At 46.3% G+C, this 121,896-nt stretch overlaps 5 protein-coding genes and 1 pseudogene across 8 annotated transcripts; 3 read left to right on the forward strand and 3 right to left on the reverse strand.

Moving 5' to 3' along the window:
- LOC141509343 (uncharacterized) overlaps positions 1–14,152 on the forward strand; it is a 16,136-nt pseudogene extending 1,984 nt beyond the window's left edge.
- A 50,910-nt stretch (positions 14,153–65,062) lies between these two features.
- On the forward strand, positions 65,063–67,230 carry COX7A1 (cytochrome c oxidase subunit 7A1). Its single transcript, XM_074218813.1, has 4 exons — positions 65,063–65,569; positions 66,497–66,580; positions 66,807–66,891; positions 67,088–67,230. The coding sequence occupies exons 1-4, from the start codon at positions 65,216–65,218 to the stop codon at positions 67,141–67,143; spliced, it is 579 nt and encodes a 192-aa protein (XP_074074914.1). The 5' UTR covers positions 65,063–65,215; the 3' UTR covers positions 67,144–67,230.
- A 1,212-nt stretch (positions 67,231–68,442) lies between these two features.
- On the reverse strand, positions 68,443–76,778 carry CAPNS1 (calpain small subunit 1). The gene is made up of 11 exons (XM_074218816.1): positions 76,662–76,778; positions 76,030–76,245; positions 72,039–72,072; positions 71,803–71,892; positions 71,554–71,611; positions 71,389–71,453; positions 71,162–71,230; positions 70,824–70,902; positions 69,419–69,535; positions 69,237–69,295; positions 68,443–69,098 (listed from the first exon to the last, which is right to left on the reverse strand). The coding sequence occupies exons 2-11, from the start codon at positions 76,233–76,235 to the stop codon at positions 69,072–69,074; spliced, it is 804 nt and encodes a 267-aa protein (XP_074074917.1). The 5' UTR covers positions 76,236–76,245; positions 76,662–76,778; the 3' UTR covers positions 68,443–69,071.
- Positions 76,779–77,860: 1,082 nt separating this feature from the next.
- On the reverse strand, positions 77,861–83,530 carry TBCB (tubulin folding cofactor B). Its single transcript, XM_074218817.1, has 6 exons — positions 83,281–83,530; positions 80,019–80,162; positions 79,427–79,523; positions 79,021–79,212; positions 78,350–78,422; positions 77,861–78,209 (listed from the first exon to the last, which is right to left on the reverse strand). Exons 1-6 carry the CDS (start codon positions 83,392–83,394, stop codon positions 78,089–78,091), a joined length of 741 nt encoding a protein of 246 aa, XP_074074918.1. The 5' UTR covers positions 83,395–83,530; the 3' UTR covers positions 77,861–78,088.
- On the forward strand, positions 83,282–85,410 carry POLR2I (RNA polymerase II subunit I). 3 transcript variants are annotated; one of them, XM_074218820.1, is made up of 7 exons: positions 83,298–83,561; positions 83,662–84,557; positions 84,678–84,732; positions 84,870–84,919; positions 85,009–85,083; positions 85,168–85,219; positions 85,303–85,410. In XM_074218820.1, the coding sequence occupies exons 2-7, from the start codon at positions 84,499–84,501 to the stop codon at positions 85,363–85,365; spliced, it is 354 nt and encodes a 117-aa protein (XP_074074921.1). In that variant the 5' UTR covers positions 83,298–83,561; positions 83,662–84,498; the 3' UTR covers positions 85,366–85,410. The 3 variants fall into 3 exon arrangements, with proteins under 3 accessions (XP_074074919.1, XP_074074921.1, XP_074074920.1); XM_074218819.1 differs by having other exon boundaries at positions 83,310–83,561; positions 84,846–84,919; XM_074218818.1 differs by lacking the exons at positions 84,678–84,732; positions 84,870–84,919; positions 85,009–85,083; positions 85,168–85,219; positions 85,303–85,410 and having other exon boundaries at positions 83,282–83,561; positions 83,662–84,487.
- A 125-nt stretch (positions 85,411–85,535) lies between these two features.
- WDR62 (WD repeat domain 62) lies at positions 85,536–121,474 on the reverse strand. Of its 2 annotated transcripts, XM_074218814.1 has the most exons (36): positions 121,137–121,474; positions 118,651–118,742; positions 114,869–114,931; positions 113,971–114,028; positions 113,638–113,808; positions 112,524–112,661; positions 111,829–112,011; positions 111,438–111,598; positions 110,861–111,050; positions 110,558–110,695; positions 109,200–109,378; positions 108,886–108,977; positions 108,410–108,535; positions 99,459–99,526; positions 99,126–99,247; positions 98,765–98,840; positions 97,890–98,001; positions 97,729–97,792; positions 95,946–96,068; positions 95,397–95,527; positions 94,685–94,737; positions 93,923–94,138; positions 93,634–93,770; positions 92,818–92,936; positions 92,267–92,404; positions 92,021–92,158; positions 90,989–91,118; positions 90,158–90,287; positions 89,985–90,051; positions 88,990–89,697; positions 88,584–88,669; positions 88,284–88,400; positions 86,482–86,637; positions 86,299–86,395; positions 85,836–86,117; positions 85,536–85,752 (listed from the first exon to the last, which is right to left on the reverse strand). In XM_074218814.1, exons 1-36 carry the CDS (start codon positions 121,314–121,316, stop codon positions 85,544–85,546), a joined length of 5,250 nt encoding a protein of 1,749 aa, XP_074074915.1. In that variant the 5' UTR covers positions 121,317–121,474; the 3' UTR covers positions 85,536–85,543. The 2 variants fall into 2 exon arrangements, with proteins under 2 accessions (XP_074074915.1, XP_074074916.1); XM_074218815.1 differs by lacking the exons at positions 85,536–85,752; positions 85,836–86,117; positions 86,299–86,395 and having other exon boundaries at positions 86,493–86,642; positions 121,137–121,470.
- Between the last annotated feature and the right edge of the window lie 422 nt (positions 121,475–121,896).

Consider the following 121,896-nt stretch of genomic DNA (forward strand, 5'->3'; position numbering starts at 1 on the left):
ACTACTAAAAAAAAACTAAATAAAATTTTAAAACCCTGAGGTATAGATGTTTTCAGTAATGTGTGTTAGTTTTGCATTCATAGAGCTGATAATTCAACCTCTTTGTTCTGAATCTCAAACCCTACCTCTGTCCTTCCAAGCCTGGCCCACCATCCTCACTGATGACCCCGGGAATTGAATAAGAAAGGAGTCATACCCCAGAAGTTTGTGTGTGTGTGTGTGTGTGTGTGTGTGTGTGTGTGTCTAGCCTATCTCTCTTGTCTCCTTTCTTATGTCTTAGTTCTATCTTCTGAAAATTTTGCCCTTTCTTCAAGAAGGGACACCAGAAGAGAGGAGGAAGAGGGAATGGCAACTAGGTTCCTAACTTCTGGATCCCAGGTGAGTTGGAGGAGGGAAGAGTCTTTTTTTGCCCAAAATGGCATCTCCATATCACCTACATTTTTCTTCTTTATCCTGTAGTATCTCTGCCCTGCTAAAATCAACCTAGAGAATTGAGACCCAATTCTCCTTCCCCAGGAAACTGGGGATCCACTTAAAGACAAAATCCTGCTAATGAACTGACATTTCCGTAACATATTAAGGTTTATAAAGCACTTTATGTAAACATTGTCGCTGATGCTCCCCACAAGGCATAGCTTCTTCTGTAGGACTGGTAGTCAGTGAATGTTCATTGAATTTAATAACTTCAAGAGGTTGGTACTTTCAGAAATTCTCCCCCTTACAGATGAAGAGACTCAGGTTCAGAGTGGGCAACTACTAGTAAGTTTCTAAGATATGAACCCATTTCTCTTGACTCCCAAGTCCAGCATTTGTTCCACCATTCTTATGATGACACTTCTGGCAAGTGGTGACCTCCACAAGGATGGGAGATGGTGCCTCATTTGTTTTGGCAGCTTCCCTCCGGGGGTTCCCCTTCACTCAACATTCATTCATCCAGCCTTCTGGTACTTGTCCAGTGCCTGCCACATGCAGTTTGAGGAAACCCTTCAAGAGTTGCCTTCTGGAAACAGTTGGTTAGATTTTTTTTTTCTTTTTGATTTCAGAGAATACAGACCATCAGATGAAGGCAGATTATGACTCAGCATAATAAGGGACTTGATTAAATTAGCATTATCCATAATCATCTCAGTAAAGTAGGAGGGAAAGCCTTCTGTCTAGGGGGAGGGATGAGGTATGGGTGTCGGTTTGGTATAGCCAATGGAAAGGGTCTGATAAAATCCATTAGAGAAGGACCCTGAGGGGCTACAGCTTCCCTGAGAAAGAGTAGAAAAGGTGGATGGGGCTAGACCAGGCTTGGGGGTTTGTGATGCATGAACAGGGATGGACTCGGGAGCAAAGGGATTCAAAAGCAGCATATTCAACAGTGAATTCTATTTGACCTGATTGTCCTTCCTCCTAAGCCCTGTCTGCCGGCTCAAGCCTCAGATTCCCAGTCCCCAAATTATTTCCCAAGCCTTGTTGATCCTTGCTTCTCAGTGTTGCTTATCCCTCTCTGTGGGAAAGTCATACCCACCCCTAGCCTGACTCTAGACCATTGAGATGGTCTCTTTGTTGGATCTGGGTCCTTCTCCACCAAGCCATCCTTTTTAACAGTTGCCAAAGTGACATTATAATAAGCTTCAATCAGACCATGGCTCCTTATAGGGAAAGGGATCAAACAATTATGAAGCACCTGTTGTATGCTGAGCACTTTGCAACCATCTCATTTAATCCTCACTACAGTCCTGAGTGGTTCCTCCATTTACAAATGAAGTAACTGAGGGAGACAGGTAAATTGACTTGTCCAAGGTCATACACTTAGTAAATGTCTGAGGCTGGATTGGGACTCAGGTCTTCTGTATTCCAGACCCAGGTCATGGGTCTGGGGTAAAAGGCAAACTCCTCCATTGAAACATTTTACCATCTGACTCCAACCTTCTCCAGGTTTGTCCCCATCAAGTCCTCTACTTTCCAGCTGTACTGGCCTCCTTGCTGTGGCCTACATGAGAGCCCCCCCCCCCATACCGTCTCCTCTGTCTGTGCCTTTGATTGTCATTCACCTGATGAGAATCACTGGGGAGAATTTGGGGACACTGTGGGAGGTTGGAGCAGCATCAGGGGGATGTTCCCCTGATGACCATTTTGATGACCATGACCAATCAGTACCTACTATATGTGAGGTACTGGGCATCCAACTACAGTGAATGAAACAGTCCATAGTCTCAAGGTCTTAGGATCCACAGGGGAGACATGGACAGGCACATTAAATGGCTAAAGTGAATCCAGGATCATTTCTAGGGTGGCGGGAGGTTCTGGCATCGGGGATTGGGAAAGGTTTCCTAAAGAAGATGCTACTTGGTCTGGGCCAAGGTACATTGCGGAGTGGAAGGTTTGGTATGACAAACAGCAAGTTCTTCATTGGATTAAAGTGTATTTCTGTGATCATACTGGAGAGGCTGGCTGGACGCCCAAGGTGATGGTCTTTCATTGTTTTGAATTTCATCCTAGAGGTAGTAGGGAGCTATAAGCATTTCTTGAGCAGGGGAGTGTAGTGGTCACCCCTGAGCTTCAGGATTATCACATCAGCAGCAATTTATCAGATGACCTACAGAAGGGAGAAACAAGACAGGGAAACCAAATCAGAGTCCTTCTTGCTTTGGGACTGACCTATGACTATCTTTGGTTGAAGTCAACAAACATTTGTTTTTTTTAAAAAACATTTTTTATTATAAACTGAATAAACAACAGGGTAAAATATAACTTCAAACTTAGATTTTAACACAGCAGAACCAAATGAATTAGCAAACAGTAAAGGCTGTTCTGGGATTGATAAAATTTGTTTTCACTGTATGACTCACTGCATAAACCACAATGTGACCTTGGTGGAATCCTCCCCAGGGACCACTCCCCAAAACAAATGAAGTCAAACTGTGTCCTTGGGCTGATGGTTCTCACCTCCAGACAGGTTTAGAGCCTTCTCAGGGCAGTAGCATCTTTGTTCTGGACTTCGGGGTCACTATTCTGGTTGTTTAGAGGGTCCTTCATTTACATAGTCGTGAGAATAACAGCTGTTGTTTTTTTTGACTGTGCTTGCATCACTGGGCATCACTTCATGCATGTCTTCCCATATTTCTTTGCATTCTCCATGCTCGTCCCCATGGTACAGTAATCTTATTACATTCATATGCTCAGCTTTTTTTTTTAAAGAAGAAGTAAAATCATCTGCTGAGTGTGGGAAGTGTAATATAATTGATAAAAGATGTGTTCCCTGAGACTTCTTCTGTGATAGCACATCTAGACAGTGGAGGTGTTGATGAGGGCCCAAAGGGACAAGATCACAGGACCTTGGCTGCCCTCTTCTCCCTGCCCATAGCTCATCTGTCTACAGTTGCCGCCCTGCTGAGGTTTCTGGGAAAGGGTATCAGGGCAGCTTTGATGGCACAGGACCTTCCACCTCCACTCCTCTACCCCAGGCATTTCAGCACAGGATTTGGGGGCTACTGTCTTTAAGGGGTGTGTGTGGACACACACATCAAGTTAGTGAAGAGATAAGTACCTGCATCACTGTGAGTCAGCACCCTCTCCACAGTTTAAGGGCCTTAGAGAACCACAAGGTTAAGTGGCTTGTCCAGGTCAGAGTCAGAGCTTCCCAGCCCTGGAGGCAGCCCTCCATCTAGTTCACACACAGGTAACTCCCAATGCTTGAGGGATGAAAGATAACTGGGAGGGGGCAGAGCCCTTTTCCTTCTGCCTCCCATTCCCCCGCCCACCCCCCAAGGAGGGAGACATCATTAACAGGCCTGCCTGGAACAAAACTGCTTTACTGTTGTAGGGATTTGTGTAGACAGGTGATTAGAAGAACACATCCTCATTCACTGCCTGTGCAAACCTTGCTTGTCCTGTCACCCCCGGAAAGACACCACTGCAAGTAACCTTGGACAAAGTCCAAGGCTCTTCTCTGTTCATAATCTGTTGATGATTTTAAGGGAATTTAGCACTTTATCATCTGCAGTCATAGACTGAAGAACCAACAAGATTTAGAACAGAAAAGATAAAAAAAATTGAGCAAAGAGAATTCAGTGGATACCAGTTAATTTGCTTGTTAAAATCTATCTTCTCTGGTCTAGAAACTGTCAATGGTACCATCTTATGCCCAGGTCTTCTGGACAACACATAGGAAGGTCGTCCTTTCTGTTCTGTATCAGAAATAGTAGTCAGAAATACACAGGCAAGGGGCAGCAGGTTGTAGAGCCCCCTTCCCTGGTATAAACTCACTCTGCTAGGCCAAGGTTAGCGTAAGCCCATTTCCCTCTTGACTGCGCAGCCTCTGTCCACTTAACCGGCCTGGCCTAGCCTTACTCTAGTCCCATCTCCAGAAGCTTTCAAGGATATGGACGGAGGTGTGATCACCCTGTCCTCTGCCCTGGCAGACTCCATGTGCTACCTTATTCAAGGTTCACATCCAGTGAAAAGTAATGGAAGGAACTGAGGCTGTTTAGCCTGAGAAGAGAATTAAGGAAAGTGGATTCATCTCCAATCTGTCCTGGGGGAGATCAGAGTTGTCCATGGTGGATTCAGTGTCCTCTATTGTCCCCTTCCACTTCTCTATTGACTCCTTCCCCTGTGGGGTCATGCTGGGGATGGTCCCAGGGGAAGTGGCTTGTATGTGATGTTTCAGGAGCCAGTGACCTTCCAGGATGTGGCCGTGGACTTCAGCCAGGATGAATGGGGGCTGCTGGACCCTGCACAGAGGGACCTCTACCAGGATGTGATGCTGGAGAATTACAGGAACCTGCTCTCACTGGGTATGGATGGGTTCCTCTGTAGCCCCGAATGGGTCCTTTGGGGCAAGTGGGCCCTTGCAATTGTTGTTAGTGGGGCTTCTAGGAGGCCTCTCTGTCCTTGATGCTGGGGTTCAGGACAGCTCAGAGTTGAAATTGTAGCCAGGGTCACCTGAGTTCAGTTCTTACCTCAGATACATCAAAGCTGCTGCCTTAGTTCCCTCATCTGCAAAATGAAGGAACTGACCTTCCTATTTTCCTCAGATTCTTCCTAGCTCTTAATTGCTGCTCTTGTGATTTCAAGGCCCAGTTACTTTTTAGTCTTTACATGAGGTGCTTCTGCTTCCTGCTCCCAGGAGAAAGGTCTGTGTGGAAGACTTCATCAGCATCTGGTAGCTTCATTGTCCTGCTGGTCTGAAGACTATCCTCCATTGTCCTTCACAATGCAGATTCCCCATAGGGGGCAAGCTCCTGTCCTGCTGTCAACAGACAAGCTCATTATCTTTCTGAGACATAAACCCTTCCAGGAAACTCAGTCGTGGCCATCCCCTGCTCCCCACCTGCTGCCCTCAGGTCCCTGTCAAGTCCACTCTTCCCTGAAGCCCAGGGGACTGGGGTTGAGCTTCAGGCTGGCTCTTTATCTCAAAGCATAAACAGACCCATCTCATTTCTCTTCCCACAAACAGGGCTTATTCTTGCCAAACATGAGGTGGTCTCTCATCTGGAGCAAGGGGGTAAGCCGTGGAAGCTGCAGAGAGGAGTCCTGCAAGACCTCTGCTCAGGTGTGTCAGGGATGATGACAATCCTGCTGATGACAATCCTGCTGCCCGGGTGGGGGAGACCTTGCTTATGTTGATGAGATCTGAGCAAGAAACTGAGCTCCCTTCATACAAGTCTATTCTAGCTGAAGTTTTGCCATTTTAAACTTAAAAGTTAAACTTCCAGAGATGACCTTTCTACCTTAATACTAGAGATCGTTTCTTTCCACTATTCTAGGTCTTTGTTTAGACAATTCTCTGCTATGTCTTTATCATCCTTACTCTCAGGGTTCAATGTAAAACCCTACTATAGACATAGACCTGTGCTAGATGCTGTCAAATATATAGAGGGATGAAAAAGACCAAGGGACTGATCGGGGGAGATAAAACAGATTGGAGAATAACAGTCACCCATCTCAGAATATACTAAAGGCTTGATAGAAGCACAATCTACGGGAAGGAAAGCTTTGTGGTGACCAAGACCAGGAGCAGGGAGCACATAGCAGTGGGTGAAGAGAGGAGGCAGAATCTTTGCCTAGGGAGGAAGACAAGGATGTCACTCTCCAGGCAAGAGGAGGCTCAGCTTTGTGGGGAGACCAGTGTGAGAAGGGGCAAGGAGGGTGACCTTTAAAATGATTCAAGAGACATAATTTCTGGTTAATTTAATCATTTTATTAATAAGACCAGGGTGGCTAGGTAGTATAGTGGATATAGAGCACTGGCCCTGGAGTCAGGAGTACCTGAGTTCAAATCCAGTCTCAGACACTTAATAATTACCTAGCTGTGTGGCCTTGGGCAAGCCACTTAGCCCCATTTGCCTTGCAAAAAAAAAAAATAAGACCAGCAAGGGGCAGCTAGGTGGCACAGGGGATAGAGCACCAGCCCTGGAGTCAGGAATGCCTGAGTTCAAATCCAGTCTCAGACCTTGAGCAAGTCACTTAACCCCATTGCCTTAAATAAAAAAAAAGTAAGACAAGTAGGTTATTAATAAGAGAATGGTCATTTGATCTTCTCTCTTAAACTAAAGGTAATCCTGGCAGCGACTCACAATTTATGTACCATCAAAATAGTAGGTGACTCATCAACAGCTGTCAAGTCTAATTGGTTAAGGTGATTGGAGGTGGGCTTTATTAAAAAATGAAGGACTAAGTAACTCTTGGATAGGGAAAGTGATGATGATGTTTGTCCTTTGTTCTTGAAGAAGACCGTGACATCAAGGAGGTGATGCCTTGACATGCATGTTAATTGGATTTGAGTGAAGGGGGTGCTGCAGAATTATTAGGTTTGTTATCTCTGTTTAAGCTTGCTGTATAATATCTTTCTTGATCTCTTTTAATATTATCCAGTTTCATCTATAAATACTTCCAAGATGATGCGACTTAGCTGGGTTTCACACCAAGCTTAAGACAGATTTATTTTTAATCTTCTGCTGCACTTTACCGTCTTATGAAGCAACACTCACCCCTAGTCTTTCTTTGTTCTCACTGAGTTTTTTCTAAATAAATCCATATTCTATACTATGTATGTATACATATTAGAAGAGCAGCTAGATGGCACAGAAAATGGAGAATTGGACTTGGAGTCAGGAGGACTCATCTTCCAGAGTTCAAATCCAGCCTCAGACACTTCCTAGCTGTGACCCTGGACAAGTCACTTCACCCTGTTTGCCTCAGTTTCCTTATCCATAAAATGAGTTGGAGAAGGAAATGGAAAAAACCCTCCAGTGTCTCTGCCAAGAAAACCCCAAGTGAAAAAAATAAAAAATAAAAAACCCCAAGTGGGGTCAGGAAAAATTGGACATGACTGAATGTCATATGTAAATATATAAATGCATACACACACACACACACACACACACATCATATACACACTTTATGCTGGCAGTTTCTGTCTAGAATTTCCCTACTTGTTCCTCTTCTAACCGATGTTGAATCATAAACTTCAATGATCTCTCTTATGGTCCTGTTGGCTTGGGGTTTACCTTAAGCACTACAGAGTGTGCTAGCCCATCATCCTGTGAAATTCTATCCCTTGGCTCCTTTATGTGCAGAATAAAAGCAGTTCCTTTGTTAGCCTTTCTTAACAGGATGGTAGGATCTAGCAAAGTTAGGCCACAAGCCCACCTCAACATGGCAAGGCTTCTGAGGAGTGGGCTAAGAAAGCCCCTTCCTCCCTGGGTTCATGGGATTCTTCACTTTTTCCCGGCCTATACTTTTCAGGCCCCAATTCAAGTAATGATGACAATAAGCAGGATTTATTTAGCTCTTTGATATTTGCAAATGCTTTACAAATAATCTCATTTGATTAATTTAATCTTAACTAGAGTATGAGAGGTTTGAGGAGGACAAGAGTTTAAACCAGGGCAGTAAAGGAAGGTCCTCTACCCCTGCTGGCAAAGGGAGCTCCTCGGTGCTGGGTCACCTCTCTGCTTTCCAGCCCAGAGGTCCCTTCTCTGGTGTCTGACCTCAAAATCTCATCTTGCTGGCTTCCCCCATTTTCACTCCAGATCGATTTCCTCGATCTCCTTTAGTCTCCTTTGTCCCCTGAAAAGTCATTTTAGTACTCCTATCTTGGGTTCTTATAAGGCCTAAATAAAGTCTCCTCTCTCTAACCCTTGTTCTAACAGTTAGTTTGTTATAGAATTTCCAGGGCCATCAGCTCATCCTGGATTTTCTCTCCTTTCTAGATATGCTGTTTAGACCAGAAATGTTCCCTTATGTCTTTAAAACTCAATTTCCTGGTATAGATAATCTACCTTGCCCAGCCTGAGGCCCCATTGCTCTTCAGGGGCTACTTCCTCCCTTTGGGGTAAATGTAGTTCAGATATACATTCCTATTATAAGAAATAGTTATGACCATCTTATTCTGAATACTTCATATCTAAAACATTCAAAATTACAAAACTTTATATTTACTTTGTATCACATTCACCACAACCCCAAATCCAAAAGGATTTTTTTTGAGGGGATGGGGGAAGAGAGTGAGAGAGATTGCATCTTGCACATATTAAGTAAAACTACAACAATAATAGCAAAAGGCATACCACAGTACCAGCATTCTTTTTATTTTTATTTTTATTTTCACTTTTTTGCAAGGCAATGGGGTTAAGTGGCTTGCCCAAGGCCACACAGATAGGTAATTATTAAGTGTCTGAGACTGGATTTGAACCCAGGTACTCCTGACTCCAGGGCTGGTGCTCTATCCACTGCACCACCTAGCCGCCCCACCAGTATTCTTTTTATTCAGGCTAGAAACTATGAGGAATCTTCCTTGAACCTTTTATCTTCTTTATGCTACGTACACACTCAGTGACCAATGGATTTTTTTGCTTTCTCCCCTGTTATTGCTACCCAAATTCACCATATTGGCTGGTGTCTTAATCTACATCTTCCCTAGATTCCCTGAAATAGACCCTGACTCCCTGGTTTTCAAAGCCCTCCATAATTTGACCTCATCCCAATCCCAACTTTATTTGCAGCCAGGTGGCACTGCAGTGTACCAGACATGAAATTAGGAAGATTCATCTTTCTGAGTTCAAACCTAGCCTTGGACACTTCCCTCATCATGTGACCCTGGCCAAGTCCCTTCACTGTGTGCCTCAGTTTCCTTATCTGTAAAATGAGCTGGAGAAGGGAATAGTAAGCACATTATCCCAAAGGAGGTCCCAGAGAGTCAAAAACAACTGCACAACAGCCACCACCTAATTTCCCTCTTCTGCCCAACAGGCTCTTCCTCACATTTGTCCTTGACTTTTCTCCTTGGGTTGTGTGAGGAAGTCAATTTTTAGGCTGCAAAATTCTGTGTGAGCACGAGTTATTATCCCTTCAGCCCCCCCACCCCAGATTATCCATGACTTTTCAAGTTTTCCCTTCATTTAAAGCCCAAGTTAGGTTTTTTCTAGGAAGCTTTCCTTTACTGCATGAAGTAGCTTTTTAATAAATATTTAGTGAATGAAACTACCTAATATTGACCACCTTACGCCAAGCTGTGTAACTTTTGTCTTTGATTTCATACCTGATTGTATGATTGCCCTACCTTATTTACTGTCTGTGTGTTTGTGTGTGTGTGTGTGTGTGTGTGTGTGTGTGTGTATGGGGGGTGGGGGGGCAATGAGTTAAGGCTTGCCCAAACTAGTAATCTTATAAGTATTAAGTGGCTGAGACCAGATTTGAACTCAGGTCCTCCTGACTCCAGAGCTGGTGCTCTATCCACTGCACCACCTAATTGCCCCCTTCTACCTTGTTTTATGTTTGCTAGTATGTTTTCTCCAGGTAGATTATAAACTCCTAGAGCAAGAAGATGTACCTTATGCTTCTTAAATAAAATAATCATAGTAATAACTGACAATTATATTCACTGTGAGGTTGGCAAGCTGCTTTATATATTCACAAAAACCCTAGGATCCTTGCAACTCAATAATAACCCTCATTTTGCAGATGAAAAAAAAAATTGAGGTTTCTATAGATAAAATGACTTGTCTGTGGTCACACAATTAGTGTCAGTGGCTTGATTTGAACTCAGGTATCTCCTGACACCAAGTCATTGTTCACCCCCTGAGCCCAAGTTTCCTCAGTTGGATGGCCTCAAAATGCCTTTCCAATTCTAGATTCTTGACTCTGTGAGCCTGTCTCCTATGTTCGCCACTATTTAGGACTCAAACAGTTGATTGCTCCATTAGGTAGTTACTCTGGCATCAGGCTCAGGAGAAACCTTTAGCCTTTTATTTACACTTATCTTTTTAAAAAATAACAATAATATTGTTACTCTGCCTTCCGTGCCAAGCTACCTTCTGATTCATCTGGTATTTACTGAGTACTTCTGATTTATTCCCCACCCTGCATATGAAACATCTAGAAGACAGGATTAATTTCTCATAGTGATTTGGATATCGTGTTATGATGATGTTTGTCCTTTGTTCTCAAAGGAGATCATGATATCAGGAAGGTGAACCATGACAAACATGTGAATTAGATTTGAGTGAGGGGGAGCTGTGCTAAATCACCAGCCTCACTTTCTCCTCCAGAGCCATCTGGTCCAGGGCTCAGATATAGACCAGGATGACTGGAGATGGTCCTGGAAGTGAGGCAATCAGGGTTAAATGACTTACCCAAAGTCACACAGCTAGTAAGGGCAATTAGGTGATGCAATGGATAGAGTACTGACCTGGGAATCAGGAGAATGAGAATTCGAATCCAGCCTCAGACACTTGACCCTTGATCAGCTGTTATACAATGTCTCAAAAGGAAGGGGAGGAAATCTTTAGGCTCCAATGGTTCAGTAAGACTTCGTGGAAGGAGATGGAACTTAAGTTGGGTTCTGAAAAGTGGGTAAGATTTAAGTAGATGGAAAAGAAAGGGAAAGGCAAAGAACCCAGCAGGTAAAGGAAGACCCCAAGGCATGAGAGATCAGCTCCAGTATGGGTGAACTGCAGCATATGTTGGAGAGCAGTGATAGATAGGATTAGATCGGTGCTGTTGCACCAGATTATGGCACATCTTTTGAATTTCAGGTTGAGTTTCATCTTTATCCTATAGCTGGGAAACCATCAGAGGAATTTTAACAAAGGATAGGGTTAATAAAATTGATATTTTCAGCAAATTAAATTGATAGCAATGTTCAGGATAGACTGGAGGTAACCAGGAGAACATTTAGGGAGACAATGTTATTGACTACATTCTATTTTTTTATATACAATTCCTCAGTTTAACCTGTCCACTCATTACTTTTCCCCCTCCCAGCCCACTTTTCTGCATGAATTTTATTCTCCAAACACTAGATCTTTGACCCTCAATCCACTTCTCCTTGTGATCTTCCTAGTTGCATGGGTTTTATTGGAGAGTTTCCAAAGCCATAGAATACTGATAAACATCGTTTTCGGCTTCATTATCCCCATCTCACCACAGCAATTTCCTTTTTCTCAACAGAGCACAGATATTTCATAATTTTTTAATTTCTTTTAGCCTGGGAAATCAAGATCAAGACCAAGGGCTTATCTCTAAAATGCAATGGTTCTGAAGAAAGATCACCTCAGGGAGTAATTGCTAAGAATGGTTCCTCAAAATCCAAGTTGAAAGAAACCCCGGAATGTGAGAGCAAATTTGAGAGGGAACAGAGAACTACAGAGGGACATTTGAGGCAAACAACAATCACACACAAGAAAATTGCCTCTGAGGAGAGAGTCTCCGATTGTAGTGGATTTGAAGAGCACTTTGTGACACAGCAGAGAATTCCTGAAGATAATTCGAGATCCCATAACTGTGAGATACATGGAAATAGCCTCAGGCAGATTTCAGACCAACCTAAGCACCAGAGAATCCATACTGGAGAAAAATCCTATGAATGTAATCAATGTGGGAAGACCTTTAGCCAGAGCACAGAGAATCCATACTGGTGAGAAACCGTATGAATGTAATGAATGTGGAAAGGCCTTCAGCCAGATCTCATTTCTTTATTCTCATAAGAGAACTCATACTGGAGAGAAGCCCTATACATGCAGTGAATGTGGGAAGGCCTTTAGTTACCATGCATCCCTCACTCAACACATGCAAACTCACACTGGAGAGAAACCCTATGAATGCAACGAATGTGGAAAAGCTTTTAGTCGGAGCACATATATTATTGAACATCAGAGAACCCATACTGGAGAAAAACTGTATGAATGTAGTGACTGTGGGAAAACCTTCAGGTACTGCTCCTCCCTTATGTAACATCAGAGAATTCATACTGGAGCGAAACCTTATGAATGCAGGGAATGTGAAAAAGCCTTCAGATACTACTCAGTCCTCACACAGCATCGAAAAACTCATACTGGAGAGAAACCTTATGAGTGTAGTGGGAAAGCTTTCAGACAAAGCTCAGCCCTTTACTCCCATCAGAGAATTCATACTAGAGAAAAACCCTATTTATGTAGTGAATGTGGAAAACTCTTTAGCCAGAATTCAACCCTTACTTGACATCAGCAAACACACACAAGAGAAAAACCCTATAAATGCAGTGAATGTGGGAAAGCCTTCCGACTGAACTCAGCTCTTTTTTCACATCAGAAAACATATCCTGGAGGGAAACCCTACAAATGTAATCAGTGTGGGAAAGCTTTCAGCCAGAGCTCATCCCTTTCTTAGAGAACTCATACTGGAGAGAAACCATATATATGTAGTGAGTGTGGGAAACCCTTTAGTCGGAAGACATTCCTCACTCAACATCAGAGAATTCATACTGGAGAGAAACCTTACATATGTGATGAATGTGGGAGTGCCTTCAGTAGGCGTGCAGCCCTCACCAGGTACCAGAAACTGTACACTGCAGAATTAACCCTAGGTGTACAATGAAAAAGAGGAAAGTTTAACTTAGGTTTTTTTACTTTGTTAAATATCCAAGTGTCCAGAAAACATTTTTGGCAGCAATTATGATACTTGGATGTGAGTAGTCTGAGAATAGAACTAATAGTCCCTAACTTATGAATCTGCTTTAAAAGATAGAAATTTGGTCAAAATAACTTTTTTAACTTAATTTTTTTTCCATTAATAAAAATTCACAGGGGAAGCTAGGAGGCGCTAGAGTCAGGTGGACCTGAGAACAAATCCAGCCTCAGACACTTAATAATTGCCTAGCTGTGTGACCTTGGGCAAGTTACTCAACCCCATTGCCTTAAATTTTAAAAAAATCCACCTTTTTTGCCACCTCTCCACTGGGAAAAAAAAAAAAGAAAAACCAAACCTTTTTAAAAACAAATATGTTTAGATAAGGAAGAAATTCTTGCACCCTAAATCCATCACTTATCTGTCAAGAAGTAGCATACTTCCTGAAGTATGGGTAGTACACATTATCAGTAGTCCTTTGGAATTGTAGTTGGTCACAAAATAACTCAGAATTGAATACTAAATAATGCAATATATATGGGGAGAGTGGGTCAGACATAACACATTTTCTTTTTTACTTCTTGCAAGGGGCTGGTATTGGGTGGCCTGTCTAGGACCACAAGGCCAGGCAGTTGCTGGGCCTTAGGGGTGGTATGTAGGCTCGGGGTCTCTTGGCCCCAGGGCCAGTGGTCAGTCTGCTGTGCCACTCAGCTACCCTACAGCACATTTAAGAAGAGGGACAGAATGAAAGGAGAGAGAAAATATAGTATATAGTATAGTAGGGAGGTATGAATGGAGGGAGTTGCGATCAGCAATGGCAACGGTGGAAAAATATGGAAGTAGCTTTTGTGATGGACTTATCCTAAAGAATGTGATCCATCTGCGACAGAGCTGGTGGTGTTGGAACATAGACTGAAGCACATTCATCATCATCATCATCATCATAATCATTATTATTTTATTTAATTTTGGGGGAGTTTTGCAGGGCAATGGAGTTGGGGTGGCTTGCCCACAGCTGGGTGATTGTTGGGTGTCTGGGGCCAGATTTGAGCTCCCGACTGCCCACTGCGCCACCTGGCTACCCCACTATTATTTTTTTAATTTTAATTTTAATTTTTTTCTCTATTGCTCATGAGGGTCTATCTTTTTTGGGAGGAGGGGTATTATGTTTACTCTTAAACAAGAATATTTTAGTAATGTATAAAAATCATTTATATAAAAATAATAAATATAATAAAAATAAATAATGCAATAAAATTTAATGGTAAACCTTTCAGCACAAAGAAATAAAATAATGATGATTCTTTCATTAGATTTATAATTATTTCTAACATGTCTAACCTTAGGCTTTTTTTATTAGCTTCATGCCAAGTTTAGCCTTTCCATATCCAAATATCCTTTCTCTTTAAGTTAATTGTCTATCCTTTCCCCACCACCATTGTCACCCCTCCTAGGTGTTTCTGAGCTAGCCCCAGCTTATGACATGGGCGTGTGATCTCCTTACTTTCCCACCTAATTCTTACTCTTCTAGCTTGGAATTTTGGTGCTTTTCTCTCTCCTTCTCTCCTGCAATAGTGTATGATCTAAGATACCAATGAGATTATTCCTAGTCAAAGGGGGCATGCTCCCACTGTTCCTAATCACAGATAAAATTGTGCAATATTTTCAAAATGCTTGCCCCCAACCACATCTCTTTACTTCCTGTATTCTTATTGTGCTGTGACTACTTTTTTGTAGGAGTACAAATCACAAGTCATCCAAAGTACAATGGAAAGGAGCTTGTTGGCCTTAATGTAGGTAGCAACATCATTCCTAAGATGGTTTTTGGGTAACGTGATGTAAAAAAACATTAAAAACATTTTTGACAAGATAGGAGGTGAACTAGTAATGGGAATGAGAATAAGAAGCAATAGATGGACAACTCATATGCTGTATTGAAACCTAAAAGAAATCTAAAGGAATTGCAGAAATCCTCCAGTATACCAGCTGACTCATTAATGAAGGATTTTTGAATAGTTGGTTCAGAATCACACAAGACGAAAGTTTGGAGGGACTGCAGGATGTACTGGTGAAAGAAATACTCTCATCCATGAAGTAATGAGTGTATTGACATTTTAAGGTAGACTCTGGTATACATTTCATACTTCTCTCCCATAGCTTTGGAGATACAGGAAAAGAAGGGTGTATTTGAAAATTAGCAAAGCAAAATATGAGACCATCTCCAGGCTGAAAATGGCTGGAACAAACCCTAGGAGAGCAGAGGTTAATAGATAGTCTTGGATGGGAAGTGGTTTGGGAAAGCCTAGGACTGTGGCACAGAAAATGAAGTCACAGTAGTGAATGTTTGAGATAGCCCATTTCCCAAGGAAATTCAAACCAGTGGCCATGGAATCAATGGAATTCAGGAAATATTTTTTCAGTTGTCAACTCAGGTAATTTCTACTTGTCACATTGTACACTTAGGATTGCAGAGCCAACCCTGTAGATGTTTGGCAATTCTTCCAGGATGTTTTCCTTGCTTATTAGCTAAGTAGCCCACCAATTAGAACAAGGCTGAGGGAATTGGAAATGCCTAATCATAAATCAAATACCAACACCTGGGCAGCTAGATGTGCAGTGGATAGGGCGCTGGCCTTGGAGCCAGGAGAACAGGAAATCAATCCAGCCTCAGACTCTTACCAGCTGTGTGATCTTGGGCAAGTCACTTAACCCTGATTGCCTCCCATCGAGGACCATCTCCAGTCCTCCTGATTCACATGTGGCCACTGGATCCAGATGGCTCTGGAGAAGAAAGTGAAGCTGGTCACTTAGCCCGACGCCCCTCACTCAAATCCATTTCACTTGCTTGTCACGGCATCCTCTCCCTGGTCGTCTTCAAAAATGAAGGACAAATATTAACACCTAAGTCTTGGCTCTTCATTCTGCTTTGACAAGGATCTTTCGTTTTCCCACATTTGTGGGTTACAAGTCCCCAGCTACTTCCTGGGTACTTTTCTTAAGATAGCTGTTTCCACTAATAGAAATCAGTGAGCGGCTCAACTGAAGTTCATTTATGAGAACTGGAAAATGATATATTCAAGCATGAAAACATGTGTCTTCAAGATGCCAGATAAGATAAAATGTTTCTGATTCCATTAAACTCATACCATCTGCTCACCAGAGTTTGGTTACCATAATACCATTCTCTTCTCCACCATTTTATAAACTTATGCTTAGTCTGAAATTGCCATGCCAATGACTGCTGCATACCTGGAAGACTCAGTAGCAATTCACGCTAATCTATAAGGCCTGTTTTAAGTGGTCCAGGACACCTATAAGTAAAAAGTGAGCAGACAGCTAGAGAGCCTGGGGGAGACAGACAAACCTGGGAAACTACAGATAAGTCCTAAATTGATCTGACTGAGCCCTGTGGCCGTTCTCCACTGCTCAGATTTGAGAATAACTACTGGTCTTCACACTATCTCTCTGCTCTCTCCTCTTCTGTGCTGTGGACACACAGATTTAGGCTGGGCCCATGCTCCCTGGACCCTTACCCAGCTATGTTGCTGGTGGGAGGGCAGGAGGAACTCTTTGACAAGTAATCAGGAAGGACCAGGGCTGATTCTGGCACTTATTAGCATGGAAAGGATATGGGCCTGAAGGAAAGAGGCCAGGAATCCTCATTTTCACACTCCCTGAATTAGTGGAACAAGATAGAACTCACCTCAGTCTCAGATTGTGGGATCTGGGGAGAACTTTGGATCACTGGAATGGTGTCCACTGCCAAGTAGAAATGGTTACTTCCCCTCTGACTTATAAGTGTGAATGGGGGTGGGGGTAGTATTAGTAGAGTAGCCCAGGCCTTCTGTCTCTTGATCAAAGCTTTTTAATGGTGACCATTGACTGTTCTCCAGATTAGAACATCTTCAGGCTGGACCATGTAGAAGCCATGGCAAACCAGGGGGAAAAGAATGGTACATACTATTCTGACTTTTTCCAATTGAACCCAACCCTCCATTCCTAGTTTTCCCTGCTTTACTTATCCTTATACTGAGATTACATTAGCTTTTCTTCCCCAGCAAGGTCTAATTTATCCTGCAAAGTTACAAGATGTTGGATCCTGAGGGCTCCCTCTCAGCTCCCTCTTCACAAAGATCACTCTCCCCCAATGAAATTACTCCACAGTTCAGCATCTTATGAGTACTTCCTGTCCTGAATATTTCTAACTCACTTTCTCAATATTCCTATTGAGATAATTTTATGACTGAACCTCTGATGAGTCTCAAAAGTCTCTTCCAGGAGACTTTTTAACAAGGTTCAACTTGTTTTTTTAAAAGTCTATACAGGGCGGCTAGGTGGCGTAGTGGATAAAGCACCAACCTTGGAGTCAGTAGTACCTGGGTTCAAATCCAGTCTCAGACACTTAATAATTACCTAGCTGTGTGGCCTTGGGTAAGCCACTTAACCCCATTTGCCTTGCAAAAACCTAAAACAAAAAAGTATACACTGGGGGCAGCTAGGTGGCACCATGGATAGAGCACTGGCCCTGGAGTCAGGAGGACCTGAATTCAAATCTGGCCTCAGATACATAATAATTACCTAGCTGTGTGGCCTTGGGCAAGCCACTTAACCCCATTTTCCTTGCAAAAAATTAAAAAAAAAAAGGCTATACACTGACTAGGGGCAATAGCAGGAAACGATTATAGTAATCTGCTGTTTGATAAACCCAAAAAGTCCAGCTATTGGGATAAAAACTCTCTCTTTGATAAAAACTGCTGGGAAAATTGGAAGTTAGTATGGAAGAAACTTAGATTAGACCAACACCTCACACCCTTTACCAAGATAAGATCCAAATGGTTACAGGACATAGACATAAAAAACAATACTATAAGCAAATTAGAAGATCAAGGACTAGTCTACCTGTCAGATCTATGGAAAGGGGAACAGTTTATGACTAAGGAAGAGTTGGAGAACATCACCAAAGACCAATTAGATGATTTCGATTACATTAAATTAAAAAGCTTTTGCACAGACAAAACCACTGTAACCAAAATCAAAAGAAATGTAGTAAAGTGGGAAACAATCTTTACAACTAACATTTCTGACAAAGGACTCATTTCTAAAACATACAGAGAACTGAGTCAAATTTTCAAAAAAACAGGCCATTTTCCAATTGACAAATGGTCAAAGGATATGCAAAGGCAATTTACAGCTGAGGAAATCAAAGTGATCCATAGTCATATGAAAAATTGCTCTAAATCATTACTTATTAGAGAAATGCAAATTAAAGCATCTCTGAGGTACCACCTCACACCTCTCAGACTGGCTAATATGACCAGAAAGGACAATGATCAATGTTGGAAGGGATGGGGGAAATCTAGGACACTAATACATTGCTGGTGGAGCTGTGAACTCATCCAGCCTTTCTGGAGAGCAGGCTGGAACTATGTCCAAAGGGCAACAAAAATGTGCATACCCTTTGATCCAGCAACAACACTACTGGATCTGTACCCTGAAGAGATGATGAAAAAGGGTAAAAACATCACTTGTACAAAAATATTCATAGCAGCCCTGTTTGTGGTGGCAAAGAATTGGAAATTAAGTGAATGTCCTTCAGTTGGGGAATGGCTTAGCAAACTGTGGTATATGTATGTCATGGAGTACTATTGTTCTATTAGAAACCAGGAAGGATGGGGATTCAGGGAAGCCTGGGAGGGATTTGCAAGAACTGATGCTGAGCAAGATGAGCAGAACCAGAAAAACACTGTGCACCCTAACAGCAACATAGGGGAGATGTTCAACCTTGATGGACTCACTCATTCCATTAGTGCATCAATCAGGGACAAGTTTGGGCTATCTGCAAATGGAGAATACCATCTGTAAACAGAGAAAGAACTGAGGAGTTTGAACCAAGACCAAGGACTGTTCCCTTTAATTTAGAAAAAAAAACTGACATCTTATTGTCTGATTTTGCTATATCTTATACTTTATGTTTCTTCCTTAAGGATATGATTTCTCTCTCATCATATTCAATTTGGATCAATGTATACCATGGAAACAATGTAAAGACTGGCAAACTGCCTTCTGTGGGGGGTGGGGGGAGGGAAGTAAGATTAGGGGGAAAATTGTAAAACTCAAAATAAATAAAATCTTTAAAAAAAAAAAGGAAGAAACCAGGAGGGATGGGAATTCAGGGAAGCTTGGAAGGATTTGCATGAATTGATGCTGAGCAAGATGAGCAGAACCAGAAAAACATTGTACACCCTTCAAGACTTACTCAAACTGACCACTAGGTGGCACAATGGATAGAGCACTAGCCCTGGAGTCAGAGAACCTGAGTTCAAATCCAGACTCAAACACTTAATAATTACCTATCTGTGTGAACTTGAGCAAGTCATTTAACTCCCTCATTGCCTTGTAAAAGCAACAGCAACAAAACTATACACTGATTTCAGCATTCTGTTTCCTCTCCTAAAGAAAAAAACTGGAATTACAGTTAGGTATACATATTTGGAGTGAAGAGCATGGTCAGTATAGGAGGCTGGCCCCATTTTGCCTCAGTTTTTCTCCCTCTCTCCCTTAAATATTATCCCTTTACCCCTTGTGCCTTCTGATCTCCAAATTCTGTCCTTATCTTTGCCATTCACCAGCCCAAACTAGTTGGTGTCGTCTAGGACAAGATGTACCTTGGAGAAGGACTTCAGGTAACAATAACCACCCTCTGCTTTTATATCTTGGCACCCATTATCCTCAATGAGTTCAAATGGAAGGAGAGTCTCAGTTATCACTCAAATATCTTCCAGAGGATTCACCTGTGGGTGAACAATAGTGTCCATTTCATGCTCATTATAGGTTGAATCTCCCTCTCCTCACCTTCTTTCCCCACTTGAGAGTTAAGTCACACAACAGATTTTTAAATTTTTCCTGGTCTTCTATGAATTTGCTAGGAGTACAATGGTGAAGGGAGTTGAGTATTGGGCTTCCAATCCCTCACACTTCTCCCTGCTCAGTCCCCACCATGGGTGCCTTTCATTGTTCCCTTTTCTTCCTAGCCCCTAAATTTCTTTATGATTCAACCCCTTATCTCCTCAGCCCCCTCACTACTCTTCTGTTTTTTTCTGTTCTGATTAAGGAAAGAACTGGGGGGGGGGGGACATGAAGGGAGATTCAGACACTTTTCAAACTTATTGTCAAAATCAAATTTCTCTCTTGCTCATATGCTTATAGGTTAAAGATCATTTGTGCCCACCCTCATAATCTTACTTTAACCTCCCTTTCTAGCCCTATTTTTAAATGTAGTGATATAGTCTATCCCAGGTCTAAGAGTATAACAGATTGGTCATCATATTTGACTAGAAAGCTGTTGTCTTCATTTACATTGTTAGATTATTTTCTCAGCTCTGATTTTTCTTTTTGTTGTTACTCTTTTCTGTTTGACAGTATCCCAGAAATATTTTTGCTCTCATTTTAACATTTACCAATCTTTTTTTAAAAGGAATTGATATCTTTTTTTTTTGCCCCATCATGTTCATTTTCAAATCTTCCTTCCTTTCTCCAGAAACATTCTTTTGTATTGAAAAATAAAAATTCTTTCCTTTTTTTTTTCTGGTCTTATTTCATGCCATGATGTCATTGGTCCTTTTAGGAAACCAAGGGTCACCAACAGCAAGTCTTATTTCACAGCTGTTAAAAATTTCCTCTTTGCAAGAGATTCAGATGCTCCCTCCTCCATGAAGCCTTCCCACATCCCTACAGCTAGGAGGGATTCCTCCCTCAGTAGTTTCTTAGGCCCTTTGGGCCTCTCCTATTCAGTTGGAAATAATATAATTTGAATAGGAGTTATTTGTGTAGCTGTCTTTTCAATTTTTTAGACTGAAAACTTCTAGAGGGCAGGTAGCTTATTTTTTTCTTTGTATCCCCACAGGGTTTTGCACATGGTGGCTCTTGATATTTGCTGAATTGAGCATAGGATATTCCTAAAGTAACTGTAATCTTGGATCTTAGAAATGAGCCACAAGCTATATTCATTTACAAATACTTTTCTTAGGATTTCCCAGCAGTTTGGAGATGACCCTGAAGCACCTGAATGTTATACTGATGGAACACAAAGTCCAAAAGATCCTACTAAGCCAACAAGGTAAGTCTAGGCTTGGCAATGGCGGTTCATTTCTGCTCTCCAAGGACCAGCCTAAAGGCTTATCCTCATACAGACATTTATGTAAGGATATCCAGCTCCCAATCTTAGAACATTCTGAATGGAAAAGCTAATAAATAGCCATATATTCTCTTCGATAATGGTTCAGAAAGCTGGCAGGACTAGTATTACCTGTATTGATTCCAGAATACTTCTCTAAAGAAAAAAAAAAGGATAAATTACTAAATAAGCAAATAAAAGACAATTGTTTTTTCAGTCATGTCTGACTCTTCTTAATTCCATTTGGGATAGTCGTGGCAGAGATACTGGAGTGGTTTACCATTTTTTTCTCCAGCTTATTTTATAGATGAAGAAACTGAAGCAGATGGGATGAAGTAACTTTCTCAGGGTCCCATAGCTAGTGCCTGAGGTCAAATTTGAACTCAAGTCTTGGCCTAGTGCTCTATTGTTTGTCCCTCATTCTGGAAGAGGACTAATGGCATCCCAGATGAGGTGAAACAGAACTGCACCAAGTTGTCAGCCTCACTCTATTCCTACAGAATCATCCAAGTTCAGTGTTAGGACAAAGGTCAAGTTGACTGGAAGGCCTGGGATGCAGTGGATGACCTTGGCCTTCTCAGACCTCAAGTTCGTCTGAGGCAACACCCATTAGTGACAATGAGCTAGGTGAGAGTTGAGACAAATGATGGCCTACTAAGTGCATCCCCAGACTGAAGTAACCTTTAGATTTCTCATTTCTTTGTTCTATCTCTGTTCATATTCTGTTATGACTTTACATAATTATTCAGTCCTCACTGAACCCTTAATAGTAACCCTTAAGAGCCATACCCCAGTTCTTCCACTTTGAAAAGAGAGATACTTGGGTTGTTTGTTTGTTTTTTCACTTTAAATGTATTTTCTTTTCTTCCTATTTCCCTGCACACCAGTCACCACCCCCACCACCCCCATCCCACTGGGAGGGAAAAAACAATTCTGGCAACAAATATGCATAGTCAAAATAAATTCCCATGTTTATCATGTCCAAAAATAAATCTCTTTTCATTCTGTATCCTGAGTCCATCCCAACTTGGAAGGAGGGCAGCATGCTCTGTCATTGTCCTCAGGAGTCATAGTTGACCATTGGGTTAATGATAGCCCCAAAGGCTTTGAGTTTGTTGCTCCAAAGTTGTCCTGATCTACTCACTTCACTCTGTATGGGTTCATCCACGCCTTCCCAGGTTTTGCTAAACCACCCCTTTCCTTTTGCTTTATGGTATACACAATGGTATTCTAGTCATTCATATAAAGTCATTTATCCAGAGGCAGCTGTGGCCATGATTTCATTGCTATGTTACTCTTTGGTGGTTGAGCCAGGGATGCAGAGGGGAAGTGGGTCCACTGGGCCATGAGCCAGCAACCGTCAACCCTCAGTACCCACGTACCTCTGACAGCAAGGGTGAGACCAGGCCTTCCCACAAACCAGTGCTGATGCGGCACCTCCTCTATTCCTTTTTGTCCCCATTTCCCTCTTCCTCCCCTTCCTCCACCTAAGCCTGCCCAGTGCCTTTCAGAACAGGTAGATGACTCAAGTGTCCCTCAGACTGGTCTGGTCCCTTCAGGGGGTGGGGAGGTCATTTGGCTTCCTTGACTCCCAGACCCAGCCTAGGGGGAATTGAGGTCAGAAACCTCCTTAGAGCTGCTGCTCTCTGAAGATCACCTTCCTGACCTGGCATGGCTGCTTGCCATGGTGGTTATGGAGGTAGAACAGAGTAACATTTTATTGGAGCTAATATCTATTTATTTTTTTTAACTTTGGAAATTGCACTCATTGAATCTATTAGTGGTGTTGTTTAATTGAATTTTATGGTCCACGAGTGACTCATTGTACTTTAAACCCAGATCCTGAATGACTGGACAGCTGCATTTCAGTATAATTGGTATTTCATTTTATACTTCCTGAGGAGTCCCTGGACTCTATCAGACTGACCGCCAAAGGGGTGCAAAGCACAAAGATGAACAAAACCTGCTCTTTCGGTAGCCTCCTACATGACCCAAAACCATATGATCCACAAGGGATGCTGGAAACCATTTAGTCTAATTCTCTCACTCTACAAATGAGGTAAATGAGGCAGACAGAAGGTAAGTAACCCAGATCAGATAGGCATTAAGTAGCAGACCCTCAAGTGATGCAGTGAATAAAGCACCAGGCTTGTTCTGGGGAAGACAGGGAGTTCAAATCTGGCCTCAGACACTTACTGGCTATGTAACCCTGGGTAAGTCATTTTATCCTGTTTGTCTCAGTTTCTTCATCTGTAAAATGAAGGAAATAATAATCCTCTCCAGTATCTTTGATAAGAAAACCCCAAATGGGGACATGAAGAATCCGACAGGGGCAGCTAGGTTTCTCAGTGGACAGAGCACCGGTCCTGGAGTCAAGAGGACCTGAGTTCAAATCCAGCCTCAGACACTTAATAATTAATTAGCTGTGTGACTTTGGGCAAGTCGCTTAACCCCATTGCCTTGCAGAAACCAAAAAAAAAAACAAAAGAAAAAAAAAGAGTCAGATAGGCTGAAATGACTGGACAGTGACAATTTTTCAAAGGGGTTTCCAGGTTCCCAGGCTAGCCCATGGAAGTTATGTTAAGTCAATACAGTCGAAAGAATTTTAAGAGCCCTATAAATTTCCCATTGCTTCTCTAGAAGTACAAGAAGACCACACTAACCAACCAAATGATTGGAGGCCCAAGATGCACTGTTACATTTGCTCTAGTGTGGGGTATGCCTTGCAGGGCAACCTTCTCACTTGCCTTTACCAGAATCGTTCCATCCTAGGGTCTGACTTTTAGTAACCAGGACTATTGGAGAGGGTCTGGCTATTGCAAGAATCTCTTGGCCTTAAATGGATTCAATACCTCTCATACCAATAAGGTACCACAACAATGGAAGGCGAGCACAAATCTGTGCTGTGTAGTCATATATGACAACCTGGTGCATCCTAACCTGTCACCCAATGGACAAATTGTCAGTATGGTCTTTCCTCACAGATCAATCACCTTTTGAGTTGAGACGATCAGTTCTATGACGATATCTGATCATCTTCAAACCTTTTTCAGCAACATAACATCCTAACCTGTCACCCGATGGGCTAATCATCAGTATGGTTTTTCATCTCAGACAGCCATCTATAATTATGATAGTCAGAACTATGATGATATCTAGAGGAAAATGTACCCTGAATCCCAAAGGGGAAGCCAAGAAACCAGGAAAATACTTGGAAGTTCCACCCTCTGGGAGTCAATGGGATTCAAGAGGATTCCTGCCACCCTGGATATGGGCTATCTCCTTGCCTTATTCTGATGAAGAAAAGGGAGTTTCTAAACCACCCCTTTCAGTGATTTCTGAGCCTGCATGGTAGCTGAGGGAATAGGGTCCAACCTTCACCTGACCAATCATTCCCTCAGGTCAGTAGAAGGTCTAGTGACTGATTAGAAACATACATTCCTTCAGTACTTAGAACTTGATATCTCTAAGTGCTAGGTGAAGGGAAGTCTTTATCCCTTATCTCTTAGGGGCAATTCCAATGTTATCCCTTTTTTGGTCCTACTTGGTCTCCCCTAATTCCTTTCCCCCCCTTCCCCTTCCCCCTTCTTTTCTTCCATCTCTTCCTCTTCTTCCCCTCCTTCCTCCCCTCTCCTCCTCCTCTCCTCCTCATCCCCCTCCCCCTTTCCCCTCCTCCTCTTCTTCCTCTCACTGCTACTGAAAATTCAGAAAGGAAAGTTCTTACCACTACAAGACCTTGACACTTGTCACGGCTCCGCATCAAAAACTGATACGGTTTTATCAGTGGAAATGACATTTAAAAAGGTGACAGCGTCATCTACTTTGACCCGTAACCTAAGGATCTCAAGACCTTCCTATGGGACATGCAGCTACTGCCCCCCCCATTAGGATGGATGAGCTTTGTACACAGGAAGTATTGAAAGTTTCCTTCCTTCCATCAGTCAGGTGGCCAAACTGATGTTCACAATATTCCATATTTCATCTCCAAGTCTTTGTGCAGGCTGTGCCCCACCCTGGAAGCACCTTTCCTCTTAGAATTACCAACTTCCTTCCAAACAAAGCAAATGTCACACCCTCCAAGAACCCTCTTTTGATTCCTTCCAACTTCTCATGTATCCTGCATTATTGTATTTGTATGTATGTCTCCTCTATGTATGTCTATGTATGTATGTCTCCTCTGTCAGAGTATAGATTCCTTGAGGACAGGGAGACTTTTCTTTTTATCTCTGTAACTCTGGTGCCCACATCGTATCCACCTAATACATACTAGGTGAGTGCTTCTCTTCTTTCCGTATCAGGGAGGAACCACGACATACCACCAATGCCAGGCAGGCACCAGCATGTGACATCTGGTGACAGGATACCATCACCTAATCTACCCTAATCTGTCTCTCGATAAACTGATCATCATCTGGGAGGGGAAGGGGAGGGGAAGGGGAGAGAGGGCAGGAGAGGAGAGGGAAGGGAAAGGAGGGAGGAAAGGGAGATGGGAAGGGAAGGGAAGGGAAATGAGGGGAGGGAAAGGGAAGGGAGGAGAGGAAAAGAGAAAGGAAGGGAGAGGAGGGGAGGGGAAGGGTGAGGAGAGGAGGAAAGGGGAAGGGAAGGGGAGATGAGGAGAGGGGAATGGAATGGAAGGGAGATGTGGGGAGGAGAAAGGAAGGGAGGAGAGGGAAGGGGAAGGGAAGGGAGAGGAGGAGAGGGGAATGGAATGGAAGGGAGATGAGGGGAGGAGAAAGGAAGGGAGGAGAGGAAAGGGGAAGGGAAGGGAGAGGAGGAGAGGGGAAGGGAAAGGAGGGGAGGAAAGGGGAAGGGAAGGCAGAGTGAGGGGAGGGGAGGGGAGGGGAGGGAAGGAAAGGGGAAGAGAAGAGAAGGGAGAGGGAGGGGAGGGGAAGGGGATGGAAGGGAAGGGAAGGGAGAGGGATACTGGTGCTCAGACAACATGGTTGTTCCTTGAGCCCCTGTAGAATCACCGGAGGCCATGAGGCAGACCCTGATTTGTCCCAGAATAGTTCCATAGCTCTTTATGTTGACTAACTGTGTGAAACAAGAGATTCGGGAGGACCCCTCTTCCTCTTCCTCCTCCTCCTCCCTCTCCCTTCTCCTCTTCTTCATCCCCCCCTCCTTCACCTGTCTCATTTCTTCCCTCCTCCTGAGTTATTTCTTGAGTCCCTGTAGAATCACGAGGCACGCCCTCATTTGACCCAGCCTAGTTCCACAACCCTGTCTCTATGTCAACTGACTGTGAAACTCTTAAGAGATTCGAGAGAACTCTTCTTCCTCTTTCCCCTTCCTCCTCCTCCCTCTCCCTTCCTCTCTTCATCCTCCCTCTCCCTTCTCTTTCTCCTCTTCATCCTCCCCTTCCTTCCCCTCTCACTTCTTCCTTCCTTCTCCCCCAAATTTGGTTAGACCCCTTTTCCTGTTTTTTTCCCAACAGTTTTTATAGTATTTGAATCAATTATTCTTTTACTGTTTTTATAGAGCTGGAGACAATATCAGTGACCACTTAGGCCAATCTTTTACATTTGTTTTATTTTGGGGCAAGGCAATCTAAGTCAAGTGACTTGCTCAGGGTCACACAGCTGGTCTCAAGTGTCTGAGATCAGATTTGAACTCAAGTTCTCCTGACTCCAGAAGAGGTTCTATCCACTGTGCTGAAGGTCATTGCAAAGCTGCCACTGGGCAGTTAGAGCATCCCACCAGGAGTCAGGAGGACCTGAGTTCAACTGCAGCCTCAGACACTTGATACTTACTAGCCGTTTGACCCTGGACATGTCACTTAACCCCGATTGCCTCTCATCTACGGACATCTCCAGGTGTTCTGATTCTTTTTGACCAATGGACCCAGTTGGTTCAGAAGGAAAAAGTGAAGCTGGTGACTTAGCACAGCTCCCCCACCCAAAATCCAATTCACTTTCTTGTCATGGCATCACCTCCCTGATTCATGGTCTTCTTGAAGGAAAAACAAACATCATCAAATGTTTGATTGAATTCAGTTTTTAATCCAACCCTTCCTTAGATTGAGAGTACATTTATGGCTTATTCAAGTTTCTAAAACTGAACTTGGTCTTCTATTTTGTTAGTAACTTTCTGTTAATCTGGATATTTTATATTATTGTTAATATTCACTCATTTCATTTAAATTGTGATTTTATTGATACATATTTGGGCAAGGTTTCCTAATTTGTTTCTTCTTCTCCTTGTTAATATAAACATCTTGTAACTCCAAAACTGAGATAATTTCCCCTATCTTTCTTATCCCTCCCCCCTCCCAGTGTATTGCATTTCCTCCAAGCTTTTAAAATGTTTTGTTTATTAGTGATGAGTTTATTTCTGGTCTAATATAGTTGATAAACATTTAAGGAAATGTCCATTGCCTATTCTGTTTTATCTAACATTTCAAATTCCAGGGAAATTTCTTCCTTGGTTAGAATAACTGGTGTCCCTTTCCTATACTTGTACAATAAAACCTGCTTTCCATTGTGCTTTCCAACCTACAATGAAAGAAACCAAGACAGAACTCCAAGCCAATTAATGATTGATTGGTGTTTGTCCTTCATTCTTGTAGAAGACTCATGACAACAGGGAGGTGATGCCATGACAAGTAAGTGAATTGGATTTGAGTGAGGATGGACAGTACTAAGTCACCAGCCTCACTTTCTACTCCAGAGCCATCTGGGCCCAGTGGTCAGATAAGGATCAGGATGACTGAATGCAAGGCAATCAGCGTTAAGTAAGTGATATCTGGTCACTGGACCCAGATGGCTCTGGAGGAAAAAGTGAGACTGGTGACTTAGCACAGCTCCCCCACCCCAAATCCAATCCACTTTCTTGTCATGGCATCACCTCCTTAATGTCATGGTCTGCTTTAAAAACAGAAGCTAGGCTGGCCTCAGACATTTAATAATTAGCTGGTTGTGTGGCCTTGGGCAAGTCACTTAACCCTGTTTGCCTTGCAAAAACCTAAAAAAAAAGAAAAGAAAAGAAAATGGAAGATAAACATTACCTAGCTGAGCAGACTCATGGCTGGGATGAGAAATAAATGTCAAAATATTTACATGTCACTTATTAGCCAAATGCTCATGGCTAAATAACCAAGTTAGGCAATAGAGGAATAAGGAGGTATGGAAGGGCAACAAAAATAGCTGGGGAACTATTCATGTCATTGAATCACCTCCTCCATGTCAGACTTAGTCACCATAACAAGGAAAAGCATGGGTGGAGGTCCTCTAGTGAGATTCCTATGATGATTAAGCAAGGGATCTTACAGCTCACTGCTCTGGGGCCTAATATACAGGACTTAGAATCACTACCCCTATGGGGTACTATTGATTGAAATAAAATAGAGGTTCAATTTGACATCTATCATACTTTATTGGGCAGTCAAATGAGTGGTTCCTGTATTTATATTCCAAAGTTTCTTCTCAGCTCTAATCTTTTCATTGGGAATGTTTGGAAAGCCTCCATTTCATTAAAGATTCATTTTCCCTGGAGGATTATACTTTGTTTTACTGGACAAGTTATTCTTAGTTGTAAGCCTAGATCTTTTGCCTTCTGGAATACAATATTCTCAGTTCTCTGCTACTTTATTGTGGTGGCTGCTAAATTTTGTGCAATCCTGAATGTGGCTCTTTTTCATCTGGCTGCTTGTAGCATTTTTACTGTGACTTAGAAACTCCAGATTTTGACTCTAATGCTTCTGGGAGTTTTCAATTTGTGGTTTCTCTCAGGAGATGACTGGTAGATTCTTATTTGTCCTTATCATGTGTGGTTTTCATTTATAATTTCTTGAAATATAATGTCTGGTCTATTTTTCTGGCCACTGATTTCAGGTAGTCAAATAATTTGTAAATTATCTCTGTTTTCCAGGTCATTTTTGTTGTTGTTGAGATATCTTACATTTTCTTCTATATAATTTTTGACATTGTATTACAGCTAAACACAGTGACCATCATATCAACATTCCACTTCCATGTTCAGGAACTCTGAAATTTCTTTCTCATCATAATCTCTTGCCATTCAACCTCTTTCTCAGCCTTGCAATTCTTTTTTTTTTTTTTTTTAGGTTTTTGCAAGGCAAACAGGGTTAAGTGGCTTGCCCAAGGCCACACAGCTAGGTCATTATTAAGTGTCTGAGACCAGATTTGAACCCAGGTACTCCTGACTCCAGGCTGGTGCTTTATCCACTGCACCACCTAGCCACCCCTGCCTTGCAATTCTTAACTCTGCTCATTAGCCTCACTAAAACTTCTATTCTCTCCACCAGTCACTTCTTTCCTGGTCATCTATCACTTTTCTTCTAGCTCTACTCTTTTCTCTTTCCCTTACTGATCCTTTGATGGACCACTGCAATTCTATATTATCCTCCTTCAATCCTCTGGTCCCCTTATCTTATCTCTAATCAAACCTGAACCTCTATCATCCATGGCCTTTACTTTAATTTACTTGCCATTATGAATGGATCTGAAAAAATTATGAAACCCTGATGACTGAATCCATTAAAAATTTATGTAATTTAATCATAAATGGACCCTTGTTATAGCAAGGTAATTCATTTCTACCTCCCTAATCAATTCCCTGTCTCACTCACCTGGTTTTTCCCAAATCTTTTCCTCTCTAGGAAACAATGAAGTTAGAGTGCCAGGTCTAGAATAAGGAAGTGTTCAAATCCAGCCTCAGACTTACTAGTTGGGTGATCCTGAGTAAGTCACTTAACCTCTCTTTGACTCAGTTTCTCCACATGTAAAATAGGAACAATAAAATCACCTACTTTGAATAGTTGTTGATCCCAGGATCAAATGAGATTATAATTTTAAAGTGCTAACAAAAGAGTAAGTACTATATTAATATTAGCTATTATTATTATACTATTCTTCCAACCTCCCATGGATCTCCTGCCCTCTATAATCTAACTGAGAACCCTCCTAACCATTCAATCAGTTCCAAATTGACCTCACAAAATTGCATGTCATAATTACCAGTTCCCACAGGTAATAAATGTAAATACATGTGATCCACATATGGGATAAGGAGATGATGATGTTTATCCTTCATTCTCAAAGACCATGACATCAGGGAGGTGGTGCCATGATGAGCATGTGAATAAGGAAATAACTCTTTTTTTTTGCAAGGCAAATGGGGTTAAGTGACTTGCCCAAGGCCACACAGCTAGGTCATTATTAAGTGTCTGAGACCGGATTTGAACCCAGGTATTCCTGACTCCAAGGCCGGTGCTTTATCCACTATGCCACCTAGCCGCCCAGGAAATAACTCTTTAGTGGTGGTATTCACTTGCTATTTCTGCTGAATGTGCTGAGACTGGTTAAAAAAAAAAATTCTTCCAAGAGATTTGAATTGTCTTAGTTTGAAATGTTTGAGTTAATCACCAAATGGAAGTCTATTTGAAATACAAGGCCAGATGTCTCAGAAACCTATCAACCATCATGTGGGTGGGTACATGGGTCTGCCACTTTTCAATAACCTGAAATAATCCCTACTGGCCACCAGAGGGTACTAAAGCCTACAATGGTTTAAGCAATTCTCCCCAATCTGCTTTTTCAGCATCTTATTGGGGTTTTTTTTAGTTGTCTAAGAAATGAAATATTAATCAAATATTTAAAAAAAAGATGTTGGATTTTCTCCAGCTCCCAGTCTGCTAGAAAAGAGAATTCATAGCAGAGAATTGGGGGGATGCTTGATAGATTCTGGATGATACTAGAAAAGCGGTTAGAAGCTCATGGGACTTTTATCCCATGTTACTGTCTTGTTGCATATGATTGAAGCTTGGTGTTCTCCCCTAACTGAACAGATGGAATCTCAGGACTCACCTCTTGACTTTTGTCACTGGCCGTCCCATAACCAGGAAACTCTATGGGGAAGAGATCACAAAGTACAGTGAGTACAATGCTCCTTCCCTTTAGAAATATTAAGACAGCATCTTAATAATACTAGACTGGTCTGAAACTTGGACTATTCTGAGAAAAACTTTCTTTTTCTTACTGTTAGTTATGAAACAATGCCCCCATTTCCCTCTCTCTTATCATCCCTCCTTTGAAGTAATTAGGATAGTTGACTAGATGAGGCCAAGGGCAAGGTTGAAAGGCCCTTGACTAGACTAGGAAAAAAAATGTCCACTCCTCCTTAAACTGAAGAGATAATGAATGGGATAATCCATTAAAGAGAAAATGCCACATCCATTACTTCCTATCACTTGGGGAAGATAAGGAGAGACCCAGTATCTTTGAGGTTTTTGAATGATTTTTAGGAGTGGTTTTCCAATGTTAAGTGATAATTGTTCTTGATTGATGAAGCAAAATGTTTTATCTTACCTTGAGCTATATAATTATATTATGTTAAATTTCCTTGTTCGGGAAATGTGTACATGTTACTATAAAAAGTCTTGGTTTACAGAAGAACATTGTACATGTTAACGCCAACATTGTATGATGATCAACTATGATGGACTTATTCTTCTTAGCAATACAATAACCAAAGACAATTCTAAAGGACTTGAAATGGAAAATACCATCCATATCCAGAAAAGGAACTATGGAGTCTGAATGCAGACCCAAACATACTATTTTCAGTTTTTATGTTTTATGTTTTTTCTCTCTCTTTTTTGTTCTGATTCATCTTTCCCATATGATTACTATGGAAATAATTTTAATATAGTTATACATGTATAACCTATTTTAAATTACTCCCTGTAAAGGGGAGAGGGGAAGGGAGGGAGGAAGGGAGAATTCAAAACCTTACCAAAAAATGATTGTTAAAAACTATCTCTAGGGGCAGCTTAGGTGGCACAGTGGATAAAGCACCGGCCCTAAAGTCAGGAGTACCTGGGTTCAAATCCTGTCTCAGACACTTAATAATTACCTAGCTGTGTGGCCTTGGGCAAGCCACTTAACCCCATTGCCTAGCAAAAACCTAAAAAAAACAAACAAAAAAAAAACTATCTCTAGGGAGCAGTTAGGTGGCATAGTGGATAGAGCCCTGGAGTCAGTAGGCCCTGAATTCAAATTTGAACTCAGATATTTAATAATTACCTAGCTGTGTGATCTTGGGCAAATCATTTAACCCCATTGCCTTGCAAAAAATAAAAACAAAAAAAGAAAACTAGCTTTACATGTAGTGGGAAAATAAATAAATAAATAAATTTATTTTTAAAAAAAAGAAAGGTGTTTTGGTTTAAAAATGTGGAACTCAAAATCTTACAAAAAGTGAATGATGAAAACTATCTTTACATGTATTTGGAAAAAATAAAGAAAAATCGCATAAAATAATGGGTTGGAGAAGTTTCTGGGAAGATGGCAGAGTAGATCAGAAAATTCCAAGCTCTCCAAATTTCCTCCACTTAACAAGTCAAAAAATACTTCAGGGTGAAAGTAGAATGGCAAAAACTAACAAAAGTTGCCGCACAACAGTGTTCTTTCTGGGCCAACTTGAAAAGATTGAATGTTCCTTCTGGGACAACTGGAGAAGATCCAAAGAAAGATTCCCAGGCCGAGGTTCTACTGGCTGAGTGAAGTATAACATCTCCAGGCTAGCTCCCTGAAATAGCAAGAAGCCATTGAGAGGGTTAGGAGGTAGCCTCTGACTCAGTCACAGGAATGTTCACCTTCCAAACAGTGTGGAGAGTCTTGTGTCTGAGTAGGGGAAGAGAGGAAACCTTTGCCGATAAGGGATGCCAGACCAAGCTGCGCATGTGAGATGCAATCCTGGCCAAGAAGGAATCAACATATGTCTGGTGAGTGCAGAAATACCACCGCTGATGGTGGATATTTATAGGAGAATTGAGTTTTCAGGCTTGATTACAATTCAGAGGGAAAAGCAGAAGATTATAGTCATCAGAAGGTTCTCAGGAAGAAAGATCATTTGCAGTACAGTTGGCTGAGGGATCTCAGCAGTGACTTGGAGGGGAAAAGGAGTTCAGAGGTTGGGCCCAGGAAAAAGTTCCTGAGATCAGAGACACCATCCCCCACATTACAAGGACTAGAAGTGAATAAAATAATAAACTGGTAAAAAAAAATTAACAGGCAAAGGAGAAAAAAACCCAACCAGAGACAGTTACTATGGGAATAGACACTTGTCTTCAGAGAAAAAGGTTAAAGCACAAAAAGCCTCTTCTACCCCCAAAGAGTAATGTAAAATGGATACCTACTCAAAAAAGGATTCATAGAGGAACTCAAAAAATACTTTAAAAATCAAATAAAGGGGCAGCTGGATGGCACAGCGAATAGAATACTAGCCCTGGAATCAGAACATCTGAGTTCAATCCAGCCTCAGACACTTAATACTTACTTAGCTGTGTGACCTTGGGCAAGTCACTTAACTCATTGCCTTGCAAAAATCGAACAAGATTGAGGAAAAGCTAAAAAAGAAAATAAGAACAATATAAGAAAAGAAATAAAATTATGAAAAAAAAATAAACCAATTAGAAAAGGTGATCCAGAATCTTAGGAAATGGGGCAGCTAGGTGGCGCAGTAGATAAAGCACCGGCCCTGGAGTCAGGAGTACCTGGGTTCAAATCTGGTCTTAGACACTTAATAATTACCTAGCTGTGTGGCCTTGGGCAAGCCACTTAACTCCATTTGCCTTGCAAAAAACCTAAAAAAAACAAAAAAAAACAAAAAAATCCAGAATCTTAGGAAAACTATTCTTAGAAAATTAGAATTGGGAGAAGAGAAGATAGAAGTTATGAGACCAAGAAAATAATAAAACAAAATATAAAGAATGAAAAAATAGGAGAGTTTTGCTTTCACAAGAAAAACTACAGATCTGGAGAACAGATCAATAAGAGAAAGAGAAAAATCAGACTATCTGAAAACTATGATCAAAAAAATTGATACCATAATACAAGAAATAATTAAAGAAAATTATCCTGAAGTATTAGACCAAGAAGGGAAAGTAGAAATAGAAAAAGTTCACTGATCACAACCTAAAAAGAATCCTAGGAGGAAAGCTGACAGGTATGTAACACCTAAATTCCAAAACCTTCAGGTTAAGGAGAAAATATTAAGAGCAACAAGAAAAAACAATTACAAATATGGCAGAACCACAATTAGATTTACACAAAATGTAGTAGCAGCTACTTTAAAAGACTGTAGGTCTTGGAACACTATATTTCAAAGAACTAAAGAACTGGGGTTGTAGCCGAAAATATTTTACTCAACAAAGTTAAGCTTAAGCCTAAGTGAAAAAAAAAAGGACAATTAACAAATTACCAGACTTTCAGGATTTTGTTGCAAAAAGACCTGAATTTAATAGAAAATGGGACATATAAAAACCAAGAGAAATATAAGGTGAACATTGAAGACTAATTACAGGGGCAGCTAGGTGATACAGTGGATAGAACACCAGTATTGGAGTCAGGAGGACCTGAGTTCAAATTCCGCCTCAGACACTTAATAATTACTTAATTGTGTGGCCTTGGGCAAGTCATTTAATCCCATTGCCTTGCAAAAACCTAAAAAAAAAAAAGACTAATTACAAAGGCCTCAATAAGGACAAATTGTTTGTTATATATGGAAATATAAACTATATGTCCGAGATTGTTACTAGTATTTGGGTAGTTGGAAGGAAAGATGGGAGTAGAGCTCAGCAGAATAGAATTTTTTTTTTTTTTTTTAGGTTTTTGCAAGGCAAATGGGGTTAAGTGGCTTGCCCAAGGCCACACAGCTAGGTAATTATTAAGTGTCTGAGGTCGAATTTGAACCCAGGTAACTCCTGACTCCAGGGCCGGTGCTTTATCCACTACGCCACCTAGCCGCCCCTACAGAATAGAATTCTTAAAAATAAAATGGTCTAGGTAAATAAGAGTTATTATCTTATACAAATGAGGTATGAGAAGAAGAATTGATACAGAGAAATTGGATGGGGATGGACAGTGGGTGGTTCTGGAAATCTACCTACTCTCATCAGGAATGTATATATGTCTCTAAAAGCTTTCTAAATTCAGAAAGAAATAAGAGGAGGGGATAAGGAACAAAATGAGTTGGAGGGTAAGGGAATAAGATAAGAGGGTATCCAGAAGGGTGTGTAGATCAATGGGGGGGGGGGCATGTAAGGGAGAGATTCTTTAAAGGGTGTTTGATTAAGGAATAGGAAAGCCAGGTAAGGAGTAGAAATAGAAGAGTGAGGAGGAATTGCTGCTTTCAGGAAATGTTATAAAAATGAGAGATTCACACAAATCAAATGCACATCTTTGAAAACATAGATGTATATGAGTATGATATATATGTGAGTAGGTATATAAGTATATCCATATATATATATATATATATATATATATATATATATATATATATGTATTTATATTCCTGCTTAATTATAGTCATCCTGGGGGGGAAGGGTGGAGAAACAAAATAAACAGTGCACAGCAGAGAATAGAAGAAAACCTACAAGAAAGCAAAGAGGGACAATTTTGAACACAATATGTAATATTTATTAAATAGACTTTCTTGAAATTAAAATGTATTGCTTTATATTTTTAAAAAAAGCCTTGGTTTAGAGAGCTACTGAGGGCATTCAGTGTCTATCAGTCTGGACATTTTTCTCTCCTGGCTGAATGTTGCTTGGATTTAGAATAATGATAAATTTGGGGAAGTTGCTTCTGGTAAGCTTATGCTGACCACACAGAGTAGAGTAGGGATTTTGTTCTTCCATGTTTTGTTTTTTTCATTCTACCAAGCAAATCTATTTTCCTTTCACAAAGGAATTATTGCAACCACATTGAAAGCTAAGGCAATCAATCTCTTTCCTTTGCCAGGATTTCAGAGTCTACTCTAAATCATTCCTTCAAGGCTCGATGGATCTCCATGGAAACCTAGAAGCAAGGCTGCATCTCTGAGTTACACTTAGAATTTCAAACCAACTTGCCCACCCATACCCCTAAAGGAATGTCCACTACAGCATAAGGGACAAGTGGTCGTCCAAGGAATCCTGTCAATTAATCAATAAACATTAAGCCTCTACCAGTGGGCAGCTAGGTGGCTTGAGTGCTAGGCCTAAAGTCAGGAAGACTCATTTTTGTGAGTTCAAATCCAGCCTCAGACTGTTTGCCTCAGTTCCTCATCTGGAAAATGAACTGGAAAAGGAAATAGCAAATCAGTATTTTTGTCAAGAAAACCCCAAATGGAGTCACAAAGAATTGAGTTAGACAGGACTGCAAGAAGTAAACAACAACAAAAAAAAAATGTGCCAACACTGTGCAAGTGACAAGGATACAAAAAGAAGGAAAAGATAGTCCTTGCCCTCAAGGAGCTTACAATCTAAGAGGGAGCTCAGGAGTTGAGAATAGAAGAGGAAGACTCAAGTCTGGGGGCAGCCAGAAAGATGGAAGATCTTGTTCATGGCACAACCAGGAGGTTGAGGTCACTAAATAGAGGAGTATGGAGAATAGAACAGTAGTTGGGGTCAGAGCATGGAAGACTTTGAAAACCAAACAGAACTTTTGTATTTGATCCTGGAAGCAAAAGGAAGCCACTGTGGAGTGGCTCATTTTTTGAGAAGGGGGTGCCATAGTCAGATCTGTGCTTTAGGAAAATAATTTTGGTGGCTGAATGGAATAGAAGAGACTTAAGGCAGGGAAACCCCTCCTCCCATCTGTACTATTGATAAGGGCCTGGACTGCATTAGCCACAGTATCAGAGGAGAGAAAGGGGTACATGAGACATTGTGGTGGTAAAAGTGGCAACAATTTGGATGTGCAGGATGAGAGAGAGGAGTCCAGAATGAACCCTAAGTTGTGAGCCTCAGGGACTAAGAGGACAGTAAGAGAGAAGGTGTGTGTCGGGGGAGGTTTAGGAGGAGAGATGCTAAGTTCTGTTTTGTACATAATGAGTTTCAGATGTATCGTAGACCTCCACTTCAAGATAACTGAAAGGTACTGGAGATGTCATCCAGGGGAAAGTTAGGAGCAGGAAAAGCAGATTTGAGAGCTATTAGCATACAGATGATAATCAAATCCATCAGAGCACACGAGATCACCTAGGGAAGTAGTTTAGAGGGAGGAGAGAGGCCCAAGACTCCCTGAGGGACACCTGGAGTCAGAGGGTGAGATCAGGAGGAAGATCCTGAGAAGGAGTAAGAGAAGAGAAGACCAAAGAGAGCAGGGGAGATGTCTTAGAAACCTAGAGGGAAGAAAATCTCAAGGAGGAGAGAGGGATCCACAGTGTCAAAGGCTGCTGTAGATCAAGGAGAATGAGGATTGAGAAAAGCCATTAGATGTGGTAACTGAGATCATTGGTCATTCAGCAGAGGGCAGTTTTGATGGAAGGATAAGGTCAGCAACTTCACTGTAAAGGTTAAAGCATCAAGTGAGGGGAGAGAGTAGAGGGCCTGTTACGGATGTCTTTTCAAGGAGTTTAGCTATAAGGTGCAGACAGAAGTGGTATAGCATGATCATTTAAGGGATGAAGGATCAAGTCAGGGAGGAGAGATGAGAAAGGGCATGTTTGTAGGTAGGAGGGAAGGAGCCAGTAGAGAGAGGGAGATAGAAAAGAAATGGGAAAAAAAAGGGGGATGACAGAGGGGGCAGTCTGCTGGAGGAGAGAGGATGGGATGGGATGGTTTGGACATGAAGGAATCAAACCATACTATCATGTGAGTCAGGAGTGATGGAGGAGAGAGTAGCCAAAGACATCTGAGTGATAGGAGATGAAGAAAAGGGGCAAAGGGAACTCACTGAAAATCACTCAATTTTTTTCTGGAAAATATGACACAAAGGTGCTCAGTCAGAAACACTATACCTTGACCCCAACGTAGCTATGTCATTTTGGTCTTCTTCAAGAAGGAAGGACGACAATCACAGAAGCTGGGGATCAGAAGGAGTCACAGAAGGTGTGAGGAAGGATGAAGGGTTTGGAAGAGGGAGACAGTGCAGTAATAAGGGAGGTATAGTAGGATTGCCTAGCAACAGTGAGGACCCGGTTGAGGTGGTGTGACATCAATCCCATTCACTGTTGGATACCTCCTGACAGGCTAAGGAGCGACATTTTATCCCTGGGGCAGAAGGGAGCAGTGGGAGGTTTTGAGCAGGGATATAATATATTTTGAGAGGTGTATGGAGAATGGAGAACCTGGAGGCAGGGACAGCAATTAGGAGGCTTTTTAACATTAAATGTATACATATGAGGGGTGACTAGGTGGCACAGTGGATAGAGCACCTGTGTCCAAATCCAGCCTCAGACACTTACTAATTATCTGGCTGAGTGGCCTTGGGCAAGCCACTTAACCCCACTGCCTTGCAAAAATCTAAAAAATACACACACACACACACACACACACACACACACACACAAACACACACGGTGACTAGGTGGGACAATGGATAGAGCATGGGCCCTGGAGTCAGCAGGACCTGAGTTCAAATAAGGCCTCAGACGCTTAATAATTACCTAGCTGTGTGGCCTTGGGCAAGCCACTTAACCCCATTGCCTTGCAAAAACCTAAAAAAAAAAAATAATAAAATAAGAAAGGGGAAAGAATATGGAAGAGGACATTTTGCTACCATTTTATTAAGGAAATGCTCCCATAAAGATGAGAAGCCGTACAAGGACACTCTCAAGGTCTCTGCAGAACTTTGCAATCGATATTGAGATAAAGGAGATCCTGGCACAGGACTGGTGAAATTCAAGATTTGAGCAAGGTTGAAAGAATTCAAGACTTAATGACTCAGAGATAACAAAGACATGATTTATTATGCTTCTCCAAGTAGGCTGAGTTCCAAGAACTAGCAACTTGTAAGAAGATAAGTAAAGACTTTTAAAGGGAAAGTCAAACAGGAGGATGAGCTGGGAGGGATTGGGGAGGGTTTTGGGGAAACATGCCTTCTAATGCAAGTGTAGAAATGGGAAATGAAGTCAGACATAGTCAAGGATAGTTTTTTGTTCATTACTCAAATAACATTTTGTTAACTCAACATTGTTTTTGTCTCCTTTACAGGGACCAGATGATTCCATTCCCTGGCTGGGGCATGATCGATTTGACATAATGTATGGAGATGTTTGCAAGATACAGAGTACATGATATATTACAAAAGTTAGTGGCCAGATCAGAGTTTGTTAGATGGCCATTATCGGTATAAGGATGGCATAGAGAAGTATAAAAATAACAAATTTGTTTGTTTTTTCCCAGAGATGCTACAAAAACATAACATTCCTTTAAGCTGCACAAGATGAGTTTTTGTACATAGAAAGTCATCATAGAAGTTAACCATTTGCTGTCTGCCTAGTATTTCCGCTTCATCAGGATCAGCTACTTGGCATGCCTGCGTCAAAGATGGTGTTGTGTTCTACAAGCAAAGAAGAATTACAGTAGCTCAAAAGAAACATGAGCTACACAAATTTGAAAACATTTCCACTCCAAATACATATGGACAATCTGTGCCCAACCTGTGATAGAACTTTCCAGGTTCATATTGGTCTTATCATCCACAGTTGGACACACTGTACCTTGACCCCCACATTGTTATGTCATTTTGGTCCTCTTTGAGAAGGAAGGGTAACAACACATATTCTTTGAACAAAGTTTTGCAAACAAATCTTTTGCAAAGTTTTAAGTTTTCTGTGGAAGGATTATGAAACCTTGTTTTCAAAAGTAGGATTTGTTTTTGCTAGGAATTACTAATATTTAGAATAACCAGTAATAACAACATAAATTTTTCCATGATCTGAGCAGTCTGATGTACCCTCATCACAGAAAAGGAATAAGGAATCTACATAGCAGCTCTGCAGACTAGACTTTGCTGTTGTCTCCCTACTGGTCCCTACTGGCCATTGGATTTCTTTCCTGATACCAGGAAATATAACAATCTGTCATCAGCTAATGATCAATCATTCAAGAAATATGGGGTAAAATAAGACCCCAAAGTAATCTCAGTGGGAAAGTGATCCAATTACTGCTGCCAGCAAGAAGAGGGAAGGTCAAAAAAAATTAAAAAAAAATATGGAAGGTTTCTTCAGACCAGAACAACAACAGCCCCTTTCCTTTCTTTCAAATACTTTTAACCTTCTATACTGGGCTGTTCTGGCACTTGTCCAAATAGGATCTAGGCCATATGTCTCCTGTCTCTCTCCCTCTCCCAATTTACAATCTTATTTTTTCTGGAGCTTTTTCCACTTCAGCTTTGTTTTGCTACTCCCATCTAGTTAAATTCTAATTATACCCACTGCCCTTGGGGTGGCTTCTCAATTCTGCATCCTACACTGTAGTCAGGGTGCAGCCTGGAAGGCAGAAGCTGAGAGGATCACACAATCTACCCATTCATTCACTCAGCTGCCCTTTTTTGAGCCCCCCCTCACTGGAGACTCCTCCCCCCTCCACTGGGGACTGTGGCACAGGTCTGGAAAAACAGAAAAACAGAAAAAAAAATAAAAAGCTTGGAAGGTGACAGGGAAAATAAATCAATCAATATTATTATTAATTTGTGAAAGGTAATATTCACCTCTGTTGGTAAATAAACTACTTGTGAAAAATAAATTTTATGATTTCAGGCATGACTCTTTATTTAAATGTGAATTTTTTTGTGTATCTGAAAGTATTTGCTGATGTTTACTAGCTTTATAATATATGCCCACATTCACACTGTGAGGAATTTGTGGGTGTCTGAGTTCTACAAGAATGTGAAGGAAGGATTGTTAGTTCACATTACAAAGACTAGGGTCTGCTTATATAGTTGCCTTTGGGCAAGGTACTGAGTTAAAGTGACTTAGTCTCCACCTGATCAAAAACTAATGAGATTGGGGCAGCTAGGCGGCACAGTGGATAGAGCACTGGCCCTGGAGTCAGGAGGAACTGAGTTCAAATCTAGTCTCAGACACTTAATAATTACCTAGCCGTGTGACCTTGGGCAAGTCAATCCCATTGCCTTCCAAAAAATATAAGTTAATTAAAAAATCATTTTAATCCCTTTGGACTAAGTATTCAGGAGCCATTTATAACACACACACACACACACACACACACACAGACACAAAGAAATGTTTTGAGAATAGGAGAATCCACACCTTGTGAACAAAACTACAGCCATTTGGGGGAACTTTTTTTCTTTAATTCTGGCTTCCTGCCATAACCCTGATTCCCCCAAAGCCTGAATCTTTTACTGACTCTATGCCCTCAACTTCTTTCCCTTTATTCAATAAAGACAAGTATAAGGGGTGTCCACATCAGGAAGTGTATCCTCAGATACAATATAGTTTAGTATAAAGATTACTGGATTTGGAATTAGAAGTTGGTCAGTCATGTTCAACTCTTCATGATTCCATTTAGGGTTTTCTTGGTAGATAATGGAGCAGTTTGTCATTTCCTTCTCCATTTCATTTTACAGATGAAGAAACTGAGACAAAAAAAGGTTAAATGCCTAGGGTCATACATATAGTAAGTTTCTGAGGCTAGATTTGAATTGTAAATCTTTTTTTTTTTATATTTTTGCAAGGCAAATGGAGTTAAGTGGCTTGCCCAAGGCCACACGGCTAGGTAATTATTAAGTGTCTGAGGTCAGATTTGAACCCAGGTACTCCTGACTCCAAGGCTGGTGCTCTATCCACTGCCCTACCTAGCCACCCCTGAATTGTAAATCTGAAAAAACCATAGGGTTAAAATAAAATGACGAAATATGGATTAGAAAGGAAGTTTTGCTTTCAAGGATTTACCATAGACCTATTGATGAAGGCCATCTATAAAAATGACAACCTAGTGCAGAGGGAGATCAGGATATTTATACAGCAGCAAGGAGGTGGGGTTAAAAGGAAGAGATACCTAAACAAGAATAGACAAAACCTCCTTGGAGGCTATTCTATTAGATTTGTACAAAATCTCATCAAAAGAGCATCATCCTTATACAATACTATCGTGTCCTTCCTGAATTGAAATACAAGGAGGGCAGGACAAGTATTCCTTTCAAAGTGTAAAGAAGGACATATTCCTTTCCTCACAATAGCCAAGAAAATCAACCTTTGACCAAGAATATAGTGTAGAAAATTATACTTGACATTCCCCCATTTTGATCAAAGATGACATCATTATAGTTATCCATAGATCAACTAAAGGAGGAGAAATGAGGGGCATCTTGGAGAGACATATCGTGGAAATTTAGAGTTGGTAGATTATGTGGTAGGTAAGGTCTTTGAGGGGCACAAGGATGGATGGCACATTTACAGAGCCAAAGGAGCAAGATACAGAGATCAAAAGAAGCAGTCCCCTTTGATTAAACAACCCATAACAAATAGAAATGCAAAGGGAGAAAGTAAACAATAACATACAATTCTGATCCATTTCTTTTTTTCTGGAGACATCTGATTGCTTCTGTATTTATAGATTCTAGGTTCTTCCACATAAAATTCAGTTTGCTTGCATATATCTTCCTTTTTGGTAAAAGAAATATGTCAAACACAAATTTTATCAGGTCAAATCTTATTTTTCCACTAAATAAACAAGAAATTCAGAATTTCTTAGATCATAGAAATCACAATTTGATTTCTCAATTGTTACAAAGAGAACTTGGTCACAAGGAAAAGGATTCTATTACAAAACTGAATTCATTAAAGATTACCAAATTTGAATTACAAACTTGATTTTATAACTTATACCTTTGATAATCATTTCAGAACAACAACTTTAAACTTTTTCTAATGTTTAAAAAGAATCAGAGAAATGGATTTCTCTAAAAAAAAATTTTAAAAAATAGACCACACATTCCCAATAAGATCAGGGGTGAAACAAGGGTGCCCATTATCACCATTACTATTCAATATGGTATTAGAAATGTTAGCTTGAGCAATTAGAGAAGAAAAAGAAATTGAAGGAATTAGAATTGGGAAGGAAGAGACAAAACTCTCACTCTTTGTAGATGACATGATGGTCTACCTAGAGAATCCCAAGAAATCATCCAAAAAACTACTGGAAACAATTAGCAATTTTAGCAAAGTTGCAGGTTATAAATTAAACCCTCATAAATTCTCATAAGTCTAGCAAGATATAGCAGGAAGAGCTAGAAAGAGAAATCACATTCAAAGTAACCTCAGACAATATAAAATACCTGCCAAGGCAGACTCAAAAACTTTTTTGAAAATAATTATAAAACACTTCTCACACAAATTAAATCAAATTTAAATAACTGGGCAAATATCAACTGCTCATGGATAGGTAGAGCTAATATAATAAAAATGACAATTCTACCAAAACTAAACTACCTGTTTAGTGCCCTGCCAATCAAAATTCCAAAAAATTACTTTAATGAGTTAGAAAAAATTGTAAGTATATTCATATGGAGAAATAAAAAGTCAAGAATTTCCAGGGATTTAATGAAAAAAAGTGCAAAAGAAGGTGGCTTAGCCCTACCTGATCTAAAATTATATTATAAAGCATCAGTCATCAAAACTGTCTGGTATTGGCTTAGAAATAGAGTGATGGAGGGGTGGCTAGGTGGCAGCAGATAAAGCACCGGCCCTGGAGTCAGGAGTACCTGGGTTCAAATCCCGTCTCAGACACTTAATAATTACCTAGCTGTGTGGCCTTGGGCAAACCACTTAAATCCATTTGCCTTGCAAAAACCTTAAAAAAAAATAGAGTGGTGGATCAGTGGCGTAGACTAGGTGCAATAGCAGGAAACGATTATAGTAATCTGCTGTTTGATAAACCCAAAGAGTCCAGCTATTGGGATAAAAACTCTCTCTTTGATAAAAACTGCTGGGAAAATTGGAAGTTAGTATGGAAGAAACTTAGATTAGACCAACACCTCACACCCTTTACCAAGATAAGATCCAAATGGTTACAGGACTTAGACAAAAAACAATACTATAAGCAAATTAGAAGATCAAGGACTAGTCTACCTGTCAGATCTATGGGAAAGGGGAACAGTTTATGACTAAGGAAGAGATGGAGAACATCATGAAAAGGAAACTGATGATTTCGATTATATTAAATTAAAAGGCTTTTGCACAGATAAAAGCACTGTAACCAAGATCAAAAGAAATGTAGTAAATTGGGAAACAATCTTTACAACTAATGCTTCTGACAACGGACTCACAAAGAGCTGAGTCAAATTAAAAAAAAAAAAGCCATTGCCCAATTGACAAATGGTCAAAGGATATGCAAAGGCAATTTACAGAGATCAAAGCAATCCATAGTCATATGAAAAATTGCTCTAAACCATTATTTGTTAGAGAAATGCAAATTAAAGCTTCTCTGAGGTACCACCTCACACCTCTCAGACTGGCCAATAGGACCAGAAAGGATAATGATCATTATTGGAAGGGTTATGGGAGATCTGGGACACTATTACATTGTTGGTGGAGCTGTGAACTCATCCAACCTTTCTAGAGAGAAATTTGGAACTACTCCCAAAGGGCAACAAAAATATGCCTACCCTTTTGACCCAGCAATACCACTACTGGGTCTGTACCCTGAAGAGATGATGAAAAAGGGTAAAAACATCACCTGTACGAAAATATTCATAGCAGCCCTGTTTGTGGTGGCAAAGAATTGGAAATCGAGTAAATGTCCTTCAATTGGGGAATGGCTTAGCAAACTGTGGCATATGTATGTCATGGAACACTATTGTTCTATTAGAAACCAGGAGGGGGAAAAAAAGAAAAAAAAAAGAAACCAGGAGGGATGGGAATTCAGGGAAGCCTGGAGGGATTTGCATCAACTGATGCTGAGTGAGATGAGCAGAACCAGAAAAACACTGTACAACCTAACAGTAACATGGGGGTGATGATCAACCTTGATGGACTTGCTCATTCCATCAGTCCAACAATCAGGGACAATTTGGGGCTGTCTGCAATGGAGAATATCATCTGTATCCAGAGAAAGAACTGAGGAGTTTGAACAAAGTCCAAGAACTATTTAATTTAGAAAAAAAAAAAACCTGCTATCTTATTGTCTGATCTTGTTATCTCTTATACTTCATGTTTCTTCCTTAAGGATATGATTTCTCTCTCCTCACACTCAGTTTGGATCAATGTATACCATGGAAACAATGTAAAGACTGGCAAATTGCCTTTTGTGGGGGGTGGGGGAGGGAGTAAGATTAGGGAAAAAACTGTAAAACTCAAAATAAATAAAATCTTAAAAAAAATAGACCACAAGTCCATCTTCTTCTGATATACTTTGTTGACTAATGTTCCTTTTCTTAAAACAGAACTTGAGGTAATTATAATAGAGAATCATATTTTTGCTGAAATATCCCCTTAGCATTTAAAAAGTTACAAGGAAACTGTAGGAACATATAGCTGGTAAGGCCATACGCTAGCCTAATTGACCACAAGAATTAGATTTTTGGAAGCAAAAATGATATGAATTAATATTATTGTTGTACTGCTCATCTGCCATATTTACAGGAATTAACCACAAGGACCAGGGACATAAGAAAGGAAAAGTTTCCTTTTTTATTTAGATATCAATTTCCAGGTAAAGCTATGTGGATGAACAAATACCTTGAGTCAGATTCTATATCTGCCAGTTGAGACATTTCCAAATGTCATGTTTGGGAAAATGAGTTAAGAAAATTCAACCTTGAAACTTGTTCAATAATTGCTTTTCCCAACCTTTCCCAATGAGACTGTCACCTGCAATATCCATATTCAAATTCAAAAGGTTTGTCAGCCTCATAGGCATTGGTTCAACTTAAACTTCAATACTTGGACTCAGACTCAGATAGAAAACCAATTATCAGTCTCATGAGATTTTTAGTAACAATTTCCTACAATCAGAGAGAAATTTAGTTCTAAACTTTAGAATCTCAAGGATCAAAATGTGGCATGTGGTAACCTTAATCTTACAGAAGTAACAGTAATATACCATCAGAGAAAAAAGTCACATCTCATTCTATCAATTTTTGCTTAAAAATGAAACAAAACTTGGGGTTAAAATACAATGATTTCAATTGCACCTAGAATTAGGTATTACAAAGGTAAAATTTATAGAAAAGTGTGTTCAATGATTAACCATGTTTAAAATAGACATAAATACAAACCATTGGTTTTAGAATTCTTTTGTTTGGTTTGGTTTGGTTTGGTTTTTGCAAGGAAATGGGGTTAAGTGACTTGCCCAAGGTCACACAGTTAGGTAATTATTAAGTGTCTGAAGCCGGATTTGAACTTAGGTCCACCTGACTCCAAGGCCCTATCCACCATGGCACCTTGCTACCCCTAGAATTCTTTTACATAATTAGAATATCTAGGGGCAGCTAGGTGGAGCAGTGGATAAAGCACCGGCCCTGGAGTCAGGAGTACCTGGGTTCAAATCCGGCCTCAGACACTTAATAATTACCTAGCTGTGTGACCTTGGGCAAGCCACTTAACCCCATTTGCCTTGCAAAAACCTTAAAAAAAAAGAATATCTTAGGTGACTTAAAATAAGTTAAAACAAATGTTACTAATTTCAAAGGTAACAGTCATAAAACAATCAGATTTCTAAGGGTGATGTGAATTTCACTAAAAATAATATTTTCTTACTGAAATCTTATTCCATAAAAGAACAGCAAAACAAGTTTTCTTAAATTAAACCTTATAAATAAAATGACTTTACATACTTTCTTTTATAAATTTATTTACTTCTACCCAACTATACACATATTATTCTCAAAGAGAAAATGAATTTTTTTTTTAGGTTTTTGCAAGGCAAATGGGGTTAAGTGGCTTGCCCAAGGCCACACAGCTAGGTAATTATTAAGTGTCTGAGGCCGGATTTGAACCCAGGTACTCCTGACTCCAGGGCCGGTGCTTTATCCACTATGCCACCTAGCCACCCCTGAAAATGAGATTCTTTTGGAATTTTAATTATATACTTGTGACAAATTCAACACATTAATATAATTCTTTACCATGGAAATGGAAAAAAAATTCAGATCAAAAACAGCAAAATCAGGGGGCGGCTAGGTGGCGTAGTGGATAAAGCACCGGCCCTGGAGTCAGGAGTACCTGGGCTCAAATCCGGCCTCAGACACTTAATAATTACCTAGCCCTGTGGCCTTGGGCAAGTCACTTAACCCCATTTGTCTTGCCAAAAACCTAAAAAAAAAAAAAAAACCCAGCAAAATCCTACTGCCAGTAATTTAAATGCTTTTCCATAATAAAATATCTTAATATTGGAAATAAATTTATGTTCATTACCTTAAAAACTAGAAAAATTTTCTGTGAGAGTTATAAACAGGGACAAAGTTAATCAGGTGGACAAGACCTAGGAAAATAAAACTCCACAGAAACAGTCAAAGTCTCTTTTCATAACCTTAGTTGTGATCAAAAGGGAATTAAAATTTGTTTTCAGTCAAATTCATTGAAGGCAGAAAGATTGTTTTCAACAATTAATTTCAGCTAAGAACCTCTTCCCTAATTGACCTAGGATGTTTATTCAGTTGCTAATAACTTGATCCAACTACCTTGAAAACACCAGCAATCAATGAAAATTCACTGGGTTCCCTAGTTTCATTAATCAAAGTAGTTTGGACACTATTGTTGATTAAACTTACATATGAAAATTTTACAGAAAGGGACTTTTACAAACTTTTGCCTAATTATAAAAGTTTCTATGAAGGCTCTACTTCCAAGAAACATGCCTAAAATTAAATGTCTCTTATCATAACAAAAATTTTTGTATGTTTTTATTGATATTTTATTTCTCCAATTATATGTTATTAAATTTCTCAACATTCACCATTTGTATATGCACATTTTTAAGTTACATAATTTCCTTACACCCTCCCTTCCCACCTCCCCTCCCTTTAGAGAGCAAACAGTCTGGTGTATATTAGTTATTTTCTGTATGAGGAATTAGAATTGAGGGAGTAAAAAAGAAAACCATGAGATAGGAAAGAAAAACAAGAGAAAAATTTTAAAAGTGAATGTAGTATTCATTCAGATTCTGTGGGGTTTTTGTTTTGTTCAAGTTTCCCAGCTTTCTGACCTGTTGAGAGGAGCTGCATCTATCAAGGTTGATCAACTCACAATGATGATGTTAATGTGAACAATGTTCTTAGTTCGACTCCCTTTGTTCGGCATCAGTTTCTGGAATTCTTTCCATGCTTCTCTAGAGTCTGACCATTCACGATTTCTTACAGAACAGTAGTACTCCCTAACATTCATATACCATAATTTGTTCAACTATTTCTCAGTGGATAGATATCCCCTCCATTTCCAATTCTTTTACCATTTCAAAAAGAGTTGCTATAAATATTTTGGAACATTTGGAACTTTTCCCAATTTTTATGATTTCTTCTGAATAGAGGCCTAATATTGGTATTGCTTCATAAGAAAATTTACCAGACCTTTAAAATTTAAAAATTTAAAATTAGTGGTATATATCTTCCACCTTAACTTATATATGTTCTTTTTTTTTTTTTAGAACATATATATTCTTAGAAGAAACAAGTCAGACAATTATAATTACACAATTACATCCCCATTTTGAGCAAGAATTTTTGTCAGAATTCTACAACTCTTGATACTCTCGCAACAAGATTAGATTCTCTATTACATTCCCTGGGTAATGTGTTACTCAAAGTAACCCCAATAACTCAGTTCAGGGATAAGGTAATTGCACATACATTTATGGGAGTAGTAAACTGGAGAGCAGAAATGAGGTAATTAAAGATATGTAGATGAAGGAGTTGTAACTCAAGGATTTAATCCTTTCAAGCTGGGGCAGGAATCCATTGCTTTGTTGATTGGTCTTACCTTGGGGGGGGGGGGGTCCTCACCAGGGAAGGCAAGATGCTTTACTAAAAGTTCATTGACCTCATTTCAATAACTTGAAAAATGGGATGGGGGTAGGGACATACCTTGCCTTGAATAATGTAAGATACATGGTCAGTGCAGAGGAAATAATTTAATTCATTATAAAACATATTTCCCTGTCCAATATTACCTCTACTACTTTCCCCATTAATTCAATTAACAATCTCACAATTTTCTTAATAGCCAAATACCCTTAAGTCAAATTTCTTTCAATTATAGTCAGTATTACAGCACATGGTTAACCTATTCGTTACCAGTTAAATTCACTAAAATGACCAAATTATGTGGCTTTAATTTTGTTAAATACAGAATTCCTTACAGAAAATGATCTCAAAAATATTATATTTCCTAACTGTAGAGTTATGAAGTTATATTTAATTAGAGTTAATTTAAAAAATTAGCATTTGCCTTTTAACAAAGAAATATTACAATATATAGTATATATATATATATACAGTAAATAGTCAAGTAACATTCACCCAGAGGAATGGTTCCCCTCATTTCTTTTTCCAGATCAGATAACTTGGCTTAGAAGCACTTAAAAACTGAGAAATTTTCTAATATAGTAATACTAAATTTCCACTTAAAAATAAATTACACAAGGGGTGGCTAGGTGGCGCAGTGGAAAGATCACTGGCCCTGGAGTCAGGAGGATTTGAGTTCAAATCCAGCCTCAGACATTTAATAGTTACCTAGCTGTGTGGCCTTGGGCAAGCCACTTAACCCCACTGCCTTGCAAAAACCTAAAAAACAAACAAACAAAATAAATTACACTTGGATTTCCCAGATATTATAGAAATTCAATTTATAATTTCAATTATTTAGTGTTATTATTGAACAAGAAATATTTGAGTGACTTTGGCAAGAAGTTTGAACACATTTGATATCCTTGAAACTCTAAGATCCTCTCTCCACAAGGGGACTCATCAGATAATAAGCTGATTCCATCACTCTAATCTTCCTTTTTAAAAATATTTTTAATTGAAAAGTCTCAGAAACGTATATGAAATTTTCTTAAAGTTTTAAAATGTCATGATAATGGAAAAATTACACACTCTTACCTTTTTTCCCCTTCAGTTTTTGGCAAGGCAATGGGGTTAAGTGGCTTGCCCAAGGCCACACAGCTAGGTCATTATTAAGTGTCTGAGGCTAGCTTTGAACTCAAGTACTCCTGACTCCAGGGCCAGTGCTCTCTATTCACTGCACCACTTAGCCACCCCTGCACTCTTACTTTTAAAAGCATTGTTTTACATAAATTTTTTTGAGCCAAAGGGAATTTTTCTTTCAAAGAGTTTTGGTCTCTCATTCCCCCATTTTCAGTAACTACAAAACCCTCTAAGAGACATGCAGAGGCCAATATTACTGTCAGAATACACAAGAGATGTCTCTGGCCACCTTGATGAACTAGATGTCCATGGTTTAGACTCCCTTGAGAACAAGCCAATTATGATGGAGCAGAGAAACCAACAAGGGTCACAACTTCAGCTCCTAAATCTTGGCTCCAAAAAACTCCTACAAATTTTTATCTCAGAATTCTTTCTCCTAGATTAAACCTGATTTATTAAGTGATTTCTAAAGGGAAAGATCATCTTTGTGAACTTTCTCAGAGAAGTAAAATCACTTCTTTCTTTAAAATTCTCTGGCATGGAGCTAGGCCCTTGAAATCTTGAAAATGATGACATCCTAAATTAGATGATGATCTGCTTTTTGCTTATTAACTTTAAATTAGTAATTTTTAAACAACTAAAATCTAAAACCCAAACAAATAAAAGGAGTAATTCACATTTTAGAATTTTCATTTCATTTAGCCTGTGGCTAGACATGAACATGGTTGCCCAAGGATCATATTTTCCTAATTTTCCTTAAATTCCTAAATTTCCTAAAACCTTAGATTAATTATAGCATTTTAAGTTTCATATGTGTGGGTAACTGTTCATATATATATATATATATATATATATATATATATATATATATATAGTTACTATTAGAATAGGATTTACAGTTTTCTATCTTCTATTCTGAAACCAAAAACTAGATTACTCCTTCAGAGTTCTTTAAATGAGTTCTGTGCTGTTAGAATTTGGCTCGATGGTGATTCTTTTAACAGTGAAGAAATCACAAGGTCTCTCTGATTCAGGAGGGTAGGAAAAGATTTAAATTTTAATTCATAGGTTACCAAAAGAGATCATAGGTTAATTCATGATGCTCTTTAGCAAAGTAAAAAAAGTGAGTTGCTTTTTTTTTTCTAGAAAATAGCAAATTTAAGCAAAGAAGAAACAGCTACAGGTTGGACTGGTGACAACATTAAAGACAGTTAAGAAAGGGAAACAAGAAAGGGAATAGCCAAGAGACAAGTAACTGGACTATACAGAAATAGGAACCATAATTTTCAGCAACTTTTCACAGTAAGCTTTTCAAAATCAACAGTTCATTTTACATTAAACAATCCTTAATTTATAACTTGTGTAATCTTTAAAATACCCAACTATCTATTATTTTGAGTTCCATTTTCCTGACTTTCTTTGCTTTACAGAAACTTGTGCTATAGTAGGGAAGGAGAGGACAGCTTCCACATGAATGAGATAAGAGAAACCACGCAGACAAAAGCAAAATTTAAAAATAAACAGTCATTTTTACCCTAGCTAAGAATAGAAAAAACAGATTTTTCTCTCTTCAAAACCACAATTTCTAGATTAATGTAATCCATGGTGTGCCTAAATTGCAGGCTCCAAGAGAGAAATTCTAATTCTTCTCTCATTTTACAGATGAAAAAAAAAAAATAGAAGTAAAATGACAGGTGGCTAGAAGCCTCCCTGGCAGGAGAGGAAAAATAAAAGCAGAAATAGATTTGGCTAAATCAGGACAGAAAAAACCACCATAGACCACTAACACAATCAAAGAAGAAAGAACAAAACAAACAAGCAAACAAAAATCAGGTAAAAACAGATTTTTAAAAGAGCAAAGAGAATTTTTTTTGTTTTAAAAATCTCACCATTCAGAGACAGCCCTGGAGTCAGGAGTACCTGGGTTCAAATCCGGCCTCAGACACTTAATAATTACCTAGCTGTGTGGCCTTGGGCAAGCCACTTAACCCCGTTTGCCTTGCAAAAAAAAAACCTAAAAAGAAAAAATCTCACCATTCATCAGTCACCAGTATCTCTCAGAGGAAAAAGGCAAGCCTTCCTAGGGTCTCCCTGATTCTTTCCTTGGTGAGAGTTAAAGACATTGCTTGGGGGCAGCTAGGTGGCGCAGTGGAGTCAGGAGTACCTGGGTTCAAACCCGACCTCAGACACTTAATTACCTAGCTGTGTGGCCTTGGGCAAGCCACTTAACCCCATTGCCTTGAAAAATCTTTAAAAAAAATCTTAAAAAAAAATAAAGCCATTGTTTGCCTTATGGGAAGAGGGAGAGGAGGCAAGTGACTGGAGTTCACATGAAGAAATTTCATCTCTAAACTTTAGTATTAGTTGATAACAGAAATACCAGTATTAAAAAGAGCAACAAATAAGCATAGATACCTGAACAAAGACATACAAATTAAGGAAGATTACCCAAAGTCTCATATATTGGGTGTACAACCCCCAAACAAAAAAAAATATACAGAGCACATCCAAAAATGTCAGAGGAGTGCCAGAGCCCATAAACTAGAGGAAATTCTCACTTGAAGCAAGTATTTTAGTAACCAGAAGTAAAATCCAATGAATATTTCAACTTCAAACAAAACAAAAGTTCGACATTGGAGTTGAAAATGGAGTTGAAAATGGAGTTGAAAAAGTGGTAGGTTATCTCATTGCAGGATGAACTTTGACTAGGCTCAAAATCTGTCCTTGTTTTTTTAGGGATCCCACTTTGCAGTATTGATAAAGGAGAATCCTTTCCTAATCAAAATTATCTAACCCCACATCTGTCAACTAAAATATGGGTTCAAAATAGAGCAGGAATTTGAAAAGATATAGACCTCTTTCCTTCTAAGGACCATTTCTGAGTGGAGAATTCCCTCAAATTCTCATCCATATCTATGCCATGCCAAAAAACAAAACAAAACTCCTATAAATCTTAAAAACCTGAGGCTTAAAATAAAATGACAGAATATGGGTTAGACATGAAGTTGTATTCTCTTTTTACCGTAAATCTATAGGTGGAGACCACCTATCCAAGATGACTTCTAAGTAGAAGCCAATTATAAAGATGACAATCATGAGCAGATGGAGACCAGGATATTTATACAGTAACAGGTGGAGGGAGGGAGGAGGAAGGAGGATATATATAAACAAGAATAGACAAAAGGTTAAACCTTTAAATATTTTAACCAAGTATTCCTTTCAAAATCCATATTTTCATTCCTCATAATAGCCATGAAAATCAACCTTTGAATATTGTTTTGACAACTCAGGGAGATGAGTTTCTTTCCTCATCTGTAAAATGAGGGGGTTGGACACCATGGCTTCTGCATTTCTCTTTAGTACTGGACTGTATTCCTTATCTTTTCCACAATTAGTTATGATTCTTCTGCCTCTGGGAGGGGGGAGGGATTCTAGGGGTGAGGGTCCCTCTCTCTGGGGCAAGAGACTGCACAAGGGGGCCAAGACCATAATGAAGCCACTATGTGAATATATTAGACTGGATGGTCTCTCTTTTTTTTCTATCAACATTGGACTCAGGTCTTCCTCTCTGTAAGAAACAAGCATCTTATCAAGAATTTAGAACCACCCTTAGTGGACCAAAGGAGATCCTTTTGTTAGAACATCTTTAAGGACGGGTGTCCATAGTAGAAATGGGCACACGTGAAATCAGGGTCTTTTATCTCCTGTCTAGAAACACAAGTCCCTCCTATGTCCCCAGTTGACTGGGTATTGCCAAGGTCAAAGGCCTATGTGACTACCCACAATTGGGTAGTGAGTCTTTGAAAGGGATAACACAGATATATGAATCTGACTATAGGTAGCACTTCATTCACTAACTCATCCAACCTACTAATTCTGTGGTGCCTTCATTTCCTGTGCCAGTCCATCCCCTTCCTCTCTACAGAGAGAGAAATTCTCCTAGTTCCCAGTAAGATATATATTAGCTTGATTTACTTCCAGAGGCCAACCTTCCTCATTTTTTTTCACTATAGCTTCTTTCCTCTTTTCCCTAGTTGTTTCTCTCTAAACTGTAAACTACTTTCCTCAGTTTCCTACAAATAATGTAGAAATGAAACCTAATCATTTAGCACACTTAACCATGTGGGCAGCAGTCAGCTGTTGCTGCTAGGGAGCAGAAAAAGAAGCAAAAGTTGCAATTTTTGCCCTTTTGATCATTGAAAATGAAAACTGGGGGCAGCTAGGTGGCATAGTGGATAAAGCACCAGCCTTGGAGTCAGGAGTACCTGGGTTCAAATCCAGTCTCAGACACTTAATAATTACCTAGTTGTGTGGCCTTGGGCAAGCCACTTAACCCCATTTGCCTTGCAAAAACCTAAAAAAAAAGAAAATGAAAACTTCTAGGGTGGGAGGTGGAAGGGTGGAGATGACTACCAATGGCTGCCAGGGATCCAAGCAATTCTAGAGGGGAGCAGAGGGCATTGCTGTGGGCAGTGCTAGACCGATCCTTAGTTTGGAGATGAAACCAGCCAATGGAACAAGACAACTGGCCATTGACTTGGTAGCCACTGGACTGATAGGAAGATAAGGAGAACAGTTCAACTCAAAAATTCCTCCACTTTCCCCACACATTTCCTTGTTCCTTTTCTATTAGGACCCGCAAGACAGGAGGTTGGGACATGACCTGGGTAAGCCCTTATCACAGGGGAGTGGTTGACAGGTTCTTTTGCTGTTTAATAAACTATGTGACCACAGAAATGTTGACTGTCTATGAATCATCAAGTCAAAGATTGTTCCAGAGAATTTGCCCCAAGACTAGAGTAGGAGTGAGACACTGAGGTTTTCCAGTCGGTGAGGGCTTTGTATTCTTATCACCTAGCACACAAAAGGTTAGATACTTGGAATATAAAACAAACCCTCAGTGAATTTTCATTCATCCTAGCTTCACTGATTGGGTAGGGCTAGGCTGTTTGAGAACCAGGAAAGAGGAGCCTTTGCTCAATACATCCAGGATGATAGGACCCCTGGGCTGCTTTCTGGAATAGCATGTCTCCTGGGTGGGCAAAAATAGAAAACAATGGTCCCTTGCTAGTTAATGATAACCATTAAGTCTATGAGAGCAAGATGCGAGCCATCCTGAAGTCTACTACCCCAGAGCTCCAGTGTTGTCTGGCACACCCACCGAGTGCACACAGATCTGGTTTTATTTGTGCACAAGGTTGGCTCTAAGAGTGCCAAATGTAGGAGGAAAGCCAGATTTTGAGCTAGATACAATCAGCCCCAAAGTCATGGCTTTTCCCTTACTGAAAGATACATAGATAAGTAGATAGATCTGGATCCAGTCTAAGATAGAAAAGCTCACTGAGTCTAGTTGAGGTTTTGTATCACTGAAAGACTTGGTCCCTCTGAGATGATAAAAAGTTCTGGTTGACTGAGAATCCAAAAGGACTAATGACTCTCATGAGCTGTTAACTTCATATACTGAGGATCTGTCCTTCTATTGAATGATGCAGAGCATTATGAATATAGGAAATGTATAATTAGAAACAAATTCTGTAATCTTTTATGCTGTTAAATTTTGTTAAAGTGTGGAAGACTCTTTGCTCCTAAGATGTAAATTGACCCTATTGTTTCATTATTAAATGTAAAATTTGTATCTTGTCTCTTCGTTCCCAATCCATAACTTCCAACCTTCTAACTGGTTTTGATCACTAAGTGGGGAGGGGGAGGATTTCCTCTTTTGCCTTCAGTGCCCAGATAAACCTGAGCTAGAGCCCCCTCCTTGGGCTGGTCCACTCTGTGACTTAGCTCTGCTTGACTGTTCTGAGTCTCTCCTCCTCTCTGTCTGTCTCTGTCTCCCAAGCAACCTAGCCTAGACTTTTGTTATTCACCCTGTCCTAAAGTACCTGTTGACTCTCCAGGAGGAGAAAAGTTTTAACCTGTACACTTTGCAATAATTTGTAATAAATCCCAGGGAGTGTGCAAATTCCTTTGTTTTTCAGTAACTCTTGATCTCTATCTCTATTTGCTTACCCCAAATTTCATCAGCAACACTATAGGGTCTTTTTTAAAATTTGTCTTTCCTGGAAGCCAATGAAGTAGAATTATAGTGAGTCCCTGGTTCGTTCTCTTGTCCTTCGTTATCGAAGAAGACCAAAACAATGTTACTATGTTTTAAGACAAATTACAGTGTGCCCAATTGTAGTTGATCAGATCAATGTGAGGCTGGAATGCTCTACCACAGGTTGGGCATAAATGGTCCATGTGAACACCTGGGGTGGATACTCTAAACTTATAGATGTCACATTTCCCCTGAGTTGCTTCAATTCTGCCTTCCTCTAATGAGGGCACATGGCGCTGGGCAGTCTGTGCCAGTGTCTCCAAAGTTGTACAATCAATTCCAAAGTTCTTCAATGAGACCTTCAGGCTGTCTCCATATCAATTCTTCTAACGCTCTTGTGAACACTTGCCCTGTGTGATTTCTCCATAAAATAGTTTTTTAAGCAAGTGAATGTCTGGCATTCTAACAACATATCCAGTTCATCATAGCTGAATTCTCTATAGTAATGTTGGAATGCAGGCAGTTTAGCTGGGGAAAGGGCCTCAGTGTCTGGTAGTTTCTCCTGCTAGGGTATCTTCAGAATCTTGCTAAGAAAATTTAAATGGAAGTGATTCAGTTTCCTGACATGGCACTGGAAGACTGTCCAGGTTTCACAGGCATACAGCAGTGAGGTCAGCTCAATGACTATGTAGACCTTCAGTTTGACAGTCAGTCTAATACTTCTTCTCTCCCACTTTCAGAGCCTCCCAAATACTGAGCTAGCTCTGGCGATTAAAATGTCAACCTCATTGTCAATGTGTACCTGCCTGGAAAGGACACTGCCAAGGTCAGTGAACTTGTCCACAGTCCTCAAAACTTCTCCCTTTGTTGTAACCAATGGTTCCACATATGAATGGTGTGGTTCTGGCTGATGGAGCACCTGGGTTTTCTTGGTGTTAATTGTTAGACCAAAATGAGCACAAGCAGCAGAGAATTGATCCATACTTTGTTGCAACTCAGCTCCAGAGGCTGCATTGAATGGACAATCATCTGCAAACAGAAGATCCTGCACCAACACTCCCTCCACTATGGTCTTGGTTTATAGCCTTTTCTTTATTTTTTTTTAAATTATTCTTTTTTTTGTTTATTTTATATTATTACAATAATCTTGTTGTGAGAGTAAACATAAACACCCCTCCCCCCAAAAGATGAAAAACCTCAAGAGAGAGGAAATAAAAGTGTACTTTAGTCTGTGTTCAGATTCTAACAGCTCTGTCTCTGGAATGAGTTGCCTTCTTTATGATAAGTTCACCAGAGAAGTTGCTTCAGTATTTTTCTCACAGTTGCTATTACTATCTGTATTTCCCACCACTCTATTCCTCCCCACTCTCATTTATTCTATTTTCTATCTCTTTTTACCCTGTCCCTGTTCAGAAGTGTGGTGTATCTGAGCACCCTCTCCCATGATCTTCCCTCTCTTGTATCTCCTCCCCCCTCCCATTCCTTCTTATCCCATCCCTTTCCTCTCATTTTTCTCTAGGATAAGATAGATTTCTATATCCTAATAAGTGGGTCTGTTATTTCTTCTCTGAGCCATTTCTGAATGAAGGCTCACTCATTACCCCTCACCTTCCCCCATTCCACTCTATTAAAAAAGCTTTTCCTTGACTTTTATGTGAAATATCTTAGCCCCTTCTTCCTCTCCTCTCCCTTCCAGTACTTACCTTTATCACTCATTGACTCCATCTTTTTACTATATTATACGATTTTATTCAGCTCCCTCCTGTGCCTTGTCTATCTATGCTCCTTCTAACTGTTCTTATGAATAAGAAAGTTCATATGAGTTATCAATATCTTCTTCCTGTGCAGGAATACAAACAGTTCAGCATCATTAAGTTCCTCATAGTTAGTCCTACTTGTTTACCTCCTCTATGGTTCACCTGAGTCCTATACTAGGAGATCAAACTTTCTGTTCAGTTCTGGTTGTTTCAATAGGAAAGTTTGAAAGTCCCCTGTTTCATTGACAATCCACCTTTTTCCCCTGAAAGAGGAAGTTCAGTTTTGCTGGGTATTTGATTCTCGGTTGTAATCCAACTTCCTTTGCCTTCTAGAATATTATATTCTAAGCCCTAAGAGCCCTCAATGTGGATGCTGCCAGAATCTGTGTAATCCTGAGTATAGAGCCATTGTAGTTGAATTACTTGTTTCTGGCAGTTTTTAGTATTTTCTCTTTGACTTGGGAGTTTTGGAATTTGGCTATAACATTCCTGGGAATTTTTCTTTTGAGATCTCTTTCATGAGGTGATCGGTGAATTCCCTCAATTTCTATTTTACCCTCTGCTTCGAAGATATCAGGACAATTTTGCTGTATTATTTCTTGAAAAATGAAGTCTAGGCTCTTTTTCAGGTCATGACTTTCACGTAACCCAATAATTTTTAAATTATCTCTTCTGGATCTGTTTTTTATTTTTATATTTTTTAGAAAGATTTTATTTATTTTGAGCTTTATAATTTTTTCCCCATTCTTGCTTCCATCCCCCCACAGAAGGTAATTTGCCAGTCTTTACATTGCTTCCATGATATACATTGATCTAAGTTGAATGTGATGAGAGAGAAATCATATTCTTAAGGAAGAAACATAAAGCATAAGAAGATAGCAAAATTACATAATAAGATAAAGGGTTTTTTTCCCCCTTGAAATTGAAGGTAATAGTCTTTGGTCTTTGTTCAAACTCCACAGTTCTTCCTCTTGATACAGACTGTATTCTCCATCGCAGACAGCCCCAAATTGTCCCTGATTGTTGCACTGATGGAATGAGTGAGTCCATAAAGGTTGATCATCACCCCCATGTTGCTGTTAGGGTGTACAATGTTTTTCTGGTTCTGATCATCTCACTCAGCATCAGTTGATGCAAATCCCTCCAGGCTTCCCTGAATTCCCATCCCTCCAGGTTTCTAATAGAACAGTAGTATTCCATGACATATATATTCCACAGTTTGCTAAGCCATTCCCCAATTGAAGGACATTTACTTGATTTCCAATTCTTTGCCACCACAAACAAGGCTGCTATGAATATTTTTATACAAGTGATATTTTTACCCTTTTTCATAATCTCTTCAGGGTATAGAGCCAATAGTGGTTTTGTTGGATCAAAGTGTATGCACATTTTTGTTGCCCTTTGGGCATAATTCCATATTGCTCTCCAGAAAGGTTGGATGAGTTCACAGCTCCATCAACATGCATCAGTGTCCCAGATTTCCCACATCCCTTCCAGCATTGATCATTGCCTGGAACTGTTTTTGAAATCAGTTGTTTTTCCAGCGAAATATTTCACATTTTCTTCTAATTTTTTCTTCTTCTTTTGGTATAGTTTATTTCTTCCTGATTTCTCACAAAGTCATTGGTTTCCTTTAGTTCTATTCTATACTTGAATGAATGATTTTCTTCAGAGAGCTTTTTTTATCTCCTTTTCTAGCTAGCCAATTCTGATTTTCAAGGGATTCTTTTCCTCATTTGCCTTTTGAGGTGCTTTTTTCCATTTGGCCTAAACTGTTTTTTAACATATTTTCTTCAGCATTTTTTTTTTGTCTTTCTTTCAGCAAGCTGCTGATTTGGTTTTTATGATTTATCTGCATCTCTCTCATTCCTCTTCCAAATTTTCCCTCTACCTCCCTTAATTGCTTTTCAGTCTTTTTTGAGCTCATCCATAGCCTGAGCCCATTTTCTATTTCTCTTGGAGGCTTTGGATACAGAAGCCTCGAGTTTATCATCTTCTGAGTATGTATTTTGATCCTCCATGGGATCAAAATAATTTTTTATGGTCATTTTCTTTTTTTTTTTTCTGTTGTTTGCTCATTTCCTCAGCCTATGACTGATTTACCACACTTCCAAGGCTTTGGGGGGAGGGGTTTGGGACACCCCATAGGGACCTTAATTCCTCTAAGGTTTTATGAGAGGCTCTGACTGTTCTCTTGCCTGTGCTCTGGTATGAGGATAACCATAAGCCCTCCCCTCTGCTCTGGAGCTGTGAGGAGGATCCCTGCTTGGCTAGGGTGGTATGGAAGCACAAACTGTGACTTGGATCTGAGTGTGGGCAAACAGCAGAGTTCTGCCCCAGGGAGAGCAGAGATACCTCTGCAGTCTCCCCTGACCTCCTTACCGTCTGTGGGCTGGGCACTCTGGAAGTGCTGGATGGCTTCACAGATTCCTGCTGCAGATTGTCACTATAAGCCAGTGCTGGATCCAACTCTTTGCTCACTCTGGTGTGACAGAGTTCTCTCATTGCCCCTTCAAGCTGTTCCCGGTGATCCCTGGGTCAAGAGGTCTGGAAACCACCCCCCTCTGCCAAGGACCCAGGAACCCTCAGGAATCCAGGTGCCCCTTGGGCTGTTTCTGGAAGGCCGGAGCTGGTTTGCTCTGGCCCGGCTGCATCGTGCTGCTGGTGCACTGTGGCTGTGCTGCGACTGTGCTGCAGCTCTTTCCAACCCCAGATCCCAGTGAAAGAGACCTTTCCTGTGGATCTTCTAAATTGTCTTAGACTGGGAAATTGTATCACTCCTTTTGTGGGTTCTGTCCCTCTAAATTTTGGCTAGAGTCATAATTACACAGCTTTTGGAACTTTGGGGGAAGGAATTTCCAGGAATTCCTGACTTCCTGCCACCATCTTGGCTCCACTGTGGCCTTTTCAAGTTGAAGAATTTGCCATCAGTGTGGTAGCCATGTTCATCCATTTAGCAAGGGTGGTTCAGTTGTAGAGTTCTCACCTGCCACATGGGAGACCTGGGTTCGATTCCTGGCCCAAGTGCCGTCTCGCCCCCTGGAGTTTACCTGCCTCCCAGTCCCTAGTGGGGGAGAGGTGGTTGCCCTACTTCCCACCTGGTTGGTTACTCTATGTCTGTGTGTACATGTCAACTCATTTTTTGGATGTTTATTTTTTCCTGATGGTAGGTAAATGAGAACTCTAACCCAGTGACCAGGGAATCCATCAGCATTTTCAGAAAGGCCACCAGTGATCAGAGTTGTGAGTGAAGTCCCCTGGAGGCAGTAGCAGTGATTGATGTCAGACAATGAAAGTGGAAAGACAATTAGCCTCAAAGGGTGTATGTAGGTCAGGGATGGCAGAGAGGGTCTGAAGATGGACTCTAGAAAGGTACTAACCCTTCTTTCTGGCAGAGAGCTCTAATTAATAGAAAACAGTTTTCAGTTTCACATGTTCTAAGTATTTCTCACTCCCATTGTACTCCCATTAAGTTTATGTATAAGGAGAGAGACTTTCTTTATTATAAGGTTGGGGAAATAGCATTTATAGCAACTGTTTTTGCTATCCTTTCTCTTTAAGTATCCTTTTCTAAAGATTAAGAGAATGATTCTGGTTAACAGATAATGGGAATCACATAGGATAGGGGCTCAGGAGCACTTGTGTTGGGAACTACAGACATTCTTTTGTTGTGTTTTTTTTTTGTTGTGGTTTTTGTTTTTTTTTTTTGAAAAGGCAAACGGGGTTAAGTGGCTTGCCCAAGGCCACACAGCTAGGTAATTATTAAGATTCTGAGGCCACATTTGAACTCAGGTATTCCTGACTCCAGGGCTGGTGCTCTATCGACTGCACCACCTAGCTGCCCCCAACTACAGACATTCTTAAGGTTATCCCTAGAACCTTTGGGGAAATAAGATGATTTGGGGAATTGATTCCTTGAAATTAGAAGTCTTACTTATAGTGGAACAAAGAGTAGAGATGTCCCTGTTTTTCATTCAGCTAAGATATGTAACTCTTCATTGACCCTTGACTGAATTTGAAAAGGGAGTAAAGAGAGTTTCAGGAAGATATTTTCTACAAGATTGAACTGGAATTATGACGATTGTTCTATTAGGTAAAATGTTAAAAACCACAAGATTACAGTATATATCTTTTTAAGTTGCTGGGGGATTTCATCCTATTTTAGTATTCTTATAAAATATAAAGCAAACATTGCTTGGGTCAGAAAGAATTCTAATTATCAGTGGGGACCTCTGAACATTTGGTCCTCTGTTTGAGGAAGAGAAGATCTTTATGGTTAACCTAACATTACTGATGATAATGATAGCATTTACTTCCTCAGTTTATTTTGAGATATAGATTATATGCTATTTATATATCCACAAGGTACTTTGCAAACCTGAAAATGATCTAAATGTTAGCTAGGATTATTATATGACTGGATTCTTGTTGTTCTGTCATTCCAGTCACATGTAATGCTTTGTGACTTGGCAGAGATACTAGAGTGATTTGCCATTTTCTTCTCCAAAGAATGAATTGCACAATTCAATAAATTGAAAGAAAATGGAAACATAGATAAGGGAAAGAAAACTATCAATCCATTATATTCATTTAGAATAAATACACATAATAGAAAGAAAACTGAAGCCTGGAACAAAATGAACGTACTATGCATTAGGTGACACCAAATAAGCAGGAAATGTGATCATCTTTTTACAATAAGAAGTTATAATTTCACAATGCCAAGAAAGATAGACAAGGAAACTACATTGTATATAAATAAACCACAATTAACAAATATCAATATAAAATTTTGTTCTTTAGACATGTCCAATCTTGATGAGGTTTCTTAGCAGATCTGCTGGAGTGATTTGCCATTTCCATCTTCAGTTCATTTTGCAGAAGAGGAAACTGAAGCAAAAAGGGTTGAGTGATATATCCAGGGACACACGGCTATTAAGTGTTTGAGGTTGGATGTGAACTCAGGAAGATGAATTTTCCTGACTCCAGGTCTGGTATTCCATGCACAACGGGGACTCCTAACTGCCCCTCATAGGCCCCAAATGGTCAGGTTATTGAAAAGATAAAGAAATTAGGTCACCTCCTAGCCCTTCCCCTTTTACTCCAGGTGAATCACCAACACTAGATTTTTCCCCCCTTCTTAAGTGAAAAAGTTTGAAAGATAATTGGGTGAAAAGCTCTGTACTGGAAACAAATTATGTCTAATAAACCAAAGCATGTCACCACAAATGTTGGTTACCTGTGAATCATCATTCCCCATGATTGTTGACAGAGAGCAGGAAACTTCCCAAGACAAGTTCAGGGGAAATGAGTTGTAGAAATTTTCATATTTTTGCTTAACTTGGGTCCACTCCGGGATGAGTTACATAGTTTTGGGACTTGGCCATGGTCTTCCTGCTCTCTGGCATAGGGAACCACTATGCACTTTTTTTAAAGGTTTTTACAAGGTAATGGAGTTGAGTGACTTGCCCAAGGCCACACAGCTAGGTAATTAATAAGTGTCTGAGGTTGGATTTGAACTGAAGTCCTCCTGACTCCAGGGCTGGTACTCTATCCACTGCGCCACCTAGCCCCCCCTACTATGTACTTTTGAAAAGAATCAGAGCCAACAGCAGTCTTCACTCTCTGGTCCTTCCATTTTCTAGTTCTTAGTTCTTGTACCAAGATTGCAGTCTTGGTTCCAGACTTTCACCCCCTCTCTTGCCAGCTCTACTTCACACCTGGACTCTTCTGTACCAGACATTGCCATATATTTCTTGGGCAAGAACAAAACAACAAAACCCTCCTCCCTTGTCTTGCTGCTTTCCCCAAACCTTGCAAAAATGAAGCAAACTCAAGGTGTGGGGGGGATCCTCCAAGGCCAGCTCTCTTCTTTAGTGACAATGTGAGGCACATCCAGGCCACTTTTGACTTTTTGTGTGAAAATTATTCTTGTGTCTGTGTTGGTCTTTCCAACTAATTAGAATGTATAGGGTAGACCTGAAGCCTGAACAAAGACTTTGTTGGTTCAGATATGTTTGCAAGGTCTTGAATGTGTCTAATGTCTTCAGGATAAAAAAAATGACATTGCCCCCTGGGCTTAGCGCTTAGCTTTTGTGTTCAATTAGATGCATTTGAGTAATAAGTCTAAAGCAAAAAGGTCCCTAAAAATGTTTGGAGGTTCCAGACCCACCCAACTCTGTGGGGTGTCTCTGGTAGACAGCCTCCCCACTGACATGAACCTGAGGGCACCAGGGTCCAATTGGTAATTAAATAGCCAGTTACAAAGACTTTTGGCCTCTAAATTAAAGGAGGCTGTGACCCTGGGCAAGTCACTTGACCCCTACCTCAGTTTCCTGCTCTGTAAAATGGAGATAATTGCACCTACCTCCCAAGCTTATTGTGAGGATCAAATGAGTAAACTTTTAATGTTTGTTTATATCTCCTGTTTAACCTTTTAAAAATCCCAGCTTGGGGCAGCTAGGCGGCACAGCGTATAGAGCACCGGCCTTGGAATCAGGAGGACCTGAGTTCCAGTCCAGCTTCAGACACTTAATAGTTACTTGTGTGACCTTGGTCAAGTCACTTAACCCCATTGCTTTGCAATAAAAAAAAAAATCCCTGCTATCACTTAAATTCTTAAGTCCCTAAATTCTTTAATAGTATTAGCTGGCATGGGAGGGCTTCTGCATGGGAGGAGACCATGCTGGTAGTCCAAGAGGGGCCTTGGTTCTTTGCCTCTGTTGCCCTTTGGAGGTAAGCTGAGCCAAGTTGAGTGTGCCAGCTGCTCCAGAATGCCTTGCCCCGAGGGGTGAGGAGCTGTCACCCAGATCCAGGTGAAAAGGAGGCTTTGTTGGATTTGAAGGTCTTAAGGAGGGATGCCTGTGCGTGGGGCACTTTATTTTGTTCTCACTCATTCTGTAGTTAGAAGAAGCCTAAACTGTGGGTCCTCTGGTAGTCACCTGCATCTGGACATGGATTTGGTCCGGTCAGAATGGTGAAGGAACTGAGGTCAGTTTGGGGGTCCCCCCCACCTCTTGCTTTGTCTTGGAAGTCAATATTCTCATGTGACGTTGACTGCTGAAATGGAACTGGAGGAGGGAAGCCAGGGGGGCTCAAGCCTCACCCATACCCCTTAGGGGCAGCTAAATCTGGGCAGGCCCTAAATGCAGCCCTGACCCTTGACCCCGAAGGGGACCTCCCCTATCCCAAGACTTGTCTTTCGTTTACCTTTTTAGGTTTTTGCAAGGCAGTGGGGCTCAGTGGCTTGGCCAAGGCCACACAGCGAGGTGTGTCTGAGGATCTGAACCCGGGTCCGCCTGAGTCCGGGGCCGGGGCTCCGCCCCCCGCGGCCCCTAGCCGCCCCGACTCTAATTAGGATGAAGAGGTCAGTTCTCGGGGAAGTGAGGCGGTGCGGCCGGCAGGCAGCGCCAGCCCCCGAGGGGCGGCAGGGGCGCCTAAGACAACGGGGGCTCGCTCCGCGGCTGCGGGGGATGGGCGCGGGTTGAGAGCGGGGGCGCCGGCGCCCCCGGCCGTTGCCCAGAGCTCACGGATGGCTTCCCCCGGCCGGGCCCAGGCCTCTCTAGTCCGTTGCGGGGCGCGCGCGCTCCAGCCAATGGGAACGCAAAGCTCTAGATGGATGGGCCCGCCGGCCAGTCCTGGCTCCGCCCAGCGCGGGGCGCAGCCTCTTCGCCCAGGAGGCCGCAGGGAGGGGCGGAGTTCCCTTGCGCTCATTGGCCCATCCCTGAGCCTTCCTCCAATCCGCCCGCCCCTCCGGCAGGCCCCGCCCCCCAGCTGTTGCGGCTGGAGCCGGGCCCGCTCCCCGGGTGGGGGCTGGGCGCCGCGTGCCCTTGGGCTGTCCGCGCCGGACGGGACGGGCACCGGACGCGCCATGCGGGGCCTGCTGGTGAGCCCGAGCGCCGGCCTCGCCGACCTGGGGGCCCCTCCGACCCCTGGGCCTGGGAGGGGGCTCGGACCCGGCCCCCGCCCTCGCAGGGGCGCCCCTCCGACCTTAGGGGCCGACACCCGCGGAGCCGCCCCGGGCCCCCCAGCCTGCGGGGCCCCCTGACCTCCAGCCGGCTCCCCCGGGGCGGCCGGCCCCAGGCTGAGCCCCCGCCCAGGCTGGGAGAGCCCCCGACCTGCGATGGGACCCCCTAGGAGGGGGAAGTGCCCTCTGACCCCCTGAGATGGGACCCACCGGGACCCAGCCCCCAGAGCGAGCCCCCTGACTTTGGGGGCTGAGACGCATGGAGACGCCCCCCTGGGAGGGGGCCCCTACTTGAGATGGGGCCCTGTAGGAGGGGGAAGTGCCCTCTGACCCCCTGAGATGGGACCCACCGGGACCCAGCCCCCAGAGCGAGCCCCCTGACTTTGGGGGCTGAGACGCATGGAGACGCCCCCCTGGGAGGTGGGGCCCAAGCCCAGGCTTTCACCTCTGGGCGGTGGGTGCCCCGTGGCCCATATCACCCCAAGACTGGCCAGGGGTCTTCCCGGCAGATATCGGCGTGATCTGCCGTTTCTTACTCCAGTGGCTGAAGGTGAACAGGTGAAGTGACTTGTCCAGGGTCACGGGTTAGTGAGCGTCTGCGGTCACCTTTGGACCTGGTTCCTCCTGCTGCCAGGCCCGGGGCTCTACCCACTGGGCCACCCCGTTATGTCTGTCTGTCCGGAACACAGTGGCTAAATAAACGCCCGGTCAAGGCCCCAGGAACACTCCTGGCCTTTCACCTCCTGAACTAGAACTCTGGGGAACCTGACCCTTAGGACTGGAGCCCTTAGCTGCCCCCAGGAGCCTCCCCTCTCAATTTTCTCCCCTCTGATCCATCCCTTGCAGATATCCCAGATGTTCCGACCCTTCAGCTCCAGTGCCAGACGCCAGTTTGTGAATAAAGTAGGAGAAAAACAAAAGCTCTTCCAGGTGAATCCCCGTCCCCCTAAGCTGTCTTCCCTGGATACCCTATTACAATCTCGCCTAAAGTGGCTCCTTGATTTGGGGATCTCACATCTTCCCTCAGGAACCCCCCCATTTCCTGAGACCCCAGTTTCTGGAACCTGGCTGAGAGAAGCCTGCCTGGTGACCTTCAGGAGTCCCAACTGGGGGGGGGGTTTGTCCTTCATGTTTAATGACTTTCTCCCCATCTTAGGAAAACAATGACCTCCCAGTCCATCTGAAGGGGGGATCCCTAGACAACCTCCTCTACAAATTAACTATGGCCATATGCTTGGGAGGTGAGTGGAGGGGGAGGCTTGGGGAGGACGGATGAAACTGGGGCCCAGACTGGCTGGGGGTGGGGATGCTCTCTGTCCAAGGCCTGGGGAACCTGGCCTCCATGTGGGAAGTGTAGTGGGGGGCTGAACCTTGGGTCTCTGGGGGGAAGGGCACCCCTCACTTCCTTCTCTTATTCCATCCATCCCCCTCCTCCAGGTACGAGTTATAGCCTCTTCTGCCTTGGCTGGGCCTCCTTCCCCCACAAGAAATGAGATTGGACCCTAGAACTTCACACAAGAGGAAAGGCTTGACTAGGCCTGGGTGGAAATAAACCCCCTAGTTGGGAGAATGCTAATCCACACCAAGAGTCTGTGTCTGTCCATCAACGGTGGCTTCAGAGCAGGATGCCTGCTTTACCCCACTTCGGGAGCCAAGCTCCCAGGACCATGTTTACAGTGGAAGATGACATGCTAAGTATAGGTTTCAGGGACACTGCGGGTCCTAGGGAAAAACTGGGGACATTGGCAGGGTCCCTAGAAAAAAGCATCCTTCCCAGAGAAGAGGGCAGCATCTGATATGACCCTGTGTTCCTCAGTTACTCCTGTAACTGTCCCCCCCCACCCACTCCTTGACACCATTGACCCCCTATTACTATTTTGGAGTTCTGTTTAGAGTCATCTGTCCCTCCCCCAGTTGATGACACCCACCACCTTGGATTACCTGGGTCACAGTGGGGATGGGGGTCACAGCAAATGAGACCTGGGGTGAGGCGGTCAGGTCCCAGGTCTGTGTGTGAAGTGACTGCAGCGACCTGGGGCCTGGCATTCTGAGCCTCTAGACCTCTCGAGGGTTTGTGCCTGGATTCAGGGAGGCAGATGGGAGAATCTGAATATACTAAAGCCAGGCTCCCAGGAGCTGCTCCTCCCCCCAAATGGGGCTCAAACCCAGGGGGGTGGGGATGGCCTGAGGCCCAGGCTGATGTAGGGTCCCAAACGGGGGGGGGGGGGGGGGGGGGATGGATATCCAAGACCCAAGCAGTTGAGCCCTAAACCAGCGGGGTGAGGATGCCCGAGGGCCAGGTTGACTCTAGGGCTGGTACTTCTGGCCAGGGCTCTTCTCAGCTGCTGGAACATTCTGTCTCTGAACCATTGGGTCCAGGAGGACCATTGTGGGTCAAGCAGGTGAGGGGGGAGGGGAATGGGCTTAGAAATCATCCCCCAAGGGCAGGGCCCAACCCCTTATCAGACCTATGCCAATCTGGGAGGAGCTTCCTGCCCCCTCCCCATCTCCACTTTAGTAAAAGGAGGGATGGCAGGGAGAAGACCCTCCCTCCTCAAGATAATCAGAGCTGTGGCCTCCAGACACAGGTCTCAGGCTCTCTGCCAGGGCAGGTACACTGAGATAAACACTTTCTGACCCCCCCCCAAACTTGCTTATACCAGCTCTGGGTTCATGTCTGGTATCACCTCTCCCCTATGATCCCCAGAAGCCTCCCCCCCAGCAATGCTGAGGACCCCACCTCCCCCAAAGATGGTGGCGCATCATGAACATCACGAGGGGTCTGGTGACCCTTGTGTCTTGTGACCATTGTTTATTCTGGGCTTAGGGCAACCCCGAAGCTCTGGCCCTGTTCCTAACTCACCCCAAGAGGAGGACGGGGGGCCTGAAGCACACGGGGAGTGGGAGAAGGCACTCGACCCCAGATGAACCCTGTGGGAGCAGCATGGCACCTGGTTGGCATGTCAGAGCATGTGACTAGCATGATAAAGCAAGTAACATTTACAGGGATTCTGGGGCAGTGACAGGCATGTTAGAGTGGGGGGTGTTTGCAGGGGAGCTGGGGCAGCACAGAGTAATGCTGGGAAGCGTGCGGCTGGCATTTTAGAGCATGTGACATGTATGGGGGTACAGCAGCTGCACGTTCAGAGCATATCTTTCCAAGGGTGCTGGGAAGTATGGGGGAAGCATGTGGTTGGTTGGCACGTTCTGGAGTGGTGAGGTCGGGGTGGGGCCATGCTGGTACACTCGGGTAGGAGGGGCACCCCAGAGTCAGTGTCTAGGGGACCTGTGCCAGAGGGTTCCCACATGGTTTGAGATGGACAGAACTGCAGGGGAAGGGGAGGGCCGCTTCCTGGCAGCCTTTGTCCTGGGGGTGGGGAGCAGCCTGATGACCAGTCAGGTGGATGGACATACAGGGGCCTCAGGAGTACATGGTCAGCTGCAGCCACTGTAGACGGGAAGAGGAGGGAGGAGTAAATGGGAGGGCTCCCTCAGCCCTGCCCAGAGGCCACCCCCACCCCAGGAAAATGGGAGCAGGCTGAGAGGGCAGCCCCCCCCCCAACCCGGCCCAGGGCTTGGCCCTCACCTCCTCGATGTTCACCCGGATCTGGCCACTGCCATCTCTGTCCAGAGACTTGAAGGCTCCTGGGTTGGGAGTGGGAGAATGACATGTCATAGGAAGGCCTGGGAATGGACTCTCCTCCTACCCCGGCAAAGTTCAAGGGCTCAGAATGGGGGGGGGGTTCCTGGCCTGTCCAGCTCACTCACGGAACATAGCGTCAAGGCGCACAAGACAGCTGATGAAGTTGTCAAAGTCCATATTCCCGTCCTCGTCCGAGTATCGCCGAATGATCATCTGGTACAATTCTGGGCTGAGCTGGAAACCTGGGGGCCCAACAGGGGTCAGAGACCAACCCACTGAGGACCCCCCACACATGCCATCCCCCAACACTTCCATTCTCTTGGGGTCTGGTCACAGATCCAGCTCCTGCAGGAGGACGGGCCTGACTAGCCCAGGGTCACACAGGTAGCAAATAAATAGCAAGGTAAAATCGGAACCCAGATCGTGTGGTTCGAGTCCGGCATTAGGTACAGTATTTGACACCATCTCATGGATCCTCTCAACACCTCTGGGAGATGGCAGTGAAGATCGCCCTCGATTTTACAGAAGAGGAAACTGAGGCTGAGATTGTGGACTGGCCCCAGGCCACCCAGCTGGGGTCTGGTGCACACCCGCTGAGGCTGGGTAGCCTTGGACCGTAAGCTCCTGGAGGACAGGGGCTTTATAGCTTAGCATGAATACGAGCCCCTGAGCACTAATAAGTGTCCAAGGCTGCAGACCTGGGGCCCGGCCATACAGTTGCCAAATGAGTATTGGTTGGAAGAGGGAAGGATTGGATGTCACCGAATTAATGACCAGTTTTTAATTGCTCCCGTGATGACAGTGCTCCGATTTACACGTGGGTTCCCTACAACCTCCCAAGGTCGGGGGTGCAAGGCTTCACTCCCCCCTTTTATAAATGAGAAAACTGAGGATTAGGCAAGATTTGAACCCAGGTCTCCCCTGAATCCCTGGAATCTTCTCTAGACCTCAGTTTCTCCCTATATAAAATAAGGAGGTTGGATAAGCCATGCCCTGAGGTTCAGCTCTAAGCCCATGACTATCCGGAAGACAAGGGAGAAGAATCCCAGTAGGAGCAGGTCCGGGTGAGGAGAGAGGCTGCGATCTGTACTGAGGAAGGGAGTCCCTCCTCTGAGGAGAGTGATCGACTAAATCTATATTGATCAAACACCGTCCAGTAATGGATCAGCTGCTGATCACTGTAGCGTTCCTAAAGATCTTGATTCCAAATGGAATCAGGTTCAAGACCCATCGTTTTGGGATCACGAGCCCCACTCTGGGGACCCTTCTCAGAATCCTTTCTGTGACCTACACTCTAAAGGTTTCTGAAAAGAAGGAAGGAACATATTTCCCATCCAAGGTCAAAGACCCCACCCTGGGCCACATCCACAGGCCCCTTGAGGGACCATGGTCACCCCTACATGGCCTGGCTTCCTATGATGATCAAGCCTGTCTATTCCCAAAGCTTTGAGATTTAAAATCCTCAGTCCAGCTTATCTCCCCTTCGGGGCTCACCCCACCTCCACTGCACCCCAAACAGGGCTGGCAAACCTGCAGCTGTAAAGGCTCCTGGAAGCTCATTGCTGCCGATGGTACCTGAGCGGTCCAAGTCGAACTGTTTGTAGATGGCCTGAAGAAGGGAAGGGAGACGGAGAGATCAGAAGAGCACAGGAAGGTGGGGAGGGGCAGCTCCGTCCCAAATCCACTACTGGGAAAAGGCCCAGGCAGTGGGAGATGAGAGGGGAACGTTGTGGGTGGAAGGGCCCAGCGGGCAGGAGAAGGGCAGGCTGGGGGATGAGAGGGGAACGTTGTGGGTGGAAGGGCCCAGCGGGCAGGAGAAGGGCAGGCTGGGGATGGGAAAGGCAGACTGATCCAAGGGGCAGGCCCACCTGCCATTTCTTTATATTGTTCCAAAGGTATTTAAACTCCTCAAAGCCAAGCTTGCCAGTGGTGTCACTCTGGTTGGGCAGGAAGTTAAGGCTCAAATTGGGAGGGAGGCCATCATGTGAAGGGGTGCCATAAATCAGTCATGCACGAGAGGCCAGAGATGGGGGGCCCTCCCCAGTCCCCCAAAGGACATGCCCCTCAAAGCCTCCTCTCAAAGTCCCAAGGATACATCCATGACGGCCACCATGCTCCGACAAGTGTCCAAGCCAAAACCATCAGTCTTCAGGTCAGGATCTGTAGATGCCAAGGTCCGAGGTCAAAGTTCCCCTGACTTCAACTATCCCTGGTCTCAGTCCAGCCCTCTCCCCCCCAGGGTCCCCAGGCCCTCACTCACGTCGTGTCACCACCTTATTCAAGATGTTCATAAGTTCAGAGGCACTGACTTCCATGTCCTGGGGAGAGAGGTTAGGAGATTGGGGCAGTAGGAGAGGAAAGAGGAAGGGGTCCCTGACCTCCTAGGAGGCCTAACGTGGCGGACAGGGGTAAGGAAAAAGACTGGGCCCAGACTCTGGGGTCTCTCCATCCTTAGGGGTGCTCCCAGGGATGGAAGGGATGGCCTGGGCAAAGAAAGGTGGGCACTCACAACTCCTGCCAGCTGGGTAAACAGCCTCCTGAACTGCCGGACCTCCTCGCTTTCATTGGCCTCAATGTTGGAGAAGTGGGATCGAGGAGGCTGGGGGGAAGAGCAGAGTCAGAGGAGAAAGCACCTTCCTTCCACTAAGTCCCCTTTGTAACCCAAGAACCCAGGCATGCCCTCCCTTGGAGTGCCCCTTCACCCCAGGCAGAGGAGTTGGGTGTGAAAAGAAGGGATTCACTTACCGGGGGCTCTGGGTTATAATTGGCAGCAGCTTCACTAGAGAAAAGAATGGGGAAGGGGGTGTCATGGAAGGGGAAGAGACTGGCCCTGCCCCCTCCATAAAACCGGTCTGGCAACCTCCAGAAGAGCCTCTCTGCCCAGGCCCCAGTGACACCCCACCTACACTTGAGCCAGGGTCAGATCCCTGCCAAGAACCCAGGAGCCCCTCATGCTGCCCTCCCCTTAGATTTGACCCTCCCAGAATTTTCCACTCACTGGCTCCAGACCTGCCTCTCAAGCGCACACACATTTGGGACCCAACCCCAACTGAAGGGTTTCACTGATGCTCCTTTGTTTGATGAAAAATCATAGTCACTTCCTGATAACTGCCCCACCCCCACAGAACCCTCCCAATCCTCCATGGAAGGGTTCAAGCAGCATTCCACAGAAGCAGCCAGCCCTCCCCTGGGCAAGCCCTTCCCCCCTCTTTTAGCAGGATCTTGGTCATCTCTTTTAGAAAGCAGATACCTGTTGCTGGAAGCTGACCCTAAGCACCCCCTCACATCCCCTTCTCCCAGGTCCTTGGAAGGGGAGGGGGAGTAGGGGAAGGAGCCTGATTCCTCCATCCCATGGTCCAAGCCTCTCCTTTCTCAGGGCCCATGACAGCAGAAGTATCATTAATGAACTAACCCGTTCAGAGTTTTGCTTTTCAGTTAAATCTCCTACCCTCACATCTGCCCATTACTATTTTGGTGACCTTGAGCAAAAGACTTCATTTCCCTAGATCTGGGTCTTCTCATCTGTAAAATGAAGGGGTGCCCTCTGGAAGTTGGGTAAACCCTCTGCCCCACTTCCTAGAAGCATGTCTTTTAATGAATAACTACATAGGAAACCAATTATACAGTTCAATAAAATGCAACAAATTAGAGGGCCAGGTCTTAATCCTAGGAGCCAGCAGCTTTCCTTCCCAGCCTTCCTGATATCAGGGCCTCTGATGGGATCCCCGGGGTGACAGGCTGATTGCCACCCAAGAGTCTACTTGGGGTTCCTTCCAACAACCCTGGCCTAACCGTAAGGTGAGTAGTCATTTCCTGCCTTCGGTGAGTCATCTATCTGTCTCATTAATCCAGGCCTCCAGGCACGGTTCCGGCTCTCACCCCCTCACCTACCTATGAAAGAGCAAAAGGAGCCATAGGGAAAAACCTAGTCATGCCAGTTCTTATGGGGGAAACTGAGGAAGAGTCCTGCACCCATTTCTTCTAGAGGTTTTACTACCAAACATTTCCTAAGCAAAATGTTGGTCAGTGGGAAGTGTGAGAGTGGGGGAAAAGTCAGCGCTGACACAACCTCGTCCTTCCACAGAACTCAAGAGCCCAAGACCCTTTAAGAGGTAGGAAGAGCTGAGTTCAATCTCACCTCTGGCCCTTCTCCCTTTTTTAAATAAAATTTTACATTTTCGTTCCAAATTTTCTCTCTTCTTCCACCCTTCTCCAAACCACTGAGAATACAAAAAATACAATACCCATTCTACATATAAATTCTGACCCTTTCCCACACTAAGACCATGGCTCAGCTAACAGCACCTCTCTGGGCCTTCTTCAATGATAAAACCTCTAAGTCCACCTGGAAGAATTGTGGAGAAGTTCAATGAGATAATGAAGACGATAACTTTTCCAACCTCTAGCTAAGCTCTGTATCAACCAAGGGAGATTCCACATTGCCACAGAGGGATGTTTGGGGCTGGTGGACAGCAGGGACGATTCTGTGTACGTAAAATAAGGGGCAGTTTGGTGACCAAGTGAATGGAGTACAGGGTCTAGAGCCAGGAAAACCCAAGTTCAAATTCACCCTCACACTGAACCCTGTTTGCCTCATCTGTAAAATGAGTTAAGAGAAGGAAATGGCAAACCACTTCAGGATCTTTGCCAAGAAAATCCCAAATGGGGTCAGAGGGAGTCGGATCCAAATAACTGAACAACAACAATGTAAAACAATTAAGGCAGTGTAGATAATGGCTGGTCTCAGGGCCAGGAAGACCTGGTTGTGACCTTGTATGACACAGTCTCAGTGGCCCCAACAACTCTATGAGATTGCTTCAGTTTTGCACTGGTAGAGAAGCCTTTCTTACCCAACATCAAAGAGAACACTGGTTCTGATCAAAATACCCTGAAAACAACATGCATTCTTTGGCTGGGGCCCATAATTCCTTTTTTCTTTTCTTTTTCTCTTTTTAGGATTTTGCAAGGCAATGAGATTAAGTGACTTGCCCAAGGCCACACAGCTAAGTAATGATGAAGTGTCTGAGGTCAGATTTGAACTCAGGTCCTCCTGACTCCAGGGATGGTGCTCTATCCACTGCATCACCTAGCTGCCCCTGGGGCCCATAATTTAGAGAGTTATAGGGAACTCTGTCAAATAGGGAAAATCTCTTCCACCAATAGAGGTGATTGTCTTATAAAAGTTCCATGGCTTGCCTTGGATGAATGTGGTGAGAAAGGGTCAGACTCAGGATTTGAATCTGGACCCTCACTCTGAGGCAGACCCTCTAACCATCACCCCATGTTGCCCCTTCACCATAATGCCTATTAATATTTGTTATGATTACAAGCTCATTCTTGACACCTTTAGACCCTCCATCTCACATGTGACTTGCAGCTGAGACCTCCTCTCAAAGTGACAACACAACCTGTCTTGCTCAGTTGCTGGTGTCCCTAGTCTGTAGTACCAGTTCCCTCACACACAGAAAGCTTAATAACTTTTTTCTTTTATTTTTTCATTTGATCTCAGTGTGGATAGAACAACAGCCCTGGAGTCAAGAGGACCTGAGTTCAAATTTGACCCATTTACTGGCTGTGTGACCTTGGGCAAGACACTTCACCCTGACTGTCTCTCTTTCGGGGCCATCGCTAGTTGTCCTGATTCATATTTGGCCAGTGGACCCAACTCTGGAGGAGAAAGTGAGGTTGGTGACTTAGCCTGGCGCCTCCTCATCATCAAAAACCGGTTCATGCTTATCATGGCATCACCTCCCTGATGTCATGGTCTTCCAGAAGGAAGGAGGACGTTGTCTCCAAACCAAAATCCTCCTGTCCTCTAAAATGGCTCCCCATTCTGATTCCCCTCCTTTAGCCTGTCATTTCTTCCTTAATCTACAAGTGAAAGCTTAAAAGTGTCTTGGGAGCAGATCTGCTGCCCCGCCCCCCCCCAACTTCCTTCCATCTTTTCCATCCTGGGCCGAATTTCTTGCCCAAGCAAGCGGCTGTTCAATTAAACATCTATTCTGTAAAACCCTCATCCACGAGTCCCTGCCTTCAAGAAGCTTCCACTCTCCTGTGAAGTTTAGATACACGGTACCCCCATCCAAAAACGGGGGAGGGGCCAAAGCGGGGAAAGCCGTGGAGGACAGTTAGGCAGCTCCAAGAGCAAGACAGAGGTTCTCAGAAAGCCGGGAGGGGGTGCGCTGCTGCGTCACTAATACCCTCCTGCCTTCCCGGCCTCAGAAAGCCCTTCTCTGGCCGGACAGCTGCTTCGCCATCCTTGGGCGCACTGCCCGCGGGCAGCGGCCTCCCAGGGGCCAGTGCGATGCCACTTCTCCGCGCCCCGCCCCACTCGAGGAGATGGAGAGATACAGGGTCCAGGAGCCAGGCATGGTGGTCCCACTGCCCTCTGCCCCAGCCCGACCTCCTCAGGAGGGGGTGCCCGGCAGGAGGGAGGGTGGGGGCCGTGCTCCCTCAACTCAGGAAAACTCTCGCCTGGTTAAGGGCCTCCCTTGGCATCACCCCCCCCCTTCCCGCTGCGGTCAAACCGGGCTGCTCTTTGTGCCCTCCCCCCTGCCCGACCCCCAAACTCTCTGGGCCCGGCTGACCCCGCAGCGGTGGGTCCCCAATTCTGAGGGCACAGATTTAGAGCCGAAAGGGTCCTAGGAGAGCCCCTCGGAAGGGACTGAAGGCCTGGGGCGGGCCCAGGGGTGCTCGGCCCAGGGGGGCACTCCGAGCCCGGTGCCCCGCCGCTCACCTGATGGCGTTGATGACGCCGCCCAGGAAGCCCCGGGCGCCCCCCGACCCCGCGCCGCCGCCGCCGCTCAGCAGCCCCCCGAGGACATTGCCGATGCCCCCGCCGCCGCCGCCGCCGCCGCCGCTCAGCAGCCCCCCGAGTGCCTGCACCGCGCCCCCGCCGCCGCCGCCGCCCTTGCCGCCCAGGAACGAGTTCACCAGGAACATGGCTGCGGACCTGCGGGCGGGGGGCGTCAGTCGGGGCGGGGGGCCCGGGAGGGGCTGGGGGGCCCGGGAGGGGCTGGGGGACCCGGGAGTGGGGGAGGCCCAGGGCTGGGGCAGGGGGTCCGGGGCTGGGGGACCCGGGGCTGGGGCAGGGGGCCCGGGGCTGGGGGCCGGGGCTGGGGTCCGGGGCTGGGCCGGGGCTGGGGGTCCGGGGCTGGGGGCCGGGGCCGGGGCTGGGGGCCGGGGCTGGGGGCCGGGGCTGGGGGCCCGGGGCTGGGGGACCCGGGGCTAGGGCAGGGGGTCCGGGGCTGGGTGACCCGGGGCTGGGCCGGGGCTGGGGGCCGGGGCTGGGCCGAGGCTGGGGGACCCGGGGCTGGGGGCCGGGGCCGGGGCTGGGGGCCGGGGCTGGGCCGGGGCCGGCGGGCTCACCCCGGCCTGGCTCGGGCTGGCTGCGCTCCTGGCTCCCTGGGCCTGGGCCTGGGCCGCTGCGCTGCGGGCGGGGCGGGCGGGGCCGGCCGGGCCGGGCTGACTCAGGGGCGGCCCCGCCCGAGGCGCCGGTCCCTGCGGGGCGTCCGCGCGGCCCTAGCGCCCCCCGCGCCTAACGGGCCCGGCCTCCCGCCCCCTGCCGCGCCCAGGGCCCGCGGCGCCTGCGCCTGCGCCTTTAAGAGCCCCGCCCCCGCCCCGCCCGCAGCGCCAGGGACTGGGGGCTCCCCGAGGGGGCGGGGCCGGCCCCGGAAGCCGCGGCCCCCAGGCCTCCTGCGCCCCCCGGGGCCTCGGAAGTGGCGGGGCCCGGGCGGCCCCTCCCGCCGCCCCCCCCCCCCCCGGGAGCCGGCCCGGCCCGGCCCGGCCCGATAAACCCAAACCGGCCCAAGGCGTTCGGCCGCGCCCGCCCGGCTCCAAGCCGGGCCCGGGGGTCGCAACACCCCCCTTTGGAGCCGAATACGGGGGGCGACTGCACCGAAGACGGGAGGGCGAACGGTCACCCCGCCATTGGACAAGAACGTGGCCCATCACGGCTGAAGCGGCGAGGACGGGCGGCCAAGGCGGCCCCCGCCGAGCCCTGCGGCCCGCCCCCTCCGCCGGGCCCAGGCCGGGTTCGGGCCCCTCGGGGCCCCAGTTAGTGCTCGGGAACCCCGGCTCCGGGGTCAGGGGACTCGGTCAGGGTCAGGGTCACTGCGCTGGGAGGCGCCCGCGGCCCGACTCCAAAGTCCGGGGACGCCCCCTGGCGGCCTGCGTGTGAGCCGGTTTCTATGAGAACCCCCATGTAGGATCCCGTTAGGCCCTTTGCAGAGCTGGGCATCCCGGGCGTCGGGCACCGCAGACGTTGGCCGGCTCATTTGGATTTTTGTTTTAATTCTGATTCCAAGGGACGGTGAGAGATGAGAGAACAGAACCCAACAAGCACTGAAGATGAGCTACCCGTCCCCCCCTTTCTCTCTTCTTCGCCCCCAGGCTGTTCTGAAGGCACAGGTGTGAGCACGTCATTCTGCCACTTCTGGACAGGCTGATCTCCCCGCCAGGCTCCCTGCTGCTCCTCCTGGCCTTTAGGGCCCACTGACCCCATGCTTCCCCCCCCCCCACCATCTTTAGCACGCGATACCCTTTCTCCCCCCAAGAACCAAGGCTGCTTCCAAGGGATTTAGAGGCATTTAATTCACTTGTCTCACAACCTCACAAGAGCCAAGGGGAATATAAGATAAAAAACATAACAAGATAGGGAAGGGAAAAGGGAATACGCCACAGACATGGAAAAGGAGGGAGGGGCCCAGGCTGGAGGAGGGGAAAAAAAAGGGGAGGCTGCATCCAAGGGGACAACCCCCCCCAGAGTGTTTAATCCCCCACCCCCACCAGGGGGGTCACATCTCATCATCATCCAGTCCGTAATCCTCCTCTGGGAAGTCCCCCACGGTCACCGTGTGTGGCCTGACAAAGGCACCATACTTGTCCTGGCACTCAAAGTATCGTTTGCCATTCACACTGTAGATGACAAAGAGAATACTGGAGTCACAGGGCTGCTTTACACACTCACCCGTTTGCACACACATTCACACATGTATGCACACACACACACATACACACACTCTCAGGGTTGGGTGTCTGAGAGAATCTCACCCCACCTGCCATCATGCTTCCCCAGTGGTTCATCATAGCGGATGCCAACCCAGTAGCCGGGCTTGAAATCCGTGAGTCCTGTCCAAAAGAAAGTTCAGTGAGATCTCAGGGCCACGATGTGGTGGTCCCCATCTCCCTAGTCCATCAAGGTTTATAAAGGACCCTGGGGGAATGGAGCCATGCTGCAGAGGAGCTAGTGCTGTCACCTCTGCCCTCCTCTCCTCTGGCCCATCTACCAGACCCCTCAAAGAGCTTCTGAAATGAGCCTCTACCCTCAACTACCACAGGGAGAATTGTTGCCAAAACAACAGTCACTCCCCTGCATGCACATCACCAGGGGTGGCAGGCCCCCTCCCCCTACACCCCCCCATCCCCTACCTCTGCGACTTACACAAGTTGCCCCACCCCCATTCCAGGTGCACCTTTCCTTTCTCCTTTATTAAAATTTTCTTTCTGAGGCCCTCCTAATCCCCAATGTTCACTTAGATGTTGTAAAGATAGTTTTCCCAGTCAGAATGGAAACCTCTGTCAGGCAAGCCTGGAGTCCTTCTGCCTTTGTACCCCAGGGCTGCCTGGCACAAGGCAAATACTTCACAAGCCCTCAATCAGCTGGGGAGGAGACCTGCCCAGAGGAAGGCCAACCCTCGATCTATCTCAAGGCCCCCTATTGACTTACCCACATACATGACAGTGCCTCGCTTGGTGGGCTGGCCGGCCGCCTGCACCTGGCAGCGGCTCCCCACTGTGATGGCCTGGGCCTGGGCCTCCTCCTCGGCGAGTCGCTGGGCCGCTTCGGCCTCCCGCCGCTTCTGCTCCTCCTCATTGAATTTGCCCATCTTGCTGCGCTTCAGGAAGGAGCGTACGGAGTCTGGAGGCCAGGGGTCAAGGGGGGTCACTGCCCTAGACTTAAGCCCCCAGATCCCCAGATCCCTCCAGTTCCCCTGTCCCCAACCTCATTTTCTATCCTTCCCATTTAGAGGTGGGTCCCTTCCTCTACATCTTCCCTTTCCAAACCCATCCCCTAAATTTCTCTTGGCCTCTCCCTAATTCTCCCCCATCCCCCAGCATTCTTCCCGCTGTACCAGCTCTGCTTTCATAGGCTGCTTGAGACATCTCATACTTCTCCACCTGGGATAGATCCTCATATTCACCCAGTCGGGCCCCACTCCGGTCAATGACCTGTGGGGAGAGAGTGCCTGAGCCGGGGGGCCTCCCCCTTCCCCCAGACCCCTACTGTGAGGGCAGCTTCAAACAAACAAAGGAGTTGTGAGCATGGCAACACATCAAGGGATGGAATCCAGGGAGGCATTCAGGCCAAAAATGGGAATGGGGTCAGCAAGGGCAGGCAGAAACAGAAAATGGTTGTTGCTGGAAGTCTTGAGAAGTTCGTGAGGAAGTCTGTGGACACAGAGGCAGAAGATGGGCTTCAAGGCCCAGGCCTATCCCTAACCACCATCAGATTCAGGGCAAGGCACATCCCTCCTCCATTTCCATACAAAAACTGTCTGGGCTGAAAGGTCCTTTCCAGCACAATCACCCCCAGGATCTTCTGGAGAGAGACCTGGAGAAGCATGCAAGAGCTACCAAAGAGGCTAAGGATGTCAGAGACTAATATGGCAATGGGCCCAGGGACTGTAAAGATGGACAGGGTGAGGGTGAGGGAATGGTTCTCACGTGGATCCTGCAGCCATCCTCCACCGGGTAGGAACCCAACAGAGCATCATCCTGGTCAAGTTTCATGCAGAAGTGGTCATCGGCACTGTAGAGCTCCAGGTCCATGCAGGAGGCTGGGCTTCCCACAACCAGCTCCAGCTTACACTAGGAGACAGGATGTATGATGAATCATGGCATGTCAGAGCTAGGAATGACCTTAGAAGGATCTGACTCAACATTGCAATGAACAAATGAAGAAATTAAGACCTGAATGATTAAGAGAGTTACCCCAAAGTCCAACTGGTCAATGAATGAGGCAGTAAGACTGCTTCTTCTGACTGTGCCCAGAATGTTTACATGAAAGAAACCAGGGGAAGGCATATCTTGTGTACTTGTGGTGGGGTTGGGGCATGGAAGAACTCGGGTACTTTCCCAAGTCTGCTCTTCAGGAATCAGCCCTCTCCCCGCACCAGGCACTGACACACTCCACACATCTTCCCTTCTCTCCCCAGATTTGTCCTTTCCTTGCCCCTCTACTGCCACCTTCGGCAGCCCCTCCATAGAGCTCACCCCCTCAGAGCCAGAGTCACTGCACCAAGAGCCTCCCGAGGCTCTCTCCCTCACCTTCTCAGCTGAGAACTTTGTCTTATTAAAAAACACTGAGACCTTCTCTAAAAGGTCCTTTTCCCTTCCTCCTCCTAGACCACTCAGGTCTTCCCTCACTATTCACAAGGCCAGCAATAAGTTCCTATGAGGCACTTACAATGGCCTGGGCACAAGTCTAATGAGGAAGACAGCATGCAAACAACCGTGCCCAGATAAGACACTGGGGGGGTATTAACTGGAGATAATGGACAGGGGTTTGAAAAGGCTTCCTGAAGGAGGGAGTGGATCTGGGACCTGAGGAAGCTGGAGGCAAAGATGAGGAGGTACAGTGCTCCAGGGATGGGGGACTGCCAGGGCAAATACCTGAAGGCTAGAGATAAGGAAGAGAAAAGACTGGGAAGGCAGAAGGAGTTGGGGTCTGAAGGGCTTTCATATAGAAATCTTCAAGCAGTTTTAAGTTATGGAAGCTTCACATTGGATAAAGTCTGCAAGTAACAGTGAGCCATCACCTCTTCCATGACCCCTACTCTGTCTAACATTCTATTGGCTCCTTCCCTGCTGCCCACAATCACAATTCTATCATGCCCTGTTGGTCGGTCCCTCCACTCTGTGACATGAGAACAAACTCCCCCTCCTCTCCTCTCATAGTTACATAAAGCCCTCTGCTACCTGCCTTCTAATTTCATTATCCAACCAAAGCTTCCCTAAAGTTCCAGTGATTTACTCATTGCCAAATCAAACAGCCCTTCTCTAGTTCTCATCTTTCTTGACCAGAGTCCATGCCAGCTCAGCCTGTCTCTGCTCTCATGCTACTAGGATGCACTGCAGGGACCCTTCCTCTTATGAGTCCCCCCAGTCACCTACAAGTCACCCCCAATATCTGTGGTCCATCTCTCCCAGGTCATCCTCCCCCTATCTTGACCCACTGAATCTGACACACCACTTTAGGTCTGTACTGTCCTTTTTTCTTCAGTGCTCCCATTCCCTTAGCCTAAGGAAGACATGGCCTTGTCCATCCTGAACCCCTGGCTCACTGCCACCACTCGCTGCTGGTACCCCGACTTTCATGCAGCTGCCCATTTATGTTGTATAATATCAATTGAGCCTTCAATGCCATATAGAAATCTGCTTACCCCTCCCTAATTCAATGCCCCTCTAATCTCTGCCCTCCTTCTCTAAGCTGAGGAATCTTGAAACTGTTGTTCCCCTTGAGCTCCACCTTCTTCATCCCCGTCACTGCCACTCTATTCCTTTACCTATCTCACATAATGAGATGGCTTTCCTCCTTTCTACAGCTCGGCCTCATCCCTTCAATCCTCCAGCAGCTGGTCCCACCTCTACTATCTGTTGACCTCTAATAATAAATCTTTTATCAGCCTAAGAGGAAAGTTTCTCATATCTATGTGGAAGTCTTTAGCCTAACTGATAAGGCACTTCTTTTAAGGAAATGTCTAATTTCCAGCTCCTCACCCCATGCTGAGTTGCCCCTGCCCCATTCTAAATTGAGGGTCATTCCCTAGATGGACAAAACCAGAAGTAGCTTTTTAGATCCTGCCTTCTGAAAGTGAAAAAGTATAAGAATCCTTCTGCAAATTCCATTTTTTTGAGGGGGTCCAGTTTTTAGCTGGACTCTATGTATATCTTCATAATCAGTGAACTTCAAAAAATATTAAATAAACGTATATGTTAACCTAATTTTTTTTTTGCTCTTTCTTAAAGCCAAACTCTGGAGGATAATGTTTGTCCTTTATTATGAAAAACTCTGAAAGTTAACACATTTTTAATAATTTTTAATGGTGAACTCCTGTAGGTTATATCATCCCAACTCTCACTTCGCTTTAGCTTCTCCCTGTCCTCAGCTGATTCCTATAAATATGCCTTGATGTCTAACATCCTCAAAAAATTGTCACCTTGTCCTTCCATTCCCACTAGTTATCGTCTTATTTCTCTCCTCCCTTTTGTGGGTAGATTTTAGATGTTTACAATAAGTGCCTTTCCTTCCTTTCTTCTTCACGCTTTACAACGTGGCTTCTGAGCTGATCATTCCATAGCAAACAGCTCTCTCCAATGGACAGTGATCTCTCAGTTGCCAAATCCAATCATCTTTTCCCAATACTCATGCTACTGGACTTCTCCTGTCCCCTTGGGCAGTCTCTTCTCTCTAGGGTTTCAGTTCACCCTTCTCTCCCTCTTCTGCTTTCTGGATGCTCCTCCAGATCATGACCTCCGACCCTGGGTGTCCCCCAAGGGCTCTGCGCTGGGCCTTCTTCTCTTCTCCCTCAAGGCTTCACGCGGCCTCCCGCCGCTTCCCTGCCCTCATCTCTGCTTTGACCCCCAATCTCAAATCGGCAAATGTCCTTCAGCCGTCCCAAAGTGGGCGTGCAGCAGACACTCATGCTGCTCGCCCCCAACCCTCCTCTGCTGCCCCGGTGGGCCTCCCCCCGGTACGGCTCCCGAGGCGCCCCCCGCAATCCCACCCTCCCAACCCGTCCCTTGGGGCTCTCGGCCCCACTGGAAGCGCCCTGAGGCCAGGCCCCGCCGGCCGGCCCTCCCCGCGCAGGCGCAGCCGGGCATTGTCTCCCGGACGCCCCGCCCCCACCCGCCGCGGCCCCGCCCCTCGCCCCGGCCCCAGCTTTTCTCCCCAGGCCCCGCCCCCAGCCCTCCCCGGCGTTCGCACCTTGAACTCGGCCAGAGTGAGGCCCCGGTTGTAGCGCTTCTCCGAGCGGAAGCTGTTGAGGGAGCTGCTGATAAACACGGTGACCGTGGGCGCCGACAACCCGGCCAGATCCATGCTTGCGGAGGGCCCCCGGCCCGGGTGCTCCTTCCCGGCCGCCGCCTCCTCGCTCCCCCTCAGGCCTCACAGCGAGAAACCGCTGCCGCCGCCGCCTCCACCACCGCCGGCGCTACAGCCACAGTCACTGCTCTGGGCAGCTTCGCCACGCCCCCTGCACCCCTCCGGTAGCCAATCGCCGCTTCGAACCTCTTCGCCCGGACCAATCGGGGCTTGACTCTCTCTCCGAACGACCGCCCCCTAATGAGAGCGTCCTTCCTTCCGCAGATGGTGAAGCTCATCCGGGTCCTCCGCGGAGACTCAGCCAATCGTGCGTCACCTTGCTTCAGGAGCGGAACTCTGATGACCAATGGAAACGCGGGATCGACGAGGGCCACGGCGGGCTGAAGCCGACGAAGAGGACCTGGCAGGAGGCGGCTCTCGGAGCCTCAGGAAGCATGCGCGGCGCGTGTCTGCTCCGCTATGGCGCGGGGTGGAGCATCTGGCGGCGAACGGCGCGCCTTCCATTCATCCCCCAGTCCAGGAGGAATCGGGGTGGTCCCCTTGGGGCCGATCCACGCCCCAAGGGGAGGGGCAGCGTGTACCCAATTGCTGCCTAGACTTAGGGGGCTACCACTATCCCCAGAGGCCAGTACCACACCCCGCCCCCTCCAGGCCCCTCAGGGAGCCTCGGCTTTTCAGGGGGAGGAAAGAAGAGCAAGCAGAGAGGACCCCAACTCAGCTCGCGGCTCCCTAGGGACAGGGCGCGTCCAGATTTTCCCGGGGGGAGGGGCGGTCCTCTCTGCGGAGGGGGCCACAGACGGGGTCCCCACCACAAATGGGGTCCCCACCACAAATGGGGTCCCGCGGCGGGACCGCGCCCCACCCCGCAGCACCGTGCGGACGCCCGACCGCGCTCGGAAGGGGCCTGAGCCACCCAGGCAGCCGCGGGGCCTCAGGGTCCCCCTGCGGAGGAGAGGGGCTCCCGGGAAGCGCCCCCGCCGCGACCACGTGGCCACGGGCCCCGCCCCCGCGGCGGTGAGAGGCGGGGCCTGGCTCCGGGCCTTCCCGCGACCCGTAGCTGCGCCTGCGCAGTGACCCCGGGAGCCCGCGCTCGCCCTCGCCATGGAGCCGGACGGCACTTACGAGCCGGGCTTCGTGGGCATCCGCTTCTGCCAGGAGTGGTAACGGCGGGGGCGCGGGGGCCGGGGGGCCGGGGGGCCGGGGCGGGGCCGGGGGAGGACTAGATCCGGGGGGCGCCGGCGCGGGCAGACTGACCTCTGACCCCAGCCTCCCGCCCCTAGCAACAACATGCTGTACCCCAAGGAGGACAAGGAGAACCGCATCCTGCTGTACGCGGTGAGACCCCGCCCCCGGGCCCCGCCCTCCTGCCCCCCCCCGCCAGCGCCCCACCCCCAGAGCCCCGCCCTCCTGCCCCCCCGGGCCCCTCCCTGAACCCCCCCTCCCCGCAGTGCCGCAACTGTGACTACCAGCAGGAGGCGGACAACAGCTGCATCTACGTGAACAAGATCACGCACGAGGTGGAGTGAGTGCGGGGCGCGGGGGGCGCCGGGCGGGGCGGGGGGGGGGGCCCGCTGCAGCGCCCCGCTACCCCGTGCTCTCTCCCACCCGCAGCGAGCTGACCCAGATCATCGCCGACGTGTCGCAGGACCCGACCCTTCCCCGGACCGAGGACCACCCGTGCCAGAAGTGGGTAGCGGGTAGCGGGGGGGGGGGGGGGGGGGTGGGGGGGGCGCGGCGCCGGGCCCCCACCCACCGGCTGTGCCCCCCCAGGTGCGGCCACAAGGAGGCGGTCTTCTTCCAGTCCCACAGCGCCCGGGCCGAGGTGAGGGGCGGGGCCGGGGCGGGGCCGCGGGGCGGGGCGGGGCCCGGGGCGCCCCTGACCTCCACTTCCCGCCCCTCCCCCAGGACGCCATGAGGCTCTACTACGTGTGCACGGCCCCCCACTGCGGCCACCGCTGGACAGAGTGACCCCGACGCCCGCGCGGCTCCCCAATAAAGCTTTTTATTCCGGCAGCGGCCTGGGCCTGGTGGCGGCGCGGGGCGGGGCTCCGGGGGCGGGGCGGGGCTCCGGAGGGGCGGGGCTGGGGCTCCGGAGGGGGCGGGGCTCCGGGGGCGGGGCGGGGCTGGGGCTCCCGCGGGGGCGGGGCTAGGCCGCGCCGTGCCCCGCGCGGTGCTGCGCGTAGGCCTCGGGCCGCGCGCACGTGTAGCCGCAGGCCTCGCACACGTGCAGCTTCTCGCGCCGCTCGCGGTAGCCGTAGCGCGGGGGCTGCCCGTGGATCTTGGCCAGGTGCGACTCGAGCGAGCAGCGCTGCGTGAAGGCCTTGCCGCAGGCGGCGCAGCGGAAGGGCCGGATCCCTGCGGGGGGGGGGGGGGTGTCAGTGGGCGGCGCCTCGCTCCGCCCCGCCCCCGCCGCGCCCCGCCCCCGCCGCGCCCCTCACCCGTGTGCGTCCTCATGTGGCGCTTGAGGTCGAAGGCGTCGTGGAAGCCCTTGGCGCAGCAGCTGCACACGTGGCGCCGGGCCGGGCTGTGGCACTTGAGGTGGCGCGTCAGCATGCGCGGCAGCGGGAAGGCCTTGGGGCACAGGGGGCAGCGCAGGCCCCCAGGCTCCTGGGCGGCCACTCTGCCCGGCGCTCGGGGCTCCCCGCCGCGGGGGGCCGGGGCCAGGGCCCCTCCCCCTCCCTGGCCGCCGCCCTCCACCGGCCCCCTGTCCAGGCTGCAGTCTGAAAGAAGAGGCCCGGGGGTCGCTGCCCTGCAGGCCGGGGCGGGTGGGCCGATGCTGGGAGCCCCCCCCCCCCCGCGGCCTCAGTTTCCTTAACGGCCCCGCGGGGCCCACGCTGGCGCCCACCCCAGGGCGGCACCCGGAGCCCCGGGTCCGCCCGTGCCCCTAGAGGGGCCCGTTACCTGGCACATAGGCGTCTCCCCGGTGCTGGTCAGGGATGTGGCCCCAGTCTCGGGGCCGGGGCCGGCGGCTCCTCACCAGAAAGGATCGAGGCATGTCCTGTGAGGGGTGGGGAACACCAGGGAGCCCTTGTTGGCACCGCCGAGCCCGGAGGCCGGAGGCTGTGACCCTCCTGCTCTACCCACCTGGGCACACGAGGTAGGGGAGGACGGCCGAGACCTCCTCATCCTCTCCATGCAAATCCGGGCTGGGCCTCGGCCAGCAGAGCCCCGGACGGCTCCAGTTACCTCAGCCCCCTCCCTCCGGCACCAACAGCCTCGGCCGTTTCTCGGGGCGATGGGCTACTCTGCAGGAGGAAGGACGGATGCTAGCCCCTGGCGGAGGGAAACCAAGGCACCTCCCAGAGCCCTCGCAGGAAAGCCTTGGCTCTAGGAGCTGGGTGAGGGAGGGTGACCCCGTCAAAGGGTCACGGTGCCCACTCCCTAAATTGACAGTGGCTCTGGGTTCTGTTTGCTAGTCAAATCAGCCCCCGAACAGCATCCAACGGCCCCTGAGGAAGCTGTCTCTGGAGAGGTTATTCAAATCACTGCAGCTGTCTCCGAGTTGGGGTGAAGTGGGGGAGCTCTGATTTAACAGCCCCAGGTGGGGCCTTGGATTGGGTTTTGGAGAAACACACCTAGACTTGTAAAAATGGGGGGGGCGGTCATCCCCCAGCAGAGTGAAAGGTTTCTATGGCCCAGGACCTCCACGGGCCTGCCAGGGAGGCACACTCGAGGGGTAAGCCCCTTAAAAACAATCAGGGAAATCAGATTCACCAGTTGATTCAAGGGCTATATGACTCAAAAGTGGGCATCAAAGGTCACAGCTCAAGTTGGAGAGGACCAGCAGAAGGTGGACAAACGGGCTCCAGGCAGTCTTCTGACGCCCAGCATCATAATAGCTCAGAACTCATTTTCTTGCCCACATCCCATGCTCTCTTCATCCTAATTTTTTTTTTCTGAACATCACCTGCATAGGGTTGGTAGGAGAGATAAATCTAGAAAGTATTCACAGGAGAGGACCAGTGGACCAACCAACAAAGAAATCATTGCTGAGGCCACATTACTAGTGTCTGAACGAGGCCGGGCAGTCTTGGGGCCTCTTCTGCTCCACGGTAGCCACATCTAGGCTCTCCTGCCTGGGGCAGAGGGATGTTGGCCAACTGGAAGCTTGGGGAAGGGCTGAGAAAAGATGAAGAGCGAATGGGACACAAAACAGTCCTCCAGGAGACGACTAGGGCAGAACTGGAATCAATGTGGGGTCAAAGGTTGTTAACAGTGACCAGTTGGGCTTGTTATGCAAGGCATGCCCCCCCTGAAAAGGGTGGATGACCATTTGGGACCATTACAGAGAAGATGCATGAGGCAGGAACTGGGGGTGGACTAACATGGTCTCTAAGGTGTCTTTCAAGTTAAGGTTCTATGGAATTCCCAGATGGAAGAGAAGAGCCTGGGAGAAAAGCCCCCTGCCCTACAATGAGAGAGGGGTGGGGATGAGGCACCAGGAGCCACTCACATCAAAGTTGTTTATTTTCTAAAAAATAGACATTTCCTTAAAAGCAGCAGAGCAGAGAAGTTGTCATGTCAGTTATGGCTCTTGACCCCCCAGAAGGGGTAGTGGTGTTAGAGGCCGCTCAGGCCCTGCTCCCCTGGCCCGCCCTCACCTCCCTGCCACTCGCCTTTCTTCGAACAGCCTGCACCAACAGTTCTGAGTAATGTTCTAACAGGGCCCGGACCTCTGAGCTGGGCAAAGACCACAGCAGAGGGGACCGGAGGCCTGGGGCTGGGCTTACTGCAGGGGAAGGGGAACGAGTCCAGACTGAGGCCAAGGTCGGGGCTGGGGCTGAGGCTGAGGCTGGGGCTGAAGCTGGGGCTGAGGCTGGGGCCAGAGTCAAGTCTGGTGCTGGGGAAGGGGCTAGAGACAAGGGTGGGGATGGGGGCTGAGCCACCTCCTCCCCCCACAGCCAGGCCACAGACTCCAGCTGGCTCTGTATCCACTGGAAGGTCGATGACAATTCTGCTCGAACTCTCTGCTCTTCCCCACTCACTTGGGGGCTGGAAACCACCTGGGAGAGCCGGGGAAGAGAAAAGAGGCTTTGTCAGCAAGGCAGCCCTCTTAGCTGGAGGCGGCCAGGCTTGCCCTGGCTTGGGAAGGGGGTGGGGTCAAACAGCATCAATAGGGAAGAAGCAGGGGACAGGAGGAGGCTGGGCTTTCCACCTCCTTCCTTTCTCTGGCGCAACGGGCTCACCATGTTGTAAAGGTCTAAGGCCTCCTGGAAACTGCGCTGCAACTTTTGGGTGACACATTCCACACTGCTCATGCTGAGCTGGGGCACTGAAAGAGAAGTCCCATCAGCCAAAGGGGACTCCCCAAAGCCAGTGACCCAGCAGACCAGGACAAGGAGGGGACAGTCTCCTGGGAGAGGATCTGGGCTGGGCCCCTGGATGCTGGAGGCACTGTGCCATCCTCAGAATGGATGATAAGAACACAGGGCTAGTGAGGGGAGGTGGTGGGGGCTGAAGGGGTAAGGATAATTACAGGGTGACTGGCAGTGCCAGGGCCTAGGGAGGCAAGCTTCTGCTCCAAGCAGGGTAGAGCAGTCCTCTGCCAGTTGGAAACCCTGGGCCTGCCCTGGGGTTGGCAGTGGCACTCACCTGGAGGAGTTTCCAAGAGGGTGGCTTCACAACTGATGCCCCTGGGCCCCAGACTTTCTGTGGCTGCCGGGCCCTCAGTTTGGGCCTCAGCTTGTGGCTCAGTCCCTGACAGCCTCTGGAGGAAGCCAGACTCATAGAGGCCCATGGCCTTCATCTCAGGAGTGTCACTGGGCAGGAATGCTGCCGGGGCAGTGTCCACGGTGGTCAGGGAGCCCTGGGCCCGGCCCTTGCCTAGGCCTGCCTCCAGAGGCTCAGGGGCTGGGGGCTGGGGAGGCAGCAGGAGCCGGTCACAGACATTGGGCAGATCCAGCCTGAGGCTGGCTCTGGCTTCGTGATTCCCCCAGAGGGGCAGGCTCTGGCGCCCCTCCCTGCCGTTCAGCTCTTGGACCTGGCTTAGAAAACTATCTTGGTCCAATGTTGAGAGTTCCCCCATCGACAGCGGCCTCCTCAAGCCATCCAGGAGTCGGGGGAACTCTCTCAGGGTTGGGGTGATGTTTTCTCCGAGAGACATGCTGCGGGACATGTTTCCCTGGGAGCAGTCAGCAACCTCCACGTAGGAGCGGGCCTGGAGTTCTCGGCTGCTCCGGGGGGTCAGTGGGGAGGGGAGCAGAGATGGTGGCTTCACTTTCCTTTCCCTCTCCTTCTCCAAGGGGAGGCCCAGGAGACCCTCAGGGTGTAGGCCTGGCACTTTGCCAGTGACACCAGAGACTAGACAGAAAAACAGACATTTGTTCCTTCAGCCATCCCTGGAAAAGGGAAGGTCAACTCCCTAGCCTGGCCTGGCCCCCCTCCCCAGGCTCAGGCTCCCTGGGGCTGGATGGTGGGGTCCTACAGGAGGATCAATTCAGTTCCAAGGGTTCCCAGATGACAGACACCCAGGAAGGGCCTTGTCTAGAAGGTGCTGGGAGGTGAGGACAAAGACCCAGGAAGGCCTTAGAACAGGGCAGAGGGGGTCATTGCAGGAAAGGGCAGAGCAGCAAGAGGGGCAGGCTTACTCAGAGGACACCAGGATGCAGGCACCGGGGTCTCCGTGTTGTCATCTGCCTTCTCACCAAGCAGTCCCTTCAAGCCCAGGCCGTCACACAATTAGCCAAGAGAGTCAAGGAGCCACCCTGCCCGCCCCTCCCTGCCCCAGTTCCCGTTGGGCCAGTAAGGCAGCCACCTTCACCTCAGAGGTGTCTTTCGTGCCATAGCTCCTGTCAGCCCTCTGGGCCTCGACCACTTCCTGACTAAGTGCCTCGGCCTCCAACGGCTTGACCAACTGGAGGGGCAGTGTCGGTGGGAAGGTGTGGACAAACCTGGAGGGAAAACAGGTGCATCAAGTTGGCTGAGCCAGGCAGGAAGGGAGCTGCAGTCTGATGGAGATGTGGGCCCCACCCTCAGCCAGGCACAGAGGGGGATGGGAAAACCCAAAACAGACACCAGGCCCAAACTGAGCAGGGCCCGCTGATGCCAGCCAGTGCCTGAGGGTAGGGCGCTCTCCAGAACAAAGGCCTCTGAATGTCTCCCCCAGATCTAGCTTGGCTCACTGGGTCAGGAGTAGCCCTCCTGGAGAGGAAGGAGAGGAAGAGGAGGCCAGCTCCCTTCAGGGGTGAGTGCTCAGGCCTCCAAGCCACAGAGAGGGAACTTTCAGAAAGAGAAAACATAGGGCTCCTCTCTCCCCTTAAAGGGGCCGGGGGAGCTGTGCCTGTGGGTCTGTCCAGGCACCATAGCACAAAACCTAGGACAGCAGAGAAATGCCAAGGGCCCCAAGGGTATGGCACCAACTGAATGTAGAGGACTCGCCAAGGGGATGCCAAAGGGACTTCTTTCTAAAGCTATCATTGTAAGGGAATGGAGCTCAAGGAAGGGGCGGGAGGATCACTGCGGGATTACTGGGCCAGGCAGCTGGGAACTCCCAGGGTGCAAGGTCTGCCCAAGCAGCCCAGGGACCAGAGCAATGGGGAGCCAGGCCACCAGCAGTTACCTCCCCAACCATGGCCAAATCCTCTCTCCCTACCTGGGACTTTTCTGAAATCGAGAAAGAAACTGGGCAGAAATGCTCAGGCGAGAGTTGAGGAAGAAGTGTTTCTCGGACTCTGCATCCACCTCAGGGAACTCCACATCCTTCAGGGAACCATTAAACAGTTCTGGGGGGGTATGCAAAAACAGCATTTTCAACTTGAGCACCTGCCTGGGTTTGTGGGCAGGGTCTCCCCAAGGAAGCAGCTCAATGGCTCTTGTCTGCAGGTGGAGAACAGAGGAGCCCTGGCCATGAGGCCGGGCCAGCCTGGGCTCTAGATTCCCCCAGGAACAGCAGCCAACTTAAAGCTCAAGTGCAGATTCTCTCTGTTATAGTTTGATTTACTTTAGTAAGCTACACTGCTGGCAGCGCCCCACCAGGACATGGACACCTCCTTGAATTGGGAAAGGGAGACTCCACACCTGGAGCAACCCTCCCCACCCCTATCCATGGGGAAAAAAGAGCCCATCCCTTGGGAACAGGAAGAAGGCAACATGATCCTGAGGAGCCTTGGCCTATGGGCCCACACTCACTTTACTGGTGATGATTAAATTCAGAATCTAAAGATAAAGGCCAGGGGTGAAATCAACAGGGAAAAGCAAGATTAGTAAACAAAGGCCCCACATGGCAAAGTGCCAGACTAGAGGAGATGATGGGGACACCTGCCTGGCTGAACCAGGGGCTCCACCTGGGGGGTTTTGCTGGGAGAGGACCATAGTCTTGTTTCTGGAAAAATCCAACCAGATCCCCATGTCACCCACCCTCCCCATCTCCCGTGCTGACAGGCCCAGAATTCTCTGGTGCTTCTGGGAATTTCCCTCCACGAGCTCTTAGGAATCTGTCAGGAACAAGCAGCAGACAAGAGTATCCCCCACAGAACAAGGCAAGACAACTGGCCAACGCCCACAAAGCTCCTCTTCCTTGGCAGATGCTGTCCTGCTCATAGACCTGCCCACCCTCCTAAGACACAGGCCCAGAGGCCGCTGCCACCCACAGAGAGTGGAGGTCTGTGCGGCCCAGACCCCTTACCTTCAGGATGGGCATCAGTGAGGGTTTCAAAATGGTGTCTGAGAAACTTCTCCTGCTCTGGTGTCTGTGGCAAAGAGCTGCTGGGTGGCATGTGGCCCTCGGGCCCATGGAGATCCACTTCCAGAGGGCTCCCTGTGTCTGAGCCAGCATACCCGGAAGCCCAGAATGAGAAAGGAGAGACAGACCATGGTGAGCACAGGAATGGCTCCCAGCACCATCCTTCAGGCCAAGGAGGAGGGGACTCACCTGGGACCAGTGGGATCAGCTCAAAGGAGCTCTGCTCAGCCTTGGGCTGGGGGGACGAGGCATGAATGGTTGTGAAGCCACTGTCCACATCAACGGTCTCAACTTCGGTGTCAGCCTCGGACTCCAGGGACTCGCCACCTACAGGAACAGACCCAGGGTCATCCCAAGCTGCTCCAGAGGGAGAAGTTCTGGAAGCCCTGAGAGCAGCCCTAGAGGGAAGGGGCAGGATGCACCTACGGGACAGGGAGTGCTCATGAGGTCAAATGTAAGGAGTCTGTGAGGAAGGAGGGCACTGCCAGGCTGGGAAGGGCCTTGAATAACCAAAGGAAATGCCTGGCCATTGTGGGGAGGCAGAGGCAAAGAAAGTGTCAAGTGATGGGCAGAACAGAATGACTCCAAACTTCAGCAAGCCAATGGAGAGAGGAGGCACCCTGGAGAGAACTGGCTGAGCCCCCAGAGGCAGAGGCAGTCCTCTCCCCCTCGAAACCGCTGCCCAGGTGGTCCAGGAGCCCCTTCCACCCCACCCAGGGGTCTGTCTGCCTCACACCTACCTTCAGGCTGATGCTCCAGGGCACAGCTCTCTAGATCCCCAGTCAGAACTGAGTTGACGTGAAGATAACCATTGCCCCGCTGATGCAAGGAGACATCCACGTCTTTCAGATGGTACTCACTTCAAAGCAGAAGAAAAGCCAAGGGAAAGGCCTTGTCACTGAGGCCTCCCCAACTGACTCCCAAGCTGGCCTGGGTGGCTGCCTCAGGTTTGAGGGCCTCCCTTGTTCATCTGGGTCTCTGGGCCCCGTGGCAAGTTCACTGGCTACTCTCCCAGAGGGGCTGCCTCCTTGGGCTGGCCCCAAGGAACCAGGGAAAGATGCTGGTCAAGGGGACAAAAAGGCTGGGGCTTCAGACCTGGAATTTCCCTCTACCCTGGCTGATTCTGGGATCATCAAGGAGGCAGGGCACTTCTCAAATCCATCTTTTGAAATGGGGACAATAATCTCTGCATTACCAAACTTCCAAGGTTGTTTGAGAAAAGTGATTTGTGAATTCTTGTGTGTGAGGGTGAGAGCCTTCAATTAAAAGAAGAGATTTTTTCCCCTCTAGCCCTCAGAGGGAAACAGGCCCAGAGAAAGATTCACTCCCAGCGCAGGTGGCAGGCACTCACTCCTGGCCCTGACGTCACCCTCTGCTCTGGGGCTCCAAAGCTCAGGTCACTCCCAAAAGATCTCATTCTCCCTGTGCCCGCAGTCACCCTCCTGCTTGGAAGCCAGTGGGCATGGTGGGCATGGCTGACAAGATCCAGTCCATCCCCTCCATGCCCCAGAGGATCCTAGCAGCAGGAGGAGTTGTGGCCTGAAGAAAAGGTGCACCTGCTCTCTGGGACGGCCTCTGACTCCAGTGTGTAGATGATGATGTCACTATCCTTAGAAGCTTCCAGATCCAACTGGAGGAAGTCAGGACAGTGGAAACCAGCTTCCATCTGGCTTTGGTCCTCTTGGCCCTCTGCCTGGAGGAGGACAGAAGTTCCTGATCTGAGAGCAGGCTCAGTTAGGCCTGACCACCAAGTAGGCTGGTCAGTAAGAAGACAGACCAACCTAGCTCTGGCCACACCAAAGCTGGGTCTCAACTGTCTAGGAAACCCAGAGTTGGGGTACTGACCTCAGTGAGCAACTGTGCCAGGCACTGAGGCTCCACCTTTTCCAGGCTGGAGTCCTCCAGTATATCAGGGTTCACAGGGCTGAAATAAAAATTCAGGTCCCGGGCATCCAGAATGGTCTTGATGGGCTCTTTGTCGGCCCGCTCTGCCCAGCGGCCATGAGGCTGGTAGCTCCGCTTGGCATGAAATGTGGCCCCATCCACATCATCGTCCCCCAGCTACAGAGATAAAATAAGAGCTAGCTGGGTCCCTGCCCACCAACTGTTCAGTTTTCCCAGTGGAATGCTCTGGGGCCTCTATCTGGGGAAGGACAGGACTCCAGTTAACCCCAGCTGGCCAGGCCTTCAAGAGTAGCCCAGTCTCTTGGGCAATGTCCCAGACACCTATGAAGCACCAGGGCCGTTTAAGGCTTCATGTTGGGTTCTAGTGCCATACCTGCCCCTGAAGATGACAGTCTTACCCTCTAAGGAGACGGCTCCCCCTGAACCCAATTACCTGGTCTGTGGTCCTGACAGAAGGCACAGGAAACAGCTCCAAGTCACCTAGGACCCCTGGCATTCCCACCCTGGCAGGAGCAGACGACTTGAGGGAGCCTGAACCCTTCCTAAAAGCCCTCCTTTCACTTCCTACCTCTCAGCCCTGGACTGTTGAGGGGCACCAAGTCCCAAACCAGGAAATAGCCAACAAGGAAGAGGAGGCCTCAGAGCAAGGCAAAGCCCTCACTTGCTAAGGCGCTGATCCTCCCAAGCCAAACATCCACTCACCAACCGCTTTGCCCAGAGAGGGAGTTTGCCATTGGTCAGCAGACATCGGGGATCTAGAAGGTCAAAGGGAAATCAAGGTCAGGAAGAATGCTTCATCCCCATGTCTCTATCCTTAGGATTAGGGGAAAGGAATTATAATAGAAAAAAGTCAAGTCACTGTCCTCAATAGCTATCCAGGTCTGACCCCAACTACCTAAGGAGCAAAAGGGTACCCTCCATCCAAGCACAAAAAGCTTGGGGGGGGGGGTCTCCTGTCTCTGGGGACAAGGAACAAAACAACTTCCCCAAAATGAGTAGCTGCTCAGAAATGGGATGGAGATGCCTCAGGCAGAGCCAGGAGATTTTGTAGACTAGATACCCACTGAGCGCCCTTCCAACATTGCAATTCTGGAGTGCTCTTCAAATTTTCCCAGTGCAGAAGTTGGCCACAGTGGCAGGTTCTGGCTAAACTCCCTGAGAAAACTGAGCACTAAGGTGAAGGGGCCAGATTAGAGCCCCTGAGCCAGGACTTTGTCATTTGATGGCAGTGAAAAGTGGGTGATAGGATCCTAGGCTGTGAGCTGGAGGGCCTCAGGAGTCAGCCAAGCTAATACTTCCCCCCTCTACAGACAAGGAGCCTGAGGCACAGAGGTTCTGCCCAAGGGAGTTAGCACCAGAGGCCAAGTTTTTGTCCTTGTCTCCCCGCCCCCACCCCCAGCAAACAGGGACCTGCCTGTCTCAAAGCTGTCTTTGGTGGGGGTCTTTAGCAGCTCTTCTTGTTCACACTCCTCTTCCAGCTCATCTTCCGTCTGCTCTCCAGGGCTCAGGGAGCAAGTCCCACTGGGCACAGCGTAAGTCTCCCGCCTAAATTTCCAGGAACAGAAGAGGGGGCCAGCTCTAGGACCACCTTCCCTAAGGTTGCCCCCACAGTGGCCAGGCAAGTCCGGACCTGGTTGCCCCTGATCTTGAACAAGATATGACTGACTCCATGTACCTCAGGCCTACACCAGAACTCCCAGTCTGGAGATTCCTTTCCCCTCCCATGGGTTCCAGAGCCTTGTTTTTTAGAGACACCCCAGGAATCTCTCCTGGGGATACCACAAAATAGTGCTTGTCCCACAGCTACTCTCACAAGCTGCTGTGTCCCCCCAGCTTTCTAATGGACAGAGGAGGAGCGACAAGCCCCTTTCCAGCCTCAGACTCTTGGGGTCATTGGGAGCACCACTCTCCAAATGGTGATCCTTGTCCTCCCGTGAGGAGCAGCCAGAGGATGGCCTCCCACCTTAGATGGCTGGTCCACTTCCTCTCTTTCATCTTCTGCTGCTGCTCAATGTGATCAATCTCCATCAAATGCTGCTTCATACAGTTGGTGATCTCCGGGCCCAGCTGCCAGATGAATATACAACTGGGGGAGAGGGAAAGACCACATAGGAAGTGAGGGGACTGGCGATGGGGAGAGAAGAGGAAGAAGAGGGGGAAGAAAAATTGAACATCACTCTATGCAAAGGGCTATTCTAAGCACTCAGATACAACCAAAATCTTGGCAGTCTTTCCTCCCCAAAAGCTCACATTGTAAGGGAGGGGGGTGGCAGTCTCTAGGAGGGGTCAGCTCCTAGTTTCATGGTCCTCAGAAGGCAAAGAGAAAGGGGTGGAGTGGGGGGGGAGCGATTAGCACATTTAAAGATTGAGAAGCAGTATAGTCCAGTGGAGAGCTCTGGATGAGAGGGATTCAGGCTCAAATCCCGCTTCTGACACTGTGGACCATCTAGGCCTAATTACACTAAATCTGCCTTGTCCAAAGGAGGCTCCCAAGAGATCCTCTATTGAAAGGTCTCTATGAGCTCTGAAGGGTTACCGAAGTGCAAGCTATATGGCCCCTAGTTGGCCTTTCAGACCCGTTTGCTCCCAGTGCCATCCTCCAAGGCCCTGACATAAACACTGATGATGACAGGAGGGCAGGCTCGGGGACACGGCCCTGGAGGCCTCCTCCCTCCATAGTAGCCATTCAGGATCCAGCTAACTGCCCTGACCCCTGACCCCCATCTGGGACTTCAGCCCCCATGAGAGCACAAGAGACTGTTAAACCACTTTGCTGAAATCCAGGAATACAAGGTCAACAGTGTGATCTTCACCTACCAAGGTAATGGCCTGCCCAATGAGGGTACCATGACCTGCTGGACTACACACCCCATGATCTCTGCTTTCCTTTCTAAATGTCACAAATCACCCCTTTAAGACTAGGTTCTAGATTAGAATATGGCCAGAAATCAAAGTCAAACCCAGGCTTATCCTCTCTTCCATCCTTTGAACTTTTAGGGTTCTTTTTCCCCCCAGTTGAGGAGTCTACACTTGAATTCCCTGAAAATATTCTAAGCAGCCTCCTGGCAAAGGACAGCTCTGACATGAACTCTGTAGGCCACTGGGGGGGAGGGGGGCACCACTGGGCCCAGAGAACTGGCCTGGAGTCAGGAAGACTCATCTGAGTTCAAATCTAGCCTCAGACATTGTGTGCCTCACTTTCCTTATCTATAAAATGAGCTGAGAAGAAAACAGCAAATCATTGTTTGCCAAGAAAACCCCAAATGGAGTCACAAAGTGTTGGACATGACTGAAAAATAACTAACAATAACAAAAGATGCAGATCCAGGAGAATGAGCCCAGGCACATGCCTGCAAAAGCCACTAGCCAAAGTGCCAGGGCCCCAGACTCCCCAGGAGTAGCTGCCCCCCTGCAGAACACATGACCCACCCTGCAAAACACCCACCAAACTCAGGTGGCTCTGACCATGTGGCTACTGTGATAAGAGCTCCCTGGAGAAGGTCCCCCCAGGCACAGGAGTCTTTGTATGACAGACACATATGTCCTGGTTCCATCTTCCCTGCCCATGGTACCCACATGAGCCCAGGGAAGCTGAGACTTTTCCCAGCCAGGTACACACTGGTCAATGAGTCAGTCAACAACCATGAGGTTCAAATGAGACCACAGACATTGAAAAGTGTTTTTAATCTCCCCCCTTCCACAACCCCATGGTGCAGAAAGGCCCTATCCCAAGATTCCTTCCTTACCTGTCTCCAGACACAGTGATTAGGTGGCGACAGTCATAAGTAAACTTCATGCCGGTGACAATTTCTGCAACCAAATCAGAGAAGAGACCCTCACAACCACCTCAGAGGCGTGGGCCCTGAGAAGAGGCCTTGCTTGGGACCAAACGAGAGGGCAAACTTACCTGAATGCCCAAACATCTTGGCAATGCACTCTCCAGAGTAGAAGTCAATCACCGAGATGCTTTTATCAGAGCAACTGGTAGCTAGGAAGGTGCCTGAAGGGTCAACATGCACCTGCCAAAGGGGAAAGTGCCATCATAGACTTGGCTCCAAATCCTGTCCTTCCTTGGACCCGGAAGCATGTCCTCACCTGGAGGTCAGCCCACCTAGCTAGTCCCTGCTCCCCAGCCTCCTTTGGGCTCCTTCAAAAGTCACCTGGTGACACTGCGGATAGAGCACCAGCCCTGGAGTCAGGAGGACCTGAGTTCAAAACCAGCCTCAGACACTTCATAATTGCCTAGCTGTGAGACCTTGAGCAAGTCACTTAACCCCAATGCCTTAAATAAAAAAAAAAATTAATTTAAAAAAAGTCACCTGACCCAGGTCAGAGCCTCAGAGTAGATCGCCAAAGGATCACTATATGACTGGGGAAAGTCACTTCTTAAAAATGCAAACATTCTTTTAAATTATGGACATTCACAAAGAAAGAGGATCTGTCTGAAATCACATGCTTCAGTTACATCTACCCAACTGAAGAGGCAGTATGGCATCATGGTTAGAGAGCTAGCCTGGGAGCAGTTGGTGCTGGCCTGCATTGCAGAGACCATGGCATCCCTGATCTGATTACACTGATTATGGATCTGGATTACATTGAATATGATGGTCACAAAACTTCCCTGTCTCTGGCCCTTTCTGAGCCTTACTTCATGGTTTATTCCTACAGTTTTCTGCCCTACCTTTCCCTCCCTCCTGGGGCCCCTCTCCACCACTTGGAATGCCTAGCCTCGAAAAGTCTCTGACCGCCCGGCACACTGTCCCCCAAAACCTGTCCTCTCACCTTCAGCAAGGAGCCATCATCCCCCTGAGAGCCCTTGTAGCATTTCTTCTGTTTGCCATTGGCTGTGTTGTAGACTCTGGGGAGAACATCAGGCACCCTCAGGGCCTCAGAAGCCCACTTGACCCCAGCCCATGCTGCCAGCTCACTCCACTCACCTTCAGCCCTGCTCCTTCCAGAAGCTCAAGGGGGAGTAGGAAGGAAGGTTGACCAGGACCTCACTGGGGCCCATCTCTGTCAGCCTCGGGACCCCAGCCAATGGAGACCAAGGGAAGGGCTGCAAGGCTTCAGTGTTGCACTCAGTGCAGCCAGGGTCAGGGTTGATCTAGGAACCAGGAGAAGGCCAAGGGCAAAGCTGGCTCACCTCACATTCCTGTCCTGACAGGCCACAGCCACATACTTCTGGGTGATATCAATGTCCATGTCATACAAGGTGGTCTTCTCTGCCACGTGATGGGTACGCACAAAATGAAGGCCATCAGAAACCTAGGGCCACAGGAGGTCTTCAGAAGCTAAGAATATTCTCCTCCTACTCCCTCCCTTTGGGCAACATCTTGATTTTTAAAAAGAACAGAGGAATTGGCAGAGACCAAGTGTCACTCTGCCCCAAGGGAGTGAAGCTGGCCTGCCCATCAAATACTCCAAATCCCCTGCCTTCAGTTCCCACCCCCCAGCCCGATTCCGGCTGCCTCCTGACCTTTTGGGCACTTCGAAAGTAGATGCTTTTGTCAGCCCCACAGCTGATCATCTGGATGTCTCTGTTCCCTACAGGAGGGGAGAGAGGTTGGGGCCCTGACCACAGTTTGGCCCAAGGAGGGTCTGAGGTTCTGCAGTTGCCACTTTGCAGGGCCTCTGTGGAAACTCCCAGCCTTCCTGTAGGTTAGTCACCTTTAGCGCTCACTGGAACCACTCACATCCTCTCATCTGTAGGTCTGTCATTTCCCCTAAATCCCACCTCTCCGTGAACCCTTCTATGTCTTCCATAACGCGACCTCTGCTTTGGTTCCCTCAAACTCTGCTTCAAATCCTTATGATGACCTCCTAGTCCACAACCCTAACTATATCTCAGGCTTATTGTGACCTCCCCCCTCCAGCCCCAACCATCTTCAGTCCTTTTTACTTTCCTATCTCCCAACATCCCCCATGTCCTAAAGTGACCCCAGCTGCTCCCATAACTTTTACTTTCCTATCCTCCCAATATCCCCCATGTCCTAAAGTGACCCCAGCTGCTCCCATAACCTCCAAATCACCCCAAACCTACTTCCAAGATTTGCTCATTCCACTTTCTCCCATGCTCCTCAAATATTCTATATCCTGTGACCCTCCCCATATCCCCACCACCCCCTTCCAGGTCTGCTCATCTCTGCCATCCTACTACAAACCAACAAATCTCACTGGGCCATTCCCACCCAGCTATCTTCAGCGTACCCCTCCTCTGTCCCCCAACAGCCTCAAAACAGTAGGATTGGATCCACTTTAAAAAAGACTCTTTGCTTTGCTATATATATATATATATATATATATATATATATATATATATATATATACTAAAAGGAAATAAAAACTGAAACAGGATTACAAGGGACTTCACATGTCACAGGATACAAACTCTTCCTTGCAAGGGTTTTGTGTTTGTTTGTTTTTGTTTTTATTTTCTTTTTTAGGTTTTTTTTTTTTCCAAGGCAATGGGGTTAAGTGGCTTGCCCAAGGCCACACAGCTAGGTAATTATTAAGTGTCTGAGGCCGGATTTGAACTCAGGGACTCCTGACTCCAGGGCCAGTATTCTATCTACTTCATCACCTAGCCGCCCCATTTGCAAGGATTTATAATTTGAATCTGGTCCATGTACTAAAAAGATTGTTGCTAGATGTATTATAGTATAACTGATTTCCTTCATAACCTCATGTATTTGAATTTATGCATTTTAAAAACATGATTCCTAGAAGGAATTCCATCCATGGGCTTGACTGCCCAAGGGATCCAAGATACACAAAAAGGGTTAAGTAGCCTCTGCTCCATAGGAAGCCCTCCCCAATAAGTGGTTCTCCAGGATCCACCGGAAGTCCTCCAATAATAGGCAGTCCCTCTGGCCTTAGGCAACCATCTACTTTTAGTCAGCTCTGTCTTCCAAAATTGAGCTACACATGACTACTCTCAACTCTACCTTGTTCCTTGTTTTATCTCCTGGGACAAAGCAGAATTAAACACATTATTTCTATCACCGTATTTGCATGACACCCCCACACACACCTCCCCGCCTTCCCAGAGCTGCCTCTTCCCCAGGTTGCATATGCTCTATTCTTTTCATGGTCAGTACAGACAGGGTCAAGGTCTCCAATTCCCATCTCTATCCTGATTGTTTATGACTGATACTGCTTCAGCTTTCTCAATATCCCAAGACAGGAATACCCATAAGACCACAGCCATGTTCTGGCCTGAGCAGAGACCTCCCTTGCTCTGGGCCCAGGCTCTTAATGCAGTTGCCACATCCTATTGGGCTTAGAGTCAGTCCCCTGAAGTTCCCAGATCTTTTTTCCTCTCCAGTTAGGCTTCCCCATCCCAAGGTCAGGAACCAAAAGGGAAGTTTGTTTTTCTGATCTAACGGTAAAGCAACATCTTACCAGTAAAGGTCATCTTATTAGACCTGGTCAACACACACACACCTGACAAAGTCTTCACATTGTAAGCATTCAATAAATGCTTCAGATTGAGGAATTTTAGATCCTGATTCTGACACTGCCCCCCCCCACCCTGCCCCAAGCATTTAAAACATCTGCCAATCTGATAAGCATGTTTCTACTGATGTCTTCATCCAACTCTTGGATAAACACAGCAAATGGCAAAGGTCAAGGTCAGACTTTTCTGGCCACTCAACCAGAAACTTTCCTTCATTGTGACACTGATCATTGGGTCTACCCAGCTAACCAGGTCTACGTCACCTAATTATGTTACCACAGAGCCCAAACCTCTTTGCTGGTCCACAAAGACATCATGAAAGACAAAGCTTTGCTGAATTCTAGCCATGCTATCTAAATTCTCCCTGTGGATAATTGTTCAAAAAAGAAAGGAGGGTAAATCAGTCCGATTTGGCTTTAGTGAAGGCTTTCTGGCACTTAGTGATCACTGCTTCCCTCCTAAACTTTCCCTTTAATAATACAAGTCAACGGTTTTGCCAAGAATCAAAGCCACATTCACCAGCTTACAGCCTGATGATTCCATCTTTTTCCCTTTATTGAAAAATTGAGAAGATCTGTCCATTCCTAGTCTAGAAACCCTTTCCTATGATCTGGAATTCTTCAAAGAATGAGACTGAGCAATTCCAATCACCACAATCTTCAGCATCCTAGTATGATGTCTGAACCTGATGACCTGAATTCATGAGGGCAATGACCGCTCTCTCCCCACCTCCTTAAAAACCTGTCTCATGTTTCAATTCGCTGTGACCCACTTTGGAACAAAAAAAAAAAATAGAAGCAGGTTATCTCTTCTATTACCATTATCACTGTCCCATTCACTTGGAATAATAATCATTAGTCTTTCCTTCATATTTCTTGTCTCCAACTCACCCTAAAAATGCCCTTTCTTGCCATCCTTAACATTTGCCAGCCTTAGCATCCCTAGCAAGATTTTTACAAGGGTAGGCCACCTCTTGGCACTCATTCTCCATTGCCTGATTTTGCTTCCATATTAAAACAAAACAAAAACCTAATTGGTCAAAGCACAGTCCTAGAGAAGAGTTAAAATGCCACTCCTCTTCATTGTTGAGGTCAGAGAGTAAGTTTACCATGCCTACTGTCAGATATGGGGCACGTGTTGGCTAGTTTTGCTGAATGTTTTTCCTTTTCCTTTTTGATAATTGTCACAAGAATATTGCCAAGGGAAGGGAGCAAAATCTATTTAGAAATAAACAATGATGAAAAAAGAAATATGATATAAAAACAAATGGCACCAAAAAAACAAGGTATAATTTTTAAAATGAGCTCTTTGTGTATCCACAACATTCTTTTAAAGTTCCTTCTACTTTTCCCCATCAGAAATGTTTGTGTCAATTTCTCCAATTTCCCTTCACAAGCGCTATGACCTAGTAATTTTCCCCAGAAGTTCCCATCACTCCTATTTCAACAACCAAGTTCCTCCATATTCATATCCTGAGAATGATTTAGGGCTAGATTTGGAACTGAAAGGGCTTCTAACAGGTCCAAACCCCCTTCATTTACAAATGACAATACTGAAGCATAGGGAGATTGATTTACCTGAGTCCCACAGCTAGTGTCTTAGGGTAGGATTTGAACCTAGTTCTTCCTCAATTTAAGTCTAAAATCCCAATTTGAGAGTTGGAAGGGCCTAAGGAGTTATCCAGCCCAGCTATACGACCTCTTCAAAATCACTAAAATCTATAAAAATGTCTTTAGCTTACAAAAGTTTGTAAAGGCCTTTACTTATATTAGCTCATTGGAGCTTCATCACAACAATCTCCATTTTACAAAGGATGAAACTGAGGCAGACACAAGTGAAGCTACTTGCCCAGGACCACATAGCTCAAGAGTATCTGATGCAGTATTTGCCTTTAGTCCAATGTTCTATCCACTGCTCCAAATACTATTCCAAAATCTGAGATGTGCATCAGACAATGCTCTCTCATGTTTGAAGATAGGACGGCTCCTTTCTCCAATAGTTCTCAACATTTTTACTTCAGAAGTCAGTCCATCAAAATTGGACAGATTTAGATCCAAAACAAACAGTTCCTCTTGGTATTTGCTCCACTCTTTGTGAAATCACTTATCATCAAGGAAAGTCAAGAAATTATTCGCCTGTTTGAGGCGGGGGGTGGGGGGTGGGGGGAGAGGCAGGTGTTTACGTATATTGGAAAATGTCAGTCATGCCCAGACAATATTAAGGTCAATAACCTGTGGGAATAATGTGGGAAGCATCTATCAACTGCCAGTATACCCCAATTAAGGGTTCCACATGATGGAATTATGCCCAAAGAAAAAACTGATCATAACCTTTGACCCGAGTAAGACCAATCCTAGGCCTATATTCAGAAGAAATCATAAAAAAAAAAAATGGGAAGTTTCACATGTCCCAGAATATTCACACCAATTCTTTTTGTAGTGACAAAGAATTAGAAATTGAGGGGATGCCCATCAGCTGGGGAATGGCTGAACAAGTTATGGTACATGAATGCTATGGAGTACTATTATTTTAGAAACTATGAATGGTCAGACTCTAGAGAAGCATGGAATGAATTTTAGGAACTAATGTCGAGCAAAGGGAGCAGAATCAAGAGAACATTGTACACATTAATTAACATTGTGAGTTGATCAACCTTGATGAAAGTAGCTCCTCTCAGCAGTTCAGAGAACTAGGACAACACTTAGGAGACTGGCTATGGATAAAGTTAACCCCATCCAGAGGAAGAAAAACAAAACAAAACAAAAAAAAAAATCTACAGAATCTGAACGAACATTATATTCACTTTAAAAAATTTTTCCTTTATGTTTTTCTTTTCTATTATATAGTTTTCTTTCTTTTCCCTTAATCCTAATTCTTCATACTGAAAACATGTTAAACATAAATGTGTTTGTACAATATTCACCTGACTGTTCTGGTTGGAAGGAAAGGTGGAAGGAAAGTATGTAACTTAAAAATATACCTATGGGGTACAATGGATAGAGCACCAGCCCTGGAGTCATGAGGACCTGAGTTCAAAATAAGCCTCAGACACTTAATAATTGCCTAGCTGTGTGATCTTGGGCAAGTCACTTAACCACACTAGCAGGCAAAATATATCTCTCTATATATAGATATATAGATGTATATATTTACCTATGCATGTGGATGAATGTTGAAAAACTTTCATAACAGGTAAGTGGAAAAATAAAATACTTAAAAAAAAAAGTTCCATATCCCTCAGGTCTCCTGCTTTCATGTCAGGCTTGTCATCTCTTTCCCAAATTCCTTATCCTTGACCACCTTCTGGCCAGATGGTCTGCCGATCCACTCCCCTTGTCTCCCCCATCCCCTAAAAATGATTTCCACTAAGCTTCTCCCTTCCAAATTTCTTCTCACAAGTATATCTTCTCCAATTCAGTATTACTTGTACAAATATACCATAAAAGATAGTTTGGGCTTAACTGGGTGCAGGAAATATGCTCTGTGGTCAGGCTGATCCAAGAATTTGTTGGGAGATGTCCATTTTGTCTGGTCATCCCATTTCTCTTGAATAAGTGGTAGACTGGTAGAGCATCCCCAATCAAGTCTTGGGGATGTCTGCTGGACTACATTCATTTCCTGATGTTCAGGCCTCTAAGTTCACATTGTGCTTCTTCTACTTCTAGAGAGACCCCAAAGGTCATGAGTCTGCTGGCTCCTTCTTGGCTCTTGTCTCTTTTCTCTTTCCTTCCCTATAATAGTGGCAAGCTCTGCTATTTGGGAGGAATATAGGGACACTTTTTCCCCCTTATTTTTCCCTTTTGAATTGAAAATCTTTGACCAAGTTCATAAAATTTCAGACAAGATACATTATACTAGCCCACGTTATGTACATTCTACCCTGGTTACTTTAAAACATCATCCAAAATTCCAAAGCCTGTTCCCTAATGTGCTCCTCCTGAATCAACTGTTCATTAACCAAATATGCTTCTCCTTGAGAAGTCCTTGCACATACTAGGTGCTTCATTAAATGATCACTGGACTGAACTCAGATCCTACCATCAAATAGCAGGTATGATGAACACACTGCAAATGTGCCCCAAGAGTCTTCAATTTCTAGTCCTGTACATCAGAAGTCTCCAACTGCGTTTCCTAGGTGGCAGTCCCTATGTGGACTCCCAGGAGGGAGGACTGGCCTAGAGGTCGAAGACTCAGATGTTTCTCAGAAACATCCCAAGATCTGCTTTACCCAGTCCATGGCTTGTCAGCAGAGTCCCCTTCTGTGACCATTATTCAATGACCCCTGCCTGCTGGCCTCTCCTGGAAGCAAGCGTCTTTCTGGAGAGGATCCAGATTGACCCTCTCAGGGAAAGGCATCATGGCAAAGACTGGTGAGCTCCAACTGGAAAGTCCTCTGGTCAGCTCACTCGGGGTCACACCACAGCATTCACCCCTTGTTTTCTATTCCCTCTTTCTCCTCTAGAAAACATTCCTTTCTGGGTCCTAGATCCTAACCAATGTTTACATTGCACCTTCTCTGTGCCAGACACTATTTGAAGCACTTTCCAATGATCTCATGTGATCCCTCACAACCACTATGAGAGGCAGCAACTGTTATGATCCCCATTTTACAATTGGGGAAACTGAGGTAGAGATGGTTAAGTGACTTGCCCAGGATCACCCAGATACCTAGTGGTTTATTTGGGAAATCACTGCCTTTAAAAATAAGATGGAATTGAAATTTCACTCCTGGTCCCTGTACCACCTTCAGCTAATGATGCTAAGCTTGTTTCCTCATCTTTAAAGTGATGGACTTAAACTCGGGGGTCTCCAAGGTCTCATTCTCACAACTAAAAAGCTTAAAAATAGTCAATGCTCCTTCTCTGGGTCAGTGCTTCTTAAAAGTATTTCTCATCATGGACCTCTGGAGGTGTTCCTCCAGTCTCCCTCGGTCTCTTTTGCTAAATCATCAATTATCTTCCACCCTAAGAACTGTGGTAACTCACCAAAGCTCTCTCTGAAGATCTCTTCTCTTCTCTCTCCATTCTTCCTTGATGATTTCATTAGTTCCCAAGAGTTCAGTGATCACCTCTATGCATTTGATTACCAGGATTCATTCCTCTCTCCATCCAGGTTCCTCAATTTCTCCTGATTTTTCACTGTCAATCAACTGCAACTTCTCTCCCATCTATCTCTTTGCTCTGCTCACCCACAGGGCCCCCAATTTAGTTCAGATCCTTATCACTTCTCTCCTGAATTACTGCAATAGCCTCCTTCTCATTTTCCCACTTTCAGCACCTCCCTGCTCCAATCCATTTTCCACACAAAGGCCAAAAGCATCTTTCTCTCTCTAAGGTAAAGACCAGGATGGGTCATTCTCCTCCTCAATCTTCAGTGACTTCCTACTGGGAAGAGGATAAAATGGCAATTCCTCAGACTGACACTTAATCCTATAATTCCTCACACTGATGCTTAATCCTAACCTAAAACATTATTTAAAAAATAATAGCAGCAGGGCAGTTAGGTGGTGCAGTGGATAGAGAACCAGAACTGGCCCTGGAGCCAAGCATTCAAATGTGGCCTCAAACACTTATACTTAACTAGCTGTGTGACCTTGGACAAGTCACTTAACCCCATTGCCTGCAAAAAATAAAACAAAAATACTAGCTTTGCTCTTATTTCCCATCTTCCATGACCTGCTTTGGGCCTCTCTTTCGAGACTTTCTTTTTCTTACTCCCCTTTCCAAGGAAACTAACAAGTGGCCCTCAATCAAGCTTTTGTTCAGATCAGAGGATGCTTACGCTTACAATGCAACCCCCCCCTTCCTCATTTCCACCTCAGATTGCACCACTTCTCTCACCTTTTAACTCAGGAATCACCTGCTCCACAGAGCCTTTCCACCACTTTTTAACATTCTCTGAGTGCAAACCAGATTAACGGGACTGGGAAAGGTTGAAAACAATCAATAAAAATGCAGTGCAAGCCAGCTGCTGTACAGTTTCTGGTCTAACACACAGCCAGAAATGAGTTCCTGCCTCAAAGGCTAGTCCTTTAGCCAATAGACCTCACGGCCTGCAGAATGGGAACGTGATATCTGTGAGCCCTTCTGCCTCCTTGTGCTGACTCCCTGAGGGGTTTTTAGTTATTGTGGTTCACACCTCTTTTCCGGATAAGAGCAGCTCAGTCACAGAATCCAGTCAGGTCCTAATGCAACCAGGGGCTCAGCTGTCCTCTTACAGAGGGTCTCAAGTCAAACTCTAATCACCTTGTCTCTTGCACCTATTCTTAGCACTTCTCCAAGCCCAGAATTTCCTGCCCTTTTTGATGGGATTGTCACTAAAATCTCACCAGGTCTCTAGACAACTTTCCATCCTTACTATGACCCCCATCTCTACCCAGCCCCTCCTCCTATCACACGTACCCTCCCCAGCCTCCATCCAGCTTCATCCCCAAACCTTGAGGCTCCCAGCCCCGTCAACCCTTTGAGGGTCTATTCTCTGCTGTCACATTCTCAGAATGAGCTTCTTTCCCACACCATCAGTGTCTGACAATTCTTGCTGTGAACATGCCCCCTAAGCAGGCACCCATCTTTATTGACTGTTACACACCCACTATCAGCCACCTTTGGTCATCATCTGGGTCACCCTTCCTGAGATCCCACTCCTCCCCAATCACCATCAGACCAGGATGAGACCAAGACCACAATGCAGAGGCAGATAAGACTTGGTAATTTGGGCCTAGAGGGAAGAACTAAGAACAGTGGCAGGAAGATGCAAAAAAAAAAACAAAAAAAAAAAAACTTTGATTCAGGACCTATCAATCAAGAGTTGACCCAAAGTGGAATGGGCTGCTTTGGGAACTGGGGGTGGGCATGGGGCTTGATGACAGCTTCATGTGTTGTAAAGGGGATGGGTTATCTTTCAAGCATGGGGTGGAATAGATGGCCAGTAGGATTCCTTTCTACCTTGAAAGATCTGTGATGTGTCCTCACCTGCAAACTTGATGGCTGTGATGGAGGAAGAATGGTCATCCAGGGTTTGCTCAAGGTTATAGTTTTTCTCCACATTGAGCACGTGGATGAGTCGGTCTCGACTGGCAGAGGCCAGCAGCGTAACCCCTGGCAAGAGAAGAGGACCCAGAGACTGCCCAGCAGGTCCTCCCAGCTTAGCCTCCCCCACACTGAGTTGCTTGGGGTCCCAGTATTCACGAGCTTTGGGTCTGGCTCACTGAACACACTCGGGCTCCTTCCCGGGGGTCTGCTAGCTTAATCTTTCTGAAGGGTCACACTGCCTTACAATAAAAGTCTTGAATTGAAGCCAGAGCACTCTACCTGTCTATACCAAGAAATCTGAAGGAGATGGACGGTGTGTGTCATGGCATAGAAGCAGCTCCTTGGTCCCTCCCTTGTTCATCTAGTTCTCCACTTCCTTAGACACCTTCGTGCCCACCCCCAAGGGAAAAACTCACCAGTTTCAGGCTTGGAATATTCCAAACACAAAACTTCTGCATCGTGGGCCTCCACCTTAATCAGTTCATCCATGAACCTGAGCTCATGAATCCTGCAAAACAAGATACCCCACCACTTGTGGACAGGAGAGCCAGGGTTGCCCTAGCCCAGCTGCACAGGCCTGTATACCCCCAGTCTGCCATCAGCCCATGGTTACAAGACAAGAACCCAAAGGTCACAGTGGGGAGACAGCAGTACGGGGACAGTATGGGGGGGTCTGAAAGATGGAGTCTGCCCCTTACCAAAACTGTGTGCCATGAGAGGGGATACTTGCCTCAGATTTCCACTCCGGTCGCCCGAGGCCAAGTGTTGACCATCAGGACTGACCTGCATGACCCGAACCCCTGACTTTATGTCCACAGGCGTCCCATTCTCATTGCCCCGGTCTGGGCAGTGGGATATGTCTTGCAGGTGCTGGGTGTCATTCTCTACATATACCACCTTTAGCAGGTTCTTTGAAGACAAGGAAGAAGGCACAATAACGATCAGTCATTCAGGAGAGAAGGCTCTGAGATCAAAGGCCAAGGCCCAGAGAGCATCAATCAACTCAGCACCAGGAGCCCCAGGCACCAATCAAGGCACGACCAGGTGGGGTTCAGCACAATGGCTGGACTCTGGCACAGCCACAGTGGAGATAGCTGCCCTCCAGAAGGAGCTATCTCAGAAACACCTCTCCAGGTCTGAGACAATGAGCTAGGCCTAACTCCCCTCTGACGTGACACCTCCACCAACCTCAGTGATCCACAGCTCCCTATACAGGGTCACACTAGCCCATTGCCATCACTGTCCCACAGGGAGGGCAGGGATCCAACCCCTATACAGAGTCCTGTCCACAGGAAGTTCCCAAGTAAGGTTTGCTCCTACTAATGATACATCTTCATGTTTGGGATAAGATTGCTTCAGGCCAATTTAAGTAAGACAAATGAGCCTGCATGTATAACCTTCTCAATGCAGGGAAGTGGGGAGGGGAGAAGAGAGAATTTGGAACTTAGAATGTTAAAAACAAATGTTAAAAATTGTTTTTACATGTAACTGGGGAAAAATAAAACACTAAATAAAAAATTGTACAAGACAAGTGAGTCTAGTGGCTACAAGGAGCCCCCAGAAACAGAGACCTAGGGAAATCCCTGCCCCTTGATTGCCCTTTGCTCCTTCTATCTGTACAAGGTTAAGGACACACGGTAGCCAAGCTGAGGTCATTACTACACAAGGTGATCAAAACTTCTGAGGCATGATTTAGACAATAGAATTTTTTCTTTTTTGGTGTTTACAAGGCAATGGGGGTTTAGCAGCTTGTCCAGCTAGGTAATTATTAAGCATCTGAGGCTGGATTTGAACGCAGGTACTCCTGACTCCAGGGCCAGTGCTCTATCCCACTGCACCACCTAGCTGCCCCAACAACAGAATTTTTAAAGGGAATAAGTCAATGTTGGCCTGGGAAGATGGCCTATGGAACAAATGGAGAAATGGAAAGTCATCCAATCCTCCAATGGGTGCTTCTTCCTCATCTTCCACTCTCCATCAAGGTTCAGAGGTCACATGAAATCTGGGGGAGTTCTGGGCAGAGGGAGACCCCTCAAACGTGAAAGGAGAAAGGGAAAACAAAAGCTCATCAGCCTCACAGCTACTCACGTTGCTGAAAACATTCTTGGGACGGTCAGAAATTGGGCTATTCTCCAAGTTCCAGAAGCGGATGGTATTGTCTGAGGAGCAGGTCAGAAAGGATCCTGAGGGCAAACAGGCTCTCTGATCTTCAAACTCCGGGTAAACCTAGAAACCCCAAGGACCGTGGGATCCCGTCACAACTCTGCCCCCTGCACTGGTGGCCAGCAGAGCCCAGGCAGCCATCCTCTGCAGGACTCCAGGGACAGACTTGGGAGCTCCTCCCTCTAAGATTTTGTAGATTTTTAGGGAGAGAGAGAGGGGACTTCTCACCTCAACATTCCACACGTAGGAACTGTGGAAGAGATCGGACCACACTTTGCCCACTTTAGTCAGGTCTTGGATGTCCCAAACGTAGATGCTGTGGTCCTTGTACACACATGAGAGCCAGTGGTGGTTTGGGTCAAAGGCCAGTGCCACTGTGTCTGGGTAGACCGATGGAGTCTTCCTACAACAGAGGAAGCTGGCCAAGAGAACACTTTATATCATCCTCACGGCACCCAAGAGCTGAGCCCAGGGGAGAAGGAGATAAGTGATCTTCCTTCTCCTGTGGGAATCTGCCACAGTCAGTCTTCAAATGCAGGTGCCCTTCCCCTGACAACCGCTGGGGCAGCCAAGGTAAAGAGAGCTTCAGGAAGGAATGTCAGTGTCTTCCAAGCTGAGGGCTGAAGGTTACCACCCAGGCCAGGCTGTCAGAATGAGACTTGGCCATACATGGCTGCTGCCCCAACAATGAGCCTATCAGAGCCCCCCCCCCCCACTCCACTGGGTCATGGGCCAGAGCTTCAGCAAAGGGACATTGGTTTCCCTGTTCATCTTTGCCCAAGCTGACAAACTGTGATTGGCGTACCTAGATTCCAGGCCTTGGGCTACATCCACTCCCAGGTAGTGGGGTTTGGGTAAGTTGGTCACATAATGCATGTCATGTGCCTGGAAGATGCGGACCGTCCCATCAGTGCAGCCACAGAAGATGAGCTCCTCACTGACACAAAGGCATGATGAAAGGGAGACCTGGGAACAAGATGGGGTTGAGAAAGCAGGGTCAGGCCTTGGCCTCCAAGATAGTTTTTATAGTTCAGTTCAGTTCCCCCATCCCAGGAGCCCGGCTCAGATGCACAAATGGATGAGTATGGAGGAGTTAGAGATGGAGGCTTAGGTGGGTGGGGGGGTTTTCCGAGGATTCCTAGAATAGAATGGATTTCAAAGCATCCAGATTCCTAAGAACAGAAGGCTGTGGGCACCTTTAGGTTGATCCACTTTTCTAAGACTCTCTTCTCATTAAATTGGCAGAGGAGACCAGAATAGGACACACAGAAGGTGTTGCCTGCCATCCTGCCCCTCCCACAGGCAACACCACAGAAGACATTGTTATGCAGTTCTCCCAGGATGCCAGAGCGCCCCACCAGGGGCATCGTGCCAGTCACCTAAGGAAAAAGGACACAGTGAATAGCCCTGTACCCAGCACAACCTCAAAGCAGGCAAGGGTAGAAAAGGGCCCCTGCTCAGACCGGAGAAGAAAGAGTGGCCTGGGAACAGATCAGTCCTGGGGGGCAAGGGCAGGAAGGAAACAGGAAAAGCAGCTGAGTGGAGGAACAAGCCTAGGGTCAGCAAAGGCACGAAAGAAAAGAGGGAAGTCCAGGAACTAAAAGCTGGGGACTGGGATGTATCCTCCAGTCAGCCAAGGAGCTATAATGGGGGGCCAGAGGCAGCAGCTAATGAACTAGAACACAGGGGAAACCACCAAGACCTTGAACACAGTAGGGCTTCCATAACTGATTGCTGAAGAAAGGCATAGGGAATACCTCCCAGAGCCCTCCAGGGAGCCCAGGCCAAGCCTCCTTGCTTTTCTGTGTCTCTACCTGTCCCACTCTTTCCATCCCCAACCTCTCTCCCTCCATCCCCCTGCTCCCCCCCCACCAATCTCTGTCTCTCTCACCTTTATTTCCTTGGACATCTCCAAGAACCAGAACTTGACGTGCCGGTGACCCACGGTAACAAAGTAGCTGCTGTCTTCAGAAAATGAGATGGCGATGACCTTACATGAAACCTTGTTGGAAGCGACTACACTGTCCTTCTAGAAGAGTCATGGAAAACAGGCTGGTCCCCCATGCTCCCCCCAGCCACTGCTCCCCACCCCCTTCTGTCTACACTATATATGGCTCCTTCCAGGCCAAGTTCCTGTCCTAGGGTCTCCTCCATTGACTTGGGAGTTCCCAGAGGGCATGGCCTGTACCCCCAGTGAAGAGCCCAGAGCTGCCTTCAGTTTCTTAACCAACTCAGTCCCTTCCAGAGAGTATGCCCTGGGGGGTGATGGACCATCACTCTTTTCTCTCCTTTGCTGCCCCTCCCAGGGGATCATGGCCCCCATTCTGCCACTCTCAGGAGGGGAGGGGGAGAGGAGGCCAGAGCCAGGCCAGGGCAGGCCTGAGGAGGAGAGAAGCAGGGTCACTGGCCCCAATCACTGCAGAACTGAGGCAGTCAAACCTGTTTCTCTACCAGTGGCCTCTTCAAGGAATAATGGGCCAGGGGAGAGATGTGCCAGTTGGAGGAGGGTGCTGGGGAGGGCCTGCATGATTCCTACTCTGAAGTATTGTGAAGGGGAAACCAGTCCAGGCCTTGGGATTTTAAGACCTGGATACAATTCCTAGACCAGACACTTATTGAGTTAGTCAGCTCCTACGAAGCCTCAGTTTCCTTATTTGTAAAATGAAAACTGTAATAATAATCACCCTGATGACCTCCCAGGTGAAGAAGGCCCTTTGCAACTGGCAGGGCATCAGTACAGAGATCAAAATGACTCAGTTCTTGGTGTCCAGCCCACCTCCAAGGGCCCCCTCAGAATCCTACCCCAGGGCCATCTTGCCACCTGCGTGGTCCATAGCCCAGTTGATATCCTGTCAGTTTAACCTCTCACCAAGCATGAGATACTTGATCAGCTTTCTCTCCAATTACTTTCACACGTTCCCAGGGAGGAGGAAGCATTTTTAGAACCAAACAAAAGCTCAGAAAGGGGCCAGGGTCCTGCATGGGGGGGGGGGGAAGGCAGATACCTTCCAATCCCAGACGTTCACCACCATATCATGCTGATAGCCCATGGACACGATGTACTTCATGTTCGGTGAGAAGGCCACACATGCCACCCCATACTTGTGGCCCAGCATCTCTGCCACCTGGGTCTTCTCCTCTACATCCCAAATCCGAACAGCTGGCCTGTGCCCATTCTGCAGGAGGCAGGCAGTATCAAACATGGTTTGAGTAGAGAGTGGGTACAGCAAGGGCAGGACAGGCCCTGCTGGCTCTGAGCTCACAGTGGGTATGGCTAGGCCAGCAAGAACCAGAGGTGGCTACAGAGCCACCTCACTGTCCAACAACTTTTAACTCACCTCACCAGTCACGATGTATCTCCCATCAGGAGAGAAGGAAAGTGCACTCAAGGCTTTCCTAAGGACCAAGAACAAGGAGGCTATTAGTTTTCTACCTGCCAAAAAATGGTTTACAAGTCACTAAAACCATTCTTCTAGCACTGGCTTGCAGATAAAGTTGAACTGGGGAGATTAACAATGTTGCCACAATTCCTTGACCCACAGCAGCTCTGTGAGGGCCTGCCAGTCAGGCGCAGGCTGAACAATGTGCCCATATCCTCACACCAGGGCCAAGGGACCAGCTGATCGGTGGCTATGAACAAGGTCAAAGGGTCTAATGGAGGAACCAATAATCGAGCCTCTACCAATAGAAGCTTTACCCCAGTTTCCATGCTCGGGGAAAGTCTATGTCCAGAGGCATATTGTGAGGTGGCCCAATGTTCCAACCACTGGGCAGGAATCCTTGCAATACTCAATAAATGCTGAACAAATGAACTAATAAAGAAATCCCAGAATGATGCTGGAAAATACCAGTAAGTGCTTCCTGAAGTCCAATCCATGGCAAACCGTGCAGGTTAGCACTAAGGCCTGCAGACAATATTAGAAGGGGAAGTCCTTGGATTTAACAGACATCAGAGAACAGCACTGCCCTCCTACAATGGCAGTGCTTATGTGAGTACGTGCTCACACCTTTCTACCAGTGATCTGCTAGGAAGGGATGGAATTATTAACCTCATTTAACCTCATTCTGCCTCAGTTTCCTCAGCTATAAAAATGGTGATAATAATAGTACCCACTTCCCAGTTGTAAAAATCACATGAGATAACACCGTTGTAAAAAATCACATGAGATAACACCTGAAAAGCATGAAGGACCAGAGAAATGCTGGCTAATATCATATTCCAAGTCTTACCCTTACCTGGCGGTATTAAAGATGTGCTGCTGCTTACTCTTCTTGGGGTCTAAGATCACCACAACACAGCTATAGAGACAGACAGGCAGATACTTGAGTCACCACCCTGCTACGGTAGCCCCTGGGTTCTGAGCTCCCAATGAATCCATCTCCCTCATTGCCACTGGCTGGACCTCCCACCCACATGCCACCCCCTCCCCAGTAGAGTCTCATCTCACAACCCCAATTGTGTATGTTTTATCCCTTATGAACCTTAGACAATTCATTTGTTATGATAGAAACTCAGGAAAGATGATGGGTCACCTTTATGCCCCAGACTCCTCTGGTATCATCTCAATAAACAATGCCAAAGGATCCAGATAATCTTGTAATTAAAACAATGGAGTGGCCTCAAAGGGCCATTTCCTCCAGTCTCTCCTGTACATCTTCTACCACTTTGACTATTTTGATGAGTGTGAAGTGATATCTTAATGTGGTTTTAATTTATAATTCACAAATTGGTGATTTAGAGCATTTTTTCCACATTTGTTAAGAATCTGTATCATTTCTTTAGAAAACTATTATATCATCCCACCTTTTATCTTTCAGGGAATAATTTAGTCTTAAAAATTTGTGTGGATTTTAGAAAGTACATTTTTATCAAGAAGGTTGTTACAAAGTTTTTCCTAAATGATTTTTCTTATTATGGGTACATTTTTTAAAATTGTACATACTTGAAACAGACTGTCTTTGTCTTTTATTAAATCTCCTTTATATCCTTTTTCTAGTTAGGAAATCTTGATTTTTGCATTGTCCTCTAATTTTTTTTAAATTAAATGGCCTTTTGCAAAAACCTAAAAAAATTTAAAAAAAAAAGGGGGCAGCTAGGTGGTGTAGTGGATAGAGCACTCGCCCTGGAGTCAGGAGTACCTGGGTTCAAATCCAGTCTCAGACACTTAATAATGACCTAGCTGTATGGCCTTGGGCAAGCCACTTAACCCCATTTGCCCTGCAAAAACCTAAATATATAAATAAAATTATATGATCTTCTGTATCTAGATAATTTACCTATTACATTCCTCCATTAAATGTGACATATTTTATAAGCTGTATGTTTAAAACTGTCATTCAACCAAACACTGCTTCTCCCCATCCCCCTCATCACCCATCCTTGTCTTCAGTAAATAAAGAGAAGGTCAAATTCTGGAATTAATCCAACTCTGGACTGTGGGACTTATCTACTTCTAAATCTTGCTCATTTAGCCCATCCTACTGACCCACTTTTCTTCTTTTTAACCAGTAACTAGTTTTACTTAAAATATAGAGATCTGGTAATAAGAGGCTCTTTTTCTTCTTATATTTTTTCATCTTCCCCTTTTCTTCTTTCCTTCCTTCTGGGAAAGGTTTTGTTTGGATTTTTTTCCATCACAAGAATTTTATTATTGTTTTTTTTTCTAGTTCTATAGAATACATGTTTGGTAGTTTAATTGGCAAAGGATTAAATCTGTAAATTAATTTAAACCATCATTCTTATACTGGCTCAGGCATTAACACTATCACTTCAATCCCTTCACTACTTCTCTAAACAGCCTTGTAGCTGTATCTAAATAACTGTCAAGGGGATCATGGCAGGTTCAAGGCCATCATTCAGCCAACATTTTGCATTTCGTAGTTGCTGTCAATGGAATGTCTGTCTTTTCTCCTGATTTTTGTTGGTTAACATACAAATGCTGATTTTTGTGGATTAATTTTATTTTCTGCTATTCTGATGCCATTGATCATCTTGAGAGTTTCTTCATTGATTCCCTAGAGTATTCTATGTAAACCATCACATCTACAAATAGATAATTTTGCCTTCATTTCTTTTCTCCAGTAGTACTGAAATAATTATGTCTAGTCTTACTTCAAGTACTAATGAAGAGAGAAGGGCTTCAGCCCTGATCACACCAGGGAAGTTTCTAGGATTCCTCCATTACAGGCAATGGCAGCTCTTTTTTTGATTAAAATGGTTTTTATTAAGATATCTTAACAAAATGACACACCTCTCTCATTGTGGGATAGAGGGGTGGGGAAATCCCAACACACAGACTCTTTTATGCACTGTCCCAATTCATGCCAGTCAGAGGCTGGGGTCACAAATCTAATTGATACCTCGGTTCCTATGTTTCCCGACCCTGCTCATTATACTAATGAAGCTCTTGTTTTTTAACAAATGTTTTTGATCCTGTTAAAAAAAAAAAAACCTTGACAGTTTAGCATTTTTTTTGGTTTTGGTTTTTGTTTTTTAGTTTTTGCAAGGCAGTGGGGTTAAGTGGCTTGCCCAAGGCCACACAGCTAGGTCATTATTAAGTGTCTGAGGCCTATTTTGAACTCAGGTCCTTCTGACTCCAAGGTTAGAGCTCTATCCACTGCGCCACCTAGCTGCCCTAGTTTAGCATTTTTAACAAAGGAAAATATTATTTTAAGGAATTTTTGAGTCTATTGATATGATTGTGTTTTTTGTTATTTATGTGATTATTTATCCTTCTTGTTTTCCTATTGCTGAACCATTCCCCTGTTTGCTGGCATAACTCCAACTTCATCATAATGAAAACTTCTTTTGGATAGCTTGCTGTTGTATATTTGTTAAAACTTTATTAAAAATTTTTGCATCGATCTTTATTAGCGACTACAGCTCTATAATTCTCTCTCTGCTTTAGTCCTCCTTTGTTTGGGTTTATATGAAGTTCCCATGAGTACCAAATATTCATTGAACTACTGGTTACTAGCAAAGAGATTTAAACAAATTATGCATCGATGGAGTGGAGAATGACTAAACAAACTGTTAAATGAACAAATCAAACACTATGGAGTCAAAAGGGAAAATATGAATAATTCAGAGAAATAGAAGAACATTATGATTTCAAGAGGGTTGGGGAGCACCAAAACAATTAACTATTATGACCACAATGATGTAAATGAAGATAGTGCTCAAATACAAGAAAATTTAGGTCAAATACAATGGCCTGTGTTGGTTCCAGATGAATGATGTTTACAGCATACTCCCTTCCTTTCTCTTAAGATGAACTAAGAGATCAGAATATTTCATGTGTTTCCATCAATTATAATCACAATGTTAACTGGCTTTGCTTAACTGACTTTTTTTAATGGAAGGTACTCATGGGAACTTTGTGTCAATGGCTGCCTTGGGGTATAAAGCTAAACCAAAGAGGGTAAAGCAGAAAAAGAGAACAATAGAATTACTAATAACTATTTATACAAAAATTTTAAATAAAATTTTAGCAAACATTTAACAGCACTATATCCAAAAGTAGTTTTTATTATTACCAAGTTGAAGCAAAATGAGGAATTTAGAGGAACAGTTCAGATCGGAAAGGGGAGTTGGGGCACAAGGGGTAATCAGAGAGTTATTTATTGGGGAATGATTATAATGTCAAAACAAAATGCATCAAGCTTTCAATGTGTCCCAACATAGCATCTGTCGAATTTTTCTTCTAAGTCTCTATATACTCCAATCTCCTTCTAAGAAGCTAAGAAAATTTCATTTGGACATTTCCTTGAAAAAGACTTTGGGGAATTTGAGTTCATTTCCTCCCTAGCCTCTGCAACTGGATTATGAGAGAGATAGAGAGCTTTTCTCAATGAAATACAGGGAATTCTAAAGCCTAGGGAAGAAGGCAAGGTCTAGGTTGCAGGATCTCCTTTGAACAGCAAGCCCTGTAGTCCTCAAAACAAATCATAAACAACTGGAGGGAGACCCCAAGTATCTTACCTCCTAGCTTTGGAAAACTGCCAGTCATACTACTCACCCAGCCAGGTAAGCGATGTGACCTGTGTTCGGATCACAAGTTAAGCCACTGCTGTTCTGGGCTGTGATGCCTAGTACTTTATCCAGTGTTACCTGCTCCCAAGGAGAAAACAAAAATCAGAGACCTCCCAAAGATCTGCTGGTAAAGAATAAATCAGACTCCCCCCAGAGTTCACTGAAGCCAACCTAAAGCACTCATGCCTACTTGCTTTCAGGAAACAGTTTGACTTAAGGAGCCCCCACATACGTGGCTGGAGACTGGGGAAGAATACGGGAAACAGGATCCCAAATAAGTCCAAAACTACTAAGAGGGGTGTGAGCAGGACAGGGACTAAGCCCTTTGGAGGTAAGTTGAGGGAGCCTTATCCTAGCTGGGCTGGTTAACTGGACACAAGGGTAACAAATCCACTTTGGCCACATAAGGATTTGGAGCTATTACTCATGTCTTTCCCCAAATCCTCACTCCTGGGCCTTTTCAGCTTCAAACTCATGAGACCTTGTAAGATCCTGGCCAACTCTGCTGGTCCCACCCCATGCTGCAAATAGTCTTTCTAAAGTGCAGGGCCTGGAATTGAACACACTCCTCCAATTGTGACCTGCCAGCTGAACTCAGGACCCTATCCTTCTCCTAACCCTGTAGGATTACAATCTCCCATTTGGGGGGCTGCTACATCTCCCTGTGGACTCATTTTAAATTTTAACACTAAAGCTGCCAGCCTTTTTCCTGGATCCCTACTTGCCTCCCCTTGCCTTTTCTAGCTTATACTTGAAGGATGTCACCTGGGATGTCCTGGGTTCTCGACTTCTGGCTCCCACCACGTCCCTCTCTGCTGCCCTTTTGGGTGACCCTCTGTGATTTAATTCTTCAGCGAGGCTGCCTATTCACTGTCACCTCATCAGCCATGGCCCTTCTTCAGACTCTGAAGCTCTCTTTTGATGCTGACTCTGCACACCCAGAGCACTAGCTACCCCTGCCAGATTGGCCTTCTGTAATTCGGCAAGCACACTCTCTTGGCTTCCATCCAGATCACTGTTGGTGACATTAAAGAGCCTGAAGCCAAGGCTGGATCCCTGTGGCATTCCACAGAGACCTCCTTCCAAAGCTGACTGGATCCAGTCATTTAACTTGCACACAATTCGGCCCGAGCACCTGGGCCTAAGGGGAGCCTTGATCCAAGCAGAAAACCAACCCTTTCAAAGTCTGTCAAGAGAGGCCTGGACCCACTGTGCCCTTTCAGAAGAAAGGGAGACACAGTCAGGAGGAGGCCTGGTCTCCCATGACCCACCAAAAGAACACAGCCTCCATTGCCCTCCAGAAGAAATCAACAGCTAACTCTCAAACGCCTACCACGGACAAGCCAACATGTCAGAGACAGAGGGTACAGTGTTCCCCGGCCATCTGGGTGGCGATGGTTTGAGAACTAAGCCTGTGGAGGGCTGACCTTTGGAGGTCAGTTTCCCAGCGGGCAAGCTGCTGGTCCACCTTCCATACCATTGAATGTGGCCATCCCTCAATCAGAATGCTGGGCTGGCTAATCCCAGGATGACCTGGATACCCCAAGTCTCCTGGCATCCCCCACAATGTTAGGAGATCCTCCAGATCAGGGACCTCTTCCAACTGCTCTTAGTAATTCCCTGTTTATCTACGAGTTCATCTGCACCAGCTTGGATTGGTTACGGCCATCTGCTGACATTCCCTGTTACTAATATAGGCCTAACAAATGCGCAACAGGCTGCCTCCCTTCACCAACTTTCTCTGACTGGACACGCAGGGTTCCCGGGCCGAGATCCTAAGGACGCTCTCCTCTTCCTTCCTGTCCTTAAGCTACCTCCTCTGAGCGTCCAAGGCTCCTCTCCCCTCTCCCCATCTTGATTGAGAACAAGCCTGCAGTCCCTGTAGCTTTGAAGCCTGAAGGATGCCATCAGGGCAAAGCAGGAAGGCAGCAGGAGTCAGCGGCCGGGGCGCCCCATCGCAGCTGGCAAGATCCCTCTTCAGCGGTTCAAATCCAGCCTCAGACACTTAGTAGGTGGGTGACCCTGGCCGAGTCACCTAACCTGGCCTGTTAGCTCGCTGTCAACTAAGCTGGAGAAGGGGCGGTGTCTGTGCGGGACGACCCAAATGGGGTCACAGAGAGTAGACCTCCCCCCAAATGACTTAACAATTGCACCCAAAGGAGGGAACCCGGCCCGGGGTCGGAGACCCGCAGGGGCTCAGTTATCACTTCTCCTCTGGCGGGCCCGTGTCTTTTCTCCTCCGGAGTGCGGGGTTCTGGGGGAAAGGATGGCGAATCTGTGCACTTTCTGACTCTTTAAACACACTATTCCGGGGGGCTCCATGGGCGTGGCCGGACGCGGGGGTCCTCAGCTCTAAAACCGCAGGCGATGAGATGGGGGGCTGCGACCCAGGCCCGGCCTTTAAAGGCCTCGGCGGGAGGGGCCGGGGTCCCACGAGTGGGGGGGCCCGGGGGCGGCGGGGCGGGGCCTCACCCGGCTCTGCAGGGTTTCCTCGGGCCCCGGCAGCAGCCTCAGGCGGCGCCTCAGGCAGACCGGCGCGGGCGGCGGCGGGGACAGCAGGCCCCTGCGGGGCGGGCCCGGGCCCCCGGCCGCGCGGAGCCCCGCCTCGGCCCGCCCGTAGCCGCCGCCGCCGCCGGGCTCCGGGGCCGCCATGGCCGTCCCCGCTGTCCCGCCGGAGCCGGCGCCGCTGCGGACGAGCCGGGGGACCGTTAGCCGGCAACGGCCGCCGAGGCGAACCGCCGCGGGAAAAGCCGGCGCTCCGGGCCCATTGGCCAGGGCCCCCTCCGAGCCCGGCCAATGGCGGAGCGGCCGGGCCCCGCCGCCGGCCAATCAGCGCGCGGGGGCGGGCCCGAGCCGCCGCGCGTCACAGGCGGCTGGTGGCGCGGCCCCGAGGGCGCCGCTCTCCCAATCCCAAGGTGGGGGGTTGGAGCCCCGTCTCCGCCGGGCCGGGACTCGGGAAACTTTTTTTTTCAATGAAAACTTTATGGAGGCCTTTTACGTGAAAACATTGACAGATTTCCCCGCCTCCGTGGGAGAGCTTTTGTAACCCAATAAAACCAGCGACTTAGACCATCCTACACACCCGCCCACGCCTGTCTCGTTTCAATTGTTTAAAATAAGGGAAATCTATTTTCTCTCCTCCATTTCCTCAGTTGATTGGAAATAGAAGAAAAAGAAACTCCCACGTGTTGCAGGAAAACAAATTCCCTCCAAAGATTTTATAAAAACAAGT

Source organism: Macrotis lagotis, chromosome 1 (assembly GCF_037893015.1).
Source record: "Macrotis lagotis isolate mMagLag1 chromosome 1, bilby.v1.9.chrom.fasta, whole genome shotgun sequence".
In the NCBI taxonomy this organism is placed as follows: Eukaryota; Metazoa; Chordata; class Mammalia; order Peramelemorphia; family Peramelidae; genus Macrotis; species Macrotis lagotis.

Coding starts and splice junctions, on each gene's coding strand:
- TBCB (XM_074218817.1), bottom strand. CDS start 83,394: ATGGATCTGGCCGGGTTGTCGGCGCCCACGGTCACCGTGTTTATCAGC. Junction 80,163..83,280: donor TCACTCTGGCCGAGTTCAAG/GTGCGAACGCCG, acceptor CCTGTCTCCTAG/TGTAAGCTGGAGCTGGTTGT. Junction 78,423..79,020: donor AGGCACTGTCATGTATGTGG/GTAAGTCAATAG, acceptor TCTTTTGGACAG/GACTCACGGATTTCAAGCCC.
- CAPNS1 (XM_074218816.1), bottom strand. CDS start 76,235: ATGTTCCTGGTGAACTCGTTCCTGGGCGGCAAGGGCGGCGGCGGCGGC. Junction 72,073..76,029: donor GGCGTCATCAACGCCATCAG/GTGAGCGGCGGG, acceptor TCTTTTCTCTAG/TGAAGCTGCTGCCAATTATA. Junction 71,893..72,038: donor ATTATAACCCAGAGCCCCCG/GTAAGTGAATCC, acceptor TCTTCCCCCCAG/CCTCCTCGATCCCACTTCTC.
- COX7A1 (XM_074218813.1), top strand. CDS start 65,216: ATGGCTTCCCCCGGCCGGGCCCAGGCCTCTCTAGTCCGTTGCGGGGCG. Junction 66,581..66,806: donor AAAAACAAAAGCTCTTCCAG/GTGAATCCCCGT, acceptor TCCCCATCTTAG/GAAAACAATGACCTCCCAGT. Junction 66,892..67,087: donor TATGGCCATATGCTTGGGAG/GTGAGTGGAGGG, acceptor CCCCTCCTCCAG/GTACGAGTTATAGCCTCTTC.
- POLR2I (XM_074218818.1), top strand. CDS start 83,393: ATGCTTGCGGAGGGCCCCCGGCCCGGGTGCTCCTTCCCGGCCGCCGCC. Junction 83,562..83,661: donor ACGCCCCCTGCACCCCTCCG/GTAGCCAATCGC, acceptor TTCCTTCCGCAG/ATGGTGAAGCTCATCCGGGT.
- WDR62 (XM_074218814.1), bottom strand. CDS start 121,316: ATGGCGGCCCCGGAGCCCGGCGGCGGCGGCGGCTACGGGCGGGCCGAG. Junction 112,662..113,637: donor TGAACGTCTGGGATTGGAAG/GTATCTGCCTTC, acceptor TGACTCTTCTAG/AAGGACAGTGTAGTCGCTTC. Junction 92,159..92,266: donor GCTGATCCCACTGGTCCCAG/GTGAGTCCCCTC, acceptor ATGCTGGCTCAG/ACACAGGGAGCCCTCTGGAA.